The sequence below is a fragment of the Melanotaenia boesemani genome, chromosome 1 (genome assembly GCF_017639745.1).
Source record: "Melanotaenia boesemani isolate fMelBoe1 chromosome 1, fMelBoe1.pri, whole genome shotgun sequence".
NCBI classification, from domain to species: Eukaryota; Metazoa; Chordata; class Actinopteri; order Atheriniformes; family Melanotaeniidae; genus Melanotaenia; species Melanotaenia boesemani.
Genome location: NC_055682.1, coordinates 22,219,148 through 22,343,370, shown reverse-complemented (window position 1 = coordinate 22,343,370; position 124,223 = coordinate 22,219,148). Strand labels below are relative to the sequence as shown.

The 124,223-nt window shown below is 37.7% G+C and overlaps 6 protein-coding genes across 11 annotated transcripts; 1 reads left to right on the top strand and 5 right to left on the bottom strand.

The window, feature by feature from the left end:
* Positions 1 to 2,678: 2,678 nt before the first annotated feature.
* prtga (protogenin homolog a (Gallus gallus)) lies at positions 2,679 to 29,718 on the bottom strand. Its single transcript, XM_042001207.1, has 19 exons — positions 29,652 to 29,718; positions 28,344 to 28,646; positions 20,123 to 20,267; positions 19,852 to 19,985; positions 19,300 to 19,596; positions 19,050 to 19,209; positions 18,448 to 18,695; positions 16,793 to 16,957; positions 15,760 to 16,065; positions 14,502 to 14,690; positions 9,296 to 9,391; positions 9,005 to 9,191; positions 8,384 to 8,511; positions 8,045 to 8,215; positions 4,022 to 4,201; positions 3,794 to 3,917; positions 3,571 to 3,709; positions 3,333 to 3,446; positions 2,679 to 3,071 (listed from the first exon to the last, which is right to left on the bottom strand). Exons 1-19 carry the CDS (start codon positions 29,716 to 29,718, stop codon positions 2,679 to 2,681), a joined length of 3,546 nt encoding a protein of 1,181 aa, XP_041857141.1.
* A 4,957-nt stretch (positions 29,719 to 34,675) lies between these two features.
* On the bottom strand, positions 34,676 to 65,870 carry nedd4a (NEDD4 E3 ubiquitin protein ligase a). Of its 3 annotated transcripts, XM_041983885.1 has the most exons (29): positions 65,640 to 65,870; positions 64,631 to 64,704; positions 63,664 to 63,742; positions 63,531 to 63,569; positions 63,249 to 63,302; positions 51,351 to 51,401; positions 50,112 to 50,173; positions 49,865 to 49,967; positions 48,310 to 48,473; positions 48,111 to 48,225; positions 46,304 to 46,468; positions 46,058 to 46,141; positions 45,722 to 45,841; positions 43,238 to 43,468; positions 42,880 to 42,957; positions 42,729 to 42,783; positions 42,599 to 42,657; positions 42,436 to 42,501; positions 42,128 to 42,357; positions 40,007 to 40,128; positions 39,817 to 39,887; positions 39,620 to 39,715; positions 39,457 to 39,530; positions 39,307 to 39,367; positions 39,145 to 39,204; positions 38,956 to 39,063; positions 38,770 to 38,866; positions 38,428 to 38,500; positions 34,676 to 37,282 (listed from the first exon to the last, which is right to left on the bottom strand). In XM_041983885.1, exons 1-29 carry the CDS (start codon positions 65,682 to 65,684, stop codon positions 37,180 to 37,182), a joined length of 2,739 nt encoding a protein of 912 aa, XP_041839819.1. In that variant the 5' UTR covers positions 65,685 to 65,870; the 3' UTR covers positions 34,676 to 37,179. The 3 variants fall into 3 exon arrangements, with proteins under 3 accessions (XP_041839819.1, XP_041839827.1, XP_041839812.1); XM_041983893.1 differs by lacking the exons at positions 63,249 to 63,302; positions 63,531 to 63,569; positions 63,664 to 63,742; positions 64,631 to 64,704; positions 65,640 to 65,870 and adding an exon at positions 60,545 to 60,621; XM_041983878.1 differs by lacking the exons at positions 63,249 to 63,302; positions 63,531 to 63,569; positions 63,664 to 63,742; positions 64,631 to 64,704; positions 65,640 to 65,870 and adding an exon at positions 56,711 to 58,036.
* A 1,480-nt stretch (positions 65,871 to 67,350) lies between these two features.
* LOC121637379 (DNA-binding protein RFX7-like) lies at positions 67,351 to 91,522 on the bottom strand. 2 transcript variants are annotated; one of them, XM_041981513.1, is made up of 9 exons: positions 91,048 to 91,522; positions 87,767 to 87,800; positions 81,931 to 82,016; positions 80,762 to 80,896; positions 79,602 to 79,718; positions 77,398 to 77,479; positions 77,099 to 77,312; positions 75,371 to 75,651; positions 67,351 to 73,255 (listed from the first exon to the last, which is right to left on the bottom strand). In XM_041981513.1, exons 1-9 carry the CDS (start codon positions 91,164 to 91,166, stop codon positions 70,085 to 70,087), a joined length of 4,239 nt encoding a protein of 1,412 aa, XP_041837447.1. In that variant the 5' UTR covers positions 91,167 to 91,522; the 3' UTR covers positions 67,351 to 70,084. The 2 variants fall into 2 exon arrangements, with proteins under 2 accessions (XP_041837447.1, XP_041837452.1); XM_041981518.1 differs by having other exon boundaries at positions 80,762 to 80,884.
* A 1,004-nt stretch (positions 91,523 to 92,526) lies between these two features.
* On the top strand, positions 92,527 to 97,515 carry tex9 (testis expressed 9). Its single transcript, XM_041981576.1, has 12 exons — positions 92,527 to 92,596; positions 93,175 to 93,305; positions 93,694 to 93,757; positions 93,951 to 94,027; positions 94,189 to 94,234; positions 94,396 to 94,460; positions 94,545 to 94,708; positions 95,056 to 95,147; positions 95,296 to 95,469; positions 95,614 to 95,748; positions 96,958 to 97,092; positions 97,177 to 97,515. Exons 1-12 carry the CDS (start codon positions 92,549 to 92,551, stop codon positions 97,252 to 97,254), a joined length of 1,209 nt encoding a protein of 402 aa, XP_041837510.1. The 5' UTR covers positions 92,527 to 92,548; the 3' UTR covers positions 97,255 to 97,515.
* On the bottom strand, positions 96,931 to 101,364 carry mns1 (meiosis-specific nuclear structural 1). The gene is made up of 10 exons (XM_041981563.1): positions 101,183 to 101,364; positions 100,856 to 101,065; positions 100,031 to 100,158; positions 99,830 to 99,932; positions 99,408 to 99,637; positions 99,013 to 99,229; positions 98,815 to 98,922; positions 98,227 to 98,484; positions 97,831 to 97,956; positions 96,931 to 97,742 (listed from the first exon to the last, which is right to left on the bottom strand). Exons 1-10 carry the CDS (start codon positions 101,183 to 101,185, stop codon positions 97,641 to 97,643), a joined length of 1,485 nt encoding a protein of 494 aa, XP_041837497.1. The 5' UTR covers positions 101,186 to 101,364; the 3' UTR covers positions 96,931 to 97,640.
* An 863-nt stretch (positions 101,365 to 102,227) lies between these two features.
* znf280d (zinc finger protein 280D) lies at positions 102,228 to 123,117 on the bottom strand. 3 transcript variants are annotated; one of them, XM_041981529.1, is made up of 19 exons: positions 122,973 to 123,117; positions 119,133 to 119,263; positions 118,681 to 118,913; positions 118,485 to 118,584; positions 118,161 to 118,379; positions 117,805 to 117,879; positions 117,563 to 117,669; positions 117,097 to 117,275; positions 115,539 to 115,696; positions 115,343 to 115,443; positions 115,100 to 115,246; positions 114,537 to 114,671; positions 114,186 to 114,421; positions 112,291 to 112,431; positions 112,137 to 112,205; positions 111,937 to 112,052; positions 111,805 to 111,832; positions 107,455 to 107,530; positions 105,805 to 107,262 (listed from the first exon to the last, which is right to left on the bottom strand). In XM_041981529.1, the coding sequence occupies exons 2-19, from the start codon at positions 119,254 to 119,256 to the stop codon at positions 106,219 to 106,221; spliced, it is 3,288 nt and encodes a 1,095-aa protein (XP_041837463.1). In that variant the 5' UTR covers positions 119,257 to 119,263; positions 122,973 to 123,117; the 3' UTR covers positions 105,805 to 106,218. The 3 variants fall into 3 exon arrangements, with proteins under 3 accessions (XP_041837472.1, XP_041837463.1, XP_041837481.1); XM_041981538.1 differs by lacking the exons at positions 105,805 to 107,262; positions 107,455 to 107,530 and adding an exon at positions 102,228 to 103,860; XM_041981547.1 differs by lacking the exon at positions 107,455 to 107,530 and having other exon boundaries at positions 107,104 to 107,262.
* Positions 123,118 to 124,223: the final 1,106 nt, after the last annotated feature.

The following is a 124,223-nucleotide window of genomic DNA, read 5'->3' as shown; positions in this document are numbered from 1 at the left end:
ATTTGTGGATGCCAAAAAAGAATGCATTATCAAAATATAGACATTAAATCTGAATAATATAATCATATATTTAAGCATTTCGAAAGTAATCTCAATCTCAAATAATTTTCAAAATTTTTTTTTCACTCATTCACAAGGAGAAAAATCAGTGGCTGCACATTTACACACAACTGCACAGTTGCATCACAGACCACTAATCAATATAATAGACTGTAATTATTTCTTATAATATTCACCTACAATGTACAGACATCTGTTTGCAACATTTTACGAAGAACTCTGCGACAGGAGAATTTGGTCAGTGTGCATAATATTGATTATTAATAGTCACTCCATGATGCGCCTGCTGGCACTTCCTTAGAGTTTTAACCCACAAACATCTGCACTCTTTGTCGCGGGTCAAGGCCACTAATGTGCAAGGCTTTGTTCGAGGAAAAGCACCTCAACTGATCTCCAAGGCTGAGTATCATCATTGGTCTGATGTATTTTTGATTATTTCTCACTTCTCTTTAACCATCTGCCAGAGATTAGTTGAGAGAATAAATTAAAGTCAATCAGCAAACAACTCTTTGGGTAATAGCTTCAAGTCACCACTGCACATTGACATGTAATACAAAACTATGTTGCAGACAAGTGCTAATTTTTATCTATTCTACAGCATAGGGAAAAAAAAACCTACAAAGTAACTACAAAGTGTATTCCTCTGAAGATCATTCTTCTAAGAAAAATAGATTTTTTTGGAGGTAAAACATTTCACGGTGTTCATTCTTCACTTCAATCTCTGATTAAACACTTCCTCTACTTTCATTACAATCATTCTTCATGTGTCGCATCCTCACACGGAGCTGCTCCCTCAAAGAGATTAGGCTTTGGTTTCCCCATCTGAGGGACGCTTTCCACATTAAGGCCAATTATAAAGCTTTTCTATTCCGACATGCCACTGCAAGCACTTCTGGTGTGAATCTTTATGCAAATTAAATGAAGTAGTCAGCTAACACAGGAGTTTGTTGTAAAACAGACATCTGTGGAGAAGGCAGCACTAACTTTTGAGCTACTGGCACATAATGTCAGAGATACATTCAAAGCATTTTCTATCCGGCAATTACACACTACAATAGTTTAGTACTGAGAAGATACCCTGTCAGTTCACCATGTAAAGCTACATGACTTTTCAAATGTACTAAACCATTTTTCCCTGAGTTTAGGAAAACAATAAGACAAGAAAAGTAACTCTTAAACGAGGTAGTATAAAACAGGAATAGTAAGGGCAGCTGCACATATAAAACAAAACCTGACATTCATTAATTCTTTCATACCATTACTCAATAATGGACAAAATGAAAACAAATATTATTAATACTGGCTCAGTACCTCAGCAACACCTGAGGAGACAAATAGAAACGTGTGTGATTAAATCCTTCATTCCACACAACAGGTGGAGCGAGAGGAAGCAGCTGCAGCGCCCTTACCATCCAACAAATCCAACAACTTAAGAGAGAAAAAAAAAACAAACACAAAATCAGGAAAAAAGTAATCAGGAAGTATAACATGTAATGTAACTGAAGGAGCCCATCACATAACATAAGTATAAGTAGTTATTAAATATACAGTGGAAAAGTTGCCCTGAGGCAAACCGAGGTAGACAATCAGCAGAAAGGACTCGCGCTTCCCTTCCACTCCAGTGATAAACTTTCATAAATAATGTCAGAAATGTCACTCTTTCTTTTTTTTTGACATTTTTGACAATCTTCTTTAGACATTCATGGTGGGTGAGATTTCTTTTTTTTCCAAAATATACACACAAATAAAAAGAAAATAAAAAAGACATTCATTGGAAGAAAAGGGAAAAAGTAAAAAAAAATAATAAAAAGACTGCCAACAGTTAATACATTAAAGATCTTTGTTGGCTTTGTGATAATAATGTCGCAGAGCACAAGAAGATAAAAAATGTCTCTGCTTCTTCACACTTCTCTGTCATGGTAACAAAACTCTCAAACTCACATTCAGACCTGCAATGCATTTGAGAAGGAAAATAACTTGAGCAGGTTTTCGAGGGTGAATCTTAGTCAAATCTGTCCTTTTGTAAAGATTACAAGGCTGTTATTACTCTCATCTGACCATATAATCTGAAGGTTGGCCAGTAAAATTATCTGTGCATAGCTCAATAAAAAAGCTAAACAAAAATCTAACTACCAACTCTTAAATTCACTGTTCAACACGTCATGTTGTTATTTCATGCAAGAAACGTTTGCACTCTTGAAAATGGTTGTTTGACTTCTTTTTGGTTTTGCAGTGTTGCTAGGAAACTGGACAAAACTCAAGGACGTCACAGCTCCTAGCTGAGTTGTTCAATACTTAATCTCTCTTGATTAAGCAATAAGTTTTTGAAAACCTTTAACAAATGGAATATGTCATGTTAGTGAGCTTCAGAGGAGCTGGATTTTGATACCTCTGGGTTGCTTTTGTGCTTAGTTAACTCACTGGCTGTAGTTTCACAATTAACAACTGATACAAAAGTAGTACCATTCTCCTAAGCTATTCTCATACCAGCATATGTCTCAAAGTTCAACTTATTATTCCATTTTTCCTGCATGCATTTATCCTTCAGCACAATTACACATTTCTTCAAGTAACACACTGCCACACTCTCTCACACACACACAAACTCACAGATGTGCCTACACACTTGACTGAGAACTGCTGTGGGCATCTTGATGACTGCAGCCAGTATCAACAGGCTCCCTTCCCTTCAGGTCAGTCGGACTCTCCTCCGACAGCTCATTCGGCTCTTCAATAGGGCTGCTGCAGTTCGAGTTTCTGCTGTCCTCTGCTCTCAGAGATGGGGGGTGGCTGTTGGGACCAGATGACAGGTTTGTCAACTCTGTCTCGTCATGAGAGTAGCGACCAGAGTCACCAGTTTCATGGCTGCCCTCGCTGTTGGAAGATCTCTCTATGTCGCCTGAATGTCCAAGCAGAGCTTGCAGGGTGGTGGGCTGGTTTGGAGAAGAGGAAAATTCTTCCTCATAGGTCAACACTGTGGTATCCGCCTGGTAGGAGACAACGCCGTGTTGCTACAGCGCAAAGAAAGTTAGTGAGTCTCAGAACTCAGTTTCACAGCTACATATGGTTAAAATAGATTTCACTGGAAGCTTTGTAAATAATTTAAAAATTTCACAGGAGTTCAAACCTCTGACAAACTCCATCAAACACACAAAAAAAGTTGTCTTTGGGTTTAATTTACAACAAATTTAAGTTCTTTGTAATTATTTCTTTTCCAATCCACAAACTCTGCTGATGATTTAATGAACAAAACTTCTCAGACTTAATCATACCTGGACTGTTTTGCTGTCCTTTTTCATGTCACGTCTGAAGAAAGACCATTTCTTAGTCTTCTGAGAGCTGGGCTGAACAGGGCCAAGAGAATTGATAATGAGATTTGTTCCACCCTACAGAAAAAAATATTCTTAATGTTTGAAAAGTTAATTGTAAAAGAAGAGTATATGAAAGAAATATATTTTAATAGGACATTTTTTTATGTTTAACAATAAATTATTCTAAAGTTTGCTGTACCTTGGCATCAATAAAATGGCTTTGACTAATCATTGACATGGTTAGATTAGCATTCTCCACTTGTCCTTCAGGTCCAAGATGTCCTGCAGCTGGAGATGTGTTCATGTGCTCTCTGTAAGTTTTAACAGCTGAAAGTTTCCTGCAGGGAAACAGACACAAGACTGGACAGTCAAGAAAAGCAGGAGTCAATAAAGACTGTTATCACTGTGTTAGGAGATATTACCTGTTTTTGCCTCTGCATATGATGATGAAAGCACAGATGATGATGCAGATGAGAGCAATGCAGACTCCCACACTGATACCTGTCATTGACTTTTGGTCCAGATGGTAGAAGCCATCAGAAAAGCCTGTCAATGATCACAGCTACACTGTCAGGCAGCTCAATTTCACTATCAAAAAGGATTTTCAGTAAGTTATGTGTTTCAGTTACCTTAATATTTATGGCACTCACCTGTGGAGTGTGTGGAACCACGAGAAAGCCGGACATCGTTACCACTGGAAAGATCCGGTCTAACTGTCAGCTCCACCGCAGGAGAAAATGGCCCATCCCCCATGTCATTAGATGCAGAAACTTTAACCAAGTACACCTGTCCCGGCTTCAGGTTCTCCAGCAGTGCCATAGTGATGCTCCCTGTAATAAGATCATTGGTCTTTGTGAATAAACATTTTCTTTTCATGCATATTTCCTTAAGTTTATTTTAAGGTCAACATACTAATATTGTTGGGATCTTAAATACAACATCTGTGATGAGCTTTTCACTACAAAGACATTTTTATTCAATACTTAAATCGAATATTAACAACTGGAGAAAGCTTTAAAATGTGGTTAAGAACTTTTAAAAAATGCAACACCATTAAACAAGCAAAAGATTAAAACAATGTGCCAAAAAATTCAGTTAACATATCAAACACCAGGTATGTAAAGGTCAGATCACTTAAGCTTTTGCTGGAATTATCTACTTTGTTTTTAAATTAAATGTTATATTCATTGCTTAGATAGTCCATTCAGGACTTGTACTCCTGCAGAGTCAGGAAATGGGCAGTGACATTGCTGACCCATCACACCCTAAACACAACCTTTTCTCGCATCACCATACCTCATGTGGACATTGATTCATATCAGTTTGCATACAGAGCAAATAGGTCAACAGAGGATGCAATCATAACAGCCCTCACAAACCTGGAAAACTGCAACTCCTAAGTGAGAATGCCGTTTGTGGACTTCAGTTCTGCTTTCAGCAGAGTTCTACTACATAAACTGGTTCAGAAGTTAGGCAACCTGGGTCTGGGGAGCTCACTGTGCACCTGGATACTGGACTTTCTCAGCAACAGACCCCAGAATGTCAGGATGGGAGACCACACCTCTTCCACTCTCATCCTGAATACTGGTACACCACAGGGTTTTGTCCTCGGCCCCCTCATTTTCTCCCTCTTTACACATGACTGCTCCCCCATCCACATCAGCAACACTATCGTCAAATTTGCTGATGACACCACCCTTTTTGAGAACAACGAGTTGGCCTGCAGGGAGGAGGTCCAGCATCTACAATCTAAAACTGAACACCTCCAAAACAAAGGAGATAATTCTGGACTTCAGGAGAACTAAACAGTCTGAGAACTCTGCCCTCTGCATTGATGGAGAAGAGGTGGAGAGGGTGGAGAGCTTCCAGTTCCTTGGAGTCCACATCTTGGCTGACTTCATCTGGTCCACAAACACCTCTAACCAAGTGGGAAAGGCCCAACACAGATTGTACTTCCTCGGGAAGCTTCGCCAGGCCCACCTCCCCAACCCCTGATGATGACCTTCTACTGCTCCGACACAGAGAGCATTCTCACCTACTGCTGTACAGTCTGGTTCAGCTGCTGTACTATAGAGAACAAGAAGAGATTAAAGCAGGTGGTGAGAGCAACAGAGAGGGTGATCGGGACAGTTATCCCCTTTCTGTCCCCTCTTTTCTGGGAGAAGATATAGGACACTCAAAACAAAAACTCAAGAATAGCTTTTACCCCCCGAGCTGTTAAATACCCCCGAATATATCTTGTGCAATTCTCTTAAGTTTGCACTTTATTCATGCGGCTAAATGAAGCTGCCAAACTAATTTTCAATGTTCCCGTAACAATGACAAAAAAGATCTCTCTCTATCTCTTCTCCCCTCTGGTAGGGGCTACAAAACACTGTAAGCCACCACTACCACACACGAATATTTTCTTTTCTCAGGCCTTTCATCACTGATACAAACCTAAATCTATCGTCCATTGTCAATAACCATCTTCCTCCAAATCACCTACTTCCTCATCATTAATATAATTTCATGTCACACTCTCACATCCTGCTAACTGTACGTATTGTAACATAATCCTGCTGTAAATAATATACATATATATTGTATATAGTTATTTATCATTTATTCCATGCATTTCCACCTATTTAGTTTATTGCATTATGTGGTACCCACTGACCACCTTCAATCCACAGGACACTGTATATTTGTATTTATATGATGTGTATTCTTTACTTAGTATTATGCATAATTTTTAGTATTCGTGTTGTTGCTCAGCTGTGGTTGTAGAAATATACAGTATATATTTAGTTTAGGTACATTTTAGATATTTAAGATTGTGGAGTTGTGATCACAAATAAGTACGAAAATGTAATATTTAGAGGAAAGTTACACATTTGAAAATTGCTTCTTGGCTTAAAATACTTGTCTGTCTGTAAACAAAACATGTGGTTTTAGACATCAGCTGCTTTGCTTAGTTTTGCATCAACATAGGAAACCTGAGAGAAACATCAGGAAGGAATCTGCCCCAAGAGACGATACAGTAATATCAATACCTAACAGGTTCCAACTATACAAAAACTTAGATGTAGAAAAAAAAAGAAAAATAATAAATAAAAAAATACACATACATTGTTTCCCAAAGTGATGAACTATAGTGTACACATGTTGAGCTGATTTGTAAAAAAAATTAACTTTGGATACTGTGAACATAAAAACAATCCTCATCTGAGGGGAAGAGCAGGGGTCAGGAGATCAGGGCTGTTCACATTTTCTAAAGTCTCCACACCACCAGGCTTCCAGCAGAGATTGCAGGGGGGGGGGTGGATGCTCAGTTTGAGGATGAGCTGGAGGGGATTTGTGAATGGCTTCACTTTTGACCTCTTTGTCGGTGGTATAGGGGGAGTTGTGAGTCTTTCTTATGTCTCTCTTATTCTTATCTGCTCTTAAAAACACTTCTCGCCTTAGACTTCAGACAGAACAACAGCCTTTTATTATTAAATTTTGTTGTTTTTGACAGTTTTTGTAGATTCTGATATGATGATCTAATAAATAAAAAAGCAAAATAAATTTGCTTAACAAAAACAAAATGATCTCCAAGCCACTCCATACTTGATCATGAGTATGAAGCAAAGTCTCTGTATCAGGTATAAATAGAGCTACAGTCAAAATATTAGACTAAATGCACATGAAAATGGGCAAATAATATAGATGAAAGTGTTTTTTTTAATCACATAAAAAAGAGGAAGAAGAAGGGTGAAATTAAGGCAGGACTGATTTAGACATTTCCTTCTTTGGGCTTGGGCGGCCTATTGCTGTCATTTAATTTTCAGTATTATCCAGGTGGTTCATTAATGTTAGCTGGACACAGTCTTTCATTGGCTGCTATATCATCTTATACAGCCTAATATTAACACAAATTAAAATATTTTTTAAAGACTTAGGCCTGCAAGAACAGCAAGAATATCACTGGTTTGAACCTTGGTTGGGGAAGGGTTCAAACATTGGCCTTTCTGTGTAAAGGTTGCATGTTCTCCATTCTTCTACATACTTTCTCTGGGCACTCCAGCTGCTACTGCTCTTTGTTTTAGTTCATTTATCCAGATTCAGAGTTGCAGCACATCTAAGACTGTTGCCCCAGCTCACCCAAGCTCTTTAAACTTCTTGCCTAACTGTTTCTACACTCCCACAGTCACATTTACCATCTGGGTGTTTTCATATCTGAGCCAGCCCACTTCAAAGCCCAATGTGGCCAAGTCCAAGCCTGATCATGGCAACTAAATCTCTCATTTTATCAATAAACTGGTGCTTTTCTGTTCTTGCTTTTTCCTGTATTGCATAGTATGCTTTCCCCCTATTATCCTGTCACTATAAGCTTTGCTGCTGCTTAAATAATGACTTGTCTATAGTGTAATGGCTCATACTGCCAATGAAATCCTGCTCTGTCATTCTTCACCACACTTTTTGCCAACTAGGCTGTTCCTTCTTTCCTTTCTATTCCCATGTGAGCTGGAACCCACAAAAATCCCACCTTACATCCTATTCTGTTTATTCTGAACAATGTTTGGTATAGTTCTGAGGGTATGACTCTGTTTATGTTCCTCATGAAGGCGACCCTGTGATGGACTGGCAACCTGTCCGGGTTGTTGTACAACTTTATTTGTCTGCTCGTCTCCTTCTAGTCTCTTACTTACCTTCTTTTTGGAGCACTTGCCATTTCCCAGCAATCCAGGCGTTTCTAGAGGCGTACAGGATCGTGTAGTGTGTAACAGGAACATTGGGTTCATCTGGAAGCTTCCATGAAACAAGCGCTGTGTCCCCCTCAATCAGAGTCACTTTGATGTTGGATGGAGGCTGTGTGGGAGCTGAGAGAGGATGGATGTTAAGACAATGTGATTTAAAAAAAACTAGATCACAGACACTTGACACAGAATGCAAGGTGAGCAACTTTGATGCAGAATAGTTACTAAAACTGCAGGTGCATGGTCATGTTAACAGGAAGAGAGGAAATGTAATATAGATTTCATGCTCACCTTCAGGGAAGGTGCTCTGATAGACAACAGGGCTCCAGGGGCTGGACAGTTGGTCAATATGAAGGCGAATGGCAAATTCATACTTAGTGTTTGGCTCCAGATCTCGCACCAGGAGGTTCTGCTCACTCCTGCAGAATGAGGACGAGAAAGACATAAAAATAAAAAAAACACAGCTTGCCCAAACCTTCCAGAAGAGGGTGATGTGGAGCTAATGTGTGTGCAAACAGCAACAACACAGATACTGTTGAGGAAATTGTTCATGTAGTTAAATGTAAACTGTCAGCTGATTTTTTTCTCTAAAAAAGTTCAAATTGTTAATAATGCTGTACAGTGTAAAGAGAAGAGCTGACCAATGGCATGACAAAAGCCATCATACAGTAATAAGAATAAATATAGTTTGTCCATCCATTAAAACTTGATCCAGACAATAGAGGAATAAAGAGAACTTATCAGAAATGGAGCAAAGCAGCAGTAATCAGTACTAGTTCACCAGGTCACCAGAAGCCGTTTTGTTTTGTGGATATGCAATCAGACAATTATTTGTAAGTGACAGCAAGTTTAAAAGGACACAGTTTGTGTGAGCCATGCCAGGCAATTGACATCTAATGTTGAGATTCTTACGTTTGCAAGTAGAGCACCAGCGATGCGTTCTGGAGGCTTACGGGATTGCAGCGGACAGTGTAGTTGACTGCATTGCTGGAGGTGAAGGCTGGTCGGCCCCAGTGAAGAAACACAGCAGTGGAGCTGTTGGTTCTGGCAAGCACATTGTGTGGAGGAGGTGGAGGAGGCACAAGGCGATCTCGAACAGCTGAGAGGTAAAGCGCATTGATATATGTTTTTTTCTTGTTGTTGTTTTCACTTTGGATTATAGGAAAAACACCGTGAAAAGTCTCAAAATAGTGCAGCACTTACAGACACATCCAGGTGTACTGATAGTCTGGTCTGCTTGGTATCCATCTCCAACAACATTATAAGCCAGAAGTTTGACATGATACTTCTTTCTTGGGTCTAAATGAAGAAAAAGAAAAAGATTCAGCTTAGATTTATGCTCACCATTATTGTGCAGTCAAGGTTATGACTTAACATGAGCCATAACAATGTGTCAGATTTCTACAGCCAATGGAAAGCAGGGGGAGCCATTTGAAAGTGAGCTGGACTGTGTGGGTGTGGGGTCAGTAAGGTTTTTGATGTGATGGGAATGGGAGGTGAGGCAATGTAACAGATGCTTGGTGCTGTGACTTCTTTGGTCAGTTTCAACAGAACTCAGGGCAGCAGAACAGAAGAGCTCCTCTATCCATCACCCTGTCACCCCGAGTCTTTTGACTGCAAATAAGAAAGCCCTTTCTCTGGCCCCGGTCAGACCCACTGGTCAGCGGCCAGTGGCCATTTCTACTCAGGTTCTGAATCCAGGGGTCAGAGAGACAAAATCCCTCGGGAGGGACACCGCAGACGGTCAACAGCATTTGCAGGCCTTACTGACCCTTAAGACCAACTCCTGAACAATAGCCATCTGACCAAATGTGCCTTTACCCCCAAAAAAGAATAATTATCAGGGACCAATTTAAATGTTGCATACAATATCAGTACCATGGGTCATCTTTGTCAACCATTGCAGACAGTTAAGGAAATGTAATGTGAGTCTCAATGTTTTAACTGTTTCTCAATTTAAAAAAATCAGTCTGGAGGGAGACAACATTTTCAAATAAAAGCATTTTTTTACAGGACAATATTGATTTATTTTCTGATGCTAATTTGTTAGAAAATTTAAAACTTAGATGATGATGAATGTTTTAGACAACAGCTTCTTAACGCTGTTAAAGGAAGACTAATGTATAGCTCATATATGAACATGTACATTATGCACAACAACACAAATTAATCTTAACCCAATTAATATTAAAGGTTAAAGATTCTAAGTGTTTAGCAAATCTGCACCTCTTGCACTGAGAGTGTAGAAATAGAGGCAGACCGCAGGAGATAAATTTGTTTCCATGGAGGTTTGCAAAGTTTAGGAGAGGTGGAGCAAATCTGCTTGCACCCCCATGCAGCCCTGAGGAGTTTCACTAGAGCCACACCAGGGCCGGCAGGTCTGGCTGAGATAAAACTGAAAGAATTCGAGGTGGTGGGTGTGGAATATGAGATGAGACTTTTTCATATGGGAATCCTCTAAATAGTTAATTGCAAACACAAAAAAAAGAAAAACTAAAAGACTGATGATATAACCTGTGAAGAGTATGCAAATTTTAATGTCAAGTGACAATCTGAGACATTTATCTCCATTTGTTATTACAGAAATAGATAAAAACTGACTCTCTACACTTTGTGTACAATGTCCTTCTTGTTATCCAGAGTTTTTTTCCTTGCACTTTGTTAAACCTCAGTGTCCACCTCTAAAGAGGAGCAGGCATTTAGAGTGCACCTCTTTCCAGCCTCACAATACAATGGGTCTGCCGTAATTATGCAAGAGAGGAGCCCTGAGAGGGGGGAAGCTGTGACATCTGGGCCACGACCTTTGACATGGAATCTGGGCAAGCTAAATCCTGCAAAAGGAGGGGTTACACGTCTCGCTCTGAAGGGGGAGGGTCAAGCAGAGGAAGTGAGTGGAAAAACAGGGTAACACCAAGAGTCAGAATAAAATGCTGTTTAATACCAGGCAGCGTGGGGTCCTGATAAGAGACACCTTGGCCGACACGTTTTAATTTAGCAACTACAGCGAACTCCTAAAGTACAAAAACAGCTCTGTGATGTGACTAAAATACAATGTGACATCCTGATGATTCAACAAATAACAATTTAAGAAACAACCGGGACGTCACTTTACTCTCCATAAAATTTACAATATCAATTAAATAAAAATATACTACAAAACATTTTAAAGATCTTCTCTTTAAATGAATGCAGATTTTTTTCTCTCTGCTATTTATATACAAAAATAATATATTCCTTAAATGTCCTATTTACAATGGTTGAAGAACTGATAAACAGCTAATAATTATTGTAACCTATTAGTTTATTAACATTTAATGTTTTCAGCTATTAGTTTTTACACACAGAAATAAAAACCTGCTTCAGAAGCTTTTTTGAGTAAAAACACAGCCATACATTATTCTGTTTGTATTAGAGAGAATATTTAAGGCCATTTGGTGGTAACCCCCTCCCCCTTCTTCTACTACTTTTTTACAACTGAAATGCTGTTCCCATTGGCCCCTAAAGTTTTGTTCTGTTGCAAAAGGCCCCCCAGGCCGCAGCAAACCAGGCCTGAACAGGGGCCGTAAATGTCAACTCCAGCATGAACCCTCACACCAGCATCTATCATCCCCCCACCACTCCTCTCTCTATTGCCCTTATTCACACAAATCAACACAGAATCACACACTGACACACATGCAGCTCAAGTATGAAATAACCTGGGAAACCTTCATAGCATCTTTAACTCGAGGAGTGGACAGGATGCAACATGGCTGGAAGATAAATCTAGTCGTGTGTGCAGCAGTGTCTGGTGCCAACAGGTATGAGAGGTATTTAAGCTTCACTGATGACTACATGTTCCTCTCGTGGGTTGAACAGAGTATACACATGCGAGGAAAGGTCACATCACTGCACCATTTATACCCAACTGGAGCCTCTCGGGCACATTCCTGGCCCTCACAGTGTGCTTTCAATCATCTGGATTGTCATAAGTGATAATTTAACAGGAGGCCAGTTCAGAGAGTGTTCTTGTGCAGCTGTACACAGAGCTGACTCAGCAGCATCCAGTATTCCTACAGCTGATAGTTCAGTAATCAATGTTATTGGCAAAAACAATAAATAAATAAATAAATAAAGGGATGGCTGCTATGTTCAACATCAAGTGGATTATAGGAAATGTCATTTACAGTGCAAGTAGATTTAATTTCCAGTGATCACCTGCTCAGAAAGATTAACTTACAGGCATCTTGCAGCCTTTAGGCTACTAACAATAGAGCTTCTAAAAGAAAAAAAAGGAAAGGGAAGAGAAGAGAAGCAAAATAATAGCTAATAAAAAATCAATGTTATCAGCCAATCTGTGTGAAACAAAGCATGTTCACAGTGTGGTTTGTTGTGAAGTTTGTAAAGCCTAAAATCAGGGGAACAGTACTGCATGTAGAGAAAATACCAGCCACACTACAGGCTGTAATACAGATAATGTGTTTATTTATAAAAAAAAAAAAACAAAAAAAAAAAACTCAAATGATTGTCTCAAAGCCTCTTAAAAATGTATTCACAAAAATAAAAACAAGACAGAAAATACAGAAGATTTAATAAACACAACCTAGGAACAGATCACCAGTCAAGATGTGCCCCTTAGTAAGCTCTAGCAAAGAAAATTACATAATCGTCCTCAAAAGAAATAAAACATGATCTTGCTTGGTTCTTACAATGCAGCCTTTTTACTTCTGTAGTTTCTATTTGGTCTAATATGGCCTGTAGCTTCTGGTGGCTTATGTTAACACACTGTAGGTACACTGCAGATTACTTTATATCTGGCATAGTGTGAGTTCATCGAGTTTATGGCTTGTCTCCATTTGTGTCACTACACAATCCAGTGTTATCATTACACTAAATTTAGATATTAATTGGCTCTTAATCTAACACTGTTTTAAGCTTACTTGCACTGAATCTTTAAAGGTCAGTTTCAAAGCCTTTTTAAAATATCAGTATTGTTAAGACATTTTAAATCTTGTAGGATATCTTGTAGAAACTTTCCCTCTGGCACATCAGTGTTTTCCCAGTTGCAGGATGTGTTACCACACAGGTTAGGCACTTCTGTTTATACCTCTCTCTTCATGTACAATGTTACAGCTCAAAGCTGCAAGTTAGAGAGCTCAAAAGACTGGCCCATTGTTTGGCCAGCAACTCAGTAACTTGTCAGTTAGTCAAGGGATGCATTTCCTTTACGTCTTGGCCAATAAACTATCTTTGTGACTCTCAAAGCCAAACACAATGAGAGTCTTTGATGTTTGTGCTCCTCCAGCAACACTGCTCAAAGCAGTCATAAAACACACGATAAATCAGCCTTCAGAGAACAGCTTCCCTCTCTTTAAAAACACAGTCCTTCACAGCTCCTTTAACAAAGTAGAACAAAACAATCATTTTTTATTTAGCTTAAGCTTTTTTATGGTCATTTAGTTATGGTGAATGACTGCATCTTGCTCATTTATTTAATGTTACATGCAAAAAAGAATAAGAAAATGCAAACAAACACAAAATTAATCTGAATATGGTTGAATGAGCTATTTCTTTTCTATTATCTAGACAGTACACACACGACATCATAAGGCATTGAAGCATAGTAGTGTGATTTTAATCAGTATTCAACATGAATTATTACTGAAGTCTTATCAGTTACTCTCACAGCAAGTATACTGCAGCACAAGTAAATATCTAACTGCAGCAGTTAAGAGTTAACACATAATTAATTTATAGTGCCTCATTGTCTCTCTTCCTTTCTTTCAGATCTCATTCAAGCACAGCTTGCTGATTTACAAGTCAGCTGCTGACCACCTGGTTGACCCCCTCTGGCCACAGATGGTCAAATGTCCATTGCATTGGCCTGAGCCCCCTTTCCTCTTTCAAACAAAACAGCTAAAATGAATCTGACCTAAAGGCCAGAAAAGATGTGATATGCCACAAACCCCATTCAGAAGCCGCTAAGAAAGTCGCGCACAGAAATCCACAGAAGGTTAGGAGGTCATGGAAGTGGGATGTGGTGCTGTTCTCCACCACACCCAGAGAACCTCTGCTCCACACATGACAAGGTTTAAGCCTATTAATCACTCACATGCTTGGCTGTCAACAGATGCTGTGGCTGCTTTTAACCAAATTTGCCTAGCATGGCTTTTTCCTGAAAAGTTTGGGATTTTAAATAACTATAAGGATCATTTAAAGATTAAAGCATTTAAAGCCTTTTCATTTCGGGAATATGTTTGTGAATTAGTCAGTTTTTAATCTTTTTATGTACTCTAACATAAACATACATTGGTTCCTTGACGACCATCCATCATCACTAAGATAATTAATAATGTCAGATAATCTAGGTGTTAGATAATTGCAAGACGGCACTGTGGCACAAGGTAATTTGAAGAAAAAAAAAACTCACCAAGACCTCCAATGATGTGTGTATTTGAAGAGGCATGCAGCTGAACTGGGATGCTCTCAGGCTGGCTCTCCACATGGTAGAACAGTTTGTAGCCCTGCACACTGGCCGAGTTTCTGGGTGTCAACTGCCACCGTGCTGAAATGGTGGTGCAGTTCAAAGGCTCCAGATGCAGCTCGGGAGCCAGGGGAACTGTATAAAGACAGAATCCAAAAAAAATTCTTTTTTTGATCCTCATATTACAAGATTTACAGAAACAAGGATGCACACAGTGCTAAATGGACTGTACTTATATAGTACCTTTCCGGTCATGTTGACCACTCAAAGCGCTTAACACAACATGTCTCATTTCCCATTCACGCACACACTCATACAGCACTTCTATGATTATATATAAGTGCTTTTCCTATCACACAAATTCACATCCCCGCCAAAGGTGCACATAATGAATATGCTGATTTATGAATAATCTATGTTCTCAGTTTGCTTTTAATTTTCACACGGTGCTACAGCAAATTATTTTAATATTTCCCAAATGTAAATAAAAATAACAAAACTTCAGACAGACTTCTGTTATCTACCATAATCTGATAACTATCAAGAAAGTAGGATAAGCCCTTTCCAGGCTTAATATGTTGGACAGATGAGCCTCCTGACCAGGTTTTCCTTTGAGTGATGTTAACTACCATATGATGTCTCACTGGCTGTTCACACTCAGTGCAAACCAGAACAAAAACATGTTAACAGTCGAGGGAGCCATTTCACACATCTTCATTTTAGGAATGGGAGGGTCTGTCAGTGGACGATTCCTGTCTGGCTTTAAACTAGAGACTAATGGGCACGAAAAAAAGAAATCCTTCCCTCCCCTGCTTCAAAGCTTCAGATGTACCTCAAAACAGCCATATACTCTTTCCCACCCGCAGGCCTGAGCTGCTTCCTTTAGGACCCATGACTGAGTCCATCCAATGCTACTGACGGTGCAGGGCAAAGGTCAGCGAGTAACAAACACATTGCCTTAACAGCATTATTAGAGCAAGCTTTTCTCTATGTCTTGCTCATTCTCATGGTTTAAACTGTGCTAAGTAGTCCAGTGGTAACTCAGGTGTTTGGGTCATGTTCCTCTGTAGAGAGGAGAATATTCTTAAAACATGCCAACACACACCAGCATAAATTAACTCTAACAAACCACACAGTTCTGACTAAGCTCTTGTTGTTCTAAGTTGCTTTTTCAGACATTTAAAGGAGAACTTTAATGTTGTACCTCGAGCACTGGATGCCTTTGGAGTTCGGTGGGATGTCCAGGCTGATTGCTCCCCCCACCCCACACTGGTGGCAGCAACAATCCGCAGAAGGTAGATGGTGTCAGGCTGCAGGTTTTCCAGGTAATGTTGTGTCTTTTCTCCGGGCAACTCTATCTGTGATACTGCACTCTCAGAAGTGGTGCGGTAGGACAAGCGATAGCTGGTAACTTGCCCACGACTCAACTTTTTTGGAAGAGGCTGCCAAGACACCTGGATGTCTGTGGGGCTGCGGCTGGTGAGGCTGAGCTCTGGGGCCCGGAGGGGAACTGCAGAGCGCCAAGACAAGAACATCAACCGATATGTAATTACTTTATTATGCAATATTTCTTAAATGATCTAAAATGAGTTTGTTACACACTAAAAAAAATCAAACATATCTCCAACCCAACAATAAAACAAATATGTAATTGATAACTGATGCATTACCATCAATCAACATGGATTTAGAAAAATTCCCCAGATTGTGTTCGGCTATTGTCTAAAATTTTGCAAACTGGTTTAGGGGGACTGGTTTATGTGATTTACTTTTGCAACACATCAGCTGTCAGTATCATCCAGTACTTGATTAATTGGCTCAGCCTCTGTTTTATCCATAAACTGTTACTTAGTCTATTTCCCAGGAAACATACCATTTAAGAATATTTGACATGTTTGCAACATAAAAAAAAATATATATTTTCCTCATCATCCAACCTAAAGTAAACTAATGATAAATGAGTAAGATAAAAACAGATAGTTTTCCTTTTGTTTCTTTTTTTTCGACACCATGAGTACATAAAGTAGTCACATTAGGTCTTTAAGGTGTAAACAAAATGGAAATCTGTGACACCAGAGTGCATGATTAACTTATTTACAGACCTTTGACGAATACTTCTAGTTTTTACAATTTACTAATTTCAGTAATCTCACTTTGGCATATTTCTTGTTTCTGATTTTGTTTTTAATGTGTAAGGGATCTCATCATTTTCAATGCTCCCTGGGTGCAGGCCTCACCATCCTCGAGTGTGTGCTGAAAGACGTGGTCCGACATTCGACTGGCTCCCATGGGCATGTAGGCTACCACGTAGAAGGTGTAGTTGCGAGCCGGCTCCAGATCATCAATAATGTAGCGAGTTGTATCGTTTCCAATCACAACTTGATATTCCTCATTGTTTAATCCTGGAAAAATTATGAGATCATAAAATTAGGTAAAAAAAAATAACAATACCAGTCAGATTAAACACACAATATTCCTGAATAAGTTTTTTTTCAGTAAAAAGAAATCTGTCCAGACTTTTGATTAGTCACACAACAAAAACAGGTTGATAAATAAGAAAAATAAAAAATAGGATGCAGATATCCTAGCTATCTAACCTGTGATTAATTATGCATCTACTTATCTAATTTGTGACTAAAGCTACCATAAAACAAGCTCTTGTTATATTTTTTGGAGAAATTAAAATTTTCATGATCAACTGAATATAACTTGGATATACCTGCATAGATCAAGCCTACAAAACCATTACACTGTCTAATTTTCAACAGGAAAAACCAGTTGAGTGTTAGCCCAAGGTTTTCTTCCTTACAATCATGTTATTACAATTTTTAGAGTGATTTTGACAAAAGCAATTAAGCAAAGTCTCACAAAAGATTTTTGCCCAGATGAAAAACACATATACCTGGTCTGATTTCTGACCTGGTAAACAAGGTACTTCAGAGTAAACAAAGGGGCATTCTCAACAGTTTGAATGCCTCAGTAAGCCTCTTTGAGAAGACACAATGCTTGTCTTTCTGTCCAATTCACACCCGTTCACTGCCTCACAGAATACACACTTTTTGGACACTCCATCACACAAGCTAATTAGTTCCTTCTTTCAGCTGGTGCCTCAATTTAGTGCAAAGGCTCTCTGTAAACAACCTCAGGTGCAGAGTGCACTGTCTGATACTCTGTCAATGTCAATGAACAACTATTTTGTCTGACTGGGACCAAGGAGACTGTGTAAAGAAATCTATATCAAGTGCAGAAAATCCCTGACAGATGTCTGTTATTCAATGTAACACAAAGAATTTGGTCAAATTCTTTTTCTGACCTCCTTACTGTTGATTAGGTCCAGCAGATGTTCCTTTTTCAAAGCAGAATTCAGCATATTTCCCTTCCCTAAATTAAGGTAGTGACATTGTGCTTAAGTGCAGTGCTTGAATGCACAGGCAGCGTATTTTCCTGAAATGTTGTATTGTTTGAATGTGACTCTTGTTATCTACAGCAAGAGTTCCCAGGAAAGCTGAAAAGACCTAAAGCTTTTCTGCTGGTACAAAACAGCCCTTGTGCTTTTTTATTAATAGTATTGTCTTCATTCTGCATTTTTTCAGCAAAAGGAAGGGACCCTGCCTCTTGAAATTCTAGAAGTCCACGGTCCTAATGGCTACTGGTTTGTTAAAAAAGCTGTTGTACTTCAGTTTGAATCACTCCTGCTTTTAACCTCCAACTGAATAGTACTGTCAACTCTTAGTTTGCTCATTAAAGAAACGTTTTAAGCAGGAAGCTGAAAAGTCAAGGCTCTGATATTTCCTGACACTATAAATGTCACAAACATTAAATGAGTAACATAGTAAGTTTCCTTAAAAGTAAGGGTTGTTATTTGTGACATAAAAAACATGTTCTGACTTACCTTCAGCCTTCATGTAGTGAACAGAGTATGCAATAACTTTATCCGAGTTATACTGAGGCCTCTCCCAAGCCAGAAGGATGGCAGAGCTTGACACTGTGTCAGCTTGGATATTCCTGGGTGCACTTGGTCGGTCCTCTGACATCACTACGATGAGCCTCGCCATGGAGAGGACCGATCCCAGCTCATTCTCAGCCTGGCACTGATAAATAGCATCATCTTCAAGGATGATCTGGTTGATGACCAGTTTGCTGGAAAACACACACATACAGAATAAACATCTACAAAGCTGCTTACTGAGGCACTTTCTCCAGGGTGTTGTCATTCCATAATTACTTTAACAAGCAGTGACAGTTAAATAAAGAGCAGGAACAAATTATTGGAAAACCAACTAAAACCTAATTTACACAACTGTAAATGATTCAGTTTCCTTTCTACTCTAGGAAACATAGTGAATTATTTATTTAAACTGTTTAAAAATGGTGGATAACAACTGCTAAATGCGTGTCTCCTAGTCAACAGAGATAGGTTTCTGGCTGCCACGAAGTGTTAGAAAAGAAACTTATGGGATCCCAGGATTTAAAATGAATGTGAGAAAAACATACTTATGGTACATCTTGATCCGTCCATTGGAGTGAACCTTCTCCCCGTTCTTGAACCACGTTATCTGAGGTGCTGGAACTCCTTCAGCGTGGCACACAAAACGAGCAGTGCCGGCACGTGGACGGGTCAAGCTCTCAGGCCACTCCACAAAGGAAGGTGGTGCTTTACAAAAAAGCAACAGCAAAATGAGGATTCATAAACGATCAGTAAAAATTCTACATCTACAACCAAATTACAGTACACTGCCTTTACCTAGCACAGTTACATTAGCCGAGGCTATGGTATAGTTGCGTGTGCCAGGAGTGGTGGCTCTGCACATATAGACTCCTCCATGCTGGGGCTTGATGTCTGTGATGATGAGGTTGCCATTTCCCAACACTTTGGTGTTGTAAACATCAATAGACTTGCTGTCTGCTCGGCTCCAGGAGATGAGGGGTCGTGGATTGCCTGTGGCCAGGCACTCCAGCATGGCACTCTGATGCAATGACACTGAGATGTTCTGTGGCCCAGCAATGATGCGTGGTCTCTGGGGAAACTTAGGGCCAGGAGCTGCATAGAAAGGGAACAGCTGCACTCACTGCACATTGTGTAATTTGTTGTATAGAGTCAAGTAAAAACGCTACCTCTGCTGCTGTGCTTTTAGAAAATAAATCACCTTTCTGTGTTGACAAGTCTGTAACTGCTTCAAAGATACAGACCAGATATGCTTCTCCCATCTTATCATATATTCATATGACCTACATTTAGCTAAATAAACTGAGCAAAGTTTTTACCACTGTAAAAAAAATGAGCTAGTTGACATACCTGGAGTGACAGTGAGAGTGGCTTCTGTGCTTCGACGACGGCTGGCAATGTTAGTGGCAATGCAGCGATAGTGTCCAGCATCCGCTCGCTGCACCCCATGTATCTGAAGAACCCCATTAGGCAGGACTGTGATTCTGAATGGGAAATGATTACATGCAAAACATTTTCACAACATGTGTTGAGCAAGAGTGGTCACAGATTATCTTTGAGGGTTTTCTTGAGAAAACATAATTAAGTACCATGAAGTTAGACCGAAAACAGCAATGCATACCTTTCGGAGGAGAGGGGTAATGTGACACGATTGAACTCCCAAGTGATGATTGGAGGAGGGTGTGCACTGATTTTACAAGAAAATCTGGCGACTGAGCCTTCAGTCACCACTATGGACATCGGCTGGAGTGCAAACGAGGACATACCTGCAGAAAACCATCAAGGCAGATGAGTTAAGGATTTTTCTTAATAAAATGAATGAATGGTCTGCATAACGTATGCCAAACAATTTAAATAAATAAATAAATAAAGTTACAATGCAACACTTGTAAAATCTCACAAACAAATAAGTGACAATTACAAACATCTGCATTAAGACTAGACCAGAATTCTCGGCAACCAAGAGAAAACTCCTGTTTCCATCCTTCATACGTACTCCTCTTAGGATAAAGTCACAGGAAACTCCCTAGAGGTGTTTCTTTGTTGTAAAAGCCAGTGTTGAGTTTCACTCATGTTGTCTCAAAACGTGCTTTGAGAAAACTTTAGCTGACTTTAAGTCCAAGTAAATTTAATGAAATACCTGCCTAGAACAGCCTACAGAGGAAGCAGAGGGAGGAGATTCTCAAATCACCAAGAAACCACCATATAGATGTCATTATAAACAAACAAGAACATTTCTATGAGTGCAAAAGCCAAAAAATTATAATTATTTGCTGGGTTTTTTCTACCCACAACTGACAATAATCTCTCTTTCCAAACACAGTAATGTATTTCAGCCATTCATCCATTCCAGTCAGATCCAGTGGATGCCATAAAACAGCTATGTCTGTTACTGAAAGATATAGACAAGCCGAGTGCTGCAAAAGGTGTTGACTGGAGTGGAACAGCTACATCCTGCGTGGATAGGGTTTCCCTGAAACTGAGCTGTTGTCAGCCACCAGCTGACCAGCAAGCAAATGAGACTCAACATGAATTACAACAAGGTCTTTTATACAGCAGTACTCTGTGAATCGTACAATGATTTAAGTTGTTTTAGCTGTTTTTGTTAATAAATACTCCCTTTGAGAGGAGTTCTTCATGAGCCATAAAAGCCCCTAAAAGGTCACCCACAGCTCTACCATCCCCCTCTTCTCAGAGAGCTGCAGAAGCTCGTGGTCAGTTATTTGTTAAAAGAAATCAATTGCTCTGCTGTTTGTGACAGAGAAAACAGAGACTCACAGCAACTAACTTTTAACTGCAATAAATACATCAAATAATCAATCATACAGAGAGCGAAAGAGAGACCAATCAGTAGACTGTACAAAAATGCATATTTCTAATATTCAGCACATCCATACTGAAAATGCACAAATACATCCTACCTAAAACAATCACCTCTAAAGTATGGATATACAAACACACTTGTGCTCTTTAACCTCTGTCCACACACCTAGACTTCCCTTTGCTGCAGCTGTAGTGAGCCAACAGAAGTCAGCAAAGCAAAATCACACAAAGGAGCAGAAAGAAAGGCATCATACCCAAACCACAGGTTTTCAGGACTCCAACAAACTTTACACAACACCTTTGGTTTGGTTCTGTTCTACCACAGCCCTTTGGAGTCCCTTTGCATGGAACACATTATGAAGCAACAAACTTGTTTTAGTCTGTGTGTATAGAAAAAAACGAGAACCTTGTGAAAGGGAAAAACACATCGCCAACTTTGTACTGAGGTTGACATCCATCATCCTCAGTGTGTTCTGCACAACATATAGCACCATGCTGTGGTAACCTCTGCTTTCGAGAAAAGGTCTAGAAGAAAACACTGCAATAAACACACATAGCTTGTATGAGGGTAATGATGAATGCCTGTGTATAAGCCAAGTTGCCAGGTGTTGTGGTCCTAAACAGCAGGAGAGCTTTGACTTCCTCCCCCAAAAAAGAAAAAAAAACATTCAATGAATTATGAGCTTTACACATTTGACAGCAACTTTCTAACAAATCACACTGATATTTTAGGTGGAAAAAAAAACATCTCATTTGACCAAAACAATTGTGACAGTTAGAAAATCCCACAAATTTATATAAATGTCTGACTACTAAAGTTTTTTTTATATAGATTTATTTCTATTTAATGCTAATTTAGCCAGAAAAATAGGACTGTGGAAATGTGATGTTTTTAAGAGTCCTGACCAAGACAGAAAGACAGCAGCTTGATCAGCAGTTGTTACACAACAATCCACAACAGACAGACAGTTAGATATGTAAATAAATGAATGTCATGTCTACACTGTAAACAACAGCAACATTATAATCACGGCTGTTGGCTTTATTTTTTCTTTCATCATCATAATGCTGGCTGAAGACTGCATATGAAGGGCCTGACGAAAGTATAAAACAAAAGATTAAATGCACGACAGATAATTAAACTGTTGTTTTTCAGAATAAGTGACTGACATCATGCTTGCTGGACGAGAGGCAAACTCATCTGGATCAGATGTCCTCACCATGGTCCCATTTAATCAAATTAGTCTTAAGCTGTTACCCGCTTAGCTCCACTGTGGCTGTTTGATGTGAAGATAGAGACAGGGAGAGGCATTCAAACCCCCTTTCCCACACACACCCACCATGTGTTGAAGCGATATGACTGCAGGGCATGGGAGATGAGCTGCACTGATCCCTTGCCCCCCTACTTTGCCATTTCATTCAGGCAAGCAATTCTGGACTGACAAACAGCAGGACAGTCATTGATTATTGATAAACTACTAAGACAAGGTGGAAAATCTATATATGCTCGGGGGTTGTCGTATACTGGACAGAGCAGTTCTGCTGCTTTGAGTGATGATGTTTGCCTGAGGGCCAACTAATGTGTGGATTAAATTACCACTGCAAATAAATCAAGCTCTGTGTGATTTACTTAATCAAATACATTTACTCATTCAGCCATCCATTATTCATTATTATATTTAACTGAAGGAAATTGGCAAGAAGCTTTTACATCATACAGCACATACATGTTTGTAAAAGCTGCACATTTTGGCCTCCACCCTTACTCAAACATAGAATAAATACCTCAGCCTGTTCCCCAAAAGCTAGAAGAAACAGTTCAGACCATCTGCCCTTTTCAGCAATCTCACCTCTCACCTCTGACCTCCACAAATCCTGGCTCACACTCAACTCAGGCAGAGTGCTGTTTGACTACCCCAAACCAGTGCTGCTACTCACTGCTGCCATGCAATATGCCTAGAAAACACTGAGATTGTTCTCCCACTGTGAGGATTTTTGTAATAATATCCCTTTTTGTTTTAACAGGACATCCGCCAGTTGCCGCTATTAAAACACATAAAAGAAAACACAAAATGAAGCTGCTGCAAGGCATTACATCACACAGTATGTAATGTGAAGACTTTAAAAGTAGTCGTCTTTCAGGAGAGACATACATACACCATTTAGCCACAAACACAAGTGTAGAATGAATCACAAACTTTAAATCATTTTAATGTCAATGTAATAGTCCAGAGTTAAAAATTTAAAGCTGCAGAAATACCAAGATAACTTTTAATAAGTCTTCATGGCTTATTTAATTATGTTCACCATAAAGTCCAAAGGGATCCAGCGAAGTAAAGCTATATATATCACATTCTACTTTGTGGCAGACGGGCCTTCTGATGCCGGCAGCTCAACAAACTAAAGGTCAGTGGACAGGTCAAACTCAAACAAAGATTCCCCTACAAACGCCAGGAATTAGTTCAGCCCTTTCTCCTGTGGCTGCTATGGTCAGTTTCTCAGTGTGAGCACATGTTTTTCCTGCATGGATGCTAAACAGGTTTTTCTAAGTCTCCTTTATTGTTCCGTCATTTTCTTTCAGTAGACATTTTATGAAGGTATAAAAACACTTTGAGCAATGTTTTTTTTCTTCTAAAATACTTTTAAGATTGTCAACTTAAACTGTGCTGCACAGAGAAACAATGCCTCAATTTTCAAATACACATCACATCTCAAAATAATACACACTGTCTATGACTTCCAACTGAGCATTTAACATTAAGAGAACAGAAGAACTATGACATGAAATTATCATGACACTTCTAAAAGGATGGAGTCTTTAATCAAATATGATATGCAGAGCTCAACCTGGTGCTGATGACAGAGGCAGCATATGTGTTTAGTTATGTGGATGGCTATGATGCCCCTAAACCCATACCTCATCCAACCCACCCCCAAGGGTCCTATCTTTGTTGGGGGACGTTAAAATTGATCATCTCCTCTTGCTCCTGCAGGCTGTATACTGAATTGATGACCATCAGTTCAGTGAATCAACCCTCAAAACTTTACATCTTCTTATGTTTCTGATTGTTTATTTGACCAAAAAATAAGCTGTTTCTGTTTTTGTTCATTTCACCATTTCTACTGAAAAAAACCACAGTTTCATTTGACTTTAATGACTTCTATAATGTTCAGTGACCCCACTAAGCATTAATAAAAAGCTCTAAAAAGGGAGGGCTGATAAGCAAGAAGAAGAAGAAGAATGCAAAGCTGAAAAAGCCCACAAATCAATCACTGACTGGTTGGCAGATGTGCTGCTGCTCCACATAGGCTGCAGGACAGTCAAGTGACCACTGGCCTGGCTAAACAAAGAACTATTCCCATGAGCAGCATGACCTTTCTAAGCCCGGGACGGTCAGTGGGGGAGCAGTGTCAGAAAGAGCATTCATCCCCCTTCTCCAGTTCCTTATCTCTGCCACAAAGTTTTCCAATCACTCAACAGTGACCCTCCACTCACAGACAGTGTTTTCATTGTCTTTAACCCCCATATCAGATCAAAGTTAAAAAAAAAGTCAATCTATATACCTACATTTTGTTTTTAAAAAAGTTTTATCCATAGTCATGTCATATTACATAAATAAGATGACAGTAAAACAAACAAAATTTTAAAAAGAAAAATATTAAATCAAAATTAATACTAGCATGGCAACAGAAAATTTAGATATGCATTTGAATTATTGTATAAAAGATTTAAGTCTTGTTCTGTGTCTCGCTGCCCTCCATCTATTGAACAGTTTAAAGAAACCTTTGACCTCTGGGCCTGCAGTTCAGGGGAGCCATGGTAACCTTTCGTATCCAGCAGAGGAGAAAAAACAAGATTCCAGGCTTTGAGTTGTCTCACTTAAGGGCATTTCATTCATTCACATTTCAGCACACACTGTGCAAGGTTTGCTTTAGTCTTATTGGAGCTTCTAATCGTGCCAATCCAGTGCAAGTCATATTCATTCCTTAGCAACCTATAATAACAGACCTGACCTGGTTGCTGTAGACATGTGAGGGAAATAATGTTTAGTTCTTAAATGTGGTAGCCCTATCCTGCACCTCATTAAAAATGTGTTCTATTATTCTGTTATAAGCTTTCATTTAAAAATGTCCACTGTAAGAATTCATAAATGTGTGGTTTGAAAAGTGACACCTGCATTTGTGAGAATGAGCTTTCCTTGAACCCAAGCAAACAGAAAAATGTATCAAATAGCATGAAGCAAGGATAATTATTTTACTGGATACTCCTGGTTTTCCTGCTGTAAGAAGCTTTCCACTGTTACAGCTCTAATTAAACATTAGAATACAGTTGGTAAAATCTACTAAATATTTGGGCAACCATGCAACTTTATACTGACAGGTGCTGCTACAACTTTCTGTATTGCAATACAATGGATGTCATTATGCACTGATGAATGGGTGCGCTGATCTGAGATGCTAACATGACTTTAGGCAGATGTGTCAGACCCACATTATGCACAGTCATCATAAAATGTGGTGTTTCTGCTCTCTGTTACATTTAGTGATAGCCAGCAGCAAACTCCCTGTTCTCATGATGCCATGCCTTGACAACATCAAGAGATTATGACACAGTCAACACCATCAGCTGTGTCAAATAATGTCAAGTAACACATTTATCCTAATTACAAATGTAATGGTAGACTATCATCAAAAGACTGAATCAAATATTTACCCTCTACTAGAATGGACAGTCTATTTTAGCTATTGCTGGTAGTTGGTTTTTGTCCCCACGCATGACCCCAGATTTTACTTTTAACAAATCAATAACACCAGTGAACAGCATTGCCATTTGGGACTGATCTGAGGCTTCACTGTATGTCAGCATACAGTTGTTGAAACCAGTTGAAAGTTGAGAGAAATTTGACGTTCTCTTTTGCTTCCTTGCCTTGTGTGCCTGTGGCCACATGGTGCAAGAGACCAATAAAAGGGGAGCTGCCTCAGGAGTCAATCTCTCAACCAAAATTCCTATCAATCTGAAGTCTGTTGACAAACATCACATGAGGTAGATCAGGTGTCACATTCCTTTTCATCAAGGCCAAATCCCATCTCACCTTTGCACCTTATAACCCAATGTTTAAAGTTACACTCCATCAACACACCATGTGCTAAAAATGAAAATCAGTAGTTTCGGCATATGTGTAAAGGGTTAAAAAGCTCCCACAGAGCATAACTCCTGCAGCGGAGACATAAACCATGTCATGAAAGCAGGCACTGAGGCTCCCAACATGTTGTACCATCCATCTTCCAGCTGAGGTGCTAACATATTAAATGGGCTCAGGTCACAAGACCACGTGGATCAAGATCTTCATAATAAACAAAATTTCTCTAGCTGACATCAGCTGAAAACAAGTGATCATGTTTTCTGAGGGCAGCACAACAGATTTACAACATGCAACCTGACTTTTCAATCAATATGCAGCCTTACTAACATTTAACTTTTACAATTACTGTAATGTAATTAGCCTTGCTGTGGTGACCAAGTCCAGCTGTTCTGTCCAATGATTTCAGGGCAAACAACTACCCCCCAAGAATCCCTTTTCTTTTGTGGGCACGGGAGGCAATGGGGACAAAAACGGTCAGAGTGAAAAGCTTTTCACTCTTTCACTAGAGTAGTGAAGCAGAAAACAATTGTGTGCAAAGACTTCAATCCCCCCTGACCTGGGAATCCCTGCAATAAAGTTTGGTCATTTAGACACTCGGGGTAAAGCCGCAGTACTGGGAAACAGCAATTCACATTTGTGTGTGTATGTGTGTGTGCTTGCCACTTGTGACAACCCCCACTGCTACCTCTGTGTCCTTCAACTGAGCATTTCTCAGGTATGTGAAAATTTTATGAGCTTCCAGATAGACCTTGGAGCAGGTCTAAGTGCCATTTTAAAACAAACTAGTAAAGCTTACTGGCAGCCTTTATCACCTCTTTACTTCAAGCTATAAAGTGGGTAAACTACTAGATCAATTAATAAAACTATAAGTACTGTTTGGGTACCAGCTCCACATGTCAGCACTGCATTTAATTAACCAAAACTTGAGTAATTTATGTCTATTCTGAAACTCACACAGATTGCACTCCATGGTACTAAGAGTATTCCTTATACTGAGAAGTGATGCAAAGTAAACATTTATACACATGAAGACTTAATTGGATTAATTTAAATTTTAAAGAAATCCTGACAAATACTGTCATCTTAGCATAATCATACTCAAATCAAAGGAGGAATGGACTCCACAGTAAAACACTGAGGAATAACATATAAATAAAGATCACAAACACAGCAAGCAGCTATTTTACTTATTCCTATAATTCAGTAAAACCCTCATTTAATCATACTAAAAAGGGTGTTAAAACTGGATGTTTTAGTGCAGTTGGGAATGCATTTCTCGCGCGGGTAGAACATATATTCTTAGAAAAGAGCTACTGCAAGATGCAAGGCCTGGTGGTAGGAGGAGATGATATAAGGTTCTAAAGACCAGCTCAGCCTGAAGCTTCCCCACCTCCCCCTTAAAATACGAGGCCAACTCACACTGCACTGGAGGAGAAAGCATTCCAAAAGAACAATTCCTCAAGCGATCAGGGTGCAATAACATGAAAGCCCAGGCTGGTGAATAGGGGTCATCTGCTCTTTAGCATTGGAGGACTAGTATCCTGGACAGCTCCTAACCTTTCAAATCTCCTGCTCCTTCATTAACACACCAATAGGCATTTTCTTCATCCAAGCAGCATTTTTTTTTAAGCTCTAACTTTGAAGAATTGTTCTTCTTCCTGTTACTCACCAGGCTGCCCTGAGTGCATGACTGAGCAGCTAAAACACAACAAATATGAGTTCCAAGTACACATATATTTGGATAATCCATGCATTTAGATGTGGATCTTACTTTTAAAAGTAATGATAATTTGCATAGAGAACTTTTCTTATACCCTCATATGTACATATAAGTCAATAACATATTTTCTACACTTAATTTTCTGTGATACTCACTTGCGATTGTAAGACGGGCTTTCTGGCTCAGGATTGTACCATACTTGTTCTGAGCAAGGCACTGATAGCACCCTTCATCTGATTTGTCTCCTCTTCTGCTCTCCACCTCTGAAATATAAAGGGAGCCATTGGAGAGCAGGTACACCCGTTCATTCTCCACCAATTTTACTCCATTCTTGAGCCATGTGACGTCAATGGGTGCCTCTCCACGTGCCTGACAGTCCAAAATAACCGCTTCTTTCCGCATGACAGTGACATCATGGGGCTCTTTAATGAAAAATAACTCACTAAAGCATAAAACACCTGTGGGGAAAAAAGACAAAAGAGAACAGTGAGAAAAGCTCATCATATGTGAAGGTAGCTATCAAAATGGGGGTTTCTGTAAGGACTAAGGAAGAAGGGACTCAACACAGAATTTAAAGCATATACATACAAACAGGCCTGCAAGCTTTTTTCCAGAGTCAGTAATTACATTTATTAAGGGCTGTGGTACAGTATATATATGTAAGTAAGTAGTAGTATATAAGTATATGTAACTAATACTTTGTGAGACTTTTAGTTATATTTGCTGATTTTATGGTTTGAAGATCACAAAGTTACAGTACTTCTAGATAATGTTTAAATACTTGTGTACTCTAGCTATTTATTTAAACAATTTAATCTAGAAAATTTTTTATTAACAATAACTTTAATTAATTTGGTATAACTCATTCATAACTAATTCTGTTTTATAGTTTAAGGCTTAGGTGTTGACCAGTCACAGGTCAGCAAACCATTCAATTATATTTAACCAAAGCATATATTAAACGATAGACACTGAACTCACAATCTATCTATCTATCTATCTATCTATCTATCTATCTATCTATCTATCTATCTATCTATCTATCTATAAATGTTACAGTAATTTAATATGTATAGTATAGTATATGGTATATTTATATACTTAATTAATAATAGCTGAACAACTACAGGCAAAACTAACAGCTGAGTGAATTAATTTTATTGGTTTTATTGGGGGGATTAGTTTAATATAAAAAGATGTATTTATCAACTAATTTAAATTATGGAACAAACCGAGTAGTTTATTTGTTTTTCACGGTTAGCAGTTTAGCGACAGCTATCTAAATGTTGAGATAACTCAGTCGCAATGAGAGTCCGGACAAAAAGCAGCTCTAAACTTTAAACTGCAGATCTGCTCTCAGCTCCTGTTAGCGCTTTTAGTTAGAGATGTAACTCAGTCACTCTCATACCTTACTCACTTTACGTGTTTCAACTCGCACACTACACAACAGTTAAAATTCTTACCTGAGATTGGAAGAAAAATGACAAGGAACAGCAAAAGCTGATATATTTTCCTTTTGACAGGCGCCATTTACATTAATTGTCCATGCATGCTAACTACTCTCTCGTAGTTGTTTCCTCCACATGATCCGCACCGCTACTGACGAGGAGGACTAGTGGTCAGAGATGCAGGAGCGCAGTTTCCCTGCTCTGGGATGGACAAAGTCAATTAATCACCCCTTGACGGCCAACATGCATTGTGTGGTCCAGCGCCACCTGCTGGTAGAACACACACAGGACAGGTCCAACCAGGTGCCCCTACACATTACAGTCCTACTGGAAGAGCATCCAAATCACACCAAATAATTCTTAAGATGCATAAAAGTCTTTGTACAACATTTATAAGCTGTAATAAAGTATTTACAGAACTCCATTACAAGTAAATGTTTTATCTAAAGCTGTCACTAAGCAAAAGTATGCAAGTGAAATGGGAAAATATTACACTTAGATCTCAAATTAGCATTATTACGCTTGCATGAAAGTAAAAACAGTCATTTGCATTTGTAACTGATAGAGATGGAGCCAAACATAATTTATCAGGCTATGACTTGACTACTTTTATTATGGGATGGATATGCTGATTATTTTCTTTGTTATGGCTAACTTTTTGTGAGAAAATACTTGATTTGACCAGCAAGCTGCCTTAGCCTCTTAACCATTTCATTTAGCAGATTTCAAAAGCTGGAAATGTGGGTTTTTGTGAAAGTCTGAAAATTTTCTCAAATAATTATCATGGTTTACTATATTACATTTCTGTTTCATAAAAAATGTTTTATGTAATATTAACACTTATCTGTGATTTAAAAAATTGAACATAAGCTCTTCATATGACAAAATCTTTGCACACTAAATTTTGAGTCAAACACATATATGTATTGGCGTGTTCCCTGTTCTGAAATTTATTATTAGCATTGTTTTGTAGTATTGAGTATTAGTATCTCAAACTAGAAATCTGGTTTTTGTACATAAGAGCAAAAGGACAAGTATCACATAGCTGTAGGCTCCCACTCACCTTCTTCTCAAGATTGTGTTCATACACACATTTATTTTGTAATTAGCTCAATTTAGACACAAGGCTCCTTTATAAAACAGGGAGAAGGCAGGCAAAACAAGCAGCATCCACCCAAAGTGGTGGAGGCTTTTAATGATTTCACTATTTGTCAGACTCTTTTATAATAGTACTACAAATGATTGTCAGTTTCATCATCATAAGGATGACTCAGCCAACACATGAGCTGCTGTTTTACACCAGTAACATTAGTTTAGGTGGCATCTAAAGCCCTAAAGATTGTACAGTGTGTAATGATGTACATGATGTGCACATAGTGCAGACATGAAAAGTTCTTTACACATGAGGTTAAAACAGGTTTTGATTTTTTTATTGACTGTACATCCATTTTACAACCTGGAACCCTGCTGTCACTGAAACACAGCTCACATCCTGTAGTAAACTACAGTGTCTTGTATTGATTCAAGCCTTTTTCACTCCTTTGATCTCCTAAGAACTTCCTTTTAACAAACAAGACATTCAGTCCTTTAAAAAGTATCGGAGTAAATGAGGATGCTACTTTGATATATTTATACTGACTAATTAGTTACGATTTCTAGATTATTGTTACTGTTACAGTTGTGATTCACATGTAAATCAAATTTATTTTCTCTCCATTGTTTGAGCAACAAATATAACAGGAATTTTTACACATTATAGCCATTTATTCGTATATCAACAAGGGAAAAGGACAACTGAGAAGTCATTAGTTGCTAAGGAAAGTTGTTGAAGTCTTTGGGAAATTTTATTTAAAAGAAATAAGATTGAGATATCTAAGGTAATGTTTTTAGTTGACAAGGTATTATTTCTTTTAGTCAGGATTGTACTTGTATCTACTTTTGCACATTAGAGAGCGAAAATTAAACTGAACAGATATCTATTTGTTGTTTTATGAGTAACTGTTTTTGTTTGTAAGAAAATATGTCAAATTAAAGTTAAGAGGCATCAGTTACAACATTTTTCTGAAATATTCACAAGTCATGTTTTGCATGAATGTCTTATAGACACTCCTTTCACAGTAGGAACTTTTCCTTTTCCATTATCAATATAAGTGAAGGTTATTGATGAGGGCCCATCCCTCAGTATCAGAGACCAACTGCACACCAAACGGTCTCTACAGACTGAGGAAAAAAAAATGTTAATGGAAATGAGTTTGTCCTTTAAAAGTATGACCTGCAATTACAAGGAAGCATTGATAGGAGCAGGACAGCTGCTGTGTCAATGTCGATATTGATCCGATGTCCATCACCTATTGTGGAGAGAGATCAAACTCCCTGCCCTCCATTGTCCTCTGCCTTCCTCCGTCTGTGGACCTTACTCAGCAGCAGGACCACTGCCCAGCTGTGATGTCCAAAAAGATAGAAAATGCGGATTTGGTAAAAAAAAAAAAAAAAACACTCCAGTATAGACTTCATGCTTTTCAGTACAGCACAAATGCATTAGTGATTTTAGATATTTACAAATGTTACACTTAAAGTTTAAAATACTTGTACCAAGTAAAACATGTTTTCTGCACTTAATTTCAGTCGTTCTGTCTCAAAAACTCCAAGGCTGCAGTTTGCTACTATACATAAGTTTGCATAAGAAGAAAACACTTGTCACTATTTCTGAACAAGATTAGTTTCAAGTAAAATTGCCTTTTATCAAAAAACAGAAAAAAAAGCGAAATTGCTTTGTGAGTCTTTTGCAATTAAATGTAAGGTTTGTTATTTGTTGTTAAGCTATTTTCTCTTTATACTTACTTTTCCAGTCCTTACAATATATTACATAACCAAATAATTGACAGTAGGCAGAGTTACAACAGTGGGCATCTCTCTTACACAACGTGAGAAAGTGTGAGCCTGACCTCAAATCATAGTCAGTCTCTCCCTAGAGTGTTTAATCAATCAAAAGTTCAGTTTGGGAACCTGCCAATAGGGCACAGTTGGTGGGTGGAGCGATGTCCAGGCTGCATGTGAACTCAGGTCAAGCTCTGATGCCAGATCAATGGGGTTTAAGTCATTATCAGGTTGTGCATGTTGGTAAGGTTGTAGGTAGGGACCCAGCTTTCCCGAGACCTTCTGCTATTGGCTGAGGGCAGTGTCTTCCTCCAAGAACACATGCCCATCCCCACTGACCTCCGAATTGTACAAAAGCCTGGCCTGAATCGTGTGTGACCTTTTTCCACTGACCTCAGAGGAGGGAAGCAGCTTTTAGTACCCCAATGGGCAGGTTGTGGGAAAATTAGGACTGTGACTTTTCTGCTCAGAGTCCCACAAAAGGTTTTAACAATAAAGATGTCAATGAGTTCTCCTTGCATGATGTTCTTGTTTAATACTCAACAATATACACAAGCTAGTTATTTATTTGTTATTTCAGTAGAATCATCTACTACTACTATTACATCTGCCTAGTCAACACGAGCATGCCCTGCCTAAACAAACTTAAAGGATACTGAGATATTAGTGGGACAAATAAGAAAAGTAAAATAATAAATTCCACTGAAATGTCGGAAACATTATTTTCATAATACACAAGACTAGAGAGACAATGTGACACTATTACTAAGACTGCCCATTTCTAAAACAAAATTCATGATTAAATTTGTTCATAGAATAATCAGAAACCCAAACAGGTGGATAAAACAGAAAATACCTGATTGTGACACAAAAATAAAACCAAACTTCTTTTGCAGCTGTTTAGTAGTAATAAACAATCTGTAGTTTCTTGGGCAGATGCTTGAAGTGAAATAGTGAAACACTTCTCTACATATCCTCATAAAATAAATAAATCCAGACCACAAAAGCTTTTTCAGTGTTGTAACGTCTTGTGTTAAAAACGATCTCCAAACTGAAACAATTCTCTTCATTGACATGTAAAACTACTACAATTTTAAATCCTCAAACTAAAGATTTAATGACATCTTGAATATATGTTCAACCTGGTACGTATCAGCAACTCCTGCCTCTCTAAGATTTCACCCTTTCATTAAAAAGATGAGCTCATTTTGAATTTCATGGCAACTAATCTTAAAAAAATGGGTGATGAAAAACAGGGTGATGTGTACCATCGTGCAGCATTATTGCGTACATCCCCTTTTCCTTTAACAACTGTCTGCAAACACTGGAGAAGTGAGGAAACTAGTTGCAGGAGTTTTAGGAGAGGAATGATGTCTCATTCTTGTCTGATGCAAAGCTGCTCAACAGTCCTGGCATTCGTTGTCCAGTTTTCAATAAACTGAATGAAAATACTGTACTATTACTTCATTCATTTCAAAGGGATAAATAAAGTATTTTGCTTCATCAGGCACCAAAGTTTTTCTTTTAGTGAAAGGTCTGGACTGCAGGCAGGACTCTTCTTATGAAGACTGATGCAGTATGTGGTTCAGGATGGTCTTGCTGAAACATGCAAGGCGTTCTCTGAATGTGATATTGTCTGAATGAGAGCAGATGTTGCTCTAAAATGTCTGTTTACTTTTCAGCATTGATGGTGCCTTCATAGATGTAAGCTGTCCGTGCCACAGACAGTAATACAACCCCGTAACCTCAGATATATTATCCCACAACTTCTGCCCAGCTTTACATCTGAGAGACTCTGCCTCTCAGAAATGCTCATTTTACACCCAGTCATGTTACTGACCCGTTGACGGTTAATATAATTAGTTGTCAAGTGCTCCTACGGTTGTTCATGATTTTTGCCAATTACTTTTCCAGCCTCGTTTTGCCCCTTTCCAACTTTTTTGACATGCTGCCACAAAATGGTAAAATTTCCCACTTTCAACATGTGATGTTATTTATGTTCTATTGGGGAAAATATGGGTTCATAAAATTAGTAAATCTTTGCAAAATTTTATTTACATTTTACAGTTTTCCAACATGTTTGGAATTAGAGTTGTAATATACAACACAGCAACAGCTGGGTGTAAGGTCTTAAGTAAGCCATACAGACACTGAAACATTAATATTCTATTAGTTTATTTTTCAGATATTTTAATATTCACTTTGGTGTTCTATTTGTCATCAAATCAGGATTTAACAGCCCATCTCTACATTTTAACTGTTGTACAGACCGTTTCTGTAATGCACTTATAGGTGTTATAACAACATAATTTTATACATTAGAAATTGTCTTCGGTGGACGACATTACACATACGAGACAACGTCTATAGTTCAGAACATCAATAACACAGATTTTACAACATGTTACAAAAGAAGGCCCTCCTTATAAAAGAGAAGTGAAAGAAGAGAATGTGCTTATTTTAAACAAGGTTCAAATGTAAACATTTAAACACATGTGCACTTGAAGCAAAGGATTGCATTTCCAAAGTGATCTAAGCAGTCCACAGGTGACAGATTGGCAAAGATTCAGTTCAGAAGTAAGACTCATCAAATATTAACAAAGTGCTTCATTTTATAAAAGCATAAGTAGAAAAGTGTTTGTCAGAGACAAGAACCAGTCCACATTATCCTCCTTTCTCACAGATCTGTAAACATGGCAGCTAGTGTAAACGTGTTTCACCATTCAGAGAATGTTAAAAGCTACCGCCTTTGCACAGCGACTTTCTTACAAGTGACTTTTCATTCTGAGAATAATAATCTGTACACATTTTGATGAAAAAAATAAAAGCAAAACCAGTTGTTAAAGCTGCACTCCAAAAATAGAGTGCTCCGATTAGACACCCCTGATGAGTGGAGGAGAAATATTGACAGCAGATAACAATTATTTAGCATACTGTAGGGAAACTGTGTACGGTCAGCTTGTTTAAAAAGGTTTACACAAAGCTACAATCCGGGAGATACAAGATAAATATAATGCATTTCATTTTTCTGGTACACAAAGTTTTAATGATATAGTGTTTTCTAGGTTAGTAAAAGGAAAAGTTCTATTTGTATGTAAATGTGGAAGGGATGCTATACAATATATTTATGTAATATGCAAGAAAATCAAAAGTCAAATTATATTCTTTATCTCACATCAAAATGTACAAGTATGCATAGTATTTCAGAACAATCTAACATTGCATGCAGTCACTTCTTACAATCTGTGCATCACACAGATACAGTATATTTACTGGTCCTGGTATTGGTACAACACTACCACAATAATTTATTTACACATTGATACAATTAGTTTAATTTAAGTCGCTCAAACATGCAAATAACCTGCTCATTTTCATCTTCAGATGTTTTTTCAGGTCCATACAATGTATTTCTACTACAATGTTTCTACAATACTGGAATGAAAAATGTAAAATACAGAAAATGCACTAAAGAAAATGAACATTTCCACCAATCCAATCATTTGGGATAGTTTTCAAAACTAAGTTATAGTACACCAAAATTCCCCTATTCAACTAAATAAAGTACATAAAAATACACTACAATGACTAATGTTTCGTTCTCTTACATCTGTTTTTAACTTATAAAATACAAAGTCTGAATATGGGAGAAGAAACATGGTAATTTAACTTGCTAAAGAATAGCATGCAATAAGATAGCACCCCATGCTATGAATATTCTAAATCTCGTCAGTCTGCATAAATCACGACTTTAAATCAAGAAAAACAAAATAGTGGTAGTAGCTTATTTCAAATCTTAACTATTACAAAAGCAGAGTCTCGCTTTCTGTGTTCCATCTGCTTAACGTGTCACGTGTCTGTGCACAGAGCGTCCCTTCAGCAAAAAATAAACTTTGTTCAGATATCACTATAAAAAGATGAGACATTTTAGAGGGCATGGATGTGCAAAGGGTGCTTTAAAACTCTTTTTTAATTGAAAAATAGAAAAATTCCCCAAGAAATAAATTCATGTTGAAACTCATCCCAGATAGGAGAATTTCTAAAAGTACGTTACAAATTTAGTTCCAGTGATATCAATTGATAGGATTTTAAACTCAATGTGAAGATTAGGCAAACCTTAACTAAGAGACTAGTGCGTGATTACAACAACCCTCGTAGCTCGTAACTTCGTAGCTATGTGATGAAGACAAAAGTCAGCGAGTTTCTAAAGATAACTCTCAAAGTATCACAATGTTCTGATAAGGGAGGCTGAGTATGGGGTGATTCTGATTATAATTAAACGAAATTAATGCTCTTTAAGGGCTGATTTTGTATCATATACTGTACAATATTCATTCACAGTAATATTTTCTTTTTTATCACTTCACACTTTTATAACATTTAAGCATTTTAGCAAAACAAACAAGTAAATACACCTTTGAGCGACTTACAATAAAGAATTAAATAGCAAGAAAACCTGCTTTGTAAACTTTAAAAGACCCTGAGTGATATACATATAACTATCACTCCAGATTTAGGATATTTTCTTCATGTGTGTCCCTGAAGAGGACTAAAGGGAAGCTGTATGGCTCTTCATCTGTCACACAGCCGGCAGGTTAAGACACACGACTTGTTTTTTCCTCCCACATCATGCTGCCAGACTTGATGCCGTTTTCTTTTAGACGCCCTAATCCACCCCATCGAAGCCTTGTGCATTCTCAATGGCGATGTTAAGTTTCTCCTTCAGCTCTTCAAAAGACTCATAAGGAGGAAGGTCCAACCGATTGAAGCTTCAGGAAATAAAATAAAAACAAAGGATTTAAAATTAAATACAAGTAGGAGTCATAAAAAAGTATCTGAGGAAAAAAAACAGTAATTCTGTCTTAAAGATTAAGATGTGCTGTGGGAACTACTGCCAGCGTTCAGTCCTGCGAGGATGGAATATGTGAGTTGTGACATTATTCAGGCACTAGGGGGCTTCCACCCACTGTGGTTTATACCAGTATTGTTGCTACTGATTTGATAGCCACACCAAACCTTACTGAAGGCCATGTGGGGGGTACTCCCTCATTATTTCTACAAGCTGGTCTTGGTGTGAGTATATGAAAACTTTTGCCTTAAACTCAAATCATGGGGTTAAGCTGCTCTCAAATAAAGTGAAACAAACCATCAGTGAGCTCAGCAAATGAAACAAGCCTGGACTTCTACAAATACCAGCAGTAGTAAATTATCACAGGAGCCTTTCTGTGGTCAAATACAGACAATTCAGCACAAGGTGCAAAACAAAGCCTCATTAATACAAAGACCTGATCACACTTAGTCAAAAACACTTAAAAATCTTGACTATTTGTACAACAGCACTCTGGACAGCTGAAAGCAAGACTAACCTGCACCAGAATAGTTAAGAACGAAGTATGGAGAAGACTGAACAGCTCAGGATCAGAAGCATTCAGTCATTTGTGAAACACATGAAGGCAGTGTGATGACATGGACATGCTCGGCTGCCAGAGCACTTGGTCAGCAGTTTTTATTGACGATGACCCAGAAAAAAGAAGCAGCCAGATAAATTTTTTTAAATGTTTACAAGAATAAACTCAGTGCTCAGATTCAGCCAAATGCCGTAAAGAGATGGATAATTATTAAATATTTACTGTGACAGCTAGTTGGGAGTTTTTAAAAGGTAAATAAGTGGAATATTCTACAATGGTCAAGTCAAAGTCTTGATCTCAGCTCAACCATTTACTATTTTATTTGCTGAGGATAAAACGTACACAGAAAGACCCATGAACTGGCAGTGGAGGAAATTGGTCAAATCTTAGATAAATTAAGGTGTGGACCTGGTCTCTGTTTTATAGTTCTGTATCTCTTTCTGCTTTGTTGTTTAAAATCAGGGGATTCATTATATTCGGAAATAAAAATGATGCTGAATGCTCACCAAGTGTGGGCTCTGGGAAGTTTATCACTTGTGCCCCATTGCTCAATGGTGAAGAGCTGTGGCCCATTAGACCCTAGAAAAAGAAAAAAACACATCAGATAACATGAAGCATTATTTTAACTGGAAGCAATTTGCAAAAAAAAAAAAAAAAGGCACATGTTTGCTAACAATAAGAACATTTGCCACTGGAGGGAAAAATTATAATGAATTTGGATTGAAAAAAAGAGACTGATGAGAAAAATAACTGAATACATAATGAAAGGTAAGGATGGATAATGTTAACCAGGCATTGCATCCAAAAAAAACCCCAAGTAGTTCAGAAACTAATGGACGTTATCTCACCATAGAGTTCTCCAAAGCCATTCATCGGGACCCTGGATGTTCCTGTCACAAACTGTAAGAGGCGGATTCGCTTCTCTGCATCCATCAGCAGCACAGTCTAGACAAACAGTAATAATATGGTGAAATAACACAAAAATGAGAGATGCACAAAGGTTTATTGGATCAAGGCGGAGAAAGACATCTTACTTTCCAAAACCAGTGGATGACAACGTGGTCAGCGCTATACCCGTTCTTGTACTTTGTGTTCTTCCTCCAGTCATTTACATCTACATCTCCAAGACCACACATGAGTAGCTGAGGAGCAAGAAGACAGATTCATTTTCATCTTTATAAGATCTAAATTTGATCACTGCATACCAGAAACTGTAAACTAACCTCAAGCTCATTCTCATCAAAGATCTTGATCAGATCCTGTGGTATTAGCTCAAAGAATCCCTAAAACACAAGAGATATCATATTTTTATTTATTTTCCACCCCTTTTGATAGCTGCAACATGTTCATCATGTTGAAAAAAAAAAAAAGAATAAAGATGTCACCTCCTTGAAAGCTGTCATCTGCTTCTGTACTCTGTTTACAAACCTCCACTGCATCACCAGGCTGCCAGACACAAAAACAGCACATTAACATCAGAACTGATGGCTCAAAGATGATAAAATGTGTTATTTTTTTAAGTGAGTGCTCTTTACTCGATATATTCCTTTTTGTTTTCATTGGTGATAACAATCTCTGCGCCGTTCGGCTTCAGCTCATGCTGGCGAGTCTGAACAGGAGTGTGAGATACATACTGTTATATACACAGAAATCCTGTACATACATTACATGTTGGGAATAGTCTAATGTGGAAACAACCTGTCCAAAAAGCTCCTCATCAATAGTGAACCTCAGATCCAAGTCTTTTGGGTCGTTCTCCAAAATCCAGTTTAGGGAGTTGAAATACTCGCTATCCTAAAAAATTACAAATGGCACATAACTTCATGAATATGCTCGTATAAAAAGCTTATTTCTCCTCATTCAAGGTGTCCTCTTCTAATTCTATTAATACTCACAACAGACTCCATGTCCTGCAGTGTGATCGACTTCTGCAGCATCATCTTGTAGAAAGGTCGAATGAAGAAGGCTTTGAAGAGCACAACTATGTTAGGACCAACTAAATCTTTTTACATTATTAATGCATTGCACAGGGAATTTCGTTAAGTCTTCATTTTATTAAAATTTGTTCAATTCGGTAAGACTCACCATCAAGGAGTTTGCCATGAAACACGGCCATGCCTGCCACACGACCTATGAACTTGAAATAGGTCAGGTGGTCCTCATTACATAAACCTGAGTTAGGGTTTATCTGCAGTGTGTAGTTGTCCCTGCAAAACAAATTACATCATGAATACCACAAAGTGATATCTTTGACAAAATACTCTTTATATGGATGCCTTTATGATGGTGCTCTAGGTCTACATTTTGCTGATTTTAATAACTCTACCAGATACTCTGATGCTAAGCATCATCTAGGGGTGTCATGATTACTTGATTTCACAATTAATACAAATAATTAATCATAAAGATCCCTCAATGTCGTCTCTTTCCATAAAATAATGTCTGAAACATATCAGAAGATCAGCGCAACTTCCACACAGAATGAAAACAATGTTTAAAAACATTGCTTGTGTTGCTTTGTTTTCATTCAGTGTGAGTTGTAGAACATCTGTGTTAATGAGAAAGTATGGCAGAGATATTCCTTCTAAACAACCCGTGGTTTCTGTGGTTATAGATAAAATGACCAAGATATCATTATTGATGACGGCTCATCAACCTGTAAAGCCTGTAACTGGGTTAAATTACATTAATATTTAGCTATGTAACTTTGACATGAAATATTATCGTGTTGTATACAACTTTGTAATTGTGAATGACTTGAGTTGGGTTTACAGCGGAACATGACGAGGTCATCAGTGTAGGAGGTCGATGCCTTTTCATTGTGAGTGTACAATGTTCTGTAGAGAAAACCGTACTCAAGATATAAGGTGTTGTTCAATTATTTTTTACTGTTCCAGTATTATTTATGCCTCAAACAGCAGCTAAAGACAGCTGGGGGGTCAAATCTAGCTAATGTTTTTTTTTTTTTTTTTTTTTACCTATTTCTAAATTCTCTACTCAAGTTGGAAAAAAAATTATAAACATTTTTATATGTAGTTTAAGAAAGAAGCCTCCCAAGTCCAAATAGAGGTCTTGTAGCCTTTTCACATATTTTTTTGCAGAAGCATCACTGTTCTGGTTCTCTGTGTGTTTGCACAGCACAGCGTGGGACGGCCTGGCCTGGCATGGCGCAGCCCGGCAAAGCATGGCAGCCTCCTCCTCCCTCTCCTGTTACTCTTCTCTCCTGAATCATGACAGCTGTCAGTGATCAGCTGATAGGCCAGGCAGGGGCACTGACCAGAAAAGGAGGTTTAGATTTTATGCAATACTGACCTGATTACAGCAAAATTGATAATCTAATGTAAAAAAGTTAAGTTTACACTAACTATTTGTAAACATTAGCTTGCGCTTTCTGTTGATGGAATACAGTAAAATGGGCATATTTCAGGCATAGATGCAAGTGATGATTAAATATGAATTATTTTGTAAACTGTGATTAGTTTGATTAAATCATTTAATCATTTGTCAGCCTTAATTATTTTTATATTGGCATCAAAATAATTAAATAAATACAAATGTAAAGACCTATATGCAGTGATCATGGTATTTTACATTTTTAGAATAAAATCAAATTAATGCAGAATAATCATGATAATTTTAGAGCTGCAATTTTTTCTTTGACCATAATCATACCAAGAAAATCTATAACCATGACATTCTTAAAGGAAACTCATGTCAGCTACGTATCAACAAACTCATTCTTTAGGTCACTACCCAAATCTCATAGTCATAGGTGAGGGCTGGAATGAAGCTGGATCAGTTAATCAAAAGCGTTGCCTTCCTGGTCTGTTCCCTCTCTAAAACAACAGTGCAACGCCCTCATTACTGCTGATGCAGCATCAATCACTTGTGAACAAGATCCCGAGATCCTTTAACTCCTCCACTTGTGGCAGAGACTCTCCCCTGGCCCTGACCATTCCCACCTATTTTAGTCGAAAACAACAGTTTAGCTAATTTCTAGTTGCATTTTCTTTAAACATGGTTGACATGGGGAATGCATTAAAAATAATTTCTTCAAAGCTGAGAGATATAAGCTACTCAACTTATCAAAATGTATTAAAAAACAGGCAAAAAAACTAACAAATAAATAAATATGATGACAAGGTTATTATAGACATAAAAAATGCAGAAGAAAGAATGTTTAAAACCATTTGAGCTTGTACTCACGTGGCAGAATATTCAAACAGTCCATAGTATGGGTTGAACATCTCCCTGGACATGAGAAAGAACCACTCTCTGGCCACGCCACCATAATCCAGTCCTTTTTCTCCCTCAAATTCCACCCAGAGCCGAGCTTTTAGCAGGTCTGCCCTCTTTACTGCAAGGATGCGTCGATACGAGTCCTCCAGAACTGCATTTCGTCTGAGTTTCATCTCAAAGCGATTTGGGATGTCATCCTTGTTAAAAACATACAATACTGAGTTTTCATGGTCACATTTAGTGACTAAGTCAGAAGTTTTGTTGAAGACACTCACTGGTTTCTTCAGCTTCTTTCTGAAGTAATCATACTTCTGTTTATAATCTCTGGAGTAAGGCACTGCCTACATTCAACAAAAGTTAGTGTTAGGTGACAAAAATTCTGTTTGAATCTTATGATTTACATTGTGGGACAAGCTGCAAAGTCAACTTTACACTCACTGGTCCAGTTATAGCTGAGTTTTGTAATCTGGGATCATCCCACTGTGTGTTCTTGGTGTCTGTGAAATAAGATATATGTGACAACATATCCAAGATGTGCCGCCTGGTTCAGCAGAATGATCGTACATACTGTGATCTATGTAGAATACCCTCCCATCAGAGTGGATCCTTTCCTCCCAGCCAGGCTAGAAATTAAGAAAGCATCAATTGGATTAAAACTACATGACAGGAAGTAAATCCTAAAACTCAGAGATACATGCCTACTTTCCTGACAAACTTACCGGCAGAGGGCCGAGATCAGATGGGTCCAGTGAGCCCCTCCTCTCCATGTGGACAGGAATCTTTAGCCTGGGATCTTCCTGTTCAGAGGAAGGCAAACAGGGTGTGTTTCAGTCAAAGGGGAAATGCTGCTGAAATACCACTGACTGTGGTATATTATGTACGTGGCCACCATGACACATACACACGAACACACAAATAACTAACTTAAAAACTGAGTTTATTCCTTGCTATGAAAATATATACTCTTTCCCCTAATAAATTAACCAATAAGTTTTTCTATTATATTTTTTTAATCAGCCCTTTGTGGCTACGTTGGACCATTTGTATAAAAATGCACGTGTGAAGTCCCTTTCTCACCCAGGTAGTAGTCTTTGTGTTATGATCGATGAAAAAAGGCCTTCCATTTGGAGCACTACGAACTTCCCAACCAGCAGGCAAGTTGCCAGATTCAGGAGAAGCCTCTGGGCTTGGAGTGTGCTGAGGAGACCCCTGAGGTGGGGCAAGTGGTTGGACAGGTTGTTGGGATGATGTGGGGTTTTGAGACAGACCTGAACCACTCTGTACTGCTGCTGCTGCCTCTGAAGATCTCTGTCCAACAAGCAACACACCAATAGCAGGTTAAATGCATATAAATGAATAAACATATGCAATGAATTGAGAACTGAAAGAAGTAATGCCATTTTAAGCTTTTTGCCAAATCAAGTCTTTATCAGAAGAGTATACTCAAATAAAATCCAATCTAATTTTATTTATAAAGTGCTTTACATAATTAAAACAATTTATGCATATTAAAAAACATAAAAACCCTTCACACATGAGAGTATATAACAGCAATTTAAAAACACACTCATTGTAGTCTCTTTTACACACAAGGGCACACACAAAGTGCATGTACACTTCCCCCACCCTGCCACCCACTCCTACCCCATTCTGCACAAGCATGAACTTCCATCCCTAGTTACATCCATGACTTTATATTTACAGTTTAAAAGAGTGTAAACTGGCTCCAGGTCATTAGGATACACTCCTGTAAATGTAAAACTGTGTATTATAGGCTATTATTATATTATATATATATATATATATATTATATTATATTATAGCTATATAGCTGTGAAAATCAGTGTTGTGCTTCCTGATGACATCCCCAAGTGGCAACATGTACAGATTAAAAAGTACTGGGCCTAAATTTGAAGCTTGGGGAACCCCACACTGGATTTTATGGGTCCGTGTGGAGCATGTATCCATACTTACATAAAACTGTCAAACTGTGAGGTGGAGTAAAACCAGTTAAGAACAGTACCCGAGAGGCCCATCGGACAGTCTGTTTAATAAAATGTGGTGTCTACTGTATCAAAGGCGGCGCTTAGATCCAGTAGAACCAGAACTGAAAGTTTCCGTGCGTCAAAGTTACACCTGAGATAATTTACAATCTTTAAAAGAGCCGTCTTGGTACTGTGGTTTGTCCTAAAACCTGATTGATATTTTTCCAAGATACTGTTTTTATTCAAAAACCAATTTTACTGAATAAACACAATTTTTTCTATTAGTTTAACCTAAAAACTCCAAGTTGGATACAGGTCGGTAATTATTAAAAACAGTAGAGTATAAATGACTCTTCTTGAGAGGGGGCCTCACCACTGCTGTTTTACAGGCAGAGTGGAAAACACCTGTCTGAAGAGAGAAATTTACATTTAAAAGCTCGCACACAAAGAAACCATAAAATCTTTTTAATAGTTATGGGAATGGGATCTTAAAGGCAGGTTGTTGGGTTAAGGAAAACCTTGACTAAGCATCTTTGAATCAACCAGGACAAAACTCTCCAGTGTTTCCTTGGGTAAAAGCAACGATTCAGATCTGATAAAATCAACATTTCGTTGATATAGAAGACTGGAGCTAATAGTATTGATTTAATTTCTTAATTGGTCTGCAAAGTTCTCACGTGCAGCATCTGATGGTGGCATGGAGGACTTTTAAAATAAAAATAATCATTTTAAATAAGCATTTATTAAATAGATCAGTGGTCTTAAAAAGGAATTTGGGTTTGTTTTTGTTGCCTGCGATGAGGTGTTCTGTCCTGTTTAATTACATTATTGTAGATTTTGAGTTGTTCAGGTAAAATTTCACAATGGATTGTTAGTTTTATTTTTTTTCTATTTCCTCTCAGCTCTCCTGCAAATTCCTTTCAGCTTTCTAGCTTACTCGCTTCTCCATGGAGTTTTGGATTTTGTTCTTAATGTTTTTAAGTGGAGCTGCTGAGTTGATGGCTGACTCCAGTCTGTTGTTTAAATGTTCAACAATAAAAGCACATGGTGCAGGTAAAATCTGAGCAGGAGTTTGGTGTTAAAATTCAGTTCAGAAGTTCACTTCAGAAGTTATACATTGTTTCCTCAAATCACATCATTAATAATAAAAGATTTGTTTGACAGTGATCTGACATTTAAAAGAGCCGTGTTGAATGATACAGGTAAGAACAGCTATTACACGCCTGTACTGCCTTAAAACATGTTTGATTAAAGGATAGTAGGTTCATCATATCCTGTAGTAATAATCTGAAGAAAACAAAATGCTTAAAAAAGAATAAATTGAGCAACTCTATCAAAGCACTTAACTTATTTACAAACCAAGTATGCTTGGTAAGGCAAGAATATTTATTTTTACTTAAAAAATTATCACAAAGCAGTTAAAGTTTTGCAAGGAGTGTCATTATCCATTGGTGTCAGTAATAAAACCCATTTTTGACAAAAATGCTTCCAGTGCTGGTGCTAGAGCCACATCTTTAAACCACTTTAAAGGTCTATCCTTTGGTGGAAAAATAATCTCTGCAAACTCACTGCATACCTGGATAACAGGTCGTACCCATGAAGTGGTTCTGGTGTTGTGGTTAACATAGTAGCATCTTCCTTTGCTGTCCCTCTTTGCCTCCCAGCCTGGAGGCAACCCAGCTGAGGTAGGAAGCAACTATTGAATGATATAAACACTTACTATAGTGATCAATACTGACAAAAATCAAGTATTCTAGTTACAGAGAATCCAACAGAGAAATATATGAAACAGGGCCTGTGACAATTAAAAGATAAACACGTGTATCTGAACACTTATGTGTTTACAACAGGCTGAAGCCAGACAGGTTTGGCCAAACTTCAGAAGGAGTGATTTCAACAAAGAAACGCTCACCATAGGATTAACAGGACGCTCCTCTCTGGTTGAAGGTTGGGCATTTTCTCTGTGACTGGAATGGTTTGAATTATTCACATGATTCTGCAGGAGAGGGACAGATCACACCAATGATCACTAGGTGATAATTAAGTATGCATCTTCCACCTCTCTTCATAGAAGCTCATGATTCACATTCATTTATTTGACTCTTTTTGCTCAGACTTTGAGTGACAGGAACTTTAAGCTTAGCAGGAAATGACTCACCGACTGGGAGCCGCAGCGCGCTCTCGCTGAAGACCGTGGAACGTAAACACTTCTGTGTTCATCACTGACCGGCAGGAATTCCAGAGGCTGGTTGGATGAAGGTGGTGTCATCTGGGTATTACTGTGATATAAGGTAGATTCATCCTCTGTAATGATCTCCCAGCTCTGCAAGATGAGTGAGAAGAAACACCAAAGATAGTGTGTTTATAGTTAGTGACACCTTCTTCAACAGCTTAGGTGATAGAATGGGCCACCAATAAATGGAAAGTTAGTGGTTCGAATCCTGCTTCATCCCAGTTAATCTGATGTTGTGTCCCTAGGCAAGATACTCCCTCCCACACCAGTCTGCCCCAGGACCACTGAGGCTGCACATGTAACTCACTACTGGCAAGTATGAATGAAGAGTGAAAGGATAATTGATTCAATGTAATGTGTTATATAAATCTAATCCATTAAAGTTATATTGTGGACAGCTTCTTTTAAATTCTTAAATGAGCATTAACCAAATTATTTTCCCAGGTTAGGGAGTGGAAATGCTGACATATTAATACACATCCAATTAATGTAGCAAAATTATTGTTGAAGTGCCCATTTACACCTGTTTTAACAGTAGAGGAAGCAGTTGCTCTAACTGTAAACAAACCCTGAGGAATAAAACAATTGCTCACTTACACCAGAAACAGCTGATCAGTCTTATAATTTTAATCTTTGTCTGTTTAGATGTAATTTGTCAAGATGTGTCCATTCCCTATAATGTGTATTAAGTCTTCTTTTAAAAAGTCAAAAACAAACTCAATTAAGTGTTCAAATGTTTATTTTTTATTACTTAAAGAATATTTGATTTCTACAACTTCCATTAATCTTTTCTAATTGAAAATTAAATGTGAATAAAAACCGCAGTAGAAACTCAGTTAGCGACGGAGCAGTTTTGATTGCTAGCCTTGATTCAGGCTTGACAAATTCCAGTAATCACACCTGTCCTCCTTGTGAAAGAAATTTAGCTGCATATGGTAATCACTCATATATACTCATAATAATCACATGTATATTCAGTTTTCTTTATTAATTTAATATTGTTAATCCATTCTCTTTTACATTTTCATATTGTGTTCTCATTCTACAGAATACTGAAGTTACAGTTTTCATTGTGTGTGCGTGTGTGAGGTCAGACTGACCACTTTCTTCCCAGAACTCTGATATGGCAGAGTTGAGACTGGTTTCCCACCTGATAGATAGCAATAGTTGTTTGGGATATCAGCTTGTTGTGGTATGTGGGCTTTGTCTGAAAACTGGAAGAAAGTGGTGCCACTCAGTTGTCTATTCCTCATATTATTATTTTGCTGTTTGACCTTCAGCTGGGGACCAGCTGAATAAAACAAGTTTCTCTCTGATGAATCATCAGAGTCTCTGCCGACTCCATGCCGACTCCGGGACGACCACTCTCTTACTTGCAAGTAATTCTTTTTTCAATACTTCTCCTGTAAATAAACCTTATATACTTTTACTCATTCCAGACTCTTGGTAATTTTTCTACAACATCCATAACTCCGTTTTTGGTATCTTCTGAGTATCCCGTCAGCTGAGTGCACCACTGTGTTCACACGTTATCTGAGTGCCTGCATTTTGGTGCTGAGCAGGTAATAAAAGCTGAACTTGGTTTTTAGAAGTTTTATATTGGAAATAGCTGCCTTTTTCAGGACATGAAAGAAGTGATGGTAAATTTCTCATTTTCAGACATCTGACCAGGCCCACTGACATGAAAAGTTTTAAACTTGAAGATAGGTCAAAGTTGAAAACACTGTGTTACCTCAGAGGACTCTTGTGGGGTGTTGTCATGATCTGAGATCTGTCTGCGTGTAATAAAGGCATGCTCTGCATCCATGATAGAGTTCTGTCTTCTTTGACTTGCCACATCACCGTCCCTGTATAGGAGAGACAAAGATATACACTCATTTATTAAAAATACACCAGCAAGTAAATAATGTGACTGATGGTAACTGTCTTACTGCACTGTGGGTCGCAGCCACTGTGCGGTTCTGGTTTCATGATGGACATAAAAGATTCTTCCTAGGTTGTCCTGGCGCTCCTCCCAGCCAGGGGGCAGAGAAGGCAGCAGCTGGCTCTGTCTGGGACCGGACATGTCCTGAGCTTCCAGAAACTCCCAACCAGGCTGCACAACAAAATAAAGTTTTAAAACGTGGAGCATGTTAGATGGCAAATTTCCAAACATCAACTGTTTAACTGCACATGTAAAGTACTGTTTTAAACAATTAATTAGCATATTTCATAAAGGTTATGGATGCAGTGGAACATATCAGTCTGTAATGCTAGACTACAGGGCTTTCAGATTTGATTCAAGACTAAAGAGACAATCAATTACTGCTAATTTTTTATGTTATTGTCTTTGTTATTATCATTGTGAGATATAAGTCATGATTTATGTGTGATCTGACAAACGGTAATATAAAATTACCGTTACCTTAGACAACTGATGCCACAGAGGAAGAATTTTAAAATTAAAGAGTGAAGAAATTTGATATTTGGTTTCATAAATTAACTTCAACTACAGATTGGTCTGGTGAGGCTACCCCTATCCTTACTATGAGTATAGGCCATTCAACATCTCTCCAGTTATGATCAAGCTGTTCCTGGTATTCCAAGCAATTGCCCTTACGATGCACAGAAATAAGCTTTTTTTGGATTTTGAGCCAAAAGCTCGACTCAACTCAGGTTAGGGATTGGGTTAGGATTACACTTAAGTGCTTTACAGAGCACAAGACACAAGAATTAAATTAAGGCAATGGTGGAAAATTAAAATGAATCATAAAAGCAATTGCAATAAACATTAAAAACAAGTACAGTATTATGTACAGGTTCTTTCAGTAAGGCAAGTTTTAAGCCAAAGCTTTCGAATTAGATAGAGTATCTAGGAGCTGGTATCAAAGGGAGGTGCCAGAAAACTAAAGGCTTTGCCTCCCATTCTGGTCCTAAAAGGACCACAATAAGGCATAGAGCTACGCTGTTAAGGAATTTATAAGTTGACACACATATTTTAATATTATTAATTACTATTCATTTACAGGGAGCCATTATAGAAAAGCTTAAAAAAGGGGAAATGTCATCACGCTTGGCAGCACCAACTAAAAGATTTTCTGAACATGCAGTTCATTACACTAGCCTAGACATGACAAATGTTTAAACCAGTTTTAGCCTCACTTTAGATCAGAATGTATCGGAATGTGGAAATATTACACAGATTAAAAAAAGTTATTTGAGAGACTTGTTTAATATGTGGATTAAAAAATAGATCTTGACAAAAGGTTCCTCACAGTTGTACTGGAAGCCAATGGATTGCAGTCAAAAAGAATCTGATACATTCTTGGTTACTAGAAACTCATGACTGAGCTAAAACCAATGATATTTTGATTAATGAATAAAACTGAATAAATAGAGGCCCTCAAGCCAGCTTGAACTGTGAAGCGTGAATCTGATCTGCTATAAACATGAAGAATTTCTTCAGAGAGAAATCTAAGGCATGTGTGGCACCAAGAATGAACTTACTTCCATGTCCTCGGTCTGATCTGCCGTTTGCTCTTCTGAACCTGAGTCCTTTGGAAGGTAGGTCATTTTTAGACGCAAATGACCTTGGACTCTGGACTTATGGCTGTGTGGGAATGAAAAAATGGAACAAATGTTTCAATGGAGGACAATGTCTTGAATGCTTTAAATCAAAACATTGTGTCCGTGCATCATTTCCTGTACAAATAAATGTACCAACATATGAAAAAAAAAGATTGGAAAAGCCAACCTTCGTGGATGGAGCTTAAAATCCTTGAATGTATATGGCCTTTCTGTATTTGGATTCTCTGTCTGAAAGAAAAAAAAACAACAAAACACAGAAACAAAAAGGAAAGCTTTAAATTCTTCTGTGCACACTTTTACAGCAGCGTGACTAAAACCACTACTTAGCTCAGTATCATAACACAATATCGTGTAAGATGACATGAAATGATGGTGGCAGTGCAGAATGACGGATAATTTGTGATGGTTGTATTTATAATCAAACAAAAGCAGGAACACAATAAACACGATGGACTGTGTTTCCAAAACTACTGATAATGATGTGGAACTGACACCAGAATAAGGGTGAGCATATTTATGTTTACGTGAGATTCAGGTCAACAGTTTGTACCGGTAAAACAAATGACATGCATACATTGAGGAAGAAAAAAATCGTTCAAGTACATTTTAAACAACTTGTAGGCGCTTTGCCTGCAAAGTATGATGATGTTTTTTTTCTCTACTCTCATTCTCTTTGGTTTTCATGTTCAATAATTCTGATGTTACTTCGTGAGTGTGCCTCTTCTCTTGAACACTCTTACAAAGCAGTTTCTAATGATGCGTTACAGTTGTCCTCGGAACTCGAATTCTGAGGAATATTTGCCGGAAATGAAGTGATCTCGTATTTCTGAGCGGCAAACTTGTATGTTTCAGAGGACCTTGAGATTCCAGACTTAAAGGTGGCTGTGCCCAGTACCACTTGTAGTCTATTGTTGTCATTATTAAAATTCTTTATAATAAATCTTGTGTCCGTTAAGTTTCTAGTGTAAACAGCAGTGAGTTGTTCTTGTTATTGATAATTACTGTTACGGTGTTTTTTTTTTTGGTTTTTTTTTGTGAAAATGGAGTCAATATATGTGATTTATTATTCATTATCACCAAAAACTGGCTGCTGCTCTCGTGCATATTTTCACAGTGGGTTTGTTGTTTTCTAGTTTTTATACGGCATTTGTAGATGCTCACAAATTGTCGGTTTTGGAACATCCATTTTTCCCGAGTTGGTGCAGCTGGAATGCCAACTACCTGGTAATGATGTCACCAACTCTTGTCCACTCGGAATTCCGAGACAACTGGAGCGCACCATATGTAGCAAGAGTTCTACTTTCTAGATTAAATTGAGGTTAAACAGAAAATGAAAAGCTGCCACTTATTTTAGCTGAAACAAGTCAGAGGAAATCAGTACATAGTGTAATAACCAAGGACTCACCGGTATCTGATTTAAGGGGATATCCACCTGTCCGAGAAAGTCATCACGTGTCTGACAGGAATACAGGAAGTCACATCAACATTAGAATTAGCCACAATAGCATGCACACACACACACACACACACACACACACACACACACACACACACACACACACACACACACACACACACACACACACACACACTCTCTCGCTCTCTTTCTCTCTCTCTCACACACATAGAAGACTGTCAGCCATTTGTTCTATTAGTCAGCTGTCTTGACAGTTTATAAAAACACAGTCAGGCACCAGTATACAGAGTCTCTGTGTTAAAAGCAGTTTAAAGCAGTACATCTCCTATTCTTCAGCATGTCCTTAAATCAAGACTTTTTCTTGCAAAAAAACACTGTCACTTCTACTTCTTTACCATATTTAATAATTCCATTTGACAGAAAACATCTCTGTTCTTTAACGCAAACACTGCACCCGTTTCCCTTCTTCAAACAACAGTCATTTGACTTGATCTATTTCTGTATATATTTAGTGTGCAGCTCAGAAAGGAATGTGTTTATCAGCCCCAATGAATGGCTGCTCTGTGTTATTGCTACAGAGACTAGGATCAAAATAATGAAACATTTGCCAGATACACTGTATCTGCCATGAAAGCACATTCACTGCATGCCCTCTTTGCAGTCTCAAAAACAGAAGGCCAAAAGTGAGCACCCTCCATAGTGGGAATGTGCTTTGTGAACAAATGAACACAAATGACAAGTCAAACAGTCTAACAGCAGAAAAAGTGTTAATGTGCACCAATTTAGTAAGCGGCTTCTTGCCTTCCTGTCTCTGTATTTTCAACAGTGAAGCCAAAAAAAACTTTTATACTGACTTTCCTTAAACATGATCAAGTCAATTTAAAAGAAAGTTGACATGTACATCATCTCTGAGCACTGAAAGATTTTCTTTTTAATCCGTGTTTTTATCTTAAGGCTTTATTGCAGCTACATTTTTTTATTACTCTAGAAAGCTCACTGAAAGAATCTTATCTATACCTGCAGCATGCTTATTTTCATTGCATTTCATTTTCTGTGGGAAGTTGCTTGCTTTCCATATAATTTCCTTTAAACCAAAGTCTTCTAAATACTTTATTAATCCCAAAGGGAAATTATTGAATTTCCCTTTGGGATTAATAAAGTATTTTTCATTTCATTTCATTTCATTTAAACCAAAGTCTTCTAAATACTGATATAAAGGATGTATCAGCACTTAGTGTCATTAATAATAGATAAATTGTCAATGTTTTTTTTCTTGTCTGTTTATATTAATTTTTGTTATTATCTATTTGCTGTTTGATATAATGTATGTCACTATGGCGTGACATTATAGGAAAATAAAGTAAAAAAAAAAAAATCTGTCAAGGTTTTACTTTTCAGGTCCCATTTAGCTCAACAATCCAGGCACATAAAGAGTACTGATCAGGACTGCACAGACCCACAGAGCCCCTCGATTACAGGGGCTCTACTTTAAAGGTGGAGTGTGTATTAAAATTAAAGGTCAGTGACAAAAATTTAATACATCATTAAAATCTGTGTTTCTACTGGTATCTAATCACTTTACTAAAATGTTTTTCTTCTTTTAGAATAATCATTGATATCTACTTGCCTTGGGTCCAAATACATGGCAGCTGCCATATTTGTGCTACCATTTTTACTACAGTGTCTCTGAAAACTGCAGTATCGGCTTTGATAGGTGCTGGAGCACTGTTTGGACAAGTAATCCCTTATAAGACACCAAATACAGTTTCCTATAGTGCAGTCATCACTGCACCTGAGGATTCTGGATCCACTAACAGATGAAAACATGTTAAGACTGGAAGAATTTTGACCCCTGATGGCTACTGTACATTCATAACTGTGCATTGTATTTCAAGTAATTGCCTTGCACATCTTTATCACTAGATTTCAGTAAATCTTACACATGCTACCTTTAAGGTCAAAAGTTTAGATACTTTTTAAAAACTGGCCAAATGACTTTAGGAAAAACCCGGATAATCGGGAATCTAGTGACTCTGTTACACTACATTGGATGATGCCCATCATATGCTTTCATCTGCTGCAATCACTGCAAATTAAACATCATTAACAGCATCAAATTTTGGAAGTGTCAATATCACTCCACTAGACCTCTAGAGGCTTGTGAATAAGACACTTTATTTTATAATTATAATAACATGATCTTTTAGATTTCCACTGAAACTGCAGGAAAAGTAGGCTCACGCTTACATGTTGCCTGCTAATTTGCAGCTTTCAAAAATATCAGTAATATAATATTCAGCATACACTGCCTTCATACCATTTAACAGCCAGCTCAGATGTGCTGAACTATACCATACAGTCTTAGACTAACTGGTCACCCTCCATTGAGAGTACTCCAAAAACAGAAAAACAAACAATTAAATGCTAATGCTGATGACTCCCTGCTAGCTTGAAAGGGTGAGAAGGTCACATTTATATTTGTATTATGGATTATGAAGTGACAATCTCTTTTCTAAGAAGCCTCCCTGGTGAAATGAAGTTAAGTTTAATGAAGGAAATGATAAATGTCTAATCAGAGCATCCCTGAAGGTTCTGGTAACACTAAATGCAACTCAGTTTAGCATGTGGCAGTAGGCATTCTGTATGAGGTGGCAAGTAGCTTCAGAAACAAGTTTGAGACATCTGTGGGGCAAGCTCAGTGATATCCATCTTAGCTGGCAACGACAAGCTTCTTATGACAGGTGGGCAGCAGCTTGTGAAAAATGCACTTCTGAAGAGCAGCCTGGTTAAACGTTATCCAAGCAGGCAAGCTAAGACTGTGGCAATGACCCATCCTGAACTAGAGTTTACACAGATGTAATAACTGCGCTTTGGTGTCACATTCAGTCCAACCTGTGGAATGATTTGATGGGTTTCCATTTTATATACTAGAAACCGTTTGATGTTACTATAAGCAGTGGCCAGATTGTGTCTGAAGACCCACACTATTTGTTTGCTACATGCATGGAATATTCACAGTATAAACAAAACATATTTATTTTAACTCCAAAAGAAAGTGAGGTCACATTTTCCAAGCTGCTGGCTGGATTCCAACCTTGAAACCTTTCAAAGTTTGAAGTTAAGTTTGGCATTAAACATGTATTGAGAAAGGACACTTTGCTAAGCTCTTTCCAAAAATAGAGGTCTGACGTCTCTAAGTATGTTATTATCACTGAAGGAATATAAAGGAGCTTCATCTTAACTTAATCTAGAAAATGCTGATCAAGTCTCACCTGTAACACATCAGCTTAAAAGGTGCATGCATGTTTAAAAAGATTATCAAGAAAAATGTTTATACAAGAAAGTTTAAATTATTGATTGAGTTTGAAATGTATGCCATTTCATTCAAGTTGATTTAGCTATATAAAATAATACTTTATAGCTGAAGATAATCTAAAAATTATAACTAGGATTTATTGTATACACAGGAGATAACAGGCTGATTCATGTTTTACATTTAACTGTTTTTCCTTTTGTAAAATAGTAACATCTGGTTGCTGATTAACTTGTGTGAGAAGGCATGTGAGGCTATAACAGAAATACAGATAAGAACAGCAGAGCTGAAAGTTTCTTTAAATACCTCAGCCAGCTGCTTCACAGTAATGGAGCTTGTAATTGCTGCTGTTTTGTTTTTGTTTTGTTTTAAGAATTTAGGAATCTTTACCCACTAAAGTTAAATATGTAAATGAATATAAAAAGTTATTTGTTTGTTTTCTGTTGTCATTTTGCAAAAACGTCTAAACATTTTTTCCTTTGTATATATTAATCATTGGCAAGATCCTTTTTATTGATGCTATAAAAGTGAAGTCATCTCTCTTTAAGATCACATCTAGTGTGAGTCAAACATTTAAGAGCATTGAATGATTTTTTTTTTTTAATTTATCACATTCAACAAATAATTTTGATTAAAATTACCTTAAGTTGTGGCAATCATTTTTTGATGGCCAGACATTATGTTGGAAATTATTTTTAGTAAGATTATGTTAAATTATTAGATGTAAATAATAAAAGAGGAACATAAAAGCTCAAGTAAATCAAGAAACCACAGCATTAGCATGTAGTACAACATGCTAAAAAAAAGAAAACGAAAAAAAAAACGTGAGAAATTAGAAATGAGAAAGTGCAAGAATTAAAAAGAACAATATGTAATAAACACCTTAGTGTAAAATTTAAAAATAATCTATACCTCCATTCAGGAGTCACCGGTGGTGTTAAGGAGGCATCTCAAAGTATGAAAATACACAAACAAATTTAGATCTGTTAAAAAAAGTGACTGTCTAATTACTGAAGGACACCCTTGTTCTTGACAACCTGCTAAATGCAGGGGGAAGCTGACACCTGATATTTAACAAACACAGCTTGGTAGGGGGACCCAGAGGGAAAGTAGCGCCACCCGTTTACTGGGAAAAGCTTACACTCACACACACACACACACACACACCATGTCCACAGATGGCTGGCATGACTGTGTGCTGCTCTAGTATCATGCAGTTAAATTTGAATCCACAGGACTGTGCAGTGCTACAGACTACCAGACTATCTGGAGTCAGGGGGAATATTTCAGAGGCACTTTATTTATGTCAGCAAGAGGCACCGCTTTTCTCACTGCTAAAATTAGCCACAGTAAATACTTAGGCTGATCATTCATGGTGCTAACAGAATAATAAAAATGGAGAACTATTTTAAAGTTAAGTTTGCACAAAAATGAACAGTAAGACCCACTAGACGGAAGAGAATCTGTCTTTGTAATCTTTCACACATTTCTTGGAAGCTAACATTTACATGGATTTATTGTAATGTAATCGAACACTTCTGAGTGTTGGTCCACATAGGGCTTGTTAATTGCATGACTTAGCTGTACAGATCTTCTCAGTTACTGGAAATCGCTGTCTTGTAAGAAGCCTAATTTCTAAACCTACGTAAACAGATTTTTAATGACCTGAAGGGCAACAGTAGTGGAGAAGAGCTGCATTATAGCAACATAAAATAGGCAGTGCTTGAAATTGCACTCAATGTGTCAATAACTTAAGATTACTGTTATTTATGCTATTACTGACAAATTAATATAAATTTTATTTATTTATTCAAAATGGAAGCTAGAGTGGGTGTCCCAAGGAGTCGGACCAAAGCAGTGAGCAATATATTAGAACCAATTCAACAACACTTTCAGTAGATCCATAGTGCTCTGCTATGGGGGCATTGTGTAACAAAAATCTTGACAAATGTTGACTTTAGAGCTGTTATACCATGTTATAGCCATGTCAGCCAATTCCATCAGTCAGGAAGTATCAGTTAAAATGAACACTCACCTTGGTATTTAGACCTGGACTCTTTGGTGCATTGTACCCCTTGCGACTGGTGTTAACATCAGTAATAAAGCTGGGCAACTTTGCCGGGCAGCAAGGGGACAAATGAATGTGCACATGTGGAGAGCAAGGGCTGCTGAGCTTTGGGTTCGAAACGTGACATGAAATTCCAGTGTTGGGGTAGGGCACCTCAAGGGAAAAGCTCCTTTGTATGGCGCGATGACAATGGTTTTCCTCAGGCCTGTCATGGTCTTTTCCTGATAACATTAGCTTATTGTTTTTCTCCAATGGTTTAGTTGAGGAAAACAAACAAGCAGAGGTACTGCGATAGAGCTTTTTGTGGGCGTCGTATTCACTCTCAGGCTTTTCGGCTGGGTAATAAGCCTCGGGATATTGCATATTCAGTGCAGCCGTCATTGTAGCTCCCTTTGCCGATGTCATTGGTCTCTGATGGGCAAAATGTAGCAGCACGCTGCTAGAGTGACGATTAGATCTGTCCGGTGCTGAAGACAGTTCCATTATTGTACTCCTGTTGTCCATTTTACATTTTGGTTCATCCTGTAAAGGAATATTAAAGTGCACCATATGTTTCGTGTCCCTAAACTCAGCTGAAGAGCTGCCTCTTGGCTGACGATGGCCACTTACTACTGTGGTGGTGGACCCTTTGCAAGTCACTTCCTCATCATCTTGTGAAAAATCACAGGAGGATGTCTGAAAAGATGAATGATTAGACGCCCTTACTGATGGGAGAGCAGGAAGAGCCACAGGACTTACTGGGGAAGCTGGTGGGGTGCTGCAGGGGCTCTTCGGAAAGATAACCAAGGAGGAGCACCGTCGCAGAGGGACCTTGGACTTGTAGCAAGGCAGACTCCTCTCCTGGTTGGTACTGTGCTTCTCTGCAGCCTCTGGTTCAAATATGCTGTTGCTGCTACAGTACCCAGCGTCACTGGCCATGCTGCTGTTGCATGAGCCTCCGTCCGAGCAAGTACCTGCTCCACCTTCACTAACCCCTGGGTCTCCATTCTCTATACTGCCATCCAGCTCTCCGCTGAGCTTTCCACACGGCTGCAGCGAGATTTGCAGAATGCTCCTCTTATTACACCCTCCAGTGTTAACCCTAGGTATGAATACTGAAGAGTACTGACTGTTGGCAAAGTCTGGTGACAGTGGAGTCACCTTCAGGTGGACAGAGCTCTGCGCCAGACTCTCTGCGGGGCTATGAGCTGACACATTGATTCCACTCTCCTCACCATGGTTGCTGAGGCTTTCTGACAGGGGGTCCGTGTTGCTTCTTCTTGACGCAAAATGCAAGCGGAGCCGACGTGCCATTTGTTTAACTCTCTAATCCCTGCAGCGCCACTGAGAGCTGCATGATCAAACTTGCTGGTAGGAAAAAAAGAGAGCAAAGCAACTGTTCCACACTTCCCTGTGTTATCACAATCATTAGTGGCTGCACATTGCCAAAATAGCTCTGGTGACAACCTACATTCCTCTTCAGGCTGATCTCAGCTTTTAGTCAGAGGAGGCCAGTGATTTTGTTTGGAGATATGACCCAAACATGCGACCTTTGAAACTAGAGCAATCCCCCGAGTTTTCTCCTTGAGGGAGCTTAGAACCCTAGACAGAAAATTAAATAACTACCACTAAAAAGACAAAGCTTCTGCTGCTGAACTGCTGTATCTTTAGTGCCACTTGACTGTACCTCCAGAAGCGCAGACAGATTAATATCACCTTCTGTCTTCTGCAGCCAACTCACTCTTGTTTACTTCTATGGAAAAAAACAACATGGCAGTCCTCCATGATGCATCTTAGACCAAAGCTTTGCTAAACTGTTTAACTGCTACATCTGCTTTGGGCCACTCACGCAGGACTCTTCTTCCTGCTGCTGCTATGCTTCTAATGTTTCTGCTCCTCTGTGCCCCCACAAATATTTTTACCCACTGCTATTGAATTACAGGAAATCAAAGAGAATGACTTTCAGCATAATTCTGTATCAAACTAAAGACTTTGTGGCTCAAAAGCATACTACTTAAAAACACTGCAGCCTGTTAAAACATGACAAAAATGTAAATCCAAACTGCAAGTCATTAAGATCCTTTCATGCAAAAGCAAAACTTAAGTCGTAAAATACTGAAGAACGCCAGCGTAGTTTAAGACCTCCTGCAAGGAGTAAGCAAGCTGTTGCACACCATCTACTTGACTATGAAAACACGAGGATAAAAAGACCTGCGATTACTGTGATATTGCAGTGATTTGACACCAGTTACATGACACCTCATGTAACAGTTAGAGCTGGTCTGACTTCTTCCCTATGACAGTTGACAGTCCAATTTATTAATGGCAGCCTGATGTGAGCTTGGCTGACCTATTTCAAGGCATTACTCTGCTTCCAAATCAGTTTCAGGGTAATGTTTAATAGTGCTAGACACAGCCAGGATAAAGTCATGACTCACTACAGAACACACACTGTAGTTGAACTCATCACCTAATTTTTTAAATTTTTTTTTTTAACTAAACCTTGTGACGTTAATCAGTGACTCACTGCACATTTATATATGCAAAGTCACATTATATGACATATCAATAATACAACAAAGCTGCCAGTAATACACCCATGTGTTTGACATAAATGCAAACAAAAGAAATCCTGAAGGAGAAGCCACTTCAAGACTTTGAAATCAAATATCAACAAACTGGACAATGGCAAAAAAAAAAAAGTGGTGAGGCTGTAGTTGTTTTTTTATTTATTTATTTATTTTTTAAGCTGCATAAAAATGATCAGAAACCAAAGCAGCTCAAGACACCTGCTCTGTAAGTCTTAGACATTGATACATCATGGCTGTGCCTCAGATTTCTTCCATATTGCATTTTTGTAATGTTTAATGTTATTTTAATGCCTGACTGTGTGGGCGTGGGCGGATCTCTGTAATAAAATTTAGCTTTCATATAAAATCAGTTGGTACTTACTATGACAGCCACAAATTATCGGCCTGAAACTAATGTATTTGCTAATATAGCAAGATCAAATTAACACTTTACGTAATACAGCTGATTTCCACAGAAGATGCACTATTTCCTCAAATGTGAAATGAAATACACTTCCTTCTGCAACTAAAAAAACAGAATCTTTCAGACTGTTCGTGCAGTCATCTGCCAGGAGGCCCTTCACCATTTTAACGTTCTCCCAGTTTTTAACCATGTTAATTCATGGTAATGAATTCTAGAGGAGGTAACCATGGCAACTTCTGCAAAGTGTTGATGGCATGTGCCTACCCTCTATTCATGCTGCGTCTGGAACTAACACAGGACCTGCTACACAAACATCCTCATGAAACCAAGGAAACCTTAAAAACTGTTTCATTCAGTGCAAATATAAGTCTGATTTTTAATAAGTTAACCAGTGTTGACTGGAAGTGTGACAGGGTCTTCAGTTATTTGCAAGACAGCCTGGAACCAAAAAAAATCAGTGCCGTCATTAGCTCAAATTGCACAGGGGTCTCTGGTGGTGAAGCCAGGAAATCTCCTCAGCTAAGGAGGTTATTCTGCCCAGCACAAAACATTAATACAATTACTCATCTGAGCAATGACCATTTAACTGCAAAACATCAGCTACAGCTATGCATCGTGCTGTCTGAAGCTTTTGTCACAGTATACAACTTGATTAATTCGCATTTTCCTGGTAAAAGTGAAAACTGGCTGGATGGTGAAAGGTAAGGTAAGCTCATGGGGTTTTCTTTCGGTGTGGATCATGAGTATTCTTAGCTTGTAAAACATTCTCATTATTCCACTATCTATGAAATTATTGTCAAAGGAACAATAACTATCTAAAGAACATACCTCACAGGGACCAACAACAAAAACACTGGAAAAGTTTGCTGTATTCTCAGCCCAGTTTTCCGCCTGTCAGATCATCAGTGGCAAACTTCAACAAAAACACATTTGCAGTACTGACACACCCTCTGACGTTCTTAAATCTACCTGGAGCATAACAAGGCAGACCTGACTCAGCTACACCCAGTCTTATCTTATCATGTGACTCAAAAACCTGTGACGTAGGGACACGTTCTAGAGGCACTCTGCTGATAAAATAAAAAGCAGAAAAAATACATATAAAAAGAAATCCATTTATATGTTTGTGCCCTGTTTAAGGATGTATGCTGTGTTATGAAATAATGATGTAATGTGTTACTGTCTGAGCCTAACGCTGTGCAATAAATGTTGCAAAAGACAAAGAAACAAAGCACAAGAGAACACAGTTATGAAATATATACCTCAAAGGGAGTGGAGCTAAACAATCATAAGATTTTACTTATGTAATGTTTTCTTTGAGTAAAATGTTTACACACATTACATACTGTGCATAAAAGACAGGGTTTTCGAATGAATGGTTTCAACTGTCTATGCACTGACTTGTTCTTCTAAGAACCTACTTTCCTTCTTGGTAATGAACACAATTTACCAGTAGAACAGGTTAATGAAAGCAGCATCAAGACCAGATGGGACTACATTCTCAACATATTACAAAAAAAAACAACTTGGTTATACATTACTGGTGTCTGCTTAAATACTACATATATATAAACATGTATGTATTCAAAAGTGATATGTGAAAGGATGAAGATAAAACATAAAAATAAGATATGATGACATTCATCAACATATAATCCTTTTTACTAATGTAAAGACATCCAGTAGCCAGATTTGCCTGTATTTACAGCTGTGACTTATAAGGTATTTTTGGTTTCCAACAACATTAGACATGTAGGGGCAAAATAAGGGCTCCTACTTTTTTCTCAGACAAAACAAACCAATGTCAGCCTTATACTGACTGGAGCATACCAGCATCCACTGAAGTATGACACATTCCTTCATTTGGCATTCATGGTGTCTTGTGATATACAAACAAGATCCTGCAGAAATGGCATGTTATCTCAAAATATGTGTTTAGCTTGTTTGTTTCAAATTTTTCTTTACAGGACCTGTTTGATGTCCAAGTTATTTTATAATTTGATGATGTATAAGCTTTGTCCTAAACACTGAATAGGTTTAAGTTAAGATGTGCCCTTCTGCGCCAAGGAAGCAGTTTCAATTATTGTAACCCATTAAATATTTTTTAAAAAAACTGTGTGCAAGAGCAAGAGATCCATCAAAGAGGAGTTGAGCTTTGAAAAAGATAACACGAATATAACTGTTGCTGCCATCTGTCAACTTTAGTCAGAACTGGCAATGAAGTTGGTAAGCAGTTAATCTGCAAGAGTGACAATGAGGTCTGGCGGATTGTTAAAATTTACATGTGAATTTTCACATCAGGAAACAGACTTGATGTGAAAGTCAATCAAAATGGCAAAACTAAATCAATTTAAAGATAACTAAGTGGGAAGGGCTTAAAATAAGAAGTATAGTCCTGACGTATAAAGATGGCAGTCAAGGGTTGGCTGAAGGGTTGGATAGGTGATGAAACTATACCAAAAGCAGATGGAGCAGTGAAATGAAAAATACAGACAGCTGTTCTAATCCTACTGTAGATCTCTGTTTTGTTCATTAAACTCAATGGACAACAGACATTTTTTAAAAGAGTATATTTCCCTTTTCGTCTTTAAAACATAAATACATATCTGATGGCTCATCGCATGGGGTGTCTTTTTTGCTTTTTCTTTTAAGGATGGTAAATTTGATGGTAAAGACTATGGCTTTGCTTTAGTTAATCATTTCCTCCTCGTCCTCCCTTGTCTCACATAACAAACAATGTAGATGCTTCCTCGGGCTAAACACTAATCTTTTGAAGCTCTTTGGCTGCTCGTCTCTTAACCCGTTCAAACAGGCGAGAACATATCACGCCTGTTCTGGCTGCACTTCACAAACTTCCTGTTTGCTACAGAATTGATTTTAAAATTCTTTTAAAAAAAACTTTTATTAGTTTATAAATGTCTTAACAGCTGTGCCCCAGCCTATCTCCCCCCTCACGGTCTTTAAGGTCAGCTGAAGAGCTGCTTTTGTGTTGAGACTGAAGCTCAGAGGGGATCGGCCCTTTTAAGTAGTGGCACCGAAACTATGGAACAAGTTAAATCTACATGTTAGAAAGTCACTGTTGCTGTTTTCTTTAAAATTCTATTTAAAGACTAATTTTTTGTCCTTGGGGCTCAACATATGAGTTGGTTGGTTGTGTATTATTGTGAATTTGTGCCAATGTTTTATGTCTGTCTTATAGTCATCATGTACAGCACTTTGGTCAACCCTTGCTGTTTTTTAACAAGCTGTATGAATACATTTTAATTTGATTTCATATCTTTTATCATTTTTTAGTTTTTGCTAAAAGCGTCCATCAATTTTGGAGATGTGTTGCTCACTTAGACCTGACTAAAAGACCCACAATATAACTGTCCACACTTAAAATCCATCTACTTTCTTTCTACACTTCGATGTACCTAAATACGTAGTTATCAAAGAGAGCAACTATAGATGACAATTAAAATCAATTAAACATAAGTTCAAAATGTATTTCCCAATCGATTGAAAGGTTAAACTAAATTCATTAGCTTACCAGTCGGTTCTCATCAAACACCTCGAGCAACAGTCGATGCTTCCTGGGATTCACCTGAAACACACAGTTGACTGTCGAGTTAAGAACGGCTGTATAATCCAGAGGAAATACTGGTTACACAATTCCTCTTTCATAAAGTTCACAAGATTATTTTTATTATAAGTGAAGTAAGATATATTTCTTAAAATGAAAGACTAATGCTGATCTCATGACCCATCCTTGTAAGCAACAAGAGGTAAATGCATCTTGGAATATGATTGTTTTACTCCAAGCACCACTTACTCTGAAATAGAATCTCTCGTCCCATTTTGGATCCAGAGTCTTCAGGTAACATGAATAGAAAAACACATTAAATATCCAAAAACTCCACAAACGAAGCAAATGTGACTGAAACTGCAGATGCTGACCTACTTACTTTTTTTATTGTTTTAGTCTGCAGACTTGTGATTTCTCCATTAATGGGATCATACAGAGAGAGTCTTGTATAGGGGTCACTGCAACACAAAAAGCAGAAAAACGGTGAGAATCAGTTTAAAATGATAAAATTTTGTCTTTTCTGCTGTCTCTGTGATATTAGTTTGTACAGCTCTTCTGTGTAATGAGTTTCTTTATGATCTCTTAGGGAAATGAACTCTCACGGTTTGACAGCATCAGGACGCAGACCTGAAAATATTGGCATAATAGGTCCTGCTACTCACTGCTCATGTAATAGACGTAATTTGTTTCTATAATGATTTAAGGCACTATTCATTAAAACCACATCTATCACTATCATTACATTATTCATTAACCAGCCTTAATGTCTGAACTGTTTAAATAGTAATGTATTTAGTAAGTTGCAGCTGACTTGCAGGCATGAACAACAAAAATTTCTTAGTTTAAGACAAAACAAAAGTTATCATTTTGGTGTCACAACTTTTACATTTGAAATTTTGGGAAACTTAATCGTATTACTACTGCCTTTTCTCTGTGAAAACCAGAATTGTAATGTTTTTGCTTAGAAAATCCCAGAAGTAATTATGTAACTAAATGTTGAAAATAAAATAAGCTTATCCAGGTTAAGAACATTGAGAAAATAAACCATCATATGAGGGGTTAACTGAGGCTTTCTCACTGATTGGTAGTTAATAAATCTTAGTAAACTCCAATTGTCCAGCTTTGGAAAAAATGATGACAACTGTCAGGTTAATATCATTTCATAAACACATGCAGGTCTATGCCTTATTGTTTGATGAAAACAGAATTACATGACATTTTTGTTTTTGGTTCATGTGACAGTAATAAATCTATTTGAGTTAATGAGAGACAAATAATGTCAGATTGGCAAGATAAGCAGTGATTAAACCAACATCACCCATTAGCCTTCAGATTGATGAATTTACCTGGCTCCAAGAATATCTTTTTTGGCCAGCCCAATACCAGCAATGATTTTCACTTTCAGGATTCTGGATTCATCCTGTAATAACAAAACAATTCTGCATTCAACCGTAACTAAACATTTACAGCTAAACATTCATTTAAAGCAGATCTGTCATATTCATCACAAACTGTTATTACTTAAGATGACTGTGATCATTTTAAATTCACCTGTATTAAAACATCTGGATAAAAAAACACACACAAAAACCCCTGCCTATTTCTACCTGTAGTTTTAGTGTTAATAAAGTAGGATTACGAAGGACTTCGGGTATGGCCCATAAAGGTGTGCAGTAGAAATCAATAGCAACAAAAAGGGATGGATCAGAGAACTATTTCAATATTATGGACCCCATCTTTCGCATACGATCACTGTTTTGTGTGTGAGTGATGTAATGTCTTGACAATACTTGTCACTTTTGCATATTTCCCACCACTACCACTCAGCATTCCTGTGACGTTTGTGAATCATCGTGGGATTTCGCAATCAGTCACGCTGGTTTGACTGTCAGGGGCCTCCATACTAAAATAACTATTGATTAATAGTTTGTTTAAAAAACAAACTGAAAAAACAACAACAACAATAATAAAATAAATATTTAAAAAGTTTTAATAATAATAATAATAATAAACATAAAACAAAATAACAATAAAAACACGGTTTAGTGTGCGGGTGTGTGTTGAGGAGCAACCACAGAGGCGTTGACAGAGGCTCGTTTCCTGTTTGGCAAAATGCTGCTAGCTGCGGAGTAGTAACAGCTGATCAATTATATCGATTTCCTGTTCATACGTAGCACTTTTACCCACTTAAACTTAACTCCCCATACTTTAAACAAAGAAGGAGATCGGCTAGCTATCTAATCAGGCATTCCAGATAATCTGTGTTTAGTCAGTTGACGTTTGCGTTAACTAAGCAGCTAACTGGCTAACGACGAGATCACATGAGCAGCCTTGTTAATTAATGTTTAAGTTTACCTCATCTGCTTGAAGCCCTCGGATTTGTGAAGAAAGTGCAGCCATAGTATCCTAGCTTTCCTTTTCCCCAGACACCGACGAGAAAAAGGTTTTTTTTAAAAAAATTAGACGGCTGTCTATCTGGACAACAGTCACTCCACAGGTGTTTAGTTACTTCTCCGCCTCTGTTTACGCTAGCAGATACCGTCAACCTGACCGAGAGGCTTGCTGTGGCACCATCAATACTGGAAGTACCCATCCTCCTCCCGCTCCACCTTCGCCTCCTCCCCCTTTTTCCTCCTCCTTCTTCCTTTTCCTCCTCTTGATCCCTTGTCACTACAACCATCTGAAGTTTTCCAGATGTAAACAACAGAAAGTGTAACGGAAGACATTGTTTACTGAAGACACCTGACTGATGGAAGAAATAGTTATATATCAATGTATAAGAATACTCCAAATTATTCATTAAAATTCAGACTCTATGAAATTGAGATTACCCATTAACTAACCAAATGCTCTGACAGTTTTTTCCCCCTCATATCCTTTGTTCCGCAACTCTTCTTAACTCTGTTTCATGCACTGTACATATAAGATGTTTTTAAGTCTTAAGTGATGCTTGAAAAATTATGAAACATTCCAACATTTTTTTTCATGTTTCTGCTTAGATATAACATAAAAGTCATAAAAATGCATATTAATGTTAGTCACACACAAGATTAAAAAATACTTGTTCACTTACTTAGATGTTAATGGCAAAATTACTTGAAAATGTAGTAATTACAGGTAATTTGAAGGTGTAATTACAGTCACGTGTTTCCAATCAGTTGGGTGACAATCAGGTGTGAGTCCGGAGGGATCCTGAAGCCTCATTTACTAGCTAAAAAAAAGTTAATAAATGTGTGCAGCAGATTCCCAATGAAAATGGTCATTTTCCAATTCCTGCCAAATCTGGGTGACTTTTAGGTGTCATTTACCAAGAGTGAGTTTCCCTCTGAGCTGATGTTTAGGCTAATGCATAAACAGAAATGGGAGTTCATGTTTCATGACAGAAAGCTGGAGCTGGTTTCCAGCACTAGTTTAAACATTACAGCTCACCAGCAGACTGGCCACCATTGCTGAGAAAATAAAACTTTTAGCAGGAAATAACTTTGAGTTAAAGGTCAGTAAACCATTCAGTTAAATTTAACCAACAAAACAAAATCTATCTATCTATCTATCTATCTATCTATCTATCTATCTATCTATCTATCTATCTATCTATCTATCTATCTATCTATCTATCTGAACTGTGAATTATACCTAAATTAGAAATGTTGCTCTACTCTTAAAATAAATGACTTCGTCACAAAGCAGCTGACTATACAGAGGACAGTTAGTTATGAGCTATTTAGTAATGTTTTGCAACTTTCCATGTGGTTCTAATTAATAAAAAGGTATTTTCTGTCAAATTTAAAAAAAAATATGGCACTTTAAGCCATTGCTATCTTGTGTTTTGTAGTTCCTTTTGATAATACCTTCATGCGTTTATAATTTTGCATTCAGTATGTATGGATCGTTGTACTGATTACTGCTGCTTATCTTGGCCAGTATATTCTTGAAAAAGAGCATTTATATTTCAGGAGTTTTTATTCCCTGGTTTAATGACAGTTAACTATTTCAGTTAAAGATGATAATGTTATCTATCCCACATTTTTATTTTGAAATAATATAAAACACTGACTTCAGGTTTGTACTTAAAAAATGTTTATTCCTTTTAAAAAGTCTTTAAAAAAACTGTAACAAGCACTTCCCCTTATAAAAGCACCTGCTAAAATGCAAGAAAAAAAACAAAACAAAACAGCAAAATAATCACAGTGGAGTGCAGCTCTACAGCTCTAAACCACTTACAAGAGGAAGGGTAAAGTCTTCATTAAACAAACAACAGTGCTAACAAACACATGGACACACAGCTGAACATCTAAACTGAGAGAACACATAGAAAAAACTGAATATAAATAATAGGTTTATCTAAATTTCAAAATATCAAATTAGACTTGATGTTAAAGTGTCATAATCTGCTTTTTAAGCAGTTAAAGGTACTTAAATCAGCCAAATTCAATATATGGCATTTGTAATGTATCCAGACATTAACCTTACAACGTTTAGTTATACACATAGTGCCATTTTCACCTTTTAAAACAAGTGCAAATGTTCTTTAGTACAAATTTCTGTCAACATCCAGTTCTGAATCTAAAGGATACAGCAAGTGTCTCATTATTCACCAGCAGATAAATTGGATATAAAATCTGCTGGAAAAGAAAAGAAAATTTAAGAAAAGTACTGTAAGGTGGTAATCAGTGCAGGTCAGTTTACTGTGAAAGCACAAGATTATATGATTTACAAGGCTAGGCCTTATGTACAAACGACATAGTAAATAAATAGCAGTAAAACAAATAAAAACAAGCAAAGAAAAAACAAAAGAAAAGAAAAAATCTAGACTACTGGTCACACTCCCAGACTGTAAATCTGTACAAATGAAACTATATAGTGTGACCAGGAAACAGAGCTAATACAAACACAGAAAAACAGATAATTACAGTGTTTTGATTTATTTTTTTTTTGCCTCTAAAAAAAACATATACCTGCCCTGTGTTTACAAAAGCATCAAGAAGAGTAAGCAAAGAAATCCCTAAAATGTCCAGATCAAATGAATTTTGGGAGACAAATGTCTTTCCAGTGCTGTAACGAATGAGTGCAAAGCTCCAGGGAGCTCTCTAGTGCACAGCTCCCTCTTACTTTGCACATCACATAGAGCAGGAGGAGGTTACATTGAATTACACTCATAATCACAGTGCATGTTGTTGTAGGTTACATCTTTGGCATTGACATAAGGCTCAGAAACCAGAAACCATAATAGGCATCTTTGAGTGGATGGTTGCTTGGCATCAGTGTAAAGCTCGACTTTTAGATTTAAACAACTCCTCATGATATGCAGTAAAACCTTAACCAAACAGGCCAAATACAGTGTTTTTGTCTGTAGATAATCAGAAGATTGTCAGTGCTTACAGCTTTACAAAAGAGCATCAAAGTGTTGATTTTTTTCATCAACTTTAGATGAATCATTTGCAGATAATACGTGAAAGTAAAATGGCTTCAATTTTATTCTTTATCCTTTAAATTCCCATTCAAGGGTTTAGCTTGATAAATAGGTCTTATTATAAAGTTTTTCTTTTACTTTGCTGTGGGGTAAGTGGTTGAGCTCTCGTCTACAACACAAAATCCCACAATCCTGCACAAATGTTGGTGTGACATAACCACCATATTAATCCTAAATGCATAATTAAAGCTATTTTTAGGAGCATTAGAAAAAGCAGAAGAGGTCATCCTTTGCTTAATATCACATCATTTTCTTCTTTGTAGTGCAGTCCATGCACATATAGCATGTAATTTAAAGGGATTCGTCGCTTCCCTATTATTAAATCAAGATGATGCAACATTTATTTTTCAGACTTGTTCAAAAGGGGTATGTAAAATATAAAATTTGCATAAAGAGGCCCAATTATATTATTGGCATCATTTAAATGCTGTTTGATAACAGACGAGTACCAGCTGATTCATGAACAAATTTTGTAAAACAAAAGTAATTAAAACTGATTGAAAAGCTTTAAAAAAATTGAATAATTTGGAAATAACAGTTCAGACATATATTCCATCTCAGTGAGCTAATGGAGATTATTATGTTTCTGATTAGATAAATATATCTGATACATGATCTTAGATGTATTCACATCCAGCTCTTCTATATTACGATCACAAGTATATATTTAAGGACTTACATGGGGTAATTTAGTTCTATGGCTTTGTTACATGATGAGTCAGGAAATTAAATGTGTGTATATTTTTTCATGTCTTGTTAATTGTTGTTAATATGTGAAGACAATTCAAGTTACTACAAAGTATTCTCCAACTCTTCTATACGTCGACGACACACAGATGTTTGTTATGTTAGTTAAGCAGTTAATCTAACTTCTTTATAGATCTTTTACTTCAATCACATATTGATAGCAGCTGTCAAGCTCTATATGGGAAGATATAATTATTTTGTAAGAAGCTTCTCAATCATTATCTTCCACTTTTATTTACAGAGTTTCACAGCTTGAGTATGATTTTATCTAAATTATAATTAAAGTAAAATGTCAAATAATTTTTTTTTCTCTCTCCTTTTTTTGTCTACTTACTGAAAATGCTCTTTATGAAACAACACGAGGTGATATTCTATTATTAAAGGGAAATGACCAGCATTTTTATTCAGTGTTGCAGCATTATCTTAGTTCAGCCTGGCACTTAAACCGGACAAACCTTAGCTGTCCAGTGTTGCATTACACAGTATAAATGCCTGGAAATAAATTTAAAAAACAAACAAAAAATATCCCAGTAACTACAGATAACCCATGTTCAACATGATAAAAAACAACAACAAAAAAACCTTAGCCCATCAACCCAACAGCTGGATGATCTTTGCTTTCTAACCAGTCCAGCCCACTTGAATGTAGCGTCTCGCTGGTTATTTGTTGAAACAGATGCTCGTTCACCAGCTCCTCTGAAGCAGCAGTTTGATATTGGCCTTGCTGCTGGTTGGGATCAAACAACAGGTTTGTGTCCAGTGCATTTAGGTCATTGATACTGTTTGAAAGCTCTGATGTCATCCTGATTTCACAGGGAAAATCTGCTGCCCCTGGAGTTAGCTCAGACACCTGATCCATGAGCTGGCTGCCAGCCGTAAGATTGCTGTCTGTTAAGAGGTGCTGCGTGCTGCTGAATACCTGCTGCCGCCCCAGCTCTTGTTGTTGCTGTGAGCTCAAAGATAACATTATAGACTGGGCTTGTTGCTGATGCTGCTCTCCAGAGGCTGAGTGAACTTGGCTGTTGCCTGCTGAGAGAATCATCTGTTCATTAACAGCATTGTCTATGAGGTAATTCGGCCTCTGTGAGTTGCAAGTGCTGGTGGAGTCCGAGGACATCAGGCTGAGGTGACTGTCAGTGCAGGAGAGGTTGGGGTTGGACTCCAGGATCTGTGTGAGGTTCATCCGTGCAGTGTAGGTGGATGGTAAATTATTGACGCCCAAACCACGCATAGCGTCATTGTGGTCCCCTTCTAGCTTGCTCAGAAGGACACTGGTGATGTTTTTGCTGCTGCATTGTTGGCCTGTTGTGGGCAGGACCTCAGTTTGCATCATGATGTTGAGTGGCACAGAGCGGCTCCTCTGAGCCATGCTGCTGGCCCCAATATTTGACTTGTTATTGGCAAAGATGTTCAACATCTCAGGTGTCACAGGAGAATTAAAGGGCGACACCACTGAATGAGGGACATTAAGAGGTGCAGTGTTTCCCGTGTTTCCAACCAGATTCCTTTGATGCACTGCAGGACTCACACTTCTACATCGAAACGCTGCAGTGGATGTGTTGGTGATTTTATTATCCAGAGGGGCAGGAACAGCGAAGCCCTCCTGTTTGGTCATGTTGGCTACCTGTTGCTGCACAGGTGATATAGGAGTCAAGCGGCCAAAATGGCTGTCCTGGTGGCGTGCATGAGGAATAGCGAACGCATGAGGCTTTTGGAAATGATTGTCTATCAAGCACTGATAGCCAGGGAGAATTCCCATTCCATTGTTTGATTTTGTTGCACTCCCGCCACTGCTGTTGTAGCTGTTATTCATCCACTCCAACCTTGCCTTATCAGGGTGGGTGGCCATCGGCCTTTGCATGGGTTTGACAGGACTGCTGGAAACAGTGCTGCTGTCATGGAAACCAGGGATGCTGGAGTTGATGGGTGTAAATGCAAACGGGTTCCTGCACTCTACTGGGCTGGGAGGAACAGTACTGCTGCAGTTGGAATGTGGTGTTCCAACTGGGGTGTGGTGACTGCTTCCTAAAGCGCTGTCCACTGGGGTTGTGGATGCGATGTGGGAGCAGGGACTCTCTCCGGTCAGGCGTTGGCCCCCTCCCATCATCTCTGATGTGGGAGTTTGGATTGAGTTGCTGCTGTTGTTTGCAGTATGATAGAAAGCAGTCATGGCCTGATTGGTGGATGTCATGTCTGGAATTGCAGAGTGATGACTTTGCAATGTACCACATTTTCCAAACGCTTGCAGGTGTTTAAGTTTCATCTGCTCCTCCATCTGCACCAGCTCCTCCACAATGCTGTCCTGAGTCACATCATCATCGAAGGGAAAATAGTCCACTTCCTCCTGCACAGGCAACTGACTGGATGATACTTGATTAAAAAATTGTAAGGTGTCAGCAGCAGGGTTGGACTGAGCATATATCTGTTGTTCCAGGCTCCCTGTGGCTGAGTTTGTGTTTGCGCCTGTATGTTTTTGAAAACCAGGGTTACTGGGTATGGCATGCATGCCGCCCACTGTGTTCCCCTGCTGCTCCTGTAATACTACGTGACTGACTGAGGTGCCAGTTTCCATAACAGCGGAAATGTTTTTCCTTTGCATTGAGCTATGTGTTTTGGCAACAGAGCTGAAGCCACTGGCTCTGCAAGAGGAAGTGCTTTGTGTATGGACTTGAGTGGACAAGATGGAGCTCATTTTCATCTCTACCTCCCTGGTAGCTGGTGCACTCTCAGGTCTAGTTGAAGCGCCTAGCCTGGAGACATTGCCAACTGTGTTTCTGTTATATTGAAGAGCTGCAGCACCCTCTGCTGGCTGCTGGGGCATAAAAACCCTTTTAATTGGGGAAAGGTCTGGACTGAAGCTTGAGCGTTTCCTGAGGCTCTTCGCTGACAAGAATCCTTCTTTTGTTTGGCTGCTTTCCCCAAATGAGGACAATGTGCTGGTGTTAAGTAAAGAAACAATGCTGGTATTCAGAGTGGGGGCATTTAAGTGCAAAGTGTTTGCATTATTAGCACTATTATTGCTGCTTTGAATCCCAGTAGTGTGTGAAGAAGACTTTCCACTGCATTTAATGCTGGATATTTCTTCCAGATGCATGAAGCCTTTAGTTTGGGGTATGGGCACACTGGCAGCCCTCTGCACTGCATCTCCGGTTCCATTTGACATTGCTACTGTGGTCAAAATCTGACTTCTAAGATTTTGCATTTGGCTGTTCTTGTGTATAGCTTCAACTTCCATTTCAATATCCATGCTCTGAGTGTTAGTGGTCTGCTCCAGCCTGGCCACCGGGGCCAGAATGGGAGCCGCTGAAGCACTCCTCATGTTTTGATTGGAGCCCATGTCTGCAGCAGCTGCTGAACCGAGGCCAGCAGATGCTGGCCGCAGAGTGGTGTTTGTAAGAGATGTGGTGGTTTCACAGCTGTTAGGTGCCAGTGATATGGCTGTCATTTTAACAAAACTGACTGGGCTGACGTGACATGTAGTCATCACAGTCTTGATAGGGCTGTTGGCAATGATCATTGTGGAGGGTGAGCGCAAGGTGATAGCAGTGGTGGCTGAAGGTTTAGGCAAGATTTGGGCATAGCGCTGTCGAGCTGTGCGTTCGCCTGCTGGACTGGCTAAAGTGTTTTGGGCAGGTTTGGGGCTCTGTTTCACCACTTGAACTGGCTGGGTCACCATTTGGAAGTTGATAGGCAGCACTTTGCTTTCCACGGTTCCCACAGGACTTGGAGACATCAGCTGCCTGCTCCTCTGCACCTAGAGAGAGAAATAAAAATTATAGTGTGGAACCACTGAAGAAACTATTATGTAACTTCTATTTGTGGATTTTTATGTAACAATGCAAAAATGTTTTTTAAAATACATTTTATAAGTTAAAGTTTCTGAAGTTTTTTTTTTATTGTTTTGTTAGTCAGGATTTTGGTCAGGATTTAAGGTTGTTGGTCCATCACTTTCTATTTATTTAGAAACATTAGGAACAACATAAGGAACAACACTTTGTGCATTCCTGTTTTTTTTACTTTCTTCTGTGTTCTATTTTTATAGAGAGATAGCGTAACAAAAAGTAGCTTATCTGACATATACTAACCACTATAACACACACAATTTTCCAGGTTTTTCTTATTTGTTCTCGATATTTCTTGTTGTTTTTGGATCTTTGGACTGTGTGGTCACATTTCCTAGTCCACCTCTGTGTATAACCTTTGTATTTGCTATTAAGCTTAGCATTTGTGGACTTAAGTGTCCTTCCTGAAAAAGCTATGACCTGTGAGAACAGTAACGACATTTCATGGTTTAGGAGTCACACACATCAGGTTTGTGCAGTTGTAATTATACACTAATTGGCAATTCAAACTACTCAATAATTAACAAATCATAAATAATTTTATGGTGGTGGAATTTAATCAAATACTTGCATTTTAGTGACAGATGCTGCTTGACTCTTGTCTGTTGTCTATCAAAGTGTGCGTAAAACAAAACAAAAAATTTGAGAAGTTGTTGCTTATCAGATGTCCATCACTCAAATCACTGCTATTTAAGGAAAAACTGTCAATCTTTGACCCAATTGTTCCATTGTGAGCAGTGCAAGGCTTTTCTGCATATATTGTTGCGATATTTCTGTGTCAGGTATACAAAATATGGTCATACGGGCATGTTAAAAATAGCCTGCTTTTTTATAGACTCACATTTATAGACACTCAGTTCATTTAGATTAAATCTTTCACTTTTCAGCCCTTCCCAGTTATCACTGGCGTGCCCCAGGGATCTGTCCTGGGGCTGCTTTTTTCATTATTTACTTACTTCCCCTTCATAATATTTTCAATAAATATAATACACATTTTCACTGCTATGTAGATGACACTCACATCTCAGCTTCCTCCCTTTATAAATACCTTTATGATGGGGGAATGTTATCTAGTACTTGCATTTTAGAGGCAGAGGCTGCCTGCCTCTTGTCTGCTGCTAACGACGCTGTTTTTTTTTGGTAACCCAGATAAAAGGGCAATAAAATAGTCCAATCTTGATGTTACAAAACCATGGATTAAAATGTCGACATACTTTAATGATAAGGCAGGTCTGATCTCTGCCATGTTTCTTAGATGAAAAAAGGCAACTCTGGTACCACCAAACAACACCAAGGTTTCTAACTCTGTCTCTGAAATGGATAGCACAGTCATCCATAGACAGAGTAAAATTATCATCCAAATAACTGAGCCTTGCTGGTCCAGTGATTATCAGTTCTGTTTTAGCTGAGTTAACGAGTAGGAAATTGGCTGATAATCAGCAACTAGAGAGGCTCCAAGTTTATTTCAAGCGTGTCCACCAATAGTCAATAGCATGAACAGCTGCAGATGTATAAAAATCAAAACTGATTTCAAAAGAACACAAAATTTGACCCAGTGCTGCCATGTACAATGAGAACAACAGTGGATCTGAAACAGAGCCTCGGGGAACCCCATGATTCAACACACAGGTCTCAGAAAAGTCTTATTGAGAAAACACAAAAAGATGTCTATGACAAGTATAACTTTAACAACTGGAGAGCCTGATCTGAGATACTAAAAAAAAATCTCCAGTCTATCCAGCAATGCTTCAGGCTCCCCAGTATCAAAAGCAACAGTCAGGTCTAACAGTAATAATGTAGAGGATGAGTCTGCCAATAACAGATCATTCAGCATTTTTGTGTTAGCCGTTCTGGTGGAGCGATTTGCTCTAAAAGCAAAATGAAATGGGTCAAGAAGTTTGTTTACTGATAAATACAGCAAAAGCTGAATTTTAACCACTTCGGAATGACATTTTGAGATCATGTTAGATGATTTACTGCTAAGTGGAGCATATCTTTAAATTACATTTGGAGCTTTGTTTTCTCACCGTGAGGGGGCTTGGGACAGCGGCGACCATGATGCCTATTGTTGGCTGTGGAGATGGAGTGGTGGGGCTACCACAAGGTACATTGTCATCTAGCCTCTTGGCTTGTCCATCTCCAGGTACAGGGGAGTGTAGCTTCTGCTCCTGTTGCTTCCTCTGGATCTTCCTCTGCAGCTGCTGCTTAGCATCAACAGATGGCGACGACAGAATCGCCACGTGAGGCTGGAAGGGGTGAGTCTCTGCCATGGGGGAGAAGGCTGAGATGGTGTGTGGAGGTCTGACCTCTGAAGGAATAAAAAAAAAAGTTTTCATTCAAAATATAAAATAAAATAAAATAATAATAGACCAGATTAATTATATATATATATATATATTTATATATGTGCGTTAATCGCGCGTTAACGCAACGCTTTATTAACACCATTATCGGGGTGTAAATGTGTGTGTGAATGGGTGAATGTGATAAGTAGTGTAAAGTGCTTTGAGTGGTCAAACTGACTGGAAAAGCACTATACAAGTACAAGTCCATTTACCATTTACCGTTAATTTTTTTAATTGCGTGTTAATGCAACGCTTTATTAACGCCGTTAATTTTTTTAATTGCACGTTAAGTTGTTTTTCTTTTTTTTGCTGGCCGCTGGCTTTGATGACAGAAACATGTCTCCCTTCCCTGCTGCAGCGGTGCGTCTGATCAGGAGAGAGTGGGTTTATTAAAATGAAGAGACATTTTCTGTCTGGAACTTAAGAAAGAAGAAGAAGAACTGATGTTTCTCTTTGTCTGTCTAAAGCCATGCAGATGGTCAGAACATTGTGATTTTTGGACAGGAAACTGCTCCCAAAAGAGCAGTTTTACAAACATAAAGCATAAATCGGGTCTTCTTCTGCCTCTGGTTTGGTGAATCTTGGTCTTAGCGAGATGAAACCTCCAGCTGTGGAATCTGTGAGATGTGAGCTTTCAGTATAGTATAGTAAATCCTGAGCATTTCATCCTTGTTTGTCATAAATATTTGATTTTATAAATATATATGAAGAAATATTTTAACTGTTGCTGTTCAAAGAGAAAACTGCGGCTAAATCTGGTTATGTGTTTAGTGCAGGGGTCTGCAGCCTTTCCAATCCAAAGAGCCATTTTTCCCTCAGCCAGCTAAATAAAACTCCTTTAGAGCTGCAAATGTTACAAGCCTTTTCAAAAAGGCAACTAAATATATATATTTTGTAATGAAGAGCCACTTGCGGCTCCAGAGTTGCAGGTTGGAGACCCCTGATGTAGTGTTTGAAAACCAAAATTTACTGCATTTTCTTTATATAGCAGTAGGCCTTCTTTTAAAGGAAAGAGACATTTTGCACGCAACAATGTGATTAATTGCAGCATGTCATGCGATTAATTGCGATTGTGTATCACGTAATTGCAAACAGAATGCTTACTTTACGTAAGTACTAATTTATGTTACTTTTCATTCCATAAAACCTCTGAATGAACATGTTTTAAACTTTTTATTTCTTTGGAGATAAAGTTTTCTTAAACATAAATTCACTGATATTTTATCATTGTTGTTTTAAATTAAAAACAGAATCTAAAAGCATTCACTAATAATCTAAATGATTGATTTATATGAGAAATCCAACCCCAACACATAAATACAACTGCAGTAAGCGCAGTAACAGGCAGCAGCCATCAGATGTCACTACCACATCCTTTTATAGCACAATGGTGGCATGAAGCTTTCTTACCTGTTGCTGTGCCGGTCATAACGGTGAGAGCTGCCAAAGACTTGTTGCTGATGTTATGGCTGTCAATCAGGAATCTAGCCAAGTCTTCCACAACATCAAACTGTCGTTTCAGCACCTTCTGGGCCCATTCACACACAAGATCACAGGCTGCAAACCGTACTTCTTCCTTGATGCTGCTCAGCTGGCCTGGTGACTCCAGGACTTCACACTGGTGCTACACAGAAAAGATATAGTTGTACAGACAAAATGCAAACCTGAATATTCTGACATACTGTTAAGAAACATGTTGATGTTCTTACTCCATCAGTTTTATGGAGATCCAGGGTGGGTAAAGATGGCATATGAACATATGGTCTCTTCCTTAGTCCACTATAACAATATGTAAGCCAGTGTTAAGAGAAAAACACATAATTCCACAAGAGATATATACATCAGGGTAAATTAGGGTTTGGGTGAGGAAGATTTTGGCGCAAAACAGATATAGTGTATCTTTGAAAGCATGAAAACCTTTAGTTGTAAAGAAAGATAGGCTAATAAAAAAAACAGAAAAAAGGAGTTACATGTATATTGTTTTGATTACTGTTATGTTATTATTTATTTCTGTTATACTTGTCGGTGTACAGATATGATGTTTACATTAGCTTTGTTCAAGTAATGTTCCAATTTTTGTTTTTTTATCTTTATTTGGTCCTCATATGCAATTTCAGCTTTTGTGTTTAAAATACACTCCAAATGCTGGTGTGTTTTTGGCTGCGTAGTGTTTAAAAGAATCCAGACACAACCTTTTTTTACAACAAGCATAAGCTCAGGTGCTATTCATGACAGTAAAAGCTCCTACACCACATACCACTGCTTAAGCTGGCTGAGGGATCCTTGTCTTATGCAGACTCCTTACAGTTTATTAGGACATGATAAGAAAGAGCCAACATTTACTAAATAAACCTGTTCATTTCTTGCTATGAGAAGTCAAAATTTTTGTTGCGTGAAAGGTCGATTAATATTACCAAAAACAGCAATGCATCATAACCACACTAGCTAGCAGGATTTGCTGAAAATAACACTCCTCTCTCTTCCATTTATTGTCACCTTTTGGGCAAAAACAAACAAACAAAGATAGTGACAGCCTAATGCAAAACTTGAGATTTAAAGAGTGGTCAAAAGAAAAAAATAATCAATGAGTAACATTAAAAAGGCTAAAACTTAAAACTTTAACTTACATTTACTTGAAACGCCTGATTTATAAATTTTTTATTTCATGGACTGATATGTCCTAAAAATGTATGGTAATGCAGCTAAAGATGGATACTATATAAAATTTAAACTAGAAGCGCTCAGATACTGCAGACCAAGCTATTGTAATTTCTTTCTTTGCCAATGATCAAGGCTATTCTGTTTTAGTTAGAAGCTCTAATGGCAAAATGATCCCTATCTCCCCATAGTGATGAATACAAATACAAATTCCTGGATCCAACCCCAAAATCTAATCACTTGTCACTTATTCCACTTTTGAGATTTCTTAAATATTTAATCAAAATCAGTCCATAACTTTTAGAGTTATGTTGCGAACAGACAGACAGACAGACCAACTCTGCCTTGGTGGAGGTAATAATAAGAGAATCTAATAGCTTGCAAATCATTTTAACACTAACACTAAAAATAACTAATTTGGTTTGTTGACAATAAATCAATAATGAGTACACAAAGATGTAAAGATGTGGAAGAATTCACTTTGTTAGAGACCTGTTGGGCAAATAGCTGAAAGGAAGAATCTGAGTGATAATCTGACCAGACAGTCCAAAGCTGTCACCCTCAGAAAACATTTAACAAGCCATAAAACAAAGATATGACAAAAGTCAACCCTGAACTGTTGATCAGCTGAAATTAATATGAAGCAAAAATGGGATTCTCAACACTGTAGCAACTGGCCTCTAAGTTTTCAAACTCTTATAGAGTGCCATTAAAAAAAAGAGGTGATGTAAAACAGTGGTAAACCCACCCCAATCCAGACTTTACTGAAATCTGAAGGATTCTAGGTAAGTTTAAAAAACATGTTTTTTTTTTTATATTAAAACACAATTATTAATAGTCTTTTTTTTTATTGATGTTCATAAAGCAAATGAAATGAATTGCTGACCTTGTGCCGAGTTCTCTTCGACTGGCCAACATGTTTTTCTACCACAACTTAAACTGTAGTTTTCTCAATGATAATACTATTAACCTGAAAGGTCATGAACACAAACAAAGCATTTTACTTTGCTGTCTGGAGCACAACAGAAAAAAAACTAAACTAAACTAAAACAAACAAACCAACAAACCAAGTGTGCCTGAAGGTCAAGATCAGACAGACTGCCCCGAGGGTCTCTGTATTATGCTTGTGCCTTTGAGGCAGAGGACTTCATTTCATTTCACATCTATATTTAGAGGGCTTATGAACTGCAGCAGCAGATGGTCTGTGACCAGACACAGAGGCCAGACTGATACAATCCTTTCCAGTAAAGGATATTTTGATTTTCCCCTCATGCCAAGTCGCCGTGCCTTCATGTTCGGGAAGACGTTTTTCATCATCTTTCCAAAGTCGGCGGCGCTTAGTGGGTGGTAGTTGAGATTGTCACAGAAGCTCCTGAAACACAGATGAACAAACACACAATAATAAAATGAACATCATAAAAACATTCATAAAAGAAGTGATGATTTCACCCGTCATCTTCCCTCAACAGAGCACAGCATTTTACTGTCTTTCAGCTCATTGTTTTGGTTTAAAGGCCTTAACTTCCTCCTTCCTCTCTTATGTCATTATACAGGATATCCACGATATGCATCATACTGATTTGTGTTTTAACTTCTTATCACTTTTACACTTCCTTGTCAACAAATGTTATAAGCAGTGTTTGCGTTCAACTTTGATAGCTCCCAAGTCTTGTTATTCACAGCCTTTGTAGTTATGTCCCTGCATATCTTTGAGCATGTTATCACCAGCTGTACATTACAGGAATGGTGTGAAACCATTGGCAGGATTGTGCATGTGTTAAACCTAACTAGCTACTACAAGAGGTTAAAAACTACAAAGACTTTGATTTAAATTGTTTCAACTATGAAGCACAATTTGGCTTTATTTGACTTAATTTTTTTTTCATTTAGAAATAAATCTGTTAATAAAAAAAACTCTTCTTAAACAATTAATCTACATTTATCCCTTTCAGGTTTGAAAATTATTCCGTTTCTTTGAACAAAAATGAAGCTTGTGACATCTTTTTAAAGCAGTTTCAGCGGCCTGTCCTAAAGGCGCCAATGCTTCTGGAGGGTGCTGTATTTCTGTTCCAGTGGAGTTAAAAAGATAGTTACATAACACTGTCAGAACATTTCAATGACTGTCTCAGATTTTCCATTCTAATATTACCAACACATGCTGCTCTGCGATTCTCATGCCTCCTGCATCTATTTATACAGGCACTTTAGCCTGCAGTACTATGGAGCAGAAAAAAGCACAGTTAGCCGTTACCTACACACAAATAAAATGTAAAAAGAAAAACACTAAGTTAATATTAAAGTAAAGTAAAAAGTCTAATTTAGTTTGTGTAGGACAATGTGTTTAAAATAAGCTGAAAAGTGACAAAAAATATCAACATCCTTATCTGAAACTTTATTTTTTCCGGTTGTACCTACTTGTATTCATCATAGACCTCCTGCTTGGGAAGAGAGGTCTCTGGGTATTCTTCTAAATGATCGCGGATCCAGCTGAATGCATGCATCTGCTGGGTGCGGCTTGAAGACAGGGCGCTCTGGTCACTGAGAAAAGATCTGGATCACTAATTGACAAATGATGAATAACACAGTACCTGCCTAGAAAAAAACAATCCTGCAGAAGCTGCTGTTTGACTATAATCCATTTGCTGGTGCTTTGGCATGTTCTCTATCAATCTTGAGAAAGGTATGGTAAGACAAAGTTTAAAGCATTACACGTGACTCCTTAAATTATATTCTAACAATCAGGGACCATAGCCTCCTTTAAGTAGCTGCATAATGCACTCAAAGTTAAAGCAGCTGATGCCAACACCACAGCAGATGGCTATTAGAGAAGAGAGTTAAGCATATTCAAGCAGCTGCTGCTTCCTCAGTTCATAATGTAATTAAGAAATAAAAATACAGCTTTAGTGGTCATCTTGTGGTCTGAAAGACCAATAAATTTCAAAGAGAAATGTAGGTAGGACTGCTGAAGTAGCTAAATTAACTTGTGCTTGAATGTAAAAAAAGACCTTCAGGAGGATTAAACGGACTCTGGAGAATTTTATGACCTTCAAGAAGAGTCATCTGACGAAAATATCTCCAATTTCCTCGCAGCAAAAGTCAACATCACAAGGTGAACATCCTGATGCTTTTAGAAAAAAGTCTTGTGGACTGCTGAAGTATAAATCATCAGTCCACATATCTGTGTCCACCACATCCACCACTTCAACTGTAAAGCACGGGGACAGATACATTCTGTCTCTTAAATTAGTTTCAGCCAGTGAAACAGGAAGAATAGTTGAAACTCCTCCAAACAAAAACTAAAACATTATTTAAAAATGTTTACAAGCTAAGATATTTGCAAAAGAGGGAGTTATTACAAGGTACTGAGCATGTAGGGTACCAAAATGTTGCATAGGCATAATGTTCCTTGTTTTGTTATTTCAAAACTATGAAAAATGAAAAAAGAATAAAAAAAAAAACAAAGGGTAAACATGCTTTTTGAGTCAAATTTCTTCTTCTGGTTCTCTGTTTCACAGATATGTTTGTATTACTATATAACTGCTGAACACTTTTCTAAAACATTTAGAAATAAGGTGTATTCCTACCTTTTATCAGTGCTGCTGCTGGGACCAGAAGGCAACTTAAGGTAGAGGTAGAGTTTTTCAACATCTGAGAACTTCTCTATGTCTTGCTGTAGACATAAAAGTCAAAGAGAAAAATATGCAGTTTTATTATTTTGCTTTGCTGTCCATCAGCCCAAAGCAGCTCTTAAATGGATTTAAAAGTAGAGATGGTCCTGTTACACCTGTAAATCATGCACATGCAGACAGCAGGAGCCAAACCTGGATGCATGATCATAGTGAAATATAATAATAATGTAACTGTATAAATATGATAAAACTACTACTAATAATAATACTAATGCTACTACTAATATTACTACTAGTACTACTACTACTAATATTAATAATAATACAGCCTTTGTCAACTGGTGAGCTGAACTTCCTCCAGATAAATGCCAGCAAGAGACTAAGGAGATGGTTGTTAACTTCTACAAGAAGCCCCCCCAGATCACTGATGAACATTTAGGGAGATGACATTGGGGATGTTGGGAAATATAAGTACCAGGGGGTTCACCTTAGCAACAAACTGGACTGGTCAACAAACACTGAAAGACTGTACAGGAGGGGTCAAAGTCAGTTCCATCTACAGAGGAAACTGAGCAAACTGAGGTCCTTCTGCGCATGAAGGACACTGCCGAGGACTTTCTACAACACGATGGTGGCTTCTGCTGTGTTTCATGCAGTTTTATGTTGGGTCTGTTGGGAGTACTGGGAGGGACAGAAACAAGCTGAAGAAGCTGGTCTGGAGGGCCAGCACTATCCTGGACAGCACCCTGGACTCTGTATAGGTAGTAGGGTAAAAGAGGAGGTTTGCCAAGCTGACATCAACCCTAGACAACACACCCTACCCTACACATGAAACTGTGGGTGCACTAGGTAGCTTCCTAATTTAATTTCTGAGCTTTCTTGAAAATTGAATCAAAATCCGTCCATTATTTTTTTATTGTTGCTATCAGACAGACCGACAGACACCTACGGAGTACATGGCCTCCACCTTGGCAGAGGTAATAACAGGTTAAATTATAATAGTATGCGGCTTAAACTCATTCCGACTGATTAAGCTCTCATCTGTAGCACTAAATAAGACCTATCTTCACATCATATTAAACACTTAACAAGAGCCGGCACCTACTGACAACATGAAGTAGTAAGTAGTAATTACTTATAATCTGCCGGGGTATTGCTTTGTGGATCAGGCTCACCTACTCAACGTAAAATTAATCAGATAATCATGTAATCAGAGACTGTTGTTAGCTGTTCCCCACATCCAATTTAAAACTATGGAAGTCATTTTCCTTGTTGCTTCACTGCAAAAATAGAAAACCTGAATTTGTTCACCTTAATATGATCTTTAATAAAACTGAACTCAAAATATTCAATTCTCAGAATTCTAGTTGTTCCAACAAAATTTCCAAAAAAGTTCCAGAAAAGTTTTCTGTTTAAAGTTGGTGTCAACAATAAATTTATGTTGGCACAACACAAATTTTTTTATTAGATCCAAGTGTACCGCAGTGGAAGTCAGGCCAACTACTGTCCACATGCTGCACAAAAGAACGGGGTCTACTAGAGCTTTTTGCAGGGGTTTTCATCCACCATTTCCAGTTTGTTTTTTTTATTTATTTACAACAACATATAAAGAAAAGATTTTTTTACATTTCATTAATGTTTTTGTTGTTTGTAAAACGGGATCCCCAGTAGCTATGTATAGCTTTTAAGCAGGGGTCCACATACAAAATACATGCTAATATCATGCAAACAATCAATGTGCAAAGATTTTCCACCCAAAACCCATATACACACATATAATACCACTGTGCCTTATAACTATTTAAATTAGTGCTATACCATTTGTTGTTTATTCTTTGTAAAATCTAACTGGTAAAATTGGGTTTTGCCATTTTAATGGATATGGGACGTTCTGCTTATTTCTGCCCAACGTCAGTGTACTGAGGCCTCAAAACTCAGAAATATTTAATTTGGTAACTCATTTCATTTTTACAGTGTTTGTGATTGTTTAAAAAAAAAAGACTTTATTTGGGCGAGGTTTTAATTAGGAAGGATTTGTTTACTATTTGTTAATTACTGATTTTATTTTATTTTTGTATCTACTGTGAAGCACTTTGTGCTTTTTATGTGAAAGGTGCTCTATAAATAAACTTAACTGCCTTACTGACTAATCCTGTTAACTTGTTTATGTGTAACTATAGTGTCCATGCTCCGTGCTCATGTCACACTTCCTGTTACCTGCCAACTGCTGTAAAATACACAAACAAAATTTTTAAAAAAAGCAAACATAAAATAATGAATGGCGATAAAACTTATACATTTTAAACACACATTGGAGACTAAAGCTCCATAGTTCAGTTCAGCCAGAAGCCCCATCAATGTCATTCTTCAAAGGGAAAACTAAACACGACAGCCAGAAGAGCAAGCAGGTGCTGTTTTAGACCGCCACAGAGAACAGTACTGAAAGCACATCCATACCTTTTACACATGAAATTAGTGACACTGTTTACTCTGGCTATAAAGTTTCCTTCTCCCATTCTGAAGAAATGCCAACTTAAGGTTACATTTTTTATGTTCAAGATAAAGAAAACTTGAAATCAAAGTGAAAACACAAATCAGGTTTGAGAGGACAGTGATAATTAATTCAACTGAAATTTGATTTCTGCTATGAGTACCTTTGTATCTGGAGGGGTATCTTTCCATGATTTGGTGTGAGGTAAACCTCCACCATTAGGACCAGGAGATTATTCACATAACTCACATAACAAACGTGACTTAAAACTACACTGAAAACCTTTATACAAGTAAATGTTTGTGTCACTGAACATTATTGAATTTAAGGGGAATTTTACAGAATTTTCTTACTAAAGTTGGTGGGTGGTAAAAGACTATCATACAAAACTTTCCGAGGCTTCAGAAGAAACTGTAAAATCTGATAAATATATTTTGGCGATGCCACTTGAGTCAGCATCGGTTGGAGCTGAAAATTTCTGACTAAAAATGAAACTATCTGCGGCAGTAGATACTAGCAACACTTCTGACAACAGCCCACATCTCATAAATGCTTGAGGCAACATTTGGTGCCAAGTTGGTGGCAGAGTTGCATTGTGTAATTCAGTGTGTGGCATAAACATGAAAAATTAATAAATAAAACAAAATCAAGATCTGTTGCATCAAGTTTTGTCATCTTTTGGGATAAAAAAAAGATTGTAGATAAATGAAAGCACTCTTCTCTAACAGCAGAGGTTCTAAACCAGTAAAAATCTGTGGCAAAACCAAAGAAGAGTCATCTAAAAACTGAGCACAAGAAAAGAAAGCAGGGATGGAGACCACCTGCAAATCTTTGGAGGTGTAATGTATAAAACTGCTGGATGGATTCTCCACTAGTCTCTTGTTTAGTGAACGACACACACACAAGTTAACCGATTCAGTGTAGCACTAACGTATCATTAACTGTAATAACTATCATAAATGTAATAATAGATAAGAACTCTTAAGAGTTCTCATCCATTGTTTTATTCATCCTCCATTAAAGCCAAAGCTTAATTTCTTGATTTTAACAAAAGTGGTTCAGATCTGCAGATAAAATGAAATGTTCTTTCTTTCTTTATGCTAAGACTTGCATCTAATTTCATCAAATTTGGCTTGATAGTTTTTTTTTTAGCCATAACAGTACTTAAGCAACAGAGAGAGGATCAAATCCCTCCACCTTGGCTCTTGCCTTGCAGAATTATAAATTAATATCTTCATACTTAATTATGCGGGTTTCAGTACCACTTTCAACAGTAATTTGCCACCAACAATTAGTATAATTAGTATAACTCTTACCACTTATTGGTAAACGTCAACATCAGCAATGGAACATTATAATAACTCAAGTCCAACAGTTTCCTTCTCCGGCATGTTATAAATATTGTAGCATTTAATGTACAGTAAATGCAGCTCTAGTCTAGGGCTGTGTTTCTACTCAAAATTCTGCTTGTGAAACTTTTGATCCAAGGAACTTTTTAAGGAACTAAAAGGTTACTTCACATTGTTAGTTGTCAGTATCCACTGCAAAGGTTAGACAAGTTAGTTCTATTATAAATGAAAAATGTGACAGCTGTTTATAAATAGGATTTTAAACACAAATATACAGGAAAGCACACCTCTTCCGTCTAGTAAGTAGTGGAAATACAGAACATTGCCCATCAACAACAGTCCAATACAAGAGTAATTATAACAGGAAGACAAAACACCAAAAATGCTTCCCTGAAGCATTTCCTTTGCTAAAATACACCAATTGCAAGGCGCACATAAAATTAGGGGTAAACAGCTGGCTGAAATGACACCGAAGTGCCCAGCACGTCAGCTACTGTCATGTCAATTTTGACACTCCTGCAAAAACAGTGGTCACATTTGCCGCTTAAAAGATCAATCATATACGTCCATATTTTCAGTTAATAAACAAGCTAGATGAAAACAAACTAGATGTTTATGATATATATATTATAAATCGTGTGTCAGATTATGAAACGACTATAGATCAAGGAGCTGCTGCAGAGGCATTGTTGTTTCTTGTTAGTTGATTCAGACCAATTCACAGTGCGCAGGAGGTCGGACCAAACATACAGGATCAGTTAGTATCAGTCACCTGCTACTAATTACAGCGGAAACCCGCCGCCCCCAAAGTGAGCTGTAATATAATGTACCATGTGATGAAACAAATGCAATGCTCTACAGTCATGTCCATTTATATGCAACTTATGACATTTTCTGACTGGAATTAGACAAAATTAACACACAGCTAAATATATGTGAAAGTGGTACCATTTATTTATTTTGTCAAATAAGCCAAAAACATGGGGTGGATTTTACAGAACACCAGATTTTTAGCACATAGCCAGCTTGTAAATTAACAGCTCCTACACACAACCTGAGCTTCCATCAACTGAAACTCTTACACATATGCAAAGTTCATCCAATCAAGTTTCCAATATACAACGCCCACATGCTGGAACATTTTATGACAATTAAGAATATAAACACTGATTATTTACCTCATTAATCACTAACCATGTATCAGACGTCACTAGATACAAACAGTTGTGTGGTTCAAGGTCTAAACAACTGCTACATAAATATTAGCTGTCATTTCATTTTTGTTTTAAAATGAAAGCTGAATGAAAATAACATTTACATTTTTTCATTTAACTTACTGATTACGTTATTTAAAAGTGCAAAAAACACATAGGGGCAGCATAGAGAGTATTTAAACAGAGTGAAGGTACAGTTTCTACTAAATGTGAAACATTGCTGAGCTTTGTAGCTGTACAGTAAGTTTGATATCACTAACCAAAACTGTAACTCCTACAGGGACTATTTTAGCTGTGGAAAATAAAACTTTGGCATTATCAAAAAAGATATGCATCATATTATAATAAGAAAACGTCCAGCAATATATGCCATAAAATTTTGAAAATGAGTAGGTATGCATGACATTTATAATTAACAAATAGTCTTAATAATTAAATGTGAACATGCCAAAAGTGTAAAATAATAATCAGATCAAAATCTGCACCTTTATGTCTGCAACACTGTAGTTCTGCCTTCAATCATCACTGCTTAAAGTTCTCATTAGCCCAAAAAGAGGGAAACAAGAGAGCAACCTACCAACAGGTAGAAAATTACCCTAACTCCTGATTCATTACAACCCAACATTAACATGCTCAGCATGCTGGATCCTCTTATTATTTACTGAGGACATAAAAAAACAGGAAAAATTCTATTGACCTTGTAACTTATGTATTAAATCTGTGTCACGTTTACTCACCAGGATATTTTCCACTTTTGATTGAACAGATTTGCTGCAAAATAGAGACAAAGTATAAATTAGTAAGAAGCTAGTGTAACATGAGTGCTTCTGTCTAAAGAGTATTTATTTATAAAGCAGAGGAATGTTTGGTATGAAATGACCCTCCCTTTAGCATCTCTCAGGTCATGTATCCCACCAGCAGGACCACATGTTGTCGTGTGTAATAGAAGAAAAACACAGGCTCTGTACATATATTGTTAAGGGCAGATTTCCCATCACTTAAGGAACCAGAATTTTAGTCAGTGTGTCTGTTTCATTTCATTCATATTTAAGAGGGAACGAATGAAAAATTTTAAACTTTAACCCTTTCTGTATGCTAAATAACTTAATAAGAAAGGCAACAAACTTTATGAGTTATGTTTTATCTGTTGTGTTTGGTATTATCTGTACAGTATACATTACACCTGCAAAGTTATGAGGTAAAAATTAGGATCTGGCCAAAAGCATTCAGAGAACAAGAATGATAAAAAAAAAAAAGGTTAATAAAACACAGACTGCATGCTTCTTTTTAAAAGCTTTCATTTAAGTTCAAGAAGTTAATGCAGACGTATGAATAACTTCTGCAGGTTTAATCTGTTATCCACTGACATGTCAGGCTGTTGTTGACTGTAAAACAAAAGGTAGGTCGCATTTAAAGACTCTAACTTGACGACACTGGGTAGGTCAGAATTAGGAAATGCTCTAAGCCATGACAAGAACGGTTCACTTTAATTCGCTGTTACCAGGGGGCCGAGGATTTCCTGGCGGTGAAAGCTTGTCATTAAGCTGTTTGTGAGGCAGAATTGGCTGGTGAACTGAATGACACCTGATGCAATTTTTTGCAAGGATTTAGATAAAAAAATAATGAACTGATGCAACAAATTGTCTAAACCAAACCACAGGTGAACGCAGGCGTAGTTCACGCTGTGATCTAAAGGCTTGAATGAAAAGTAGCAGTAGGTGCCGCCATAGCAGCACGACGCTGTGGACTAACACTTCACATGAAGAAAGGCTACAAATGAACTTGTTTACCCCCGATTAAAACTGTCATGCAACTAACATGACGCCTCTAAGAAAAGTATACATATTGATATGTTCGTGTTCTAATATTCTTAAAGAGTTAACAATTACAAAGCAGACCAATAATCAATTTCCTAACACGTTATTGATAAAGTGGCACAGTGGCATGTGGTATTTCCTGCAGACATTTGAGCTCTGACCTGTTCTGGTCACAGAGCCTTTTGGCATTTTATGACTGTTTGATATTTAGATGATGGCTCTTGGGTTTAGTCAGAAATAAAAGGTCAGAGCATGGCCTTGAACAACAGCAAACACAGATGTTGCACACTGTTGTAGTCAAAGGTAGATAATATTTCACATGAACCATACAGCAGCTCCACTCACACAAGCAGTGCACTACAATGAGTTTTCTATCTGGCACAGTTAACTCAATACACAGATCTCTGTAATACGATTGGTTTTGCTTTACTGTATTTCACTTTTGCACAGGTCTTTGAGTAAGTATTCCTGATATTTTGTAAAAAAAAAAAAAAACACATATGCCAGTAAAATGTATGTGGCTGTACCTGGTCTATCATTAATGCAAATTAAACAATAATTAGTTGATATTACAAATTCCTATTATTATGTATAGTGTTGTTTTTTATTCTGTGAGACAATAATATTAGTCATTTTATTTAAAAGAAAAATGCACACACAAAATCTGAACAAGATAAAGTGTTGTCATGAATGTCTACAGTACTCAGCCACAGGGTAATTAATACTTAATCAAGCATTCAAACGCCCTTTGAAAGAAAAACCAGAACTTTGTGGACAGAATGACATAGTTTGTGGTTTATGTTGGTCATTTAATCAACATTAATTCAAAGTGTCATGGTATTTTCGTTCTGTAGCTCTTTTAGTTTCATGAGTAGTGCTGGAGAGTGTAACTCAAAAATGATAAAGGTCTACAGAGAAACATCCTACATAAACGTTTGTATCTTAGCAAAGTGTGTAGCCAACTAAAACTATATTTTCCTCCTGAGGTACAAATTAAATTAGATTCCACCGCTGTAGGGGCTCTCTAAGACCTGATCAGTTCAGACGATTCACACCCTTCATCTTCAGAGAAGAAAGTTTGGGTGGACACTAAAGGAAATGAGGCTGTTACTTACATCAAAACAGATCATGTTTGAAGTTTCCTCCCTCTCGTCTCTTACAGTCCATTAAACATTAGCGTGTGATGACGTGTGCCTTACTGGTGTTTGAAACCCAAAGACTTCATGTGCCATGCCACACATTTGTGCATATTAAACTCAAACGAAAGTTAAGTTTATATAACACTTCTTTTTTTTGTTGTTGTTGTTTTTGTTTAGTTGTTTATATTGTCCCATTCCTTATAGACCTGGCTTAAACTTTAAATTGTTCATATTTCCACTGTACTACACCGACAGTTTTGATTTGGCTGGCGATGCTTCCTGTAGTGTAGCTGCACCAGAACAGGCAGTCCCACAGCCAGAGGAATGGTGAATATCTGTAGCTCATAATGACAGTTATGGAATGTTACTGTCCAGTCCAGCACTCCAGTCCATGTTTTCAGATACTTGTTTATTTACTTGAAAACTTGAGTAAATTTCAGATTTTTTTTTACTGTTAGTTTGATCTGACAGTGGCAATTACTTCAAGATTAATATTTTTTAAAAATATTAGAGTCAACTTAGAGAATATGAAACTGATCTAAGTTTAGCTGTATAAAAGTTGTAATTAGATTACATATTACCAGCTTAAGTATTAAAGTCCTGCTTGCAGTTTAAAATAAAGATAATCACTAAATAACATATATGTATTAGTTATACTGTCCAATCATAAAACAAGGATCATTGTATTAAACACAAGTGGCAATTTATTAAAAAATGTTGCATTGTTACTGTTACCAAGGAAAAAAACATGATGTGAATAATTATTATCAAGGAGTGATTTGAATTAAGTTTTTATTGCCTCTTTATAACCCATCTAGAATTGTTTGTAAATATTAATTTTAAATTATTTAATTGTTTAAGTTTTTTAACCATTGATGCCAACCTAGATTTTGCATCCTCAAAGTATTCTTACAATTAAATTTAACCACTCACTTCCCTTCTCACAATGTGAAATGGTAACAAGGATGATGATGATTATTTTAAACGTGATAAACCTACGACTGACTTAAAATAAAACCCTGTCAACATCAAACCATGCACAGCAGCATTTGAACACCTCACCAGATGGAGTTCTTGATCCTGAGCTGCAGCGCGTTGGCCTCAGCGCCCTGCAGCCCCGGGAGAAGGCCGGGTAAACTCCCCGCCTCGCGGTCAGTCTGCTGGGGGTCCTCGTCGGCCATCACAGTGGGCTTCAGACAGGGACTGGAGTGGACTGAACAGCACCGAGGGCGTGGACGGGTGTAGTCGTCCTGCAGGGTTAAACAACATGGACCAGAGGACGTTGCGATGCTAACGGGACAGCAGCGCGCCCTGTTGTTGTTGTTGCCACCCGGTCCTCCTTCGACATCACTCGCCTCAATTCCTGACTCTCGGTCAGTTAGGAGGCTGTGCAACTGGACTTCGAGCCGCTGTCAAACCCGGCGCAATTCATGGATATAGATAAAGCAGGTGTAAACAGAAAAACTGACAGCTGAAAAACAACTAGCTTGTCCCTCCGATGTGCTCTGCCCTGCACGTTGTGAGATTTCTCTGCATGTGCACTGCACGGTGAGTAGTAGCTGCTGTAGTTAACGCATGCGCATTTGGGGATTCAGCATCAAAAACAAGATGTAAGCAAAAGCCATCAATGACTGAGACTGCAGATAAAAGTATGAACATTTCTGGTTTATTTACGTTACTTAATTTTACGTGACCTCCAAGAATTGGACTTGCACATTTATTATTTTAATTTTTATTAACGTGAAATGATTAATTGCCTGTGGTTTTAAACACACGGAGTCCAAAGCTCCAGTTTTACGGTGTGTGGTTATACTGTAAACTATGCAGCTGTTTAAATATCTATGTATACATCCATTTACAACTGCTACTGTTGTACAATTTGAAATGGGCAGTCCTTTTTTCTTCCTTTTTTAAGAAAGAAAAAAAGCAGTAGTTACCTATTGGAGCTCTAACATGCACAACAGTCATTGTTCAGTAGGCAACTTTATTGAGGAAATTAACATAAACATTAGCCGTTATAAAAGAGGCCTTTAGCTGCCAAGTTGCCCTTAGTTGTGACCTCACTGACTACACACATTGCTGTGATTTCAGTTGGCTGACCACTTCTGGGGAAGGTTAATAATTATGGTCCTGATCGTCCTTCTTCTGTTTGATTGTTGATCATTAGATTTTTAGAGGTGGTTTACTGGGTATCTACTATTAACACACTCTCCATACATAATATTGGATTTAGGTGCTGACGTATACTAAATAAATAAATACAAAAAATACACTAAATAAATACAGTATACAACTTTGAGTCAGGAAGAACTTGAATAGTTCTTAGGAAAGTATTTACTTCCATAAATCGTTACATTAATTAACATTTATTCAGTAAAATGTGTATTTAGAAACAACTGTACTAAACACAAATCTATCAAGACTGTTTTGTTGGAACAAACTAACTTTTATTCTAAAAGCAAATCGTATTGAATTGTATCTGACGGGCTGCCGTACTGTGTGCGTGCTTAATGTCCCGTTGTTGCTATGCGACCTAAACTGCGTCGCTTCTCAATGTTTCACAATGGCTGAAAAGAGGTTTGAAAGAAAGGTTACGTCCGTCGTTTTGCAGGTGTGTAGCGGCTTATTTTTCTTATTCAAGCCTCATATGTTCAAACAGAATTGTTTTTAAGCGTCCAACAAAAGTTTAAACCCTTTATTTTCAACTGACAAAATCCTTCAACTTTTCCCACAAATGAATCTTCTTCCGCTAACACGATGGTTGAAAAAAACAAAAACAAAAAACTTCAGATCATATTATTTAATTCCATCATCTCTGAAATATGCGGCATGGTCAATTTATTACAAAAATTACGGATTCATGTTTTGTATATCAGTATTTTATTGCTATTATATATCAGTATTTGATTGCGATTTTAACAAATATGTGACTTTGAAGTGCAAATTCTCCCCCATTTTCTCTGTTCTTACTGAAGTAAATAGATTATATGCTCAATTATTTGCACATGATCTGTTAAGTTGTGCTCTGATTAGGTAAATAAATTCATATATTGGGAATATTATTAAAAATGTACAAAATGTTGTAATTTGTTGATCAAAATTAGTCAAGATACGTGTAACACTAAAACACATTCACATAACGAAATTTTCTGTAGTGTAATATATTCTGCTCTCATGTTTTTTCCGTAGAACAAAAGACGGCCATCCTCTAGTACAGCTGAGAAGTCCAAGAGAGTTGAATTAAACATTCCAGCAAAACATGCCCCTGGTCCAGCAAAGACGCTCACAGATGACCTTTTTGCAAAGGAAGAAAAGTACAAGTAAGGCTGTCTGTTCTTATATCGTTATATCACTTTGCTTTGTTTACTACTTCTAGATTTAGAAAAAGATTAACATGTCTTTTGCAGGACAAATATTTCTTTGACAAAAATTTTAATCTGATGCATTAATTGGTGCACACCTTCAGCACCAGTTGGTTGTTTAACCAAACCTATAACATAATTCTTCTTGTGTAGATTTTCAATCATAACATACATACTAATGTACTGAAGCTTGACGATGACTTTTGAACACTGAAACAACCTTTCTCAAAGTACAGTGAATTAATTGAATATATATATATATATATATATATACACACACATTTATAAACTAGTCATAAAGTTATATATATAACTATTTTCTTATACATTATATCATTTTTATTAGACTTGTAAATGCAGAGCTGGAGGCCAAAACAGCAGATTTAGTGAGGCAAGCAGAGCAACTTATGGTAAGTTTTGAACATATTTTTATGCCAAAAAAGAGAGAGAGATTAAGAAAGAGAGCGAGAGAGAGCGACAGAAGTGCATCTGTCAGAATCCCTGTAATAAAAGAGCGGTCGTGATCAAAATATTACAGTGAATTTAGATGTGTGAACATATTCAAAAAGCTGAAACTGGTTCTCTATATTTATCAAATTTTAGCGGGAGCACAGTGAAGTTCTATCAAAGCCATTATCTAATGTCCTGTTCTCGGATTTTGAAGATGATGACGATTTAAGGTAATAAATATCTAAGAGTCCCATGATACTTTGTTTTTTATAGTTAATTTTCTTTTACCACTGCAAAAGTCCACATCAAATCTATAAATCTACTTACGCTATTAGGCTAATATCTATATCTATGTATCTATGTTTGACTCTATCCATCTCTTTGCCTGCAGGATAACAGAGTCTCAACCGTGCACTGTGCAGGATCCTGGTGTGAAGGTATTGGTCTAGAATGTAGTTATTATGTATTTATATGTCTTAACCTGGACATATTTTGCTCATCATAATTTAGATTTATAGTTTGTTAATAACAAAATCTTACTTTATTATTTGTTGTTTTTATTTGCATGTACTTTTCTTTCGTTGTAATAAAAAAACAGGTCACATCACAGGCACGAAAGATTTCTGCTGGGAAACAAGGAAAGAAGTTTCACAGTAAAAGAGAGTGAGCGTTTAAAATATTACATACATCTCTATTAATATTCTTTAAAGGGTACCTAAAAGTTCTCACATTATCTGCTGTTTTCAGAATATCAGAGGAGTGTCGTGTAGATGATGATGCAGCTGCAGAAGAAACAGCTGATTCTTTCTTGGCAAAGACTATCCAGCACATGGAGGACAAGATGAGTGACGCTAGTGCTCAGGAAAATGTCATGGATGATGTGTCCAACGCTGAAGACAATATAGTATCAGGTAAGGTTGATGTAACTTAAAACAAACGAACAAAAGAGAAAGAATAAACCCAGATTAATCATTGAGAATTATTAATAGATAATAATTTAGACTAAAGTTTGCACATTTTTCTACTACATGATTAATTCAGCAAAACAAGTGAAATAATTATTCTATTTTATATAATTTGTATCACCTTCTTTTGCTAGTAGTTAGGATTCACATTTTTGTTAGATTTATCAATAGAAAAAACTTGTGTATAATGGCTAATTTCTGCTCTTGAGAATCCTAAATTAAATCTTACTTGAAACGTGTCTTTTTTCATAGCATTTTAAGTCTTAATATCTTAATTGTGCTTTTCTTGTAAGGTGCTTCTCATGTCCAAATACGAGTTTTTAAGGCAAAACTACGAATTATGCAAGAAGAACTGGATCAGCGGTCATGTGAATATTATAAGAAGGTACAGCAAAAATAATTATTTCAGCCTGGATTATTGTTAGGATTTTATACTGCAGCATGATGTAAGTCAATGATTTAAAATTTGTTTTATGTTGAACCCAAATATTGATGAGATTTTACATTAATGATAAATGTTTTTGCTGTTGCAGGATGACGAAAATGCTAAACTTAGTGCAAGAATTAAGGAGCTTGAGGAGGATCGAGCCAAACTTCAGAAAAACACAAACATCTTGCAAACACAAATTGAAAAGCACAGAGGTCTCGCTGAAGACTCTGCAAAAAAAAGTGATGGTCTACAGCTGCAAGTGTCTGCTTTACATAAGGTTTTCATCAGCGACAACTGAAACATGAGCTTTTCTGTGAAATATTTATCATAAAATTCATAACATTTTCTTAAACCTGACACTATCACCAACATTCATGTGAGCTTCTCTGACCTGATTACTTCCTGGTTGTGCTCTATGTAGGAAATAGATAATTTGAATAGATCCCAAAAACAAGCGGCAGCTGTGCACAACACTGTGGAGGTTCGTTTGAATAGAGCATTGGAGGAGGTGGAGAGGTTAAAGACTCAACTCAACCAAGCAAAACAGATGAACAAGGTAGGACCATTGCCCTGCTGGTAAACACATATCTTTGGTTTAATTTCTGAAGGCCTACAAATGCTCTCGGGCTCCTTGGGCCCTGCGCTCTGTCTGCCTCTGGGGATCTCCCTGGTCAGCCTCTGATCTTTGCAGTGACCCGGTTGTGTTTTCCTGATATTTTGCCCCCACATTAATTAACCTGCATGCTGATGGTCACGTTGTCTTGTGGTTTTAATCACTAACAACTACAGTTATGTTCATGTTGTTTCTTTGCGTTGCTGATGTTTTTGTTGTGATTCATGATTTTTTTTCCCAGCTTGTTCTTTTTGTAGGTGCTCGTAATGATTGTCAGCTTTGTTGTGTTGCAGATGTTGGATGTTGGTTTTGTTTCCTTACCGGTGTAGCAGCCAGTTGTCTGGTTTTTCCTGTTTAGATTAAACAGCTGATGCTGTTACTTTCTATCTGGTGTAATCTTGTCTCTTTTTCTTTGTTAGCTGTCTTTTTTTTCTGCTTACCCACCCGCCCCTTTCCTTTTTCCCCACCCCCGTTGTCAGGTCTGGCATTAATATGTAAATTCAGCAATAGACAAACCTAATAATAATACTTAAATTATCAAGAGGGGGCTTATATACATAAAACTCCTCTTGGCAAAGCAAATTTGTGTTGTACAACACAGCAACCAGACAACAATTCTGCTTGCTATGATGTTGGACAGGACAAGGTAAAAAAAAAAAAAATGAAGAAAGAAACCAAAACATATATCTAGTTGGATAGGAAAGTGTGGTGCTATGTCTCCTGACTAGCATAACGGACATATTTGAGAATGGATATGATCAGAGAATTAGAAAGCCCTGTGTTATAAACAGATGTGATTCTCTGTGAAAACTACTAGTTTTATGATCTAAAATTCTGAGTGAAGTGATACTGAATACAGGAGAATAAATTATTCCTCAGAGATAAACACAAACCAGTGTGGTGAACTGATCACTAAAATTTAACATGTAAATATTTTTTGTGTAGCAGCTAAATTTTGAGCTGTGGATATATTTGAAAATTAGCACAGTGTGATTTTATAGTATATTATAATGCGTGTTTCCATGTTTCAGTGTGTAATCTGGTGAAACGTTTTCCTGTTATCAGGTTATTTTGAAACCGACTCTTCAATTCAGACGAAGTGAGATTCTGTTTAACTTTTACCTGTTTATTATTTCATATTCTCTCAATAAGGACAAGATAAGTGAGGAACAGCAGAGTAAAGAAAACTTACTTGCTGAAAATAACACTCTTAAGAAACAGAAAGCAGAACTCATTGTGGGTTTCAAGAAACAGCTCAAGTTGATTGACATTCTCAAAAAACAAAAGGTAAGTGACTTTATGGTATGCTGTAATTTAATAATGCAGAAGTATTTTTTAATTTAAATCTTAACAAAGCTTTTTTTTGTGCAGATGCACTTTGAAGCTGCCAAGTTGCTGTCCTTCACAGAAGACGAGTTCATGAAAGCTCTTGACTGGGGGAAGTCATAAATTCAAAGATTTTCAAGACAAAAGGGTGCATTGCTCCTTTTTTAAAAAGATAATTCTGTCTGTTTTGAAGTTACAAACTTAAGTTTAAAGTATCTCAGAATTTGACTGCATATTTTAAAAATTGAGAATTTGAATTTAGTATTTAAATTTAGTCGTAGTTTCTTAAACACGATCAGACTCTGTGGCCAGGTCTTTTGTTAGCAGATTTTAGTGAATGTACTGTCAATATATTCCAAATAAAAGCATGAGTTTTCTTTTTTACTTTGGTCATTTCTGAATCCAAAACAGCTGCACCATAAAATATAAGACACATTCTACTGGTCAGTAAAAACTGTAACTCATTCACTGTGGCTTTAAACTGCCATCTAGAGGCAAACTGGAAAAGTTTAGTCATCTCCATCCCAGCTGTCATCATCAGCTCGACGTCTTTCAAAGTTTTTTCTGAAATCTTCATCAAAGTGTTCCAGGTCATCTTCACGGAGCAAGCCCTGAAAATAGATGCAACAACAGTTCGTTAATTTTAACGACAGATGGCATGAAGCTGAGACGATTTGTGGTTCACAAATGGCTTCATACCCTAGGAAGGTATCCCAAGAGTTTTGTTGCGTGATGCTTTAATAGCTTCCGTCTCTCTTCTTCAATTATCTTTCTACGCATTTCCTCTCTCTCCTGCTCTATCGCTCTTTCTTTAGCCTCCAGTTCCTTAAAGAGAAAGGAAAATTAGTTAAACAAAGGAATTCTTGTGGCAAATATCACATATAATGTGTTCTGTTACTTTCTGTGTTGAAATTAGTATTTGCTCAAACTACCATGTTAGGACACTTTGATTGACAAGACTCAGGCAGTGGAGAAATGTGTTTACTGCTAGTTGCTGTCTTCCAACATGCAGTACTAGTAGATCTAATGGCAGTAAAACTCCTTCCGTACTAACTTCATATTGATGTAAATGTGGACACAGAGTGTGGTTAATACCCGGTCAGCCTCATGCTGCCGTCTTCTGGCCTCTATCAGTTTCTCCACTTCATGCTTGTGTTCCAGTTGTTTCATGCGCCGCTTTTGATTATTCATCTGCTCGATCCGATCGTCCTCTGCAAATTTAGCCATCATCATTTTCCTGAAGGCCTCCTCTTCTTCTTTCTCTGCTTGCTTCCGCATCTCTCTGAAAGCCATTTGCTCCTGGAAGGTCTGCTGTATCATCAGCCTCTGTCTGATCTTCTTCTCCATCTCTTCCTGTTAGAATTAAGTTTTATTAGGATGCTTATGAAGATTCTTCAGATCAGTAGAAAATTTAAACTCCAGAGCACACCAAGTCTGCATGTTTTGTGTTTAATTAACTGCTGTTCATGGAGAACAAGCACTACAGTGAATATTGGAGTCAAGATCTTGGTAATGAAGAGTGTTATCAAACTGGGATGTTCAGATTAACTTGTTCAGCAGGTCATGAAATAAATAATACATTACGACTTATATTTAAACAAGCAAGACTAACTAGATCCAATAATGCTTGTCCTGACTCTGGATTCTTCAGCCCTTTCTAAACAAGAAAACGATGATGCTTACAATTTCTTTCTGCCTGTCAGCCTCCGCTTGTTCCTCTAAGTAAAACTCCTCACGGGCTCGCTCTATCTCTTCACGCTCCTTCCGCTCCTCTTCAATCTTCTCACACAGCTGGAGATCAGACAGGAGAGATGTTTTGTTACAAATTATCATCTGTGCTGTGTGACTGAATAAACTAGTAGACTGAAAATAAGTCTCAACCATTTTATGAAGATGCTCCTTAGCGTCTTCCCTCGCTTTCATTTCAGTCATTCTGGTGTCCTCCGTTTGCTGCTGTTGCCTCACAAACTCCATGATTCGTCTGTTCTCAGCCTCCATCTTTTCCTGCTCCATGTGCCTCCACTCTGCCTGCTGTCTCTTGAACTCTTCAATGTACTGCTGAGTGGCTTTGAGCTTCTCCAGTTTCAGCTGTCTCTCTCTTTCAAATAAACATGTCAATAAATGCATGACACACCCCAATAGCTTTCTTTTTTTTTAAGATGCATGAGGTGACACATCTTGAATGTTTAATCAAACTCTGAGATCTGTTACTGATAAGAAATACAATGTATTTGCATGTATTGAATACTCCTGCGCATTATTAATGAAGGACTTACTTCTGATCCTCCTCATAAATCTTCCTGACAATCTCATCCACCACGAGCTTCTCTTTGAGGAACTCTTCGTATGCTTCTTGTCTCTTGCGCTCCCTCTCAATGAGCTGCTGCTCTAGCTCCCTCTGATACTGAACCAGCTCCTCTTGACGTTTCTGCTCCAGCTTCTGCTGCTCAATGGCAACTCGCTCATATTCATTCTTCATCTTACGAGAGAAGTCTGCCTCTTCACGCTAATTTCACAGGAAAGACAGACACGGTTAATAGCCTAAACTCTTTATTACCATTTTTGTATTTGGGACTCCCATTTAAAAGCTATTTGTAAGTCACTTCAACCTATGGGTAGGTAGGAATCTCCCATTTTGCAACCAAAAGTTCAGTAGATGGAAAATATTTTTGGCTGAAATAAGGAAGGCAACTCTCACAAAGGTCTCAAGCCTCATAGCTTCCTGCTCAGCGATCTGTGCAGCTCTTTCCTTATTCAGATACGCACACCTCAGTTTTGATTCCAGTTCTCGAAGCTCCAAGCTGAACAGTACAAACAAAAAAAGATGAAAGTTTTTAACATCAATTTATTAGCTGACCCAGAACATCCAGTAAGTCAGAGTAATTAATATTGTGGAGACCTGTTCTCTTTAATGTACTGCTTCATTTTCTCTTCTCTTTGCTTCTCAAAGTTGATGCGGGCCAGCTCCTTAGCCATTCTCTCCTCTTGTTCAAGCTGCCTTTCCCTGTTTAGTTTCTCCTCTTCTGCCTGCAAGTCAGATTATCTTCTCATTATCTGGATATGAGCTCAGATAACATACTGTTAATTCACTGACAATACAACATAGTGTTTAGTAAAGCAATGTTTGGATTCCCATCTAAATATCTATTTGTAAATTGATATATCTAAAGATTATCTTGCTATTGAGCTGAATCTTGTGGGCAGAAACTCAGCTCAGTTGCCTTGGCCAATCTCAATCAGGCTGACACTTTTTTTCTCCTTATTTCATTGCTATAGCTACTGAGCTGTCATTTCCAGAGACTGGGTAAAGTACATGTGTGTCTTTTAGTTTATGTTTTACACGCTTTTGGAATCTCAAACAAAACTTTCAGATGGACAATTTGTTCATACATTTACAGTAAACATTTACTGGAGGCAAAATTAATAGTTTTAAGTCAAATCAGTGTTAATATAAGCCTAATGTGTCCAATTGTATTATAAAGACACATGCACTGACAAAAAACCTTCAATTATTACTTAGGTCATCTTGAAAAAAATAAATCCCCTTCTACCTCTACTTGTATTACTCATAATGGTAACAACTTTGTTCACTCTGAGCAAAGAAATAAAACCTTAGAGAAATATTTAAGTCTGACATCAGCTGAGCAAACTGTGTCTTTAAATGTGAGATTATTTAATATACAACATTAGTATTAACAGTAAAAGAAATAAAAAAGAAAACAACCTGTTGCAAAGCACTCTTCATTTGTCTGTCCTGCAGCTCCTGCTGCACCTGTAGCAGGTAGCGCTTGTTCTCGATGCTCTCCTGATCCCTCAGACTGGCCTGCAGCTGCCTCTCTTTGTTCAAGCGTCGGGCCTCATCTTGTTTGTGCTGCTCCTGAAGCCGGCGCTGAGACATTAATCTCTGTTGCTGGCTATACATCCAGTTTCGGCTCTGTCCCAAAAAGAAAAATATGACAAGTGTACAACTTTGCGATCATCTGTGCATTTACTTGGCAAAATGTTCCGTTAGCAACAAGAATGCTAAATCAGTGTGGCAACTATGCTTTACCATGTTTGTAAATACCTCCGTCGATTCCCGCCTTCTTAAATGATATACCTTTGATTTTTACGCGTACGATAAACTTTGGATAGAATGATTTTAACTAATTTTTTATAAATAGCTGACCTCTGGAACTAATTTTCAAAAATAAATTTATGGCGTCGGGCTTCCAGTATCGGTTGTTTGGAGTTTTGTTGTCCTGGGAACGACGCGTCACTGAGTTCAGCCAATAAAAATTAACGTTGGCAATGACGTCAGGCCCGGGAAAATACAAATGTGTCTTTCCCCCCACATTTCTTTCTTGATACCACATGATTAAATTTGCTGCCTTTGTTTTCTTTCCAACTACTTATATGTGATTATTTCTTCAGTCATGCAAAGTTAACCAATATTTTTCAGTATATCACAAATGCAACCAAAGGCATCCTGAGGGTGAAATCTCATTTGTGATATACTGATGTTCAGTTTGTGGTGATACATAAATGCACAAAAGTCCTTTCTTTTACAATATTCTTCCAGCCAGGAAGCCAGACTTTTTGCCTCCACAACCCAACCTTAGGTAAGCAAAATAAAACAGATGGGTGGATATTTCAAGGAATATTTGCACCTTTTTTTTAAGCTTTTGTAGGTAGGTAATATATAGAGAAATGAGTAGTGACATAGGACTTTTGAACAGCACTGTAAACTGAAGTAAAATAGGTTTGGTAAAAAAAAATCAAATACATAACAAACTTCTGGATCTGAGCAGAAGAAATGGAAGTGCAGATAATACATTCAAAATACACAAGTTTTCCAGAATTAAACGAAGGTTTATGTTTATGCCAGATTAAATTAAAAAAATTTTAAAACTATCTTATTCAGAAAAACACTCAAGCAAATCACAGCCAGTCTTGTATTAAAATGTATTTACATAAAATGGAAGAGAAAATCCCTGATCCAGACTTAGTCTGCAGATCTCAGGATAATGGAGAACAAGTTTTTTTTTATTGGAATGTATTAAAAACATTTATGTAATGTTTATATATTTACAAATTTGATCTACTATACATAATGTAGTGAAAATCTTAAAAGAAAAAAAAAAAAAAAAGCTATGGAGCTAAAAATACATCACACACAAAATACACAAATGTGGAAATATTCTCAGAGCTACAGAGAATTTGCATTTTACTGAAATGCAAAGTTTAGGAAATACTTCAACAGTACTGGGAAGATAAAAACTGGATGGCATATCTGATAGAAATGGTGAAACGTGATAAGTACCTGCATGTACATGTTTCTTCAGCAAGCAGTAACATTAAACCATTAAGACATCAAATCTACAAGTCGCAGTGTTGCACTGCTTTTTCTACAGCTAATTCCTAAAATGACTCTTTAAGGCTCTCTCCCAAGCTATAAATTTCACAAAACTGAACTGGCACCTGCTTCTTGAAGAATCACATTTGGTGTTCGCATTTCCTACGTTCACGTTCATAATGGTTTGAAAGCAACAGAGTGCAGAGATAAAATTACTCAGAGATGTTCGGGTTTGACCGATAACACTGAAAGATACATGTATGCACTATATCACTCTGACATGAGTGAAAAATGATTTGAAAACAATTTAAAGATTTCAGTAATGTCTAGAATTCCTTAAAAAAAAAAAAGTCCACAATGTCCTCTATTGAAAATGCAAACAGCTCCAACAATCAAAGACAAAGAAAAAAAACATGACATTGTTTCAGCACACATTCTTAAAAGGGCACTGCATGCATAATTTATACTGAGGACTTGGTAAATAAATAAAGCCTCTACATTCTACACCAGTCAGTAACAGTTTTTGGGGGCAAGTCTGATGGTGGTGTAAAGTTACACCAATGAGAAATTAGTAAATGAAGCATATCAGAGATCAACCGGGTGACATGAGGAACAGAAATGGGCTTATGCTGGAGCTTCCTTAGAAGATAAAGGCATACACTTTATGTGCTGTTAAAATATTTGTCAATATTTCAAACTACCAAGAAATAGAAAATATGCCAAAACCATTCAAGCTATCGGTGGTCTGGAATCAGCCAAAGTGCAGAACAATAATATGCATTTTTTAACAATAAAATTTACATGAGAAAAGAAAAACAGTGGAGGCTTTTTGTTTGGATTTATATTTTAAATAGAGTTCGCTAATACAGGTTTGAAAGAGGAGTTAAGAAAAAATGTGATATTTCCTTTACTTGTTAAAGCAACATGTGTAAAATTGTGTAACTGTGTAAAATTATTCTTTTTAATTATGTGTAGGTCATTTATGTACCATGTGCTTTTCTATCTCATCTTTAGATTCATTCTGATTTTCCCCAATTGCATGATTAGACAGAACCTCAGAGGCAAGCAGCTGTTCTTGAACACGAAGGCTTTCCGAATCACCCACTGGCTCATCATAGAGATCTAAAACTCCATCTGAAGAGCAGGAAGATGATGCAGCCGGCAGCAATGAAGGCTTTAATTTTCCTTTAGAGGAGCACTCTGTTGCACTGGTTCCTGTGGAATCCTTATCTTGTTCTCCTGCTGGTCCCTTTAGTTCCAACTCTGGTTGGTCAGCACTGGAAACAGTAACACTTCCAGATGTGATGCTTTCAGTTTGTTTCATGTTCATTTCCTCTTTTCTTATAGCAGGTGCAGTCATTAGCAGTTGGACTTTTGTTGGCTGCTGGAGATGTCTGTATAAAACAAAAACAAGTGAAAGATTTGAGTCCAGTTTTTGAGACCATACAGTAATATGATCGTAAGTTAACCCTCATCAAAACAGGTCAGAAGCTGAGGCTGCGTCTAAAATCATTCACGACTCACAATTTACTGTGGACTCTATAGCAAGATCTATATATCTCTATAGCAAGATCACCACTTAGTAAATATTAAAGTGTGTTTTCCTTTGAACTACATAAACTAAACAAACAGTTTGCTCTGTGTGTTTTTTTTACATGTACATATTTCCTGTGAAAACAGAAGTTAGGGAAGCTGCAACTTGCTCCCCCAAAAGCCCAGTGTTCTCTGATTGGTCAGTTCCAGCAGCCTAACCTGACAGCTCAACATTTCAACATCAGCTCTGCTTAAATCTGAAGTTCAAATGTAGCTTCTCATAAATGACTTTCTGGTTAAATAAATACATAAAGAAATGGGGTTTAAAATTAGAACACGACAGAGTTCAGGACACATCCATAAATTTCCCTATTATTAGCCCCTAATGACAAATACTGATAAAGATACTTAAAGGTGCCACACTGTCAAAGTCAGATGTATAAACATTAAGAATAAATCTAAAAGTTGATTCCACAGGAAGTTTAGTGTGCATTCATGTTCTTGATTTCCCACATTATGAAGCAGTTGTGTCAGAATTTCACACTGGTATAAGAAAGCTGTGTCAGACTTGCTCTCCTCAGGGACGCAACTCCATCGCCACAGTTTTATTGTGAAAGGTCTTAAGATGAAATTTTAGGATTGTTTGGAGGTTTAATGAAATAATTATTTTGCTGTGTTGAAAATGATAAAATTGTTATTAACAGCAGCAATAACACAAGTTATTTGTTTGATAAGCAAATAAATTGGGTGTCAATATTTAATTACTCCAAAATGGCACAGGACATACAGTACCTGCAGTCTGTACATGAGACTGAATTCTCGACAGTCAAACTTGGAATACATATATCAGCCATGAAATAACTTGATCCAGTCGCATGCTTATTCATCTCAGTCACTATTGTTTAACTCAGCGCTCCTAAAGTGGTGAAGTGTAGTATGGACTTTAAAACATGGACTGATGGGTGAGATAAAGGCACATACTTATGAATATCCTGCCAAACATCATGATATACAGTACCAGCCAAAAGTCTGGACACGCTTTCCCATTAGATTTAATGGGAAAGCGTGTCCAGACTTTTGACTGGTACTGTATTTCTTATTCATAGTTTAAATGTTGGTACAGACACCAATTATTTCATTTTGGATAATAAATGCTTTTTGTGTATAATCAGTAGATATGAACCAGACATACTTGTAAACATGCATATAATCCTGCTTTATTAACAATGATCAAACCAAATATGAAATAAATGAATTCAATGAGTAAACATGGTAATGTAAATTAAAGATCATTGGATACATTCAGACCTGATGTAACCTCTGTGTTGATGTTCTCTTGGAAGTGTTTTCTTGCTCCATGAAGATAAAGTTACATAAAGTCCTTAAAAAAAGGGTGATCTTACTTACAATACCTTTTAGATTACGTAGAGCCTAAGTGGAAAGAAATGGGCCTGGTTTTTGTGGCGAGTCCCACTTAAGTACCCCCCCCCCACCCCCACCCCACCCCAAAAGCAAAAAGAAGAATTCCTATTATTAAGTCCATGTTAGAGGGAAAAAACAGATAAAAGATCACATCTGCTTCTGTTTTATTTTCCTGGATTTAAGCACTCAAAACGAACACTATTCTAAATGTTCTTAAGAAATCATTTATCAATTGCAAAATGTGCAGGAGTTCAGTAACCATGAATCCACACCTTCAACAAAGTAGTGGTTTTCCTCCATGGAGGGAATATTTTGAAGGCCGGGTGTGTTTCAGTAAGTTATTTAGAAAGGCCATTTGGAAAAAAGTAATGTGCAAAAGAGTCTGACATAAAATCTTTTTTTAACACATCTGATCTGCAACAAGTTAAAATGTGTTAAAACAATTACTAAATCCCCCTTTCTTTGTTAAACTCAAAATAAACATATGTGGAAAGGACAAAGAAAAAAGAAATTTGATAAAAACATCGTCTCAAGAGTGTACCCCTGCATGTTAGATTTGGCATCATCTGATTCAGTGCCACTCGGGTGTTTTTGAAAAAAACTAATGGAAACTGGTTTAAAACCCCACTTTCTCTGCTGGCAATGTCAAGACAAACAGGGCATTTAATTACTTGTCCATTGGATAAAAAAAAAAAAAAAAACTATATAAGCTTTTAAAAGTATTGACAATAATAAATGAACATATTTACACAAAACTTAAAATTAAAAAACAAACAAAAAAACAAACAAACAACATGTCATGTAGCATAATAGTCGTGGTCCTGAAGAGCGAGAGGAGTATTGCCTGGTGCTAAAAGAGCAGCAGCAATGCGTTCACGGAGCTGTTCACCACACTTGGTGTCTGCTTCAACGTGATCATCTCCGTAGTCCAGACGCAGAGCCTCTGCATCCGGCTCAAGCGTGTCTCCATTTTTGAGGCAAAAGTTGTGCAAAATAGCACAACAAGCAATGACCTGGACAGCAAAAACAGAGTGCACTTCCAGGCACTTGGAAAATATCGACTGCCACCTGGTCTTCATGATGCCGAATGCCTTATGAATCACGGAATGAGCTTTTGCATGATGCATGTTGAACTTTGCTGCTAACACACTTCTTCCTGGCTCCCTGTAAGGTGTGAGGATTGTGATAGGTTCTGCCATGCATGGATATCCACCATCTCCCAGAAGACAATAGCCTTCAGGTGGGTACAGTCTGTTTTCATACAAAGGGCTACTCTGAAGAACTCTTGCATCATGGACTGATCCAGGGTAGCCAATAAATATATCAAGGAACTGACACTGATGATCACATACAGCTTGCATCTGAATGGAATGGAACAATCTCTTGTTGAGGTAAAACTGAGCTTCTTCGCTGGGGGGCTTGATCTTTACATGACAGCCATCAATGCTGCCTGCAACCTTGGAGAATGCAGCAGATGCAGCAAGACTTTCAAAGCCAGCAGCTGTTTTCTGAAGCTCTTCCTCTGATGGTAAGCAGATGATTGTCTTTTTGAGCCGGATGATTTTGTTTACGATCTTGCGGGTTATGTCATCCACAGTGGTGCATGGAATTCCAAAAGTTTGTGACACGACTTTGTAAGAGGTTGCTCTTGCCAGCCAAAACAAAAATACAAGAACCTCTACTTCGTGGCACCAACCACGATCAGATGGAGAGCTGAGGACCTCAATCAGATGGGTGACTGTAGGTCTGGAGAGGCCGAAGTCCGGTCTCAGGTCACTTTGTTTGTCAAAGTACAAGGCCAAGACATCAGCATGGTGGTTCAGTGCACAGTACTGTTCACACTGTAAATAAAGATATTAAAGCTTATAATGCTGTTATGAAAAAATATGTACAATTAAAAGCTTAGTGACAATAAAATCATCCCGTGTGTTGCAATAGTTTACTAAAAACAAAATTGTGCCTTCTCATGGTTTGAGTAGATGACCAAACTTAAATGCAGTAAAGCCTAGCAAGACCTTTGCCTTTTAACTTACAAGTTGGTGACGTCTTGCTAGTGCAGCAAGCGCTTTACTTCCCAGTTTTCCTCGTCTAGAATTCCCGTTTCCAGTCCTAATCAAAAATATTTGAATAATAATGAGAACAAAGAAGAGTTGATGGTGAACGGCATTTTTTACGCAACTAAATGCTGCTTTGCAAAAAGTATGGATTACCTTTTACTTCCTCTAAAATAACAAGTTCGGGACACATTTATGAAGAAATGATGTGTTTTAGTTCTAACCAATATCAAGCATCAGTAGCAACATAAATCCCCCTGCTATGTTTCCTCATGTTGACTGGACCCGTTTACTGACACTTGAATATATCAGTAAGATGACAACCAGCTGTCCACTACGACATTGATGCCAATCTACATCTGCGAAATATGACGTAATTCTTCAGCAAAGGCGGAAGCAGTAGTCTATGTACGGACACCAAACAACTAAATGTAAAGAAGGCAGTGTTTGTATAAAGCTATGAATATTTAATCACCATATATGCCTCTAGGATGTTTCAGTGTTTAAATTTCAGTTCAAACTAACAACATATGGTCTGTTTTTTATATTTATATGCGAGTTGCCAAGTAAGGCTATATGTTGTTAATTTTACTTTGGCTTTATGAAAGGACAGGACTCAGCCAGAATACATTATTTACGGTGCATATCTTACTTTTGAAAACATAAAACCAAACAACAGTTTCCGCACAGGGTGGAGCAGGGAGTCCATGGCTTTTCAGTGTTTGCATGATGGGGGTCCTCAAGAAACAATAGGTTGGGAACCACTGTTCTAGAGGTCAATGCCCTTTTGTTTTTGCAGCCCTGGTTTGGGAGTTCTGGTAGCTTGTTCTTGATGCATCAGCCGAGCAGAACTTTCTTCTAGTGGGGTTCCGAGAAGTATGGACCCTTTTCTTAATTTATGCGTAAATTACTCGAGCACTTGTAAAACTGCTTCCAGAGTACAGAAAGTGCAGCTGTTAAGTGAACTAAGTTATGTGTCTGTTTTAGCTGAGGAAATTGGAGCAATGCCGGATAGTTGTTGTTAATTTGACTGTTCTAATCAGCGAGACGAGAAGACACGTGATTAGCTGTGCCTTCTTGTATCGTAATTAGCTGCGCAAAATGGAAGACTGTGCACTTGCACCGGGCAGTGCTCACTTCGTCTTGGGTTTTCCATCTGATGAAACCAAAGACATGGACTACTGCCTGTCTGTGAACACGAAGGGGATGTCAAGAGACAGTGGCCCCAGTAAGAGGTAGCATGAGTCCATTGCCGTGAAATTGTCAAGGTATGCACCGGTGCCCACCATGTTTACTGCATTTCAGTGAAAGCATCACTGACTCCCTTACTGAACAAATGCATTAACTCTAAAACTGAGTGAATTGCTGATCATTAGCTACGTTGTCATGGACAAATATTTAATCTAACCGATTGAAATGAATCTGATTAGAGATTCCAGCTGGCATGTTTACATGGACGCTAGATAAAATGATCCAACTGGTTGTGTATTGGTGGAGAGATTTAATACTATCATTATGCACGACTGTCGTTATTTAGTGTCGGAAATACCAATGAAGGATTTCTGAAATCCACTTGACGGCCTGTTAATTCAGTCCTCCTGCTTCACAGAACCTTTTTTTCTCTGCTGGCAAGGTCAGACAGCTTAGCCGTCAAAATCACAACTAGAGTTGTTTTAGACAGCTTTATAAGCAGCTCAGAATAACTTTTGTTAATCTCTTCTCTGTGTTTCAGCTTCTTCTGATCCCCCTCTTTATAGGATATTGTACCAGAGTTTTAAAGACAATACATGCTGATTGAGTATGGAACAGCATGCAAAAAGCTTCATTTTACCCTCCAATGTATTTATGTGCAGGTGCGCATGACTTACTAATAAATTACGAAATCTGCCATTGTGTGATTGGTTAGACATTTGAGGTGGGAATGGCTGATGTGGAAAAGCGCGAAACGGAAAGTTTTCACCTCCACATTTCCGTTGATGCAAGGTTTAAGACATAGTTTTAATGAACAACTCATCAGTGAGAAATTATGAGGTATATAAATCACAGACACCACTGTGCACACAACCCGCTCTGTCATGATAGAATTTGTCAAGAAACATAAAATAACCAATTCAATTGTTCATTGCACATAAAACCCCCAACAGCCGTCGCAGTAATCCCAGCCCTGTCGTGGATAAAGATTCTTGTGGAGTATGAATTGACGGGACCAAAACACTCTTTTTTCTTGTTCTTGCAGCCCAGAGAACAAGAACAAAGTTCTTCCTTCTCGAAGAGTAGGTAACAAGCTAAGAGCTTTTCAAGGTATGTTGAACAGCCAGTTACAACCTTTGTGCTCAATGGCAGACCCAACATAATACAAAAAAAGAGAAAAAAAAATCGGATATGTCCAATTATGTTTAGTGTGTGGGATACATCCCAAAAACATGGGGTAAAAAACACAAAACCAAAGAAATGTTAGACTATTAACAACCTAGTCTGTCCTGACCTTTAAATACATTTCAGTATGAAGAACCACAAATTACTGGATATATTCATTTGAGAAAGTAAGCTTAAATATGTTTAGTACCTCAAATAAAAAATGTTATTGTTGTGTGAGTTTTCACTTATGACTCAAATAGTTTATATAAGCATTCTTTCAACTTTTAAACAACAACCTTATGTTATCCTATGCGCAAAACTCTTCAAGTAGTCGATACAAGTTTAGTGAAAGAGTGATCACAGACCAAGAGTGATCACAGACCTATGTCAGCTTGTGAACCAAATTACTGCAAGGTATAGGTCTTTATATATATATATATATATATATATATATATATATATATATATATATATACACATTTATATATATAATGTTTTGCTGATGTCATCAATGATCCCCTCGAGGTCTGGGGTTGTACAAACTGCAAGATATCAGTGCATCAAGAGAAACACCTGTCCATCTGTCCCCTGAAACACCTGACCAGTTGAGATGTTTTACCGGAAACTTCACTTCTATTTACTCAATGATGTTTCTCCCAGAAGAATTATACAAATACTGCAAAAACATTTAAATAAAATTGTTTTAATGTATCAAAATACCATGAAGCAGCTGAAATAAATGGCACATGAATATTATTAAAAAGTCGAGCTGTATGACATCACGAAATGTGATACGTGATGTTGAAAGTTGCAATGACGAAATGATCTGCGATAAACACACAAACAGATCATGTGCTATGGTCTCCTTCAGCCTAACAACTAGAGATAACAGAAAATTGACAGCCTTTTTAAAAGTTTGAAGCCATTTCTTTACCAGCATTTGATAAGTTATAAGGAGATTTGTTTTATATTCTAGTGTGAATTGTCAAAAGCAGTGTCTGTCAGATAAAGAAGAGTTTACAAATAATGGACCATTGCCTAACGCCAGATAAGATGCCCTCATTTCTAACTGTGGACCACCGTCTAACGTATCAGTCCAGATATCCATAGCGCTGTCCTTGTCGGCAGATACGAGGTATCTGTGAGGTATTTGTGGCACAACACACAAAGCGTCAGCTGCATTAATCTATAGCTCCTTGTGGTTGTTCTGTAGGTGGCAGCAGAGAGTAAACATGTGTCCCCTGGTTTTTGACAGAAATATTTTACATGTCTTGCAGAGTACCTGTGTTTGTAGTGTGTCATCTCTCTTCTTACCAATAGTTTTAAATAGCCGACATACCATTCTGTTTAGTCACGAGATCGTCAGCATCGACATTTTCCTCTCTCCTCTCGTTACCTTCCACCATAAAAAACGCTTACTTCATGTGCCCTAGTGCCAAAGCCATTGGCATCTACATGGAGCAGGCATCCAGGACAGTAAGAGTCCATTTGATTTGCTATTGAAGTACAGGGAGCATGAATGCTCGGCAGCGTTTGGAATGGCGTTGTGTCATTTTCTTAAAACAGGCAAACAGGGACTAATGTTTCCTGCAGTTAAGCACAGTTGTTACATTATGTATATCATGCAGACTAATGAAGGTAAATTTTTAATATATTGCGCAGCCCTTTGTTAGGCACTTTGTTTTTCACTCTGTCTTAACTGATTCCTGTCTGCAACACGTATTATCGGTATGTTGACATGTTTCACATAAATTCAAGACCAACATTGTCTGTTAAATATGTACAAGAACGTACAAGTTAAAATGATTAGAATTTGCCGACTTGTGTCATGAAAAGTTTCAGAAATCACTGTGACATAATTTGGTGTCTGTTGATTCTGTATAATGAAGTCTCAATTTCCCCCCTTTAAGAGTTTAGTGTGTGTTTTACATCAAAACACAAAGGATTACATATCTTTAAGTTTCTACTCACTCTTTATCTCTGTCTTCACCTTTGGTATCTGTTGGGTTAAATGGAAGAGGAAAAAAAACTTTTCAAGAAACTTTTCAGAATAAATTTAAAATGTGGTTAAAAAAGAAAGAAAGGAAAGAAAAATACCCACACCTTTCTCCTGAATGACTTTGCATACATGATCTGGTTCATCAGTTAAATGTTTGGTCATCAGGTCACCACCCGACCCATCAACAAGGAGCTCACAGTTGAGACAGACAAGGGTAAACCTGAAGGTTAAAAAGAAAGAATAATGGTCTGTCAAGTTCTCTTTCTCTGTTTTAGGTGAAATGTAACTTCGGCAGCCTACTTACTTTGAGGCCGATGTATATTTCTTCTGCTCCGATTTCAAAGATTTGTATTTGGGGACAGTACTATGAAATCTAAAAAACAAAAAAAAAAAAACATTTTTACACCAGTGATCAAACAAACTGGTTTCAATAGTGATAAAAATGAGTTTTTACTCACTTTATCATGTGATTTCCAATGGAAGTTTTGCAACTTGTCTGATAGTTGCATGCACCACAGCTTGAAATCATTGGGAAATGCGTGAAGAAGTGGTCAACTTTTGCATTGCACTCGATGCATATGAAGGTCCCTCCATTAACACTGGAAACGCAACACAAAAAGCATAACTCAGTCATACAGGACAGCACTGTTGCTTTCACAATACAAACATCTCAATTTCTCAAATTTTAGTGATTGAGAGATTTAGGCCTTAATGACTTAAATCTCCGTTAGCAGTAATTCAATAATATTTTAAGCCTACACTAATTTAATTTCCCTACTACATCATCTTATTTTTGGATATACTAAAAAGCACATGCAATTAATGCCAGGATGTTTTTGGTTACTGAGCCCACGTAGCTATATATCACAGAGTTTTTAAATGAGCAAATCCTGCTATGCATCACATTTCCAGCAAGCCTAATTAAGAGTGTCTAGAAAATTAATTAAAAACAGAATCAGCACTGGATGATGCAATGCTTTAATAACGTTCATTAATTTGGCCCCTTCCTGTCATGAACAAGTTGAATGTTGGGGCCCTACGTTAGTAGTTGTAGTGGGATGGGGGACAATATGATTTACTGGCTAAAACCTGGGTCCTCATCTACCAATCTTTCATAGAAACTGTCCTAAATTCCATCCTATACATGAAATTTAAAATGGTTCTAAATACAAAAAAAATCTGGATTTCTTAAACGTGTGGAGGCCAGTCATACGCACGTTAGTAAGTAATCAGCTATTGATAAATCCCACATGTTGTAAATCACCTGCTTGTGCTCGTTCATGCTCAATTGCGTTCAGAAATGCCCTGATTTAAACATATGTAGAGGCAACTTGTCCCTGTAGAAGAAATAGCCCGTCTTTCTCCTCAGTGATGGAGAGAAAGAAAGAAAGAATTTCTGCTGATTTTGAAGCCAGCCAACCATCTCTGTTTAATTCACTCATCCAAGGTTATTTTTTATTTTTTTTGAGTGGCTGAGGCGCACAGATGCGATGCGTCTGCAGCTGGAGGACAGGATCAACAGAACTTCCACCTTTGGATTGTTGTATTTTTATCCTGTGAAGCTCTTTGATTTGCCTTGGTTGGTTTTAAATGTTATAGAGATGCTTACTAGACTTGACATAACCTGCACACATATTCCCAGCATCATAAAAGCATTGATCTGATGTGATCTTTGAATAGTTCCACAGATATAAATGTGTTCTTGTCTGGAGAAAAGATGCATCCAACACGGACTGTGTAATGCAGCCTAGTATTGGTCAGGGAATGTCCAACCTGTCTCATGTAGGGGACCAAAACCGCCTGGATATTCACTGGAATATAAGTTACTATAAGTTTGCAACATAGATTCCATATCACGGCAGAACTCTCTATTAGGAAACTGCATCAGAAATTACTGATCAGAAATTCTCTCAGTGATGAGATCAGCTGATCGTCTAATGACGACAACAGCGGAGAGCTCATACATAAGAATATTTCTAAGTATAAATACAAGTTTGCGAATTCCACACTTTGTGTCAAAAAGTTCTCAGGCACAAAATACACATAAATCTGAAAAAGAACGGTTAATAAATGAGGGCCTAGGACTTTATCAGGGATATACATTAAAAAAAAAAAAAAAAACAACAAAACTTCATGTTCATTGAATAAATTAACACGCTGCTACATACAGCTTCAATTACAATCAACTTGTGTGAATAAAAAAATATTGGATTCAGACATTCCCTTCAGAACACTGTGGGACAATTTAAAAACCCCCTCCACACATTTTCAGACCGCACTGATGCTCAGTAAAAAGATGCTTATGTGCTGTCTAAACATTTTGACTGCTGTGTGAAAGAGATGAGCTGACAACCTGAGGTTCTTGAGTGCCAGGTTGTGTTTGGAAGGTGGACGCTGTTCCTTCTTTTTCTGAATCGTCTTGACCTTTTCAGCTCCAGAATTGTTTTTTTTAGACTTGGATAGATTGACTGGAGGTTTGACTTTGAAACTGGAAAAACTCGGTAGTTCTGGACTAACAGTGATGGTAGATCGATCTGGGGAGATGGGGATTGTAGGCGTCTTTCCAATAAGAGAGGCTCGGATGGTCACCTGCAACAACACCACGATACCCACCAAAGACAAATCAAGTTAGTTTATTATCAGGATTCTTATAACTCCACAGGTTTGAATAAACTTTGTACTGACACTGTTAGCTAGCTCACACCTTTGTACCAGGGGGAAGACCCTCCAGGGCTTTTGGTTTCCTGAAAGTCTTGTGGACATGAGTCCTGTGCTCCACTTTTTCTTTGTAGGTTAGGAAATTCAGTCTGCATTTACCACAGCGATGGATCCCCTTTTTCTGAAATTTAAGAAACAGCAAAGAAACCATAAACACACAATCAATTAGCTGTGTAGCTACAGGCTAATTGCAGACACATTTCATTGAGATAAAACATGCTGAAAGTTTAGATTAACTGAAATTCTATAACCAGTTTGAAATAATTTATTTTCATTCCCATTAATGGAGAAGCACATAATGTAGTCTGGCTTCACTATATTTATTACCTCTTTAGGGCAGGTTAGAAGAAGTAAGTTTTACTGCTAACCTTTAATACATTACACTAATTACAAATCAATCTCAACTTATTTGGAGATGAGATTTAAAACAAAAACCTACTTCATACGCAAACATTAGTTTAAAATCTAATTTAAGAGCATTAGTGGACTGTTAAAAACATGCTGCTCTGTGTATCAGCTATGATTCCAATCATAAAATTAGCATCATACCTGATGTTTCATGTAGTGCTGCATGTATATGTGACTAGTTCGAACAACTTTGAGACAAAACGGACAGAGCAAGTCTTTTGTGTTTTCGTGGACACTTCGGAAATGAGTCTCCACATCTGAGAAGAAAGATGATCTGTAATTGCACACCTGTGGAGTCAGAAAAAAGTGTCGCTATCAGCACTGTTTTTTTTTTTCCTTAAAGATTAAATGGAACAACAACAATGAAAATCACAAATGCTAGACCTGGCAGACGTAAGGCATTTCCCCAGGTTTGTGGTTCCCCTTCATGTGCTCCAGGAGCACCTGCTCAGACTCAAACGCCAACTCGCAAATCTTGCAATTGGCTGCATAGGCAGGTTAACAACAAAGGAAAGAAATGGCTGTTAAGGATGTGATAAACAAAATCCATGATGGGATGTGTAAAATCATATCATCTTACTTGAGGATTCAATGGGGCTGTGAGCGCTCTCGATGTGGCACTGCAGCTGGAACGGAGTCATGTACTGTCGGTAGCAGTGCTGGCAGGTCGTGTGGCTTTCCCAGCTCTCACTGTTCTGCTTTTCCAGCTCCAGGTGGTGCTTCATGTGATTCATGAACCTGCAACACAGACCGCAAAGAGATGACGTAGAACTCTAAAACTTGTTGAATGAGATTCATCAGCAAGATTTTCACCTGAATGATCGTAAACTGAATTTTAATGGTTTAAGGACAAATGTTCTGCTGCACTATCAATAATTTAGCTAATTAAAATGACTTCGATAATGCATAGTGACATCGTTTTGTGAGCTTGCAATTTAATTCCATTTTTCTATTTTATTCTTCACAGGGGTTGAAAAAAGCGGAACGTCAAGCAGCGGAGAAGAGTTAATTATAAATGGCTTGTGTACATACAGCAGTTATGGTCCTGGTCCCAAAGGTTTTTTTTAAGATAAATGGAGAACTCTCCTCAAGCCTCACTTGCTAAGCATGCATAATGGCTGTTATAATAACAGCAATTACACAGAAGGCCTTTGTTTTGCCTAATGATGTAGCGGCCCGTGGCCGCAGCGAGCACCTCCACAGCAACCTGCCACTGCTGCCCTGACCAAGTGCAGCCCATTTCTCAGCCTGTACATTCTGCTACCTCAGCTCCCCTAATAGAGATTTTTATGTGCATGAACTATGACCTCGACTGTGAGTGTTGTTCTAGTACAAATGTGTTTCCCCATTAAAAGCAGCTTACTGAGGCTTTTCTTGCATTGCTCTGAGGCAAAGTTATTTAATCAAAGGAGCAGTTTTTACGCCACGTAAACTAGTAGTCATTTTTCATCTTAACGCCCTTGAGGGAAAAGTGGTCCAATACTATCATCCATCTGAGAGCACAGCAGCAGTTAGGACAGAGAATGATGTTCACACTTTCTTTATTGGCATGGGATATCTCCTTCGAGTATATATTTATCACGGCTTGCAGAGCGTTGATATAAACTATTTTTCAAGTGACAATATAACAAAAATAAATACAGACTGTGTTGAAGCTGTAACACTTTTTTTTACAAGTGATGCTAATACAAAGCATCCAAAAAGATTTAATTCGTGTTATCAGTTTATTACTCAGATAATTCCAGCAAACTAAAAACATCCAAGACAACAATTTGCTCAGACTGTTTCACCTTCAGTTTCCCCATTAAGGTAATTTATTACTTTAAATAATAATATGGTTTACAAACTGCAACTGAGTCAAATCCCATAAGGTCTTAATGCAACTATCTGCTTTTGAACCTATGTTCAGAAGCTGATGGCTCCATTTCAGCTTAAAAAAAATATTCAAATGGGATGTTTACAACTTAGAAGTGGCAAGAAAGTACATTATTCTATGTACATTACAAACATATCCCACCATGACTGAAAACTGCACTGAGCCCAAATGCTTCAATCCAGCTGGATGATACATGCCAAACTGTGTGAGGTAAAATGCTGAGACACGATGTTGGGGTCAACAGACCACAATAAGATCATACCTGATATTATTCTTGAGAACTTTTAAACAGCTTTGGCACTTGAATGTGGTGTTGGTCTTCTGTGATTCTTTCTTTTGGGCATCTCCCTCAAAGCGGCCATAGTAAAAATCCGCAACCAACATAATGAGCTTGTTTGCACTCGAGTTCGGGGTTGCCGGAGCTGGATTTACACGGCACCTCTGCAATAAAACAAAACACCCAAATTGTTATGGGTCATTTGAGCAACTGCAAATAACATAAGATGATTTTTGAGTGATCGTAAAAAATATCTTGGTGAAACAAGTTTGTATCATGAGGTTGTAAAACATAAAAAAACTACATGATCTTTTTAAATAAGTTCAGCCAGTTAACTTCCTGTGATGAACCTTTTGGTTTTACAACACTTAAGTTTCAGTTTAACTCTTTTTAAGTTGGTCTTGCCCATCTTATGTCACATTGGCGAACATGGTTTCACAAGCTTACTCACCATCATATGAAACTTCTGGCCTTCTTCCGTGAAAATTTCTTCTTGACATTTGGGACACTTTTTCTTTAAGATGCCGTTTTCGACCTTGACAGTTACTTTTGCTGGTGCTAAAGAAAACCAGTTAGACTTATTATTTAATAAGAATGAAAAACACAGCAGCAATAAATAGAATTGTAGTTTTTTCACCCTTAAACTATGCAATTAGATGTTTTAATGACAATGCTATAGTGGTAGAAACTTACCCACGTCAATCTTTACTTTTTTTGCCATGCTGTCAACATCTTGCAGCACAAGTCCTCGTTTGACTGAGATTTGATCTGAAGGAAACCCAAGATTATTTTTTTCTTAAAGTGGTAAATGATGCAACACTAAGATTTAAGCATATCAAATCATACAAACAAATGCAACTGATATGATTTTTACCTCCTCTGTCTGGTGCTATCTGACATCACATATTAATCTTAAAGATATACAAATTATTATATTAAAAAAAATTAAAAAGGCAAAGAAACCAAGAAATGATTACAGTCAGGCTCCTCAAATGTTTTTTATTTTAAGTTCAAGTTTAATTTATGTCATTTAGGGTTGAGAAAATTACCGTTATTATTGCTATTCTCTTTGACAGGCACAGAAACGGTCTGTAGAGACTGAGAGTTGGAGTGTTTGGGCAGACTAGACTGAACTGAATACACAGCAGGGCTCTGGACATTAGACAAAGTCACCACGTTGTTCCTAATCTGTTGCACTTGAGGCCTGTGGACAACACCAGGCATCCCTATGACTGGAGAAACCTGCTGAAACAGCTGCTGATGACCAGCTGAAAGACAGAAAATGAAATTTTGGGATTAACTGATTAAATTTACACATTCAACAGTAGAGGGCAAGAAGAATTTACTCAGAGGTACATCATCCTGAGACTTACCTGGTAAAATTGTAAATGATGTCCCAGGTGGATACTGGGCCCCAAGACTGGCAATAAGTTCATTGTTGCTTGTTAATTGTGGAGAAGTCACAATAAAGCCCTAAAAAGGGAACACATTCACATGAAATGCCTTTTTTTTAAGAACGGTGTTACATTTTTTTAACTTCCAAATACCAATTGTAAATATCAAAACTACCTGATTATTAACTATGACAGGCTGTGGTGTCACTGTTGTCAGGGTGGGTGTTGTAGTATTCATTGTTGTTACAGGTACACTCAATGGCAGCACTATTGGTGCAGGGCCAGCAGCAGGCTGAGGAGGGGGAGGGGGAGGAAGACTAGGAGGAGGAGGACGCTTCATTTCTTGTTTCCCTGCACTGTTTCTCTGTGGAGGTGCAGGGTTAGACTTGCTGTCCTTCTGGGTGTTGGCTGTAAAGACAAAAAGGGTCAAAGCAACCATTTCATTAAACTATTTCTTTAATGTGTCAAAAAAAAACAAACATTATAAACGTTTAGCAAAGATAATGTGAATTGTATTGCAATTAATACACGAAAACAAATATTCAAAATTCAGATTCAGTATTGCACTAAAAGTTGGTTTGCTAAAGAATTAGGTAAATAAAAGTGGTGAAATGCACTTTGACATACAGAGTACTCCAACAAAAATGGGTTCATCATCATCATCATCGTCATCAATCAGGTGAACTTGAGGAACTTGTTTCTGCCACGGCTCCAGCTCCTCTTCTACACACTCCATAAAAAGTTCAGACATCGTGGACCTGAAACAGAAAAATGTTCATAAATGATAAGATACAAAGTACAAAATAAAAATGTCTGAAACAGGTGTGTTACAGCCGGAAAACTTCTAAAACCTGCTAGGTGGAGGACCACGATTGTTCCCTGCTTTACACTATAATTTGTTAAGTGAAGTGCATTCAGTTAAAATAAGCATTCTGCACCTAATAGTCTGCATTAATATGAAGTAGGAGGACGGTCATGAAACCAAAGCTTAACACACAACAAGGCATTACTACAAATGTCATGACTTAATACAAAAAAATAAACTAAATCTTATGTTTTGGTTTTAGAGTCCTGTTACTGTGTACGTATATGACTATTGCAATTTTACTGAACAATTACTACATATAAAAGTGGACAAAAAGAGCTTTGTTACCGAGAAAATTTTAACTCATGGTGTGAAATCACCCGATGTGTGTTCTGCATCAGCTCTGCAATAACAAAAACCTGCTTACTGCCAAATATACAGTGTGTGCAGAATTATTAGGCAAATGAGTATTTTGACCACATCATCCTCTTTATGCATGTTGTTCTACTCCAACCGGTACAGGCTTGAAAGCCTACTACCAATTAAGCATATCAGGTGATGTGCATCTCTGTAATGAGAAGGGGTGTGGTCTAATGACATCAACACCCTATATCAGGTGTGCATAATTATTAGGCAACTTCCATTCCTTTGGCAAAATGGGTCAGAAGAGAGATTTGACGGACTCTGAAAAGTAAAAAATAGTGAGATGTCTTGCAGAGGGATGCAGCACTCTTAAAATTGCCAAGCTTTTGAGGCGTGATCATCAAACAATCAAGCGTTTCATTCAAAATAGTCAACAGGGTCGCAAGAAGCGTGTTGAAAAAACAAGGCGCAAAATAACTGTCCATGAACTGAGGAAAATCAAGCGTGAAGCTGCCAAGATGCCTTTGGCCACCAGTTTTGCCATATTTCAGAGCTGCAACATCACTGGAGTGCCAAGAAGCACAAGGTGTGCAATACTCAGGGACATGGCCAAGGTAAGGAAGGCTGAAAAACGACCACCACTGAACAAGACACACAAGATAAAACGTCAAGACTGGGCCAAGAAATATCACAAGACTGATTTTTCTAAGGTTTTATGGACTGATGAAATGAGAGTGAGTCTTGATGGGCCAGATGGATGGGCCCATAGCTGGATCAGTACAGGGCAGAGAGCTCCACTCCGACTCAGACGCCAGCAAGGTGGAGGTGGGATACTGGTATGGGCTGGTATCATCAAAGATGTGCTTATGGGACCTTTTCGGGTTGAGGGTGGAGTCAAGCTCAACTCGCAGTCCTACTGCCAGTTTCAGGAAGACACCTTCTTCAAGCAGTGGTACAGGAAGAAGTCAGCATCGTTCAAGAAAAACATGATTTTCATGCAGGACAATGCTCCATCACACGCATCCAAGTACTCCACTGCGTGGCTGGCCAGAAAAGGTCTAAAGGAAGAAAAAATAATGGCATGGCCTCCTTGTTCACCTGATCTTAACCCCATAGAGAACCTGTGGTCCCTCATCAAATGTGAGATCTACAGGGAGGGAAAACAGTACACCTCTCTGAACAGTGTCTGGGAGGCTGTGGTTGCTGCTGCACGCAATGTTGATCGTGAACAGATCAAGACACTGACAGAATCTATGGATGGCAGGCTTTTGAGTGTCCTCGCAAAGAAAGGTGGTTATATTGGTCACTGATTTGTTTTTGTTTTGTTATTGAATGCCAGAAATGTATATTTGTAAATTTTGAGCTGTTATATTGGTTTCCCTGGTGAGAATAAATAAGTGAAATGGGTAGATATTTGGTTTTTAAGTTGCCTAATAATTATGCACAGTAATAGTCACCTGCACACACAGATATCCTCCTAAGATACTAAAACTAAAAAAGCCCCACTCCAACTTCTAAAAATATTCAGCTTTGACATTTATGAGTTTTTTGTGTTCATTGCGAACATAGTTGTTGTTCTATAATAAAATTAATCCTCAAAAATACAACTTGCCTAATAATTCTGCACAGCCTGTACTTCTGACACACAGTTGGTCAGCAAGCTGATTACTCCACACTCTTTTCCACAGTAATTATCTAAACATGACAGATATGTGTTGGAGCAAAACCTTTTTTCTCATAAGTTACCTGTCTTGATCGGGTCATGTGAAGGTATCTGATACGCTCAGGTGGTGGATCATTTAGAGAAGCAAATTGTTTAAACCAAGGGTGTCCAGCTCTGGTACTCGAGGGCCACAGTCCCACAGGTTTTAAACAGCTTCCTGATCTAACACACCTGATTCAAATTAAATCGCTCTCCACAACAGCTTAAGTTCTGCCCAAGCATGTTGACCTATAAATCTGATTCGAGTTTGTTGCAGCAGGAAACATCCAAGACCTGCAGGACAGAGGTTAATTTACAGTTTTTAATTATTAAGCTTATTAAGCTGTGTAACAGGTTCTATTGTTTAACATATCAACAAGCTCTTTTTTATTTTAGGTTAAAAAAATCAAACATTTAATGTGTTAAATGTTCAAAAAATGTCAAATCGCTGATTTGATGGTTGAAACTGCAATAACAGGACTGGGACCCTTGTGGACCAGGGTTCCTCAACTGGACTAGGTTAAAAAGATTCTGTGGATCCAAGTGATAATTCCCTGTGTGTAATTGCAACCATGTAAAAATTACCACAAACTTCATAGGCAAATAAATACAGTTGCAGACAATACTGTGCTGGGAAAAAAAACTGATTAGTTTTTTTAGGTAGATCACCATATAGTCTTCCATCACTGATTAAAACCATATGATCCTGAATGCCTTAACTTAGAGCTTTGAGGGTAATCAATCAATCAATACTGCTTTTTCATTAGATATTTTACATGAACAGCCATTTTGAGCACTTGTAACCATGAAAACAATGTTTAAAAGATGTTTTAGATACATCAAAATGTGTCACATGATGTAAGTTATTTGATAAAAAAAAACAAAAACACTTGATTAAATGCCTTTTAGCAGAGCTGTTCAACTGCCTTCCAAGATGGCGACAGCATCGATTAGTGATGCTGTTTCACTGACTGAAATACGTTTCTTTGAAATGATATTTTTAAAACCCAAATGTCATAAATAATTACTATATATTTTAATGGTGTCCAGTGATACGGTAAATAAATTCGGATTTAATTAAGTTTAATCGAGCTAAAGAATTTGGTGGAATCATTGCGATACTGTAAAGATGCTGCATTAAGCTAGGAGATAGCTACCTTCCTCACGAGAGTTACATATTTGACCATTCCCTAAAATTACAACAAATGTAGAGATAGTGTAGTACTTTCAGCTGCCTGGACAACTAACTTTCACAAGCTAGCATTAGCTAATGTTATGTTAGCCTAGCTACCTCACGGTGAGCAAGGCTTTGAGGTATTCTCTTCTCGAGCCTTTTCAACAGCAGGAAAGCTAATGCCTATGCTAATAGTTTCTAAACCCTATTGTTCTTTAAAACTTTCCCATGTGCGTTAAGGCACAGGTCATATTTTAATTCTTCATTGCATTATATCTCAAAATCAGCAAGCAATTACGTCGCAGAAGTTACCGATCATTGATCACAGCCCTATAACATTAGCAAGCCACAGATAGCATGCTCACATCCTTTAGGAAGGGGATCTGAGACAAAGACTTGAACATCATTTGTTTTTCAGTTTACCTCTTTCACTCCTATCCTCTGCTTTAATGGACAGAGCCTTTCTAGATACCGGTTTCAGCACAATCTGTAGCCTCAAGAGGATGATATTCGCGTACTGCAGTCCTTCATTATACAGGAGGGAGAAATGTACATGGCTGGTCCTAGGCAGCGGAAATGGTCGGAATGTTTAAACCAATCAGATTCCTAGAATCGGATTGCTTCCCAGTCTCTCTGGCGGGTTTTCCCATAGACGTCTAGGGATGGCACAATGATAAATGTCAGGTATATCTCTGTCTGTTAAAGCAGTCTCTAAGTGTGTATGGCTTTAATGTTCTATAGAAAAGTGAACATATAAAATCCATCCCATCTGCGCGAAAATGTAATTGCTTGTTTGATTTAGCCTATTTTAATTTTAATATTGATTTAACTTTTTAACTTATTTAACTCCAGTGTTTTACCTTATGGGAATTCTCCACGCTGGGGGCTTTGCCCACTCGGTCTGCAGGGTCGTTGCCATGTGGGTCACCCCCGGTGGGGGTGGTTGGCGGGGGCCCTGCACTAATACCAAGATATTATTTCCTCACATCAGCATCAAGCCAGATGCCCCCCCCCCCGTTTGTGCAGAGAGGGGTAGGTGGAGGGATGGGGTTCTATATGTGTGCAGAGAGTGTGATCAGGTGTGTGTTCTTTAACTTTAAGAATTTATACTTGAGTGTGTGAACATTTGTGTTTTTTAATATTCCAAATTTGTTTTAAATCAAAACATCCCCATCTTGCATTTTAAATTGTAAACCTTATCACAGCATACATTTTACTGTTAAGAGACTGAAGAAGTCATCAAATTTCCCTAGATTGTAGTTTGTTATTACACTTAGAAAAAAATTGAAAAAACTATATGTTAAAGATGCTAAGATGTTGTCATCTTTTGCTTAATTTCTAAAATATTTATGAAGAAATAAGATGTAATCATAAGAGAATAAAAGTGTATTGCAAAAAATGTTAAGAGTTTTAGCTTTTAATTTTAATTCGTGCTTGCTTAAAATCTTTTAAAATATTTAATAAAAACCATATGACTTTAGTTACAAACACTTTGTAAAAAACAGATGTTTTTCTGGAAAAATAGTGCAATTAATTAAAACCTTTTTTAAAAAATAGCCTAAAAACCAGAAAGATGAAATAAAAATACTAATAAATCAAAACTTCAGGTCTTTTTGTAAATGACTTACTTTCTGTAGAAGAAAAATGAAGAATTGTTTGTGTCATAAAATGCAA

What these genes read in the sequence shown, in the direction of transcription:
- prtga (XM_042001207.1), bottom strand. Translation starts at nt 29,718, where the DNA reads ATGGCGCCTGTCAAAAGGAAAATATATCAGCTTTTGCTGTTCCTTGTC. An exon ending in CATTTTTCTTCCAATCTCAG is followed by an intron (nt 28,647 to 29,651) that starts GTAAGAATTTTA and finishes TTTTCCCCACAG; the next exon opens with GTGTTTTATGCTTTAGTGAG. An exon ending in ATATGCAGAGGCAAAAACAG is followed by an intron (nt 3,710 to 3,793) that starts GTAATATCTCCT and finishes GTTTCCCTGCAG; the next exon opens with GAAACTTTCAGCTGTTAAAA.
- nedd4a (XM_041983878.1), bottom strand. Translation starts at nt 58,036, where the DNA reads ATGGCACGTCGGCTCCGCTTGCATTTTGCGTCAAGAAGAAGCAACACG. An exon ending in TTTAAGCTCCATCCACGAAG is followed by an intron (nt 49,968 to 50,111) that starts GTTGGCTTTTCC and finishes ATTCCCACACAG; the next exon opens with CCATAAGTCCAGAGTCCAAG. An exon ending in CTTCCCAGAGCCCACACTTG is followed by an intron (nt 37,283 to 38,427) that starts GTGAGCATTCAG and finishes TATTTCCTGAAG; the next exon opens with CTTCAATCGGTTGGACCTTC.
- mns1 (XM_041981563.1), bottom strand. An exon ending in ATTTATGAGGAGGATCAGAA is followed by an intron (nt 99,230 to 99,407) that starts GTAAGTCCTTCA and finishes TTTATTTGAAAG; the next exon opens with AGAGAGACAGCTGAAACTGG. An exon ending in TCTTGGGATACCTTCCTAGG is followed by an intron (nt 97,743 to 97,830) that starts GTATGAAGCCAT and finishes ATCTATTTTCAG; the next exon opens with GGCTTGCTCCGTGAAGATGA.
- tex9 (XM_041981576.1), top strand. Translation starts at nt 92,549, where the DNA reads ATGGCTGAAAAGAGGTTTGAAAGAAAGGTTACGTCCGTCGTTTTGCAG. An exon ending in GGCAAGCAGAGCAACTTATG is followed by an intron (nt 93,758 to 93,950) that starts GTAAGTTTTGAA and finishes ATCAAATTTTAG; the next exon opens with CGGGAGCACAGTGAAGTTCT. An exon ending in GAAGATGATGACGATTTAAG is followed by an intron (nt 94,028 to 94,188) that starts GTAATAAATATC and finishes CTTTGCCTGCAG; the next exon opens with GATAACAGAGTCTCAACCGT.
- znf280d (XM_041981529.1), bottom strand. Translation starts at nt 119,256, where the DNA reads ATGTCTGAACTTTTTATGGAGTGTGTAGAAGAGGAGCTGGAGCCGTGG. An exon ending in ATCATTTACAATTTTACCAG is followed by an intron (nt 118,380 to 118,484) that starts GTAAGTCTCAGG and finishes TCTGTCTTTCAG; the next exon opens with CTGGTCATCAGCAGCTGTTT. An exon ending in AGAGAATAGCAATAATAACG is followed by an intron (nt 117,880 to 118,160) that starts GTAATTTTCTCA and finishes GGTTTCCTTCAG; the next exon opens with ATCAAATCTCAGTCAAACGA.
- LOC121637379 (XM_041981513.1), bottom strand. Translation starts at nt 91,166, where the DNA reads ATGGCCGACGAGGACCCCCAGCAGACTGACCGCGAGGCGGGGAGTTTA. An exon ending in AGGATCAAGAACTCCATCTG is followed by an intron (nt 87,801 to 91,047) that starts GTGAGGTGTTCA and finishes TCTATTTTGCAG; the next exon opens with CAAATCTGTTCAATCAAAAG. An exon ending in GGCATGAGGGGAAAATCAAA is followed by an intron (nt 77,480 to 79,601) that starts ATATCCTTTACT and finishes ACACTGGCTTAC; the next exon opens with ATATTGTTATAGTGGACTAA.